The 129,869-nt window shown below is 44.5% G+C and overlaps 5 protein-coding genes across 23 annotated transcripts in view; 4 read left to right on the forward strand and 1 right to left on the reverse strand.

The window, feature by feature from the left end:
- LOC110520760 (focal adhesion kinase 1) overlaps positions 1-2,709 on the forward strand; it is a 149,498-nt gene extending 146,789 nt beyond the window's left edge. For all 14 annotated transcript variants that reach the window (XM_036966028.1, XM_036965972.1, XM_036965967.1 and 11 more), the window contains 3 exons: positions 1-133; positions 1,507-1,587; positions 1,810-2,709. The exon at positions 1-133 is cut by the window's left edge and continues 23 nt beyond it. In XM_036966028.1, coding sequence (XP_036821923.1) covers positions 1-133; positions 1,507-1,587; positions 1,810-2,028 — 433 coding nt within the window. In that variant the 3' untranslated portion in view covers positions 2,029-2,709. The remainder of the gene's footprint in view (positions 134-1,506; positions 1,588-1,809) is intronic.
- An 11,922-nt stretch (positions 2,710-14,631) lies between these two features.
- LOC110507329 (cleft lip and palate transmembrane protein 1-like protein) lies at positions 14,632-20,627 on the reverse strand. Of its 4 annotated transcripts, none has more exons than XM_021587267.2 (17): positions 20,240-20,627; positions 19,936-20,027; positions 19,537-19,717; positions 19,270-19,409; positions 19,011-19,089; positions 18,773-18,890; positions 18,578-18,672; positions 18,398-18,482; positions 17,730-17,833; positions 17,516-17,581; positions 17,278-17,328; positions 17,099-17,181; positions 16,961-16,995; positions 16,453-16,508; positions 16,298-16,342; positions 15,926-16,041; positions 14,632-15,634 (listed from the first exon to the last, which is right to left on the reverse strand). In XM_021587267.2, exons 1-17 carry the CDS (start codon positions 20,441-20,443, stop codon positions 15,556-15,558), a joined length of 1,629 nt encoding a protein of 542 aa, XP_021442942.2. In that variant the 5' UTR covers positions 20,444-20,627; the 3' UTR covers positions 14,632-15,555. The 4 variants fall into 4 exon arrangements, with proteins under 4 accessions (XP_021442942.2, XP_021442927.2, XP_021442951.2 ...); XM_021587252.2 differs by having other exon boundaries at positions 19,011-19,110; XM_021587276.2 differs by lacking the exon at positions 15,926-16,041 and having other exon boundaries at positions 19,011-19,110.
- Positions 20,628-20,885: 258 nt separating this feature from the next.
- Positions 20,886-28,628, forward strand: LOC110507370 (magnesium transporter MRS2 homolog, mitochondrial). Of its 2 annotated transcripts, XM_036966094.1 has the most exons (11): positions 20,893-21,793; positions 22,933-22,997; positions 23,296-23,332; positions 23,517-23,629; positions 23,856-24,032; positions 24,674-24,804; positions 25,261-25,377; positions 25,732-25,884; positions 27,549-27,666; positions 27,908-28,021; positions 28,210-28,584. In XM_036966094.1, the coding sequence occupies exons 1-11, from the start codon at positions 21,604-21,606 to the stop codon at positions 28,276-28,278; spliced, it is 1,284 nt and encodes a 427-aa protein (XP_036821989.1). In that variant the 5' UTR covers positions 20,893-21,603; the 3' UTR covers positions 28,279-28,584. The 2 variants fall into 2 exon arrangements, 1 of the variants encoding a protein (XP_036821989.1); XR_005040203.1 differs by lacking the exon at positions 27,549-27,666 and having other exon boundaries at positions 20,886-21,793; positions 28,210-28,628.
- A 4,638-nt stretch (positions 28,629-33,266) lies between these two features.
- Positions 33,267-49,227, forward strand: LOC110493965 (syndecan-2). Of its 2 annotated transcripts, none has more exons than XM_036966108.1 (5): positions 33,267-33,871; positions 44,437-44,539; positions 45,103-45,269; positions 45,441-45,600; positions 46,493-49,227. In XM_036966108.1, the coding sequence occupies exons 1-5, from the start codon at positions 33,812-33,814 to the stop codon at positions 46,654-46,656; spliced, it is 654 nt and encodes a 217-aa protein (XP_036822003.1). In that variant the 5' UTR covers positions 33,267-33,811; the 3' UTR covers positions 46,657-49,227. The 2 variants fall into 2 exon arrangements, with proteins under 2 accessions (XP_036822003.1, XP_036822000.1); XM_036966105.1 differs by lacking the exon at positions 33,267-33,871 and adding an exon at positions 34,480-34,530.
- Positions 49,228-49,597: 370 nt separating this feature from the next.
- Positions 49,598-98,656, forward strand: LOC110493962 (carboxypeptidase Q). The gene is made up of 8 exons (XM_036966117.1): positions 49,598-49,784; positions 50,275-50,713; positions 51,508-51,715; positions 52,025-52,232; positions 85,360-85,471; positions 89,186-89,277; positions 93,039-93,240; positions 98,146-98,656. Exons 2-8 carry the CDS (start codon positions 50,275-50,277, stop codon positions 98,304-98,306), a joined length of 1,422 nt encoding a protein of 473 aa, XP_036822012.1. The 5' UTR covers positions 49,598-49,784; the 3' UTR covers positions 98,307-98,656.
- Positions 98,657-129,869: the final 31,213 nt, after the last annotated feature.

A 129,869-nucleotide genomic window follows, 5' to 3' on the forward strand; every position in this document is an offset into this window, starting at 1 on the left:
ACCCCCCACTGCCAACCTGGACCGCTCTAATGACAAGGTCTATGAGAACGTCACAGGACTGGTGAAGGCTGTCATAGAGATGTCCAGTAAAATTCAGCCTGCGCCTCCCGAGGAATACGTGCCAATGGTCAAGGTAGCAGTGTTCATCGTCTCCACATTCAATCACCAGGATTCATTGTAGCAAAACGTTTACGTTTCGTTCTTTTTGGAAGTGATTTATCCATTTTACCTTCAGCAGACTCTCTTATCCAGAGAGACTTACAGTAGTGAGTCATTTAGCAGACTCTCTTATCCAGGGAGACTTACAGTAGTGAGTCATTTAGCAGACTCTCTTATCCAGAGAGACTTACAGTAGTGAGTCATTTAGCAGACTCTCTTATCCAGAGAGACTTACAGTAGTGAGTCATTTAGCAGACTCTCTTATCCAGAGAGACTTACAGTAGTGAGTCATTTAGCAGACTCTCTTATCCAGGGAGACTTACAGTAGTGAGTCATTTAGCAGACTCTCTTATCCAGAGAGACTTACAGTAGTGAGTCATTTAGCAGACTCTCTTATCCAGAGAGACTTACAGTAGTGAGTCATTTAGCAGACTCTCTTATCCAGAGAGACTTACAGTAGTGAGTAATTTAGCAGACTCTCTTATCCAGAGAGACTTACAGTAGTGAGTCATTTAGCAGACTCTCTTATCCAGAGAGACTTGCAGTAGTGAGTCATTTAGCAGACTCTCTTATCCAGGGAGACTTACAGTAGTGAGTCATTTAGCAGACTCTCTTATCCAGAGACTTACAGTAGTGAGTCATTTAGCAGACTCTCTTATCCAGAGACTTACAGTAGTGAGTCATTTAGCAGACTCTCTTATCCAGAGAGACTTACAGTAGTGAGTCATTTAGCAGACTCTCTTATCCAGAGAGACTTACAGTAGTGAGTCATTTAGCAGACTCTCTTATCCAGAGAGACTTACAGTAGTGAGTCATTTAGCAGACTCTCTTATCCAGAGAGACTTACAGTAGTGAGTCATTTAGCAGACTCTCTTATCCAGAGAGACTTACAGTAGTGAGTCATTTAGCAGACTCTCTTATCCAGAGAGACTTACAGTAGTGAGTCATTTAGCAGACTCTCTTATCCAGAGAGACTTACAGTAGTGAGTCATTTAGCAGACTCTCTTATCCAGAGAGACTTACAGTAGTGAGTCATTTAGCAGACTCTCTTATCCAGAGAGACTTACAGTAGTGAGTCATTTAGCAGACTCTCTTATCCAGAGAGACTTACAGTAGTGAGTCATTTAGCAGACTCTCTTATCCAGAGAGACTTACAGTAGTGAGTCATTTAGCAGACTCTCTTATCCAGAGAGACTTACAGTAGTGAGTGTACACATTTTCATACTGGTCCCCAGTGGGAATCGAACCCACAACATTGGCGTTGCAAGTGCCATGCTCTACCAGCTAAGCTACATGGGAAAGAACAGATTTCTAGGATTGGTTCATATGAGTATATTTGTGTTTCAGGATGTGGGTCTGGCACTGAGAACACTCCTGGCCACAGTGGATGAAACAATCACGTTACTTCCAGCTAGCACACACAGAGAGGTACGTTAACCAGGCATGGGCCTCTTCTGATCCAGCACTATGTTAGTCCCGTCTGCCCCCTCTTATACAGGACATTTTGTTTTAATTAGTTATATAAAACTGGAATATGTGCACCCTGTTCTTTCGCTGAACCTATTTTTATTTTATCTCTCAATATATTATAATAATAATAATAATATATGGAACATTTCTGTTTTAATAAAGTACTATCTTATCTTAAAGGTGGAGATGGCCCAGAAGCTGTTGAACTCTGACCTGGCGGAGCTGATCAACAAGATGAAGCTGGCCCAGCAGTATGTCATGACCAGCTTGCAGCAGGACTACAAGAAACAGATGCTGACGGCCGCCCACGCCCTGGCCGTAGACGCCAAGAACCTTCTAGACGTCATCGACCAGAGCCGGCTCAGGATGTTGGGCCAGGCCCGGCCGCCACCTCACTAGCGCTGTGGGAGGAGGGTGTGGAGTGTGGGATGAACTGACTCAACTCAAAGCTTCTGTCTGAATGACTGTCTGGACAGATGGAAGCCATGTGAAGGCAGCCTTGGGTTTGTTCACCTGTTCTGTCATGTCTAATCAGTGATTACTTCAAGGAAGGGAGGAATGAGGAAGATTTCACTGTGAAGGAATTTGAACGGGATACTGCTTCTACAGGACCATCATATGGACTGGACTCCATGTGCATCACCAGGCAGACTAGCGACCACCTCTGACCCTCACTCCCCAACACACCACTCCTTTTTATAGACTTGGAATCTTTGAAGAGTTATTTTATTTTAAGCTGCACCGATTGTGTCGGCTGACTAACTGTGAATTCCTACAGTCCCAGATTTCATCTGAAGAAGAATCAGGAGGCACACTTCAGAAACTGCTCCCCCCAAAGGACATATGGAGGATGATGTGGACAACACAACTGAACTGGAACCTCTCTGCTTTAGTAGACAGAACACTGAGCTCCTCACACTACGTCTAACATGTCTGCTTCATTGTTAACACTTGTCACAAGCTCAATAGTGATTCATTGAGGATCACAAACACTGGGATATATTTTGTCTTGGCTCAGTCGGCCATCTTGTCAAATAGGAGAAAATAAAGGATGAAATAAAATGATGACAAAAAGACAAAGCTGTGACAGTGCTTTCCTGTGGTTATGAATGACAGTCAAAGCTGTGACAGTGCTTTCCTGTGGTTATGAATGACAGTCAAAGCTGTGACAGTGCTTTCCTATGGTTATGAATGACAGACAAGCTGTGACAGTGCTTTCCTGTGGTTATGAATGACAGTCAAAGCTGTGGCAGTGCTTTCCTGTGGTTATGAATGACAGACAAAGCTGTGACAGTGCTTTCCTGTGGTTATGAATGACAGTCAAAGCTGTGACAGTGCTTTCCTGTGGTTATGAATGACAGTCAAAGCTGTGACAGTGCTTTCCTGTGGTTATGAATGACATACAAAGCTGTGACAGTGCTTTCCTGTGGTTATGAATGACAGTCAAAGCTGTGACAGTGCTTTCCTGTGGTTATGAATGACAGACAAAGCTGTGACAGTGCTTTCCTGTGGTTATGAATGACAGTCAAAGCTGTGACAGTGCTTTCCTGTGGTTATGAATGACAGTCAAAGCTGTGACAGTGCTTTCCTGTGGTTATGAATGACAGACAAAGCTGTGACAGTGCTTTCCTGTGGTTATGAATGACAGACAAAGCTGTGACAGTGCTTTCCTGTGGTTACGAATGACAGACAAAGCTGTGACAGTGCTTTCCTGTGGTTACGAATGACAGACAAAGCTGTGACAGTGCTTTCCTGTGGTTACGAATGACAGACAAAGCTGTGACAGGGCTTTCCTGTGGTTATGAATGACAGACAAAGCTGTGACAGTGCTTTCCTGTGGTTATGAATGACAGTCAAAGCTGTGACAGTGCTTTCCTGTGGTTATGAATGACAGACAAAGCTGTGACAGTGCTTTCCTGTGGTTATGAATGACAGATAAAGCTGTGACAGTGCTTTCCTGTGGTTACGAATGACAGACAAAGCTGTGACAGTGCTTTCCTGTGGTTATGAATGACAGACAAAGCTGTGACAGTGCTTTCCTGTGGTTATAAATGACAGTCAAAGCTGTGACAGTGCTTTCCTGTGGTTATGAATGACAGACAAAGCTGTGACAGTGCTTTCCTGTGGTTATGAATGACAGATAAAGCTGTGACAGTGCTTTCCTGTGGTTATGAATGACAGTCAAAGCTGTGACAGTGCTTTCCTGTGGTTATGAATGACAGACAAAGCTGTGACAGTGCTTTCCTGTGGTTATGAATGACAGACAAAGCTGTGACAGTGCTTTCCTGTGGTTATGAATGACAGCCAAAGCTGTGACAGTGCTTTCCTGTGGTTATGAATGACAGCCAAAGCTGTGACAGTGCTTTCCTGTGGTTATGAATGACAGACAAAGCTGTGACAGTGCTTTCCTGTGGTTATGAATGACAGATAAAGCTGTGACAGTGCTTTCCTGTGGTTACAAATGACAGACAAAGCTGTGACAGTGCTTTCCTGTGGTTATGAATGACAGTCAAAGCTGTGACAGTGCTTTCCTGTGGTTATGAATGACAGTCAAAGCTGTGACAGTGCTTTCCTGTGGTTATGAATGACAGACAAAGCTGTGACAGTGCTTTCCTGTGGTTATGAATGACAGACAAAGCTGTGACAGTGCTTTCCTGTGGTTATGAATGACAGCCAAAGCTGTGACAGTGCTTTCCTGTGGTTATGAATGACAGCCAAAGCTGTGACAGTGCTTTCCTGTGGTTATGAATGACAGACAAAGCTGTGACAGTGCTTTCCTGTGGTTATGAATGACAGCCAAAGCTGTGACAGTGCTTTCCTGTGGTTATGAATGACAGGCAAAGCTGTGACAGTGCTTTCCTGTGGTTATGAATGACAGCCAAAGCTGTGACAGTGCTTTCCTGTGGTTATGAATGACAGATAAAGCTGTGACAGTGCTTTCCTGTGGTTATGAATGACAGCCAAAGCTGTGACAGTACTTTCCTGTGGTTATGAATGACAGCCAAAGCTGTGACAGTGCTTTCCTGTGGTTATGAATGACAGCCAAAGCTGTGACAGTGCTTTCCTGTGGTTACGAATGACAGCCAAGGCTGTGACAGTGCTTTCCTGTGGTTATGAATGACAGCCAAAGCTGTGACAGTGCTTTCCTGTGGTTATGAATGACAGCCAAAGCTGTGACAATGCTTTCCTGTGGTTACGAATGACAGCCAAAGCTGTGACAGTGCTTTCCTGTGGTTACGAATGACAGCCAAAGCTGTGACAGTGCTTTCCTGTGGTTATGAATGACAGCCAAAGCTGTGACAGTGCTTTCCTGTGGTTATGAATGACAGCCAAAGCTGTGACAGTGCTTTCCTGTGGTTATGAATGACAGGCAAAGCTGTGACAGTGCTTTCCTGTGGTTACGAATGACAGCCAAAGCTGTGACAGTGCTTTCCTGTGGTTACGAATGACAGCCAAAGCTGTGACAGTGCTTTCCTGTGGTTATGAATGACAGACAAAGCTGTGACGGTGCTTTCCTGTGGTTATGAATGACAGACAAAGCTGTGACGGTGCTTTCCTGTGGTTATGAATGACAGCCAAAGCTGTGACAGTGCTTTCCTGTGGTTACGAATGACAGCCAAAGCTGTGACAGTGCTTTCCTGTGGTTATGAATGACAGCCAAAGCTGTGACAGTGCTTTCCTGTGGTTATGAATGACAGCCCATAAGACATGCGTACTGTCCACCCATAAGACATGTTTACTGTCCACCCATAAGACATGTGTACTGTCCACCCATAAGACATGCGTACTGTCCAGGGTTATGCGGAGAGTGGAGCTGTGTTGACTCATCAAACATGCCCTTTGACACTAAGATTCTGATGAAATGTGGGATGATTCAGTTCTAGCCTTGGTACCACTTCAGAGCTGTGTCTCAACACTAGCCTGGGTACCACAACATTCCACTCGTTGTAGGGCCCAGTTTCACGTTTTATTTGTCACATGCACAAGTACAATGGAATGGTTAACTTCCAAGTCCTTCCCAACAGTGCAGTATTCAATCAGAATAGTATAACAAAAAAACAGGAGAATGAAAGAGAGAGAAAGAAAACAGGAGAATGAAAGAGAGAGAAAGAAAACAGGAGAATGTAAGAGAGAGAGAAAGAAAACAGGAGAATGTAAGAGAGAGAGAAAGAAAACAGGAGAATGAAAGAGAGAGAGAAAGAAAACAGGAGAATGAAAGAGAGAGAGAAAGAAAACAGGAGAATGAAAGAGAGAGAGAAAGAAAACAGGAGAATGTAAGAGAGAGAAGGAAAACAGGAGAATGTAAGAGAGCGAAAGAAAACAGGAGAATGAAAGAGAGAGAGAAAGAAAACAGGAGAATGAAAGAGAGAGAGAAAGAAAACAGGAGAATGTAAGAGAGAGAAGGAAAACAGGAGAATGTAAGAGAGCGAAAGAAAACAGGAGAATGAAAGAGAGAGAGAAAGAAAACAGGAGAATGTAAGAGAGAGAGAAAGAAAACAGGAGAATGTAAGCTCTATACAGGGTCAGTGTCAGGGTCAGGGTTAGGGTCAGTGTCAGTGTCAGTATCAGGGTCAGTGTCAGGGTCAGTGTCAGTAACAGGGTCAGGGTCAGTGTCAGCACCACATGTACAATGAGCAGGGTGTACAGTACCTGTAGGCAGGGTTAGCATTGCAGCATAAGTGATGGGTGGGTGCGTGGTCGTGAGTGTGTGTATGGGAGTGTGTGGGTGTTAGTGTGAGTGTGTGTATGTTAGTGTGTGGGTGTTAGTGTGAGTGTGTGTATAGGAGTGTGTGGGTGTTAGTGTGAGTGTGTGTGCAAGACTAGGGCTAAATACTTTTTATTTATTTTTATTTTATTTTACCTTTATTTAACCAGGCAAGTCAGTTAAGAACAAATTCTTATTTTCAATGACGGCCTGGGAACAGTGGGTTAACTGCCTGTTCAGGGGCAGAACGACAGATTTGTACCTTGTCAGCTCGGGGGTTTGAACTCGCAACCTTCCGGTTACTAGTCCAACGCTCTAACCACTAGGCTACCCTGCCGCCCCGACACTTCTGGTAATATGCTAATGATAATATGTCCATGTAAACAGGAGCAAAAGTGACCAGTAGCATACAGTCGTGGCCAAAAGTTTTGAGAATGACACAAATATTAATTTTCACAAAGTCTGCCGCCTCAGTTTGTATGATGGCAATTTGCATATACTCCAGAATGTTATGAAGAGTGATCAGATGAATTGCAATTAATTGCAAAGTCCCTCTTTGCCATGCAAATGAACTGAATCCCCAAAAAAACATTTCCACTGCATTTCAGCCCTGCCACAAAAGGACCAGCTGACATCATGTTGTGAAGAAGGCTTCAGGGCGCCAAAGAAAGTCCAGCAAGCGCCAGGACCGTCTCCTAAAGTTGATTCAGCTGCGGGATCGGGGCACCACCAGTACAGAGCTTGCTCAGGAATGGCAGCAGGCAGGTGTCAGTGCATCTGCACGCACAGTGAGGTGAAGACTTTTGGAGGATGGCCTGGTGTCAAGAAGGGCAGCGAAGAAGCCACTTCTCTCCAAGAAAAACATCAGGGACAGACTGATATTCTGCAAAAGGTACAGGGATTGGACTGCTGAGGACCGGGATGAAGTCATTTTCTCTGATGAATCCCCTTTCCGATTGTTTGGGGCATCCGGAAAAAAGCTTGTCCGGAGAAGACAAGGTGAGCGCTACCATCAGTCCTGTGTCATGCCAACAGTAAAGCATCCTGAGACCATTCATGTGTGGGGTTGCTTGTCAGCCAAGGGAGTGGGCTCACTCACAATTTTGCCTAAGAACACATCCATGAATAAAGAATGGTACCAACACTTCTCCCAACCATCCAGGAACAGTTTGGTGACGAACAATGTCTTTTCCAGCATGATGGAACACCTTGCCATAAGGCAAAAGTGATAACTAAGTGGAAAAGACATCGGGGAACAAAACATCGATATTTTGGGTCCATGGCCAGAAAACTCCCCAGACCTTAATCCCATTGAGAACTTGTGGTCAATCCTCAAGAGGCGAATGAACAAACAAAAACCCACAAATTCTGACAAACTCCAAGCATTGATTATGCAAGAATGGGTTGCCAAACTTCAGGATGTAGCCCAGAAGTTAATTGACAGCATGCCAGGGCGGATTGTAGAGGTCTTGAAAACGAAGGGTCAACACTGCAAATATTGACTCTTGTATCAACTTCATGTAATTGTCAATAAAAGCTTTTGACACTTATGAAATGCTTGTAATTATACTTCAATTATACTGTATTGTGGGAGAAAAATGATATATTTGCCTTATTTGTTAGATATGTATAAAATTTTTACTTAACAAACAGTAAGATATTTCTGTCCTGCTAATGCTGAGTTTTATGGTCTCCACTCTAGCATCCTGCAACTAGTCTGGGTGTTGAGGACATGGGTTCTACTAGAGATAGTTTAAAGCTGATAATTGATTGATGTCTCGGTGATAAGAAACAAAACAGCCACATTCCATTCTATGATTAGTGGTGCATGTGAGACATATGTCTTTGGTCTGATTGAGCCTACATTCCATAGAAAATATATGGTGTATGTTTAGCTGGGATAGAGAGCAGTAGAACAAAGGCTTCAATGATCCTTAGACATCCTGGCATCTGGGAAATTAGGCCGGGGTCGGGGGTTAAGATAACGCCAGGGGCAGATAAAGACAGGATGAGCCCAAAGTGGCTCATGGTGCCCCCCAAACTATCTGGGAAGGGTGGAGCCAGCCGTGGTTGAAGCATTTTTAGGTTTGGTATATAAAGACACTGTATTCTCTGCATGATTCAAGCACTCGGTCCGACATTCAAGACTGCTGGGCTGATGGCTTCATTATTGCAATAATGAATCTATATTAAATAAAGATGATTGTTTGAAGAAATGACCATGTCTCTCTAAGTACTGAATTTCCATGACAATATGTAAGTATGAGTGTGTGAGGGTGTGTATGTATGTAAGTATGAGTGTGTGAGTGAGGGTGTGTCTGAGTGAGTGTATGTATGTAAGTATGAGTGTGTGAGTGAGGGTGTGTCTGAGTGAGTGTATGTATGTAAGTATGAGTGTCTGAGTGAGTGTATGTATGTAAGTATGAGTGTGTGAGTGAGGGTGTGTCTGAGTGAGTGTATGTATGTAAGTATGAGTGTGTGAGTGAGGGTGTGTCTGAGTGAGTGTATGTATGTATGTAAGTATGAATGTGTGGTGTGAGGGTGTGTATGTAAGTATGAGTGTGTGAGGGTGTGTCTGAGTGAGTGTATGTATGTAAGTATGAGTGTGTGGTGTGAGGAAGAGCTACAGTGAAGATGTTTGTGTCTGAGTGGATAGTCTGTGGGAGAGGGAGAGCAGTAGTTCTTTACCATTTAAAGAGCGACTGACCCTAATATCCAACGAATCACTTTGAAAACGGTCTATGTGGCATCGATATGAGTGTCAAAATTGACTAGAAAGTGTAAATACGATAATTTTGGTCATAAAGTCAGTCTTATCTAAAACGGAGTTTGGAAGCTCAGTGGGTCACAACACGTTCAAAGGTCACAGCCATTTGAGACTGAAAAGCTCAATATGGATTGATCAACTATGGTTAGCATGCCCTGCCAAATGACTCTATCATGATGAATAGATGGCTGGAGTTCGTTGGTCCCCAGTGGTGGTGAGTATACCGGTAGCTAGACCATAGACTGAGGGTTATGTATATTTTGTTAATTATTATGACTATCATTGCTAGCAAAACTGACGTCAGGTAGCTAGCTAACGTTAGCCTACCTCAATACAACTCGGATTTGGCTTGGAAATATGATAACGTTTAAAAAAGACGAATAATAAAAAGGCAAATAAAACCTTTTGTCATGATTGTGATGTCGCTAGATTGACTTTAGATGCAGTATATCCTTAGCCAGCTAACTAAGCTCGAGGGGCCAGACCACCATATTTTAGCTAGCTAACATTAGCATTGCTAGCTATTTTAGACAAACTTTGCCATCTCTCAAGTAAACTTTATGACATAATATGGCAAAGTTGTTTCCTATGAATTATTTGCCTACTTTAGCATCTATTTCCATGCCACTCTAAGTTAGTGTAATTTAGAAAAAACAGTCACACATTAGCCTCTGAGGCGTAACCCATTTCTTGGGAACAAATAAATATTGGATTTTATACTGTTTTGTTAATTTAACCTTCATTTAACGAACCAAGTCAGTTAAGAACAAATTCTTATTCCCAATGACGGCCTACCAGAGTGACAGATTTTTTAATTTGTCAGCTCGGGGATTCAATCCAGCAACCTTTCGGTTACTGGCCCAATGCTCTTAACCACTAGGCTACCTGCCGCCCCAAAATGCAGCTATGGTGGTACTAGCTAACTCATGTCTGACTACAACAGTGTACTAACTAGCAGCAACAAACTCAAACCAACCCAGGGCCATAGCAATACATGTCACAGTTGGTTGCATAGTGTAAAGGCATCACCAGCCTGAATCTAATCCAATCTGGAGCCAGTCAGTCTACATCTGTAAAGCATAGAATTACCTTCCAAACAGGATTAGGTTATTTCTCGAGCTGTGTTTATAATTGAGGGATGATGACAAATGTTGACCCTGTTTTTCTCTTAGACAAAGTGCCCAGTTGGGTGCCAGACTTATCCCCTGGTCAGGAACAGATGCCAGGGCTTACCTCCTCCCAGCTGCCCATTGCACTGTCACCACCGATAAATCCATGATAATTGAGAATTTCAATAAGCATTTTTCTACGGCTGGCCATGGTTTCCTCCTGGCCACCCCTGCAGCTACTTGCCCTGCAGCTACATGCCCAAGCCTCCACAGCTTCTCCTTCACCCAAATCCAGATAGCAGATGTTCTGAAAGAGCCACTGTTGAAACCCCTATTACCAGTCTGTTCAACCTCTCTTTCATATCGCCCAGATTCCCCTCTTCAAAGGGGGTGACACTCTAGACCCAAACTGTTACAGACCTATATCCATCCTGCCCTGCCTTTCTAAAGTCTTCGAAAGCCAAGTTAATAACAAACAGATCACTGACCATTTAGAATCCCACCGTACCTTCTCCTCAGTGCAATCCAGCTTCCGAGCTGGTCATGGGTGCACCTCAGCCACGCTCTAAGGTCCTAAACGATTTCATAACCGCCATCGATAAGAGACATTACTGTGCAGCCGTATTCATCGACCTGGCTAAGGCTTTCGACTTTGTCAATCACAACATTCTTATTGGCAGACTCAACAGCCTTGGTTTCTTAGATGATTGCCTCGCTTGGTTCACCAACTACTTCTCCGATAGAGTTCAGTATGTCAAATCGGAGGGCCTGTTGTCCGGACCTCTGGCAGTCTCCATGGGAGTGCCACAGGGTTCAATTCTCGGGCCGACTCTCTTCTCTGTATACATCAATGATGTCGTTCTCGCTGCTGGTGATTCTTTGATCCACCTTTACGCAGACGACACCATTCTGTATACCTCTGGCCCTTTGTTGGACACTGTGTTAACAAACCTCCAGATGAGCTTCAATGCCATACAACTCTCCTTCCGTGGCCTCCAACTGCTCTTAAATGCAAGTAAAACTAAATGCATGCTCTTCAACCGATCGCTGCCCGCACCTGCCCGCCCGTCCAGCATCACCACTCTGGACAGTTCTGACTTAGATTATGTGGACAACTACAAATACCTAGGTGTCTGGTTAGACTGTAAACTCTCCTTCCAGACTCACATTAAACATCTCCAATCCTAAAATTAAATCTAGAATCGGCTTCCCATTTCGCAAGAAAGCATCCTTCACTCATGCTGCCAAACATGCCCTCGTAAAACTGACCATCCTACCGATCCTCGACTTCGGCGATGTCATTTACAAAATAGCCTTCAATACTCTACTCAACAAATTGGATGCAGTCTATCACAGTGCCATCCATTTTGTCACCAAAGCCCCATATACTGTACTACCCACCACTGTGACCTGTATGCTCTCATTTGCTGGCCCTCGCTTCATACTCTTCGCCTAACCCACTGGCTCCAGGTCATCTACAAGTCTCTGAAAGGTAAAGCCCCGCCTTATCTCAGCTCACTGGTCACCATAGTAGCACCCACCCGTAGCACGCGCTCCAGCAGGTATATCTCAAAGGTCACCCCCAAAGCCAATTCTTCCTTTGGCCGCCTCTCCTTCCAGTTCTCTGCTGCCAATGACTGGAACGAACTGCAAAAATCTCTGAAGCTGGAGACTCTTACCTCCCTCACTAGCTTTAAGCACCATCTGTCAGGGCAGCTCACAGATCACTGCACCTGTACGTAGCTCATCTGTAAATAGCCCATCTACCTCATCCCCATACTATATTTATTTATTTATCTTGTTCCTTTGCACCCCCGTATCTCAACTTGCACATTCATCCTTTGCACATCATACCATTCCAGTGTTTAATTGCTATATTGTAATTACTTTGCTACCATGGCCACAGTTGTGGGTAAACAGAGTACAGGAGGGGGCTAATCACACACCCCTGAGGGGCCCCTGTGTTGAGGGTCAGCATGGCGGAGGTGTTGTCTACTCTCACCACCTGGGTTTGGCCCATTAGGAGGTCCAGGATCCATTTGCAGAGGGAGGTGTTCAGTCCCAGGGTCCCAAGCTTGGTGATGAGCTTGGAAGGGACTATGGTGAGCTGTAAGTCAATGAATAGCATTCTCACATAGGTGTTCCTTTTGTCCAGGTGGGAATGGGAAGTGTTTCTGGGATGATGGTGTTGATGTGAGTCATGACCAGCCTTTCAAAGCACTTCATGGCTTATGTATTATTATTATTAAATAATGTCGTAAGGAGAAAAATGTATTTAATCCATTTTAGAATAAAACTGTAAAGTAACAAAAGGCACTGCCTTTGGAAAGTATTCAGATCCTTTGACTTTTTCCACATTTTGTTACATTCAGCCTTATTCTAGAATGGATTAAATAAAAAATGTCCTCAGCAATCTACACACAACATCCCATGACGACAAAACACGTTTTTTTGAATTTTTTGCAAATGTATTAAACATGTAAAACAGTAATAGCTAATTTATATAAGTATTCAGACCCTTTGCTATGAGACTTGAAATTGAGCTCAGGTGCATCCTGTTTCCATTGATTGGAGTCCACCTGTGGTAAATTCAATTGATTGGACATGATTTGGAAAGGCACACACCTGTCTATATACGGTCCCACATTTGACCACATTTGCATGTCAGAGCAAAAACCAAGCCATGAGGTTGAAGGAATTGTCCATAGATCGCCGAGACAGGATTGTATCAGGGCACAGATCTGGGGAAGGGTACCAAAACATTCCTGCAGCATTGAAGGTCCCCAAGAACACAGTGGCTAATATAATTCTTATATAGAAGAAGTTTGAAAACCCCAAGACTCTTCCTAGAGCTGGCCACCCAGCCAAACTGAGCAATCAGGGGAAAAGGGCCTTGGTCAGGCAGGTGACCAAGAACCCAATGGTCACTCTGACAGAGCTCGAGAGTTCCTCTGTGGAGATGGGATAACCTTGCAGAAGGACAAGCATCTCTGCAGCACTCCACCAATCAGGCCTTTATGGTACAGTGGCCAGATGGAAGCCACTCCTCAGGAAAAGGCACACGACAGCCCGCTTGGAGTTTGCCAAATGGTACCTAAAGGACTTTCAGACCATGAGAAATAAGTTTCTGACAAGAAGCACATGGCTAAGCTCTTTAATCACCACTTTATTAAATCAGGATTCCTATATGACTCAGCCATGCCTCCTTGCCCGTCCAACATTTCCTCATCCTCCACCCATCCTTCTCCCTCTTTTTCCCCTGCCCCGAAACAAATGTTATCCCTGCAGGCAGTCACTGAGTCGAAGGGGCTAAAGGAGCTCCTTAAACTTGACCCCAAAAAAACATCTTGGGTCAGATGGTTTAGACCCTTTCTTCTTTAAGGTTGCTGCCCCTACCATCGCCAAGTCTATCTCAAACCTTTTAACCTGTATTTCATTTGTAGGTTCCCATTGCTTGGAAGGCAGCTACGGTTCATCCTTTATTTAAAGGGGGAGATCAAGCTGATCCTAACTGTTATAGGCCTATTTCTATTTTGTCCTGTTTATCAAACGTTTTGGAAAAACTCAATTGACTGGTTTTCTTGATGTCTATAGTATTCTCTCAGGTATGCAATCTGGTTTCCGCTCAGGTTATGGATGTGTCACTGCAACCGTAAAGGTCCTGAATGATGTCACCATTGCCCTTGATTCTAAGCAATATTGAGCTGTTATTTTTATTGACTTGGCCAAAGCTTTTGATACAGTAGACCATTCCATTCTTGTGGGCCGGCTAAGGAGTATTGGTGTCTCTCAGGGGTCTTTGGGCTGCTTTGCTAACTACCTCTCAAAGAGTGCAGTGTATAAAGTCAGAAGATCTGCTGTCTCAGCCACTGCCTGTCACCAAGGGAGTACCCCAAGGCTCGATCCTAGGCCCCACACTCTTCTCAATTTACATCAACAACATAGCTCAGGCAGTAGGAAGCTCTCTCATCTATTTATATGCAGATGACACAGTCTTACACTCAGCTGGCCCCTCCCCGGAGTTGATGTGTGTTGATGCTAATATTATGTGCAATATATAATTATGTTTCCATATGATAACAATAGCCTAATATATTCCATATGCTGTAAACTATTGTCTTTTAACAGTTTCACTCAATTCATTCTAATCAACCTAATAATTATGACACACCCCTCACTACTGTCCTTGGTTGCACTAATTGCACTGTTTGTCTACAAAACCTGGTTCAAGCATTCATGGCATTAGTGTTTTACCGATTGGATTACTGGGACTGTATTAGTATGGACTGTGCAACTGTTTGTTTTTATAGCTTACAGTTCATTCGCTGTTGGTCAGCACCTCTACACTAAATAATTGTCGTTGTGTGTACACCAGCTAATGCTTTTCATTAGTCATGACAATGCAACAGAGATACAGGTAAATCATTTAATTGTAATAATTTAATCAAAGAGGAAAGTCATTCCATAAACCCTGGTAGAAGGATGTGATTCAAAAACATCAGGCTACGCTTCCTACTTAATTTTTAAAGACCTTACAGTATCTTCATTATTTAAAAGTACAGTTGATTCCTGATAAGTGCGCATTGTATGCAAAGTGCAAAAAACCTCATTAGTGCATTGTAGCTCAATCGTCCCATTTCAAATACAGCCTGGATAGATACAGGTTATGTGCATGTTCCGGTTAGCTCTCACATATGACTGTCTAAAGACATTGGATTTATCAGGAGTTCACTGTACTTCACGTTACTCCATCTTTTGTACATGTTTCTCATTCCTCCCCTTTAGCACCCATCTATACATGTACTATTCTCAAACAGGAAGTAGAGGACTGAAAGAACAAGCAGAAAACAGTACAGCAAGGGGCTGACAACACTGCCTCCTTGTGGACTATATGGAGCAGTACAGGCAGGGCAAGGGGCAGCTTTATGCTTCAGTAGGCTACATACTGGTTATATCTGGTAACATGGAGCAGTGCAGGCAGGGCGAGGGGCAGCCTCCTTTTTCAAGTGTTAATGTCATGTCCACAAGTACAGTAAAATGCCTTTATTGCTAGCCTCAAACCTAACAATGCAGTAATCAATATGTATCACTAAAAAACGGTTCATGCTTCTGTTGGCTACATACGGGTTGGTCAAACTTCTAACACATGGAAATATCAGTGGTTAACACAGGGTTGACTGAAAATAAGCTGTATTCTCTACTTACAAAACTAATTCTGAACTTTACTAAAGGCTTCAAATAAACCCTGATGCACCCTCAGAGAGCCTCCCATGCTGTTTACAACCCCACCATGTGCAGGTATGTTTCCTTCATTCAACCATGTTTTCTGGTGATGACCTCAGTCATCATTGGGCTTTGAGTTTCCTGTGGTTGTGGTGGCATGATCCATACTCACGACATCTGGTCTTGTTTGTAGAGTAAAGCCTACAGGGGGTGGGGGGCAGATAGAGAAGTAAATGAATGAGATTACATGTTTTGTTAACTGTCAGAAACCAAACCCCTGCTCATCCAGGTCAATAGATCACAGAAGGGCTCAGAATGATGAAAAGTTAAATTATCTAATAACGAGTGACTATAGGGCTATATCCCAAATGGTGCCCTATTCTCTAAAGTGCACTACTTTGGGCCAGAGCCATATGGGAATAGGGTGCCATTTGGGACGTAGTCTAGAGTATTTCAGGGTCACTGACGATTGCTGAACTGTGTCCCACCCACCTCCTCTGGTAAAGGTAGAGGATAAACATAATCTCATCCCTGAAGCAGCCCAGCTGGTGGGATGGGTGTGTGCTGAAGACACAGGCAAAGGCATCGTTGACGAATGTATTGACTGCCTAAAGAGAAGGCACAAGAATGCTTAATTCTCACTCTGAATGCACCCCCAATGAAACCCTATTCCCTATAGTGCACTACTTTTGACCAGGGCCCATAGGATGCACTATGGAATAGAGGGCCATTTGGGATGCATACACAGTGTCAATGTGAAGAAGAACAGACAACTTGATGACACTTTAGATGGACTTTAGGTAAGCAGCTGCTTATCGCTCCAACAACAACAATGAATTATACTATAAAACAGTTACTACTCACTTTATACATCAATACGTTCCATTGCAAATGGCCCACGGACTTCAACTGAAGAAGAACAAGAGGAAGAAAAGAAAGTGAAGTGAAGATTTGTGTCAAAATAGAACATTTTAGTCAGGGCTCATTATGCTCTAAATTAGGACAAAAGTAAGACAAACCTTGAAGTTAATGAACAGCTGAGGAGCCATAGAGAGGAATCCAAAAGCATAAATCCCTGCAGGGGGAAGCCCAGTTTCAGTTGGAATTATTGATATTACCCACTAATACAAGATGTAGGATCTTAATTTGACCTTTATTGTCAAAGCAAAATAATGCTGCAGCAACATGAGTTGAATGTTTAGTCCATGTTGCTTGATTGGTGGTTAAGCTATTAGCTGGCCAAAAGTAGGCTATATGTAATGTGCTATAACATTGCACATATCGCCGTTTGTTAGTGTGGGTATTCAGCGAATTTATGTCAATGGGAACCTTGTGAACCAGCCTGATCTCTCGGTAGGGCACATTCTGTTTCACTTCACAGTACAACAAATAGTGAGTGCATCGTTCAGTCTGCTTGACCAGGCTAGTGTTAAAGATCTATATCAAATATTGTATTTGTGTGATCAATTGATATTAAATTCAAAATATAACCTCCAAGGAGGGTTGATAGAGTATGTGTAAACTTACCACTGACAAGGCTGTTGATTAACCATGAATAGTAGCTGTCAAAATAAAATGTGAATATTAGATACGTTGATGATCAATGTCCTCATCAAACCTATTTAGTTATATTTTAAATGTAATTAAAATCCAGACTTGTCTTACTTTTTATACCTCAGGTATACCAGAGAGAAGATGGCTCCACTAATAGACAGAGGGTACACTAAATAAGACAGGCATTTCATTGCCTAGAAAATGGAGAACTGCATTAGAAAATACTTGTCTGCTTGATTTATGGTATTAGTGTTAAGAGGAACCAAACACACCACTAATTCAGCACTTACCTGTGTGTCATGTTGTATAGTCTTTCTCTCTGACTCATCAAATTTACCAACCTGAAGACAATCAGTTTCAAGGAATAATCCTGAATTTATACTACTGTTTGTTTTTAAACACTAAAAGATACATTTATTTCAATCAGTTTTTTCAATAACAGATTCTTAATTAAATCAACATATACTCATTGGCCCTCCATGCACACAACGTGAATAAACTATTTCTATATTTGCTTGTAATACGTACATGAACTATAGACCTAGAGGTTCTCCACTGTAGCTGTATTTTGGAGACCTTTTTCACCTTCCACACCTATAGGTAGAGGGAGAAGAAGGAATTCATGAGACCTGGTATGGTCACACAGAACCTTCTGCCATCCACAGCTATGGTTGGCAAAAAGCATTGATTATTTCTATTGATGTTCTAAATCCTTTCCAAACTGCTGATTCATGGCAGATACCTCAATTGTGGTTCCTATTCCAACAGGAATGAGACCTAGCAAGCTGCTTTGTTCCTCCAGCATTTTCAGGAGAATCACTATGGTGCTAAAGCATCTCCACAGCACTGGAACAGAACAGCATAGAGAAACAGATAGAGCTTGGTTAGTTACTGTATTATTGACTGTATGTTTGTTTTACTCCATGTGTAATTCTGTGTTGTTGTATGTGTCGAACTGCTTTGCTTTATCTTGGCCAGGTCGCAGTTGTAAATGAGAACTTGTTCTCAACTTGCCAACCTGGTTAAATAAAGGTGAAATAAAATAAAATAAAATAAAAAAAGTTCTGAGGTAGATGGGAGTAGATCAGTAGATTCGTGTGCTGCTGGAGGTAGTGTTTGTGGGCGGATGGTGGGTTTATCCAGAGGCCTGCCATGGATAACTATCTGTAGTACTGATACCCAAATCTACACAAACTGTCCCAAATGGTACCCTATTCCCTATGTAGTGCACTACCATGGTCAAAAGTAGTGTACTATAGAGGGAATAGGGTGCAATTTGGAACGTATTTCAAGCCTGACACCTCATCTTCCCTAACTCAATTAGGAAATTGGCATGACACCTTGGATGCATAAATAAGAACATGAAATGCATTATAATACAGATGTATTTTACTCCTCCCTCACTCTCACCTGTTTTACGAGACATGCCCACCATGTTTTTCTTCTTCCTCCAAAAGCTTATGTCATTTTTAAAGGCCAGGAATTCAAATATGAACTGAAAAATTAGACATAGAAAACTGTAGATGGCTGACATGATTTGAAATGATCTTTGTGATAGAAGTCATGAACTCTCATAGGAAAATCACTTACATGGAATGCGGTCACCAAGGTAGTCAATGCTAACAGGTACAAGTTGTTGTCCACAAGAACACCTTTGATTTCATCTATATTCACCTCAGTGAACCCTGTAATAAATGAAGCAAAAAAAAGTCATTTTACAGGAAGTTGACAAACGTATGTTGTTATCTCAGTAGTTTAAAAGGAGGGCTAAAGTAATAAACTAACCAAAATGTTTCAGTGAAAACATTACATCCTGCATGTGGATCCAGAGACGGAATTGCCTCAGCGATAGGCCTTCGTAGGATATTGTAAGAGGTAGTTTGGTTGTGGAGCCGTTAATCTCCTACAAACACATGCTGTAAAAACAAGTATCCTCCAAGCCCTCTTTGTGAGGCATGTTTTAATGTTCTTGAAAGTAGTATTTATAACTGTAATATAATTTACAAGAAGAGTAACATCTCACCATCATGTCCTTTACCCTGACGCTGAGTTCATCAATATGTAAAAGTGGCAGATATACCATCCTGTTCTCATCCTGAAATCTAAAACACGAGACAAAATATCTGAAATACAAAACATCCATATTTCTCACCATCTCTGTAGCTAGCTCTGCATAATGTGAGTGATGCTGTGCTATATAAGTGTACTGTAGGCCTTATAGTGCACACCCACTCCCCAAATAAACACACTCACACAATACAAACATGTTATATGAGACTTACACTCTCATGTAGCGCCGGACATCACTTGGCAAGGTCCCTCTGTTGAAGGTGAAGTCCTCTGACATCATGTTTAGGGTTAGACGGGACCTCCAGTGAGAGATGGGTCTGTCTACTACTCGAGGAGCAGTGGCAGCATGTTTCTGAGAAAATGCAAGACCAGGAGAAGCCATGAAGGAGATGATCGAATGGGTCAACCAAACAGAGCCGTTACAGCTGATCTTTTGCCAGTCCAGACTGAAACATAGAGGAATCGTTTTGTTGTCTTACTTTGAGGACCTCTTTAGCAGAGCTGACATTTTTTCGGGACATCATGTAGGTGCTGAGCTGGGCAACATGATGTACCTGCCGGTTATCCTGCAAGGGAGACACTCCAAACTTGTGTACATAAACCAATGTGTGCAGAGTCCCGTTGTTACGTGTTGCCAACGGCAGGGATACATTCACCACCCTTTAAATCAAGAAAAGCAATGGTGACAGGTGAAAGATATAGGCTTCTGTCCCAAATGACACCATAGTGTCTATATAGTGCACTACTTTAGACCAGGGACCATAGGGAATACAATGTCATTAGGGATGCAGCCCATAACCTTATCTTTATACTCGACTAAAAGTGACATGCTATTTTTACGCCACATGACTGCAGATTTAAATGGGACTTCGGCCTACCTTTCAAATTTAGAATGTATGTCAAAGTCATCTATCTTGATGATGAGGTTGAGTTCACTGTGGTCAGGCCTCAAACTGGAGAAAATGCTGAGCTGTTAAAATAAATCAGACTTTGCATTGATTCAATTCAATTTATCTTTATGGGCTCTGAAAGACACTTCTTGTGCACCATGGTCACTAATTAAATTGTGATGCATGAATTCTCTGACCAAATACAATAGCTAAAAATTATTAATTGCACTAAAAACCTACCCTAAATCTAGGGTTTCACTGCAGTATGTGTAAGATCAAGGCCACTATTTACCTGGAGACGAGGTCTTTCTGCAAGATAGGAAGAAATGCAGTCTCCTTTACCTCTCTCACAAGGCTTGGTGTACACAAAGCCATAAATCACCCAGCAGGTGTGTGACATATACACGACGAACACTCCTAGTAAAATCTTTGTCAGATAAGTCCTTTTGAATAGGTCCTTTGAACTCGTCGGCTTTGAATAGCACGAAGGGAACATACTGGTATGAAATGTAAAAATAAAAAACGACCAAAACGAATGGTGGACATTGACAGCTAAAGCTAGGAGTATAGGACCACAAAAGTGCGTCAATGATATCAGAAAATATACAATTTATCAAATCAGGCGCATCATGCCGCTCCGTATCTTCTAACCCAGAACTGTATCCAGGCAGCACGCGGAGACGCCTATTCGGTGATGGTAGTGATGCTGCGTCTCCTCGGTCTACGTCACGTCAAATACTGGGTGACGAATGGGTGCCCACAGTGGTACCCACAATGTGAAAACACAGCCCTCAATGTGATGTATATTTTCAGCATAGGGAAATTACATTTCGTGGATAAATTGGAAAATGTGTAGGGTGTTTTGTTTCTTCCCGAACATTTACGGAAATCTCAAGTAAGGTTTTCTTTCGTTGAACAACTTCATTGGTTGAAATTCATTCATCCTCTCGAGTTCAGGGTCATGCACGAGCACGTGTTACTGTAACACCAAAACACCCCAATGCCTGCTGGTTGTAGTTGCTCTGAGCCAGCTGTCCCTGTGTTTAGGAGGAATAACGTATCTTGGATTTAGCAATACCAGATGCAAGCCTATTGTTATTTTACTCACATATGGCACTTTTTTGCGACAGGTTGAGAAGTTCGTTCGGGAAGCACGAGCTAGTCTCCTGCTAGCGGCATATAAGTTTGTTCGCTAACGTTAGCAGTTAGCTAACTTACTAGCTAGCGCCTTGTTTGCGTGCTAACTAGCTAAATAAAGGGGATACCTAGTTAGTTTTACAACTGCATGCATTCAACTGAAATGTGTCTTCTGAATTTAACCCAACCCCTCTGAATCAAAGAGGGGCTGCCTTAATCGACATCTACGTCTTCGGCGCCCGGGAAACAGTGGGTTAACTGCCTTGCTCAGGGGCAGAACGACAGCTTTTTGTCAGCTCGGGGATTTGATCCAGCATTTTACCCGACTTTGGACTGAAACGGTTGTATGATTTTGCAGAACAGTGCTGATAAGTTTACTAGCTACCTAGCCTACGTTAGTGATTCTGTTCCGGGTGCAAGTGGAATAACCAGTAATGCAACTGATCAGCTGGCTAGACCAACAAAGTTGCTAAATAACTAAGGACACTTTGCTAAAATGCAGTGGTGCTGAACAAAGCAATGGAAGCTTGTTTCAAGTCGTTCACCATGGGTGGTCTTCGGAGATCTCTGGACATTAAATTCAGGGTCCTCGCCGGCTTTTTGACCTGCAGAACAGTGAGTTGTTCCAGATCACCTATAAAATGCCAACTCTCCAAGCATCAGCCGGTGACGAGGGGGAAAGCAACACTGTTGCGATCATGTCCGTCTGGTAGGCGATGTAACATTTTTACTGTTATGGCTAGACCTAGCTGCACAAGGCTACTCCCGCCTCCAGTAGTTGATTTAGGGGTGTTGGGGAGACTACATACATGTATTTGTTTAAGAGACATCTGGATACTGTGTATCAGGATTGTGTGGTCATTTACACAGGTGGTTCAAAAGATCCAAGGACAGGATGTACTGGGTCAACATTTGTAGTGCAGGGATGTGGGGTGGAAGTCAGGAAACGTATTACAGATCATCTGGCTGTGGAGCTGATGGCCATACTGTTGGCCTTCCAGTGGCTGGAGGAAGTCAAGCCAGACATAGTAGTTATTTGCTCTGATTCATGTGCAGTGTTAATGAGTCTCCAGTCCTTTAGCTCATGTAGCAGACAATACCTGCTTTCCAAAGTGCTACAAACCCATGGCAGGAATAGACAGATTAGTATACAGATAAGATTGACTTGGGTCCCAGCCCATGTAGGGGTGGAGGGGAACGAGGCAGTTGATGTACTGGTGAAACCAGCACTTAGTAGTGTTGATGTTGTCGTTTCAATGAGCCATGCAGTGGCAAAAAGCCTGATGTGGACAGTGAAGGTGCAGAGATGGCAGGAGCAGTGGAATAGAGATACTATGGGCCGGCATTTATTTCAAGTACAGAGGAAAGTTGGGGAGGGCGCCAGGAAAGAACAGAAGAGAGGAGGCTATTCTTACAAGATTAAGAGTGGGACACAACCAGTTGAATATGTCCTTAAATGTGACAACAAAGCATCCAACATGAAAGTGTGGTTATTGCCAGGAAACAGAGACTGTGGAGCATGTATTGCTACACTGTGGGTAGTATCAGAGGGAAAGAGAGAGGCTGAGATCTAATATGAGGGAGAAGGGGAAACAGGAAGTTAGTTTAGAGTATATTAAGTAGAACGTCATTAGATATAGTCTCAAATATTTAATATTTTTTTAAGAGCAACGGGGCTGGCAGGTAGGATTTAGTTTCTCCCCGTCTCTGGCCCACACTCCAGTACAGTAGGTCATGCACCATAAGATTGGATGCCAACTGCTGATAAACCCCCCTGAAAAGGAAGATCTAGCTGCAACACAAATGTTGTTGTTGGCTAATGGATTATTAATGTTGTTTAATTGGCAGCATATTTCATTCGCCATAGAGGAACTGAGGCATCCCTCTCCAGTGTGGCTCCTGCTTTTGTTATGGTAAGTGGCAAGTTTTAGTTGTGTCAATCATATCCAATTTTAAATTGTTATTCTAGTCTCTCCTGAATGTTATGTCTGTCAGCAGTATATCGGACATGATCAAATGTTTATCAACATTGACAATGCCAACATTCTATTAAAAAAAAGGTTGCTTCTGCAAAATGCAAGAAGAGAGAGAACCAATGTGTCAGTTCTTTGTGACTACCTATATTGTTCACCTGAGGGAGTGTGTGGAATGTATCTAGAAGTTCTACAGAAATATACTGGCAGTAGGTACAACTGTGCTCTTCTGTCATAGATGAAATTTGACAAAGATGGAAATGTAACCACATTTGGTAAGTATTGGAACATCTATTGTCCTCATTAGCTTGCCCATTATTAGCTTTTCTTTAGTTTTCTGTTCTCACAAGGACTACATCGAAATGCAATTGTTTATTGTACTTTGTTACTGACAAGGTATTTGCCCTTCCTATACATTTTGAGTGTGACTTCTGACCCCTGGTCTGATTCCTATCGCAGAGAAGAAGAAGATGGAGCTGTATCATGAGCTGAGTCTGCAGGCCAGAGACCTCAGGTTCCAACACCTCACCAGCATCACCGCTAGGAACAACAACATCATCATTCGCATGGAGGTAGCTACATATTGTTTTTGTTTCGTGTTACAGAGTTATGCTGAAGGTACTGTTAGCTAAACTGCTGCATTTGTCACCTGTCGTGACAGCTAGCCTCAAATTATCCTCTAACTTTTAGAGAATCCTATGATTAAAAAAACAAGTAGAAAATCGCACACTAGAAAAGACAGGTGACCGAACTTGACTCGTTTTTGCACCTGAACCGAGTCTGTTCTTGTGTCTTCAGGCCTTGAAGGCAGTAGTGACCCCCAATAGCCTGTTGGTGTTGGATTTCCGAGGTCTGGGATTGGAGAGATGGCTGGTCCTGGAGTTGGCTCCACAGTTGAATGGGGACCATGGAGCTCTGGCCACTCATTCACTGCCATTTGAGTTCAGAGCCCTTGAAGCTATTCTGCAGCACAGGGTAAGACACACGCTACGCAATCACTCATTTACTATTCATTTATCACAACAATTGTTCACACTTTATTTGGATAGTCCCATATTGATGATCTACTCATGGTCATACTATCTGTTGATAAGGAACTGTTGCTAGGGTAAGGGTTGAGTTCAGAGTTCGGATCAATCAATTACATTTATTCACAAAGCTCTTTTTTACATCAGCAGATGTCACAAAGTGCTATACAGAAACCCAGCCTAAAACCACAAACAGCAAGCAATGCAGATGTAGAAGCACTGTGGCTAGGAACAACTCCCTAGAAAGGCGGGAACCTAGGAAGAAACCTAGAGAGGAACCAGCCTCTGAGGGGTGGCCAGTCCTCTTCTGGCTGTGCCGGGTGGAGATTAAAAGAGTACGTGGCCATTAAGGCCAGATTGTTCTTCAAGATGTTCAAATGTTCATAGATGACCAGCAGGGTCAAATAATGATCAGTGGTTGAAGAGGGTGCAACAGGTCAGTACCTCAGGATAAGGGTTAGTGGATAGTTACTCGATATGTTGTTGACAGTTATTGAACATCTACAAACCATCTACTTGGGACTATCCAAATAAAGTGTCACCTGGTATTTGTTTACGCATGTATGTGTCTGTTTGTTTTGTGTATAGGTAAACACCCTTCAGGCTCGACTGAATGAGGTTCACCCTGTCATCCTGGACATTCTAGAGTCACTTGTGGATCCTAAACTACTCTCTGCAGATCGCAGCAAACTGCATATACTTCTTCAGAACAGCAAGAAGTGAGTGGAAAAGCAATGCCAGTCACATCATGATAAGGAGCGTTGCTGCTTTTGTATGTAACGTTTGGTTCATCTTATCAAGGCAGATCCTCTATTATGGGCTTTGGGCCAGTAACTGAAAGGTTTCTGGTTCGAATCTGAGCCGACTATGTGAAATATCTGTCAATGTGCCCTTGAGCGAGGCACTTAACCCTAATTGCTTCTGTAAGTCACTCTGGATATGAGCATCAGCTAAATGACTTAAATGTATTGTAGGTGTAGAACAGATGAACACCTATGGTTATAGTTGGGCCAGGGCTATTGTATGGATCTAGAAATCCTGCACTAGAAGGCGTGACTGGTTTAGCTCTGTGTCGTCAATCTCATTCCCTTTCTCCATCCTGATTCGGGAGACTTCCAACCGGGATTTTGGGGAAAGTTAACAGAATTTTTCAATCCTAACTGTTTTCTGCCCAGCCTGTCAGAGCTGGAGACAGACATCAAGGTCTTCAAGGACAGTCTGCTGAAGATCCTAGACGAAGAGGAGATGATCGAGGAGCTTTGTGTCACCAAGTGGACAGATCCACGTGTGTTGTAAGTGAAATTTCAACATGCAGATTTTGTAGGCACATGGTACTTCATGAGATTATTTGTGTTCATTGTACACGTTTTTCATTATGGTGGGAGTGAGCGGACAACGGGAGGGTTGCTGGCGTCAATACGTCAGGGGTCACCCTTGATATAAACCTCCTGAACTGCTCATTGGGCACGGCACTGTGGCTGCTCTGTGGTCCAGCCTTTTAAACCTAGTCTGTGAGTGTGTCTGAGGGGTTGGTACAGCAGGAGACACATTTCTCTCGTATAGATGAATGTCTTTTTTTTTCTTAAGAGTTGTTGGATGAAAGCTTTATTGGTCTCTCTTGTTGTTGTGTGTGTCTCTGGAGGCAGTGAGGAGAGCAGTCTGGGCATTGATCATGCTGAGGAGATGGAGCTTCTCCTGGAGAACTACTTCATGCAGGCTGAGGAGCTGGGCAACACGACCAGGGAGCTCAAGGGCCTGATAGACGACTCCGAGAGTGTTATCTTCATCAACCTGGACAGGTACTGGCGACTAAACCCCGTCTGTGTCCTTGTTTCCTAATATAGTGCAGTACGTTTGACCAGGGCCCATAGGACTCAAAAGTAGTCCACTATGTAGGGAATAGGGCAGGGGTTCTCCAACCATTTGGGCCCGGGGACCCCTTTTGTGATAGAAAATTCATCAGGGACCCCCTCATCAGAACACACCTCGAGTGAGATAAAAACAAATAGCATACAAAAAGTTTTTCTATGACTTCAGCAGGTCATGGCCAGACGAACCAAGTCTGGGGCCCTGGGAAGGAACATTTTTAAAGGCCCGTCTCTTGACATCAGAGACAACATTTTGCAGTTTTCAAGCCAATATCCTGTAATTCTACACATTTTGTCACGTGGCAGAGATTATTTTGTTGTTGCAGCTTTAAGAGACAAAACGTTGTAGTTTTAAAGCTTCAATGACTTCCAAATGTATGGTTGGTGAAGTACTGTGTATATCAATATCCCTGTGAGCCTCCCAGGCCCATGTTGCCCAGGGTTAAAAACATACATTGTAGATGAATAATATTATATTTGATTGTATTACACACTAAACTTATTTCACAGATCCCTTGGCCAAAATGTGTTTAACCTGTTGTTAGTCATATTTAAGGGGGGCCGTCAGTTATCCATCTCTGGTATAGTGTAATAGTCATGCTGCGTCACCAGTTATCCATCTCCGGTATAGTGTAATAGTCATGCTGCGTCACCAGTTATCCATCTCTGGTATAGTGTAATAGTCATGCTGCGTCACCAGTTATCCATCTCTGGTATAGTGTAATAGTCATGCTGCTTCACCAGTTATCCATCTCTGGTATAGTGTAATAGTCATGCTGCGTCACCAGTTATCCATCTCTGGTATAGTGTAATAGTCATGCTGCGTCACCAGTTATCCATCTCTGGTATAGTGTAATAGTCATGCTGCGTCACCAGTTATCCATCTCTGGTATAGTGTAATAGTCATGCTGCGTCACCAGTTATCCATCTCCGGTATAGTGTAATAGTCATGCTGCTTCACCAGTTATCCATCTCTGGTATAGTGTAATAGTCATGCTGCTTCACCAGTTATCCATCTCTGGTATAGTGTAATAGTCATGCTGCGTCACCAGTTATCCATCTCTGGTATAGTGTAATAGTCATGCTGCGTCACCAGTTATCCATCTCTGGTATAGTGTAATAGTCATGCTGCGTCACCAGTTATCCATCTCTGGTATAGTGTAATAGTCATGCTGCTTCACCAGTTATCCATCTCTGGTATAGTGTAATAGTCATGCTGCGTCACCAGTTATCCATCTCTGGTATAGTGTAATAGTCATGCTGCTTCACCAGTTATGCATCTCTGGTATAGTGTAATAGTCATGCTGCGTCCATACAAAATATGCTGGCAGAATTATCTAGCTAGACAAAAATAAATCAGTTTTAAGTGTATTGCTGATTTAACTGGCTTTTGGTAGACTTAATTTGTCCTGATGTTGTTTTCTGTTCTAAGCTGCATTTAATGCTATCGGGGGAACTAGCCTGTTTTTCCAACTGCTGAACATGGCATTTTCCTTTTCTCCTGTTGTTAATTGGCTTAACCAGCTCTCTGTTAGTCAGGCCTAGTTTGTCACCATCCCATTTCCGTCTGTCCCCATGGGCCATGGCCCACCCAGTCACCGGAACGTGATGATGCGTCTGAACCTGCAGCTCACCATGGGGACCTTCTCACTCTCCCTATTTGGCCTGATGGGCGTCGCCTTCGGGATGAACTTGGAATCCACGTTTGAGGAGGTTAATGATATGTGTTGATGATAAAGCTTTAATCTTAGAAATTACACGTGAGACACTTTAACAATGAGTTTGTTAACCTGGCAACACATGCTCATTGTAAACTAGCCAGCTGCAGCAATGTAATATTGCTAAATGGCAGATGAACCTGAGGTGAAGGATGACTGGCTCAGTGTGTGGTCCATAGAGATATAACGCTAGATCAAACAGAGTTTTATCTATGGTGTCGTGTTTGTTCCCCCAGGACCCCAAGGTGTTCTGGCTGGTGACAGGCTTCATGTTCCTGGGTAGTGGACTAATCTGGAGGAGACTGCTCTCGTTCCTGGGTCGACACCTTGAGCCTACCGTCCCCCCACAGGTAATTTAATAGTTCATTATTATTTATTTGGATATAAATGTGTATCATCTAATATGTAACGTGTATAACTCAGTAATGGTCAATACCAGCCCCTGTCTGACATCTTGACCATGCTTAAGCTCAGTGTTTCGTCTTGAGATCATTTCCATGACTTGTGTTGTTATAAAAAGCCTCTTTGTCCTCCCTAGATCCCAACAGTTTGGAAGAGAAACCAAATCAACTCAAAAGGAGGAGAGGTGAAGAGTGGACTAAGATGATAGTTCCTTGTTGCACCACCTCTCTGCTGAGGAATCTGAACTGTTTGACTGTTTTCATAATACAGTGAGATTTTCCACTCGTTTATTGCAGAGGAATGTTTTTTTTCTCTTCATAATCTCAATATTAGTTTTTTTGCAATTGGTTTAAGACTGTTGTAAGCAGTGTTAATATATTTATTAACATCCTGGATATATTGTTATAATGAAGAACACTGTATACCTCCATCTGTATTCAAGGATACTGCACCAATTCTTACTGTCCAAAAACATGGTCCCACTGTTCACCAAAACCACTGTTCAAATAGTTTTGACTGACTATACAGCTAATAAATAAAGACATTGAGTACTGAGCAGTCTCAATCTTTGAAATAACTAAAAACCCAAGGACCTTTCCTGTTTCAGCATGACAATGCAGCTATTCACAAAGCGAGGTCCATATAGAAATGGTTTGTCGACATCGGTGTGGAAGAACTTGACTGGCCTGCACAGAGCCCTGACCTCAACTCCCATCGAACATCTTTGGAATTAATTGGACCGCCGACTGCAAGCCAGGACTAATTGCCCAACATCAGTGCCCGGCCTCACTAATGGAAGCACGTCCCCGCAGCAATGTTCTAACATCTAAACTCAGCAGAAAAAGACACGTCCTCTCACTGTCAACTGAGTTTCTTTTCAGCAAATTTAACGTGTAAATATTTGTATAAACATGAAATTCCAAGTTCCACAGACATGTGACTAACAGAAATGGAATGTGTCCCTGAATAAAGTGGGGGGTCAAAATCAAAAGTAAGTCAATATCTGGTGTGGCCACCAGCTGCATTAAGTACGGCAGGGCATCCCCTCATGGACTGCACCAGATTTGCCAGTTCTTGATGTGAGATGTTACCCCTCCTCTTTCACCAAGGCACCTACAAGTTCCTGGGCATTTCTGGGGGGAATGGCCCTAGCCCTCACCCTCCGATCCAACAGGTCCCAGATGTGCTCATTGGGATTGAGATCCGGGCTCTAGAACACTGACAGTCCTGTCTTGCAGGAAATCACGCACAGAATGAGCAGTATGGCTGGTGGCATTGTCATGCTAGAGGGTCATGTCAGGATGAGCCCGCAAGAAGGGTACCACATGAGGGAGGAGGATGTCTTCCCTGTAACGCACAGCGTTGAGATTGCCTGCAATGACAACAAGCTTAGTCCGATGATGCTGTGACACACCGCCCCAGACCAGACCCTCCACCTCCAAATCGATCCCGCTCCAGAGTACAGGCCTTGGTGTAACGCTCATTCCTTTGATGATAAATGCAAATCTGACCATCATCCCTGGTGAGACAAAACAGCTACTCGTCAGTGAAGAGCACTTTTTCACAGTCCTGTCTGGTCCAGCGACGGTGGGTTTGTGCCCATAGGCGACGTTGCCGGTGATGTCTGGTGAGGACCTCCCTTACAACAGGCCTACAAGCCATCAGTTCAGCCTATTGCGGACAGACTGAGCACTGATGGAGGAATTTTGCGTTCCTGGTGTAATTCGGGCAGTTTTTTCTTCAGTTTAGTAGAAAGCCTTCTCAGAAGAGTGGAGGTTGTTATAGAAGCAAAGGAGTGCCAACTCCATATTAATATCCATGATTTTGGAATGAGATGTTTGAAGAGCTTTACTTTTGGTCATGTAGTGTAACTCAAGTTTTCATCCTCAGGTCCAACATAACTATTGTGCCATTCACATACAGTAATGTAGTATGTATTTATTAGTTGTATCATTCACAAAGTGGTCACTGCAATGCTGTTTGTCATTACAAATTAAATAAAAATATAGGACAAAACAATTCACTACAAGAGAGACCTAAGACGACAACATAGCATTGCAGCAACACATATAAATAAGGAACATCTCTCTAATGTGATATCATACCCCTTCATCATTAACAGTCGAATGGAGGGTAAAATAGCCAATATGTCCATATGTGAAATATTTAATAATTCATAAAATAAATTATTACATGTGGGATATTGGTAGGCCTTTTGTGTCTACACTAGTGGTGCGCGGGTCAGCTGTTTGTTCACCCGCAAGCAATTGCAAATAACCCATCTGCAACCGCCGGATTATATGTTATAAAGTGAGAATATGGGGTCCACACCCAACCCGCATATATAGAGAATGCGCTAGGCTACAGTCGGAGGCTGCAGAGCAATATTTTGACAGGGGGTGCAGGATTTGTTTTTGCCTGATTTCGGTATTTATGCTTAGAATTTCCGACATTTTGGTTGGCTTCATGTTGCTTTAGAAGACTAAATAAACCCTTGCTGAACAGAATGTAATAGATCGATAGAATGAATGCTTCAATCTAGTTGACATCGGTAAAGTTCTCTCATCTTTCGTGGAGCAAAGAAGTTAGGGGCTGGGGAGAAAATACAATGAAGCAACAAAAAAAACGGGAAAGTTTTTCTGTGCAAAATGTCCAAATGATTTTAGTTTGACCGGTTGTAAGCCAAAAGTAAACTGTGAAAACGACCCAACATGTTTCTGATAAGATTTGAGTTCGGCTTCGAAGCATATTTTATGTGGTTTAAATTGAAATACTATCCGTTTTTATTATGAAGACAGCACCCAGATGTTATCTACAGTAACTGAGCATGGCATTCTCTCAAAATGCAGAACGAAATAAATATTTCTCCACTCCTGTACCCAAATCCATATTTTACCTACATTTGGTATATAATTTTACAGCAAGAAATGCTTACTTCTGCATGAGTTAGGCTATTATTAAGGATATAGCCGTATTCGCACGGGACTAGTATTACTAGAGAACGTTGGTTAAGAATTTATCACAGAAATGTCCGTTATTCCACAAGACAATTAGGACTGGATCGTTTTTTTTCCAAACTGCCCCCTGTAATTCTCTCTTTGTATCTATAAAATGACAGTTATGACGGAATCGTGGAGGTTTTTTTTCTAGGCGTGAAGAAATTTAAAAAAATACCAGAACCTCAATGTAGCCTATAAAAATATCACAATAGTTAAACATTTCTGGATTTTTTTTAAAAGGTATTGTTTCTCTTTATTTAATCCGCCCGCCACCCACGTGCCCTTCAGCCACACGACATGTAATGACCCTAAACCCGTCCGCCCCGCAGATATAACCGCGGGACTGCCGGTTATGAGTCAACCCGCTAGTGGTTTTATGAATGTTGATAATGTGTTATGTAGATGTGTATAAATCGTGAAATGTTTGCCTTATCATAACGCGGTATACTTATCAACTACAGCACTTAACATAGTAATGTCCACATAATTGACATGAACCGGTGGTGATGACTACTTTGACTCAACAACATCAGCCCTCAGAAGAATCAAGAAAATATCTCCTGTCAGATTACCTACTGAAAGTATTAGCTTGGCTGTATCTTAAATTGTCATTATGCAATTCCACACATCCTCTCTCCTAGCCTCGCTTCCTTCTCAACCATATTGAAGGAGAAGGTCTGGAAGGGGGAACTTGTCCAAGTTCCCCCTCCCAGACCTTCTCCTTCAACCATATTGAAAGATAAGGTCCAAGTTCCCCCTCCCAGACCTTCTCCTTCAACCATATTGAAAGATAAGGTCCAAGTTCCCCCTCCCAGACCTCGTCCTTCAACCATATTGACAGATAATGTCCAGGTTCCCCCTCCCAGACATTGTCCTTCAACCATATTGAAAGATAATGTCCAAGTTCCCCCTCCCAGACCTTGTCCTTCAACCATATTGACAGATAATGTCCAAGTTCCCCCTCCCAGACCTTCTCCTTCAACCATATTGAAAGATAATGTCCAAGTTCCCCCTCCCAGACCTCGTCTTTCAACCATATTGAAAGATAATGTCCAAGATCCCCCCAGACCCTTTCCAATGCATTTTGAGATTAATCCAGAAAGAGCCCTAATCATGCAGATTCCTTCATTCTATGATTTACTACTCATCATTATAGCTTTGCATACATTATACAATTTACCTTCCATAGTACTAAACCAGGGTGTTGCCCTAGTACTACACAGCTGATTCAAATAACCAACTCATCATCCAGCTTTGATGATTTGAATCAGCTATGTAGTGCTAGGGCAAAAACAAAATGTGTACCCAATGGGGACCCCAGGACCCAGTTTGGGAAACCTCGGTCTAAACAGATCATGTTAGGACAGCAGTCATGTTATTCTGTGTCTTCAAACAACATGAACCTTTTTGATGCATCATAAAACATGCCTTTGAGCTGTTTTGAATTATTTAATAACATCTCAATTGCAAGGACTTTGATAATAACATTGTCATTCAGGCACATAACTTGAGTGTATGTACGAATCAACTTTCCCCAACAGGGGGAAGCAAAACTGAACTAATCAGACCAAATATTAGATTACATTTGCCACACTGTGAGCAAGGTATAATCAAAGTATTATTTACATGATAAGCTTTATTTTGTTCTATGATCCCGTCACATTATTACATTTGTATTCATATATTGATGTTTTATTTAAGTAAAGTCAATATCCAAGTCTATAGACAACAGCACATCTAAACCACTTGTCTAACTCATTCCATGGAGGGCCGAGTATCTGCGGGTTTTCGCTCCTCCAATGTACTTGATTGATTGATTGAATTAAGGTCACTAATTAGTAAATAACTCCACTCACGTGGTTGTCTAGGTCTAAATTGAAAGGAAAACCCCAAAACCCGCAGACACTAGGCCCTCCATGGAATGAGTTTGACACCCCTGATCTAAACATTTGAGTGGCGCCCTCTCATCTCCAATGATGTGAAAACGATAGGTTTAACCAGGGCTCCTTTCCAACCTTGTTCCCGGAGAGCTACCCTCCTGTACGTTTTTATTTCAACCCCAGTTGTGACTAACCTGATTCATTTTACCAACCAGCTCGTTATTAGAATCAGTTGAGCTAGATTAGGGTTGGAGCGAAAACCTACAGGACGATAGCTCTCCAGGAACAGTGTTGGAGAGTCCTGGTTTAGACCTTTCAATGTATTGTGAGGTGTTACGCTACCCCGGAATCCTGCCTTGGTGTCAGAAGTGAGATGGGGCTATCATATCCGGATGGTTCATAACCTGTGTCGGCAAACTCTACTAGCCTATCATAACTCATTCACTTGTGGCTATGTCAAATTGTCAATTTAAATTATCACTGCACACTCAAGTGAATGACGCTTCTTTATGTTCCACGTATCTATCAACCAATTATAGAAGACTCTTTCCTAACTACCTTGTTTCCGCAATGAATGTTGCGTTCCAAACTGACGCATCCGTACATGTAGTAGCGCGTGCTTCCGCTTTTCCCTTTCAGTAGAAAAGTACTAGGAAAACGGGAAATAAACTATTTTATTCGGAGAGAAACATCGAGTGGGGAGGATCTAGTTTTGCTCGTTTTGGAATAATTCGATTGGGAGAGTATAATCTGGGAGAGAGAGTGGCGTCTACAACTGTGAAGATAATTACATATGTTTTGTATGAGCGCTAGCCAATAGATCTATTTTTCGCCACGGTTTGTTCTTTCCAAAGGAATAATGACGAACACTTGGATACTATTGACTCTCGCGTTGGCGACCTGTTTTATGAGTGAAACGGTGAGTAAAGTTGTCAGGACAAAGAAAGTCATATAAAATGTGTTTTGTTATACCTAGCGCGGTAAGGCGGTGCTGAAATGTTTTTTTTAACGGGCTTTGGTTTCGATGTACGCTATTTTGCATGCTTGTCTCACTCGCGGTCTTCATAACCTCAACGAGTCATTCATCTGGCTACTTTTACAAGTAAAGAAGTCAATAACTATTCCCTTATTTATGTCCTCCTTCCCCTTGTGCACTTCCCATATGACTGAAGTCTTATCACATTGTGGCCCAAATTATAAAGATACCTTTTTAGTTGCCAGAAAAGCACGTGTCTTGATTAATATTTGTGTAAAACCAAATAGTTTATTTACCGTTTTGATTCCACCGTGGTCAAATATGATTTTCAAGAGGCGGTGTGGAACTACAGTCGTCTCTGTTCCTTGGTCAAAACAGATTGAAATGTTTCCATTTAACCAGGCCGAGAACACAGGGCATCTCAGTGTTGCCTTTTAACACGTGTCCAATAACCTCCTATTGAAAGACACGTTAAACAACTACTGAATTGTCTATCAGTGGAGTTAAAGGCAAGGGCCCTCATCTCTGATTTAAAGTGAATGGGGGTGCAGGGTTCTATAGTTGTGATGGTATCAACCTATGGACATTATACTAAAGTGAAGGTGGGTGAATGAATGAAGTTATTTTAGGCTGATGTGTGTTTGACTGTGGTGAAGGCTGCATGCCTCACGCTCCCCTCTAACATTAGGTCAGATTCCTCATTTGGAGCATTTGACTGTATTTGGTCCATTCAGGATTTCAGAAACCACCATCGCTCACCCCCCTTCCATTTTTCAGCAGAAAACATAAACACCAGCTCTGAGAGGCAGCCATTTTCTCTAATTCATCACATATTGGACAGGACTCTTCCCTCCATCACTATCCATATTTTTGTTAATGCGGAAACAGAGAAACTATTGCTCTAGTTATATCTCGATATTAAACAGATGTAACACGTCATCATTGACGATTTGTCACTGAAAGTACTTCATGTACTATATCACTGTCACCATGACATCTGACTTGATTGGTATTAAAGTCAACAGTGAAGAAACATCTGCTGTTTAGATGGAACTGAAATGACTTGTCATATCATCACCAACGTTGTGTAATTTAAAGTGTTTCATACAGATGGCCCACATCAAATACTAAGGCATGGTTGGGAATAACTTCAACAGTATAGAAACATCTAGAGTTGGATGTACTTAAGTCTGAGATCAAAGCTCTAGAAATATGCATGGAAATCCTGAATGAGAAAAGTAATGAAATTACTAGCCTGACAAATAGGATTTCTTGAGAGGATGGAAAATGGTCACATGCCGCAGCTTCAGTACTGACTGCTACTCTCATTCCTCCCCTGCCTCAATTAGCTTAGCAAATGTAAAGTTCTCAGTGAAAACCTGGGGGTGGCTAGGCAGCAAGGCACTAGATGGCTGTGTTGTGAGATGGGAAAACCTTGTGATGTACACACCGTCTGCTCTGTATCTATGAAGCCCTGAACTTGTCAACTGGATAATGAAAGTGTGTAGGTTGTTTGGCTCAGATCTGAAGGTCAATAATAAGAGATGTTAGTTTTGAACCATTCTTGACAAATGTAGCCTATGCCTGAAGATTTAGTAAATGTTTGGACTTCTCTTTGTTTGTGTGGATTTGATTGTACATGGAATTGTGATCATTGCTACTCTGATCATACATCCTAGAGTGAAAGTTAACCTTAATGTAACATTTTTCTAGAATAGCGTGGACCGTGGTCAAATGCAAGATGTTCCATGACGGTGTATGCTGACAGCTTGCTGTGGTGTTATGCCAGCCAACTTTGTTTACCCGGTTGAAAAGCATCCTGAGAGAATACCCCTTGTCTGCTCTTTGCTAATAGATGTGACTGGTACTAAATGTTCTTTGCCTTGCGTTACTTCCATATATGGCCATACCGGTTTCCTGAAAACAAAAACACCCACTCCAGATGTTTTTGTACTGTATGTAACTGGCAGACGTTCTCTCAATAGACATTAGTGTTGTTTTTAGAGACCACCGAAGCTGTATGTGAGTCAGAGGTGACGGTCTGGATGTGAAAGACGGTGTGGTGTGATCTGGACTCTGAATCCACAAGCTGTGATAACGATATCAATGCAAAACAGGAACTAATCGGTTTTATTTCCTTTGGAACTACAATCTCGCACAAGATCCTAAGTGGTGGTATTTTCTGCCTGACCTTAATTTGAGAATATTTTAAATACTTCTTTTAAAATGTTTCCTGTCATCAGGAGGGAGGCCCTCCCCAGTGTTAGTCATGCATGCAGTACACAGGGTAGAGTATGTACTGTCAAACCTATCAGCGCTGACTGGATAGGGCTGGTCTGGGAGTCATGCAGCTTCACATGTAAGTGGATCTGCGCTCCATTGGTATTTCTACTCGTTTTCCCCAGCTCTCTTTCTGTCTCCTTCTCTCTCAACAGTTCTGTAAGAGGCTTGCCTTTTATCTGTCCACCAAAGCTTGTCTGGAATTTTAAACATTTTCTGGGTTGAGCTTGTTGCTGGGTCAAATACACAAGCATTTCAGTACACCAGCGATACACATTTTTAGCAGATGTTATTTATGTGATAAATCAGAACTGATTTGGATACTTGTGGGGTTGAGTTTGTTGCTGGGTCAAACTTGTAGGGTTGTGGTTTGACAGCTTTGTTGTCTTATTTGAAAGGTCTGAGATTCTCCACTTAAGTCACTACCCCCCCCCCCCCCCCTCTGAAGAATCTGAGTTCCGTCACTTGGGTTAAATCAATTATTTATATTTAGCGATGATTTAAGGGAGGGAAGTTTCTCACAGAGCCTGTGTTGATCTTTCAACACTGGGGATTTTCTTTCTCTGCTGAGGATTTTCTGTGTTTTTGTAGAACACTGCTAAGCATGTCACAGATTTTCAAAGAATTTCACCAGTACATTTGGGATCCTTTTCTAGATCCAGAGGGAGCCTGACTTGGCCCACAGCTTTCAGAACTGAATAGAAAACACAAGTCGAGATTGATATTTTAGTCATTTAGCAGACTCTTTTATCCAGAGTGACTTACAGGAACAATTAGAGTTAATGACCTTGCTCAAGGGCACACCAACCCATTTTTTTCACTTAGTCTGCTCAGGGATTTAAACCAACAACCTTTCGGTTATTGGCCCAATGCTCTTAAACGCTAGGCTAGCTGTCGTCCTGAACCGCTGAGTGTATTCTGTCTCATGCTTCAGGACTAATTCTTCTGGCTCTGGAGTGACTGTAGTTGTAGATCTTCTTGGCATCATCAAGGCCTGAAGAACCTTTGCATAAATAAGCATGTCATTAGTGTTGAACAGGATCATGAAGGCTATCAGATGTGTACTGTAACAACTGTACTTTATACTTGGGACATAGGCCCCATCCTCCTACTGGGATGCCAGAGCACCTCTATGTGAGGCATGTCATTAGTGTTGAACAGGATCATGAAGGCTATCAGATGTGTACTGTAACAACTGTACTTTATACTTGGGACATAGGCCCCATCCTCCTACTGGGATGCCAGAGCACTTTTATGTGAGGCATGTCATTAGTGTTGAACAGGATCATGAAGGCTATCAGATGTGTACTGTAACAACTGTACTTTATACTTGGGACATAGGCCCCATCCTCCTACTGGGATGCCAGAGCACCTCTATGTGAGGCATGTCATTAGTGTTGAACAGGATCATGAAGGCTATCAGATGTGTACTGTAACAACTGTACTTTATACTTGGGACATAGGCCCCATCCTCCTACTGGGATGCCAGAGCACCTCTATGTGAGGCATGTCATTAGTGTTGAACAGGATCATGAAGGCTATCAGATGTGTACTGTAACAACTGTACTTTATACTTGGGACATAGGCCCCATCCTCCTACTGGGATGCCAGAGCACCTCTATGTGAGGCATGTCATTAGTGTTGAACAGGATCATGAAGGCTATCAGATGTGTACTGTAACAACTGTACTTTATACTTGGGACATAGGCCCCATCCTCCTACTGGGATGCCAGAGCACCTCTATGTGAGGCATGTCATTAGTGTTGAACAGGATCATGAAGGCTATCAGATGTGTACTGTAACAACTGTACTTTATACTTGGGACATAGGCCCCATCCTCCTACTGGGATGCCAGTGCACCTCTATGTGAGGCATGTCATTAGTGTTGAACAGGATCATGAAGGCTATCAGATGTGTACTGTAACAACTGTACTTTATACTTGGGACATAGGCCCCATCCTCCTACTGGGATGCCAGAGCACCTCTATGTGAGGCATGTCATTAGTGTTGAACAGGATCATGAAGGCTATCAGATGTGTACTGTAACAACTGTACTTTATACTTGGGACATAGGCCCCATCCTCCTACTGGGATGCCAGAGCACCTCTATGTGAGGCATGTCATTAGTGTTGAACAGGATCATGAAGGCTATCAGATGTGTACTGTAACAACTGTACTTTATACTTGGGACATAGGCCCCATCCTCCTACTGGGATGCCAGAGCACTTTTATGTGAGGCATGTCATTACTTCTATTCACATTGGTGTAATATTACCATGTGAAAATTATACCAGTCATATAGATTTACAGAATTTTACCTGGATAAGGTCGCATCATGTTGACCTTCAGCGGGAATATGGGCTCAGTGTTTGGGTCATCGGCAAGGACCCTGGCCTTGGTGTCGGCATCTCCCTCCCGACCAAATGCGCCCACGTCGACCATGGTGAAGTGGTACTTTGCATTGCGGCCTGTCATCCGGACTATTGTGAAACATCCCTTGTAGTTGTAGTACTCGTTACCAGAGTTTGCTGGAGCTCGGATCTGAATGCGTGTCCCGTCGACTGCTCCTACACAACTGATAATTCCAACGATCCCAAAACTCTCAGGTGATTTCGGCCCATTTTGCTACTGAGGGATAAGCAACTAAATCTGCCTTCGAGACATGCCAGGTATCCTGCCAAGCTTCGCTGACGATGGCAAAAACGGTTGTTTCCTAGCTTCTAACTAGCATCAATGCTTTTGCTGTGTGCCTGTAATTGCCAAAAACATCCAAAAGTACTGAACATGTCTTCCCCTGTCAATGCTTTGCATAGGTCAGACTAGAGACATATTCTCAATTGTCCCCTCTTGTAGTGGTCAGTGGACCAACATGCCATTTTCTCCCTCGTGAGAAATAAAAACAAACGACTAGTAAGAGCAGTTCAATCTCTTCTAATTTGGAGGCAGACATGTTTGCTTTTGTAGCTAGTTAAATCCTGAAAGTAAATTTGTATCTGGAGTGTTAAGATATATATTTTAAACTAATTCTATTTTTAGTCCTTAAAGTAGAGTTAGAAGCATAACACCAGACATGTAGCTAGCTAGTATTTGTAAACGGGCAAATACATGGGATCCAGACGTTTTTAAATGTCGTTGCTAGAGTGAGTGTCTGGGCCCCTCATGACTCCAACTATGAACATGCACGTGATCTACGCACGTAAACAGTGTAGAGGCCTTAAAGCTGTGTGTGTGGTGGCATCACGTCAACGAATACCACAAACTGAGACCGATCCATAGCTTCTGTCTGACCAAGCCTGGGGTGTAGTTTAAGAACTTGTGAAAAGCTATAATTGAGCCTGAATGTAGACACTAATTGCTTAGTAATCCTGTCTTTTGAAGTGATTTCATGTGCAGACTCATTTGCTGTCAAATGAGTATGTCCCAAGGCATACTCTGGCATTAATACAAAGATATTGAGAAATTCATTGCATATCTGCTTTACATTAGCTATATTTTGCACAACTGAACTTTGATTTTCCTTGGCTACTCCTGAAACTCCCACTCATGTCCCCTGTTCATGTCTTGGCTCTGGTAATCCCTGGAATATGACAGTCTCACACCATGATTACCTGGATGGAAAACGGAGTTAGAAAATAATGGATTTTGTTATAAATGATTGTTAGATTTTCTGTTCCCAACTCTTTCATGAACTCTTACCTCCGAAAGCTTCCTAGAATTATAAGATATAATTTTAATATCTGCTGGACATAGTGGTCATTCCAGAGAGCTACTGCCGAAAATCTGCAATGCAGCTTTGATTGAATGTAGTCCTTAACATTAAGGTAATAGTTGGAGTGTGGATCAGCCAGCCCTCACACAGGGTCCCACATCACAGTAAACTACTTCATACTCACACTACTGTGGTGTTCAGTTATCCAAGGACCAAAGTTAATGTTTTTATTTAATCTTCATTTATATAGGTAAGTATAACTTAACACATTTCCTGTTTACAATGATGACCTGTCCCAAGGCATAGACAGCAGTGAGAAAGGCTTGGAGTATAAGAAGCTTTGACGAGTATTGGCAACGTCTCTCTCTTTGAAAGACCACGCTTGACAAAATCATATTTTGTGCTTTCTGAAACTAGCACATGTAATCTCACCATAATTTGGTTGTCACTCTCTGATATAATTTCACAACATACACTACATCTAGTTCTGTCATTCAGGTACAGTCAATGAAACAAATATCCACAGAATGTCTGACTCAGTATTCTGCTCTCCGCCCCCTCCAAGAAGACGTAGAATATCCCAGCCTCATGGCCCTAGTACAACACCTGTGTTTATTGAATCATATGAAGAACACCAGACATGCCTCTGGTCTGAATGGGCTGTATTCATCCTGTTAGTCTCTGCAGCAGTTCTGGTGGAGCGCTGGCATCGTCCAGCAGTTAGTTAATGCTCTTCCTGTGTACTCCTGAGGGGCTGCGAATGTCAGCAGCTGGTTGGACAGCTACTACATCGGCAAGGTCTGTATCCCAAATGGCACCCTGTTCCCTATTTAGTGCACTACTTTTGACTAGGGCCCATCATAAGCAGTGCACTAAATGGGGAATAGAGAGCCATTTGGGACGTAGCCTAGAGCTGCTGTGCCCTGTATGACGCTGAGCCCTCGGCAGATGTGGGTTAATATTGTAACCCACACCTGTAACATCTGTGCTGCTTCCCAGCACTGTGGAAGGAAGCTGGTTACTAGAGAGCTCCTGTACTGTTGGTCCACATGCTGGTTAATGTCTTGGTAGACCTGTTTGGTTGCATTCATGGTGTTGCTGTCATTGGGTGATGCTGACGGACGGTATATATTTATGGGCAGTGTTGCCGGTAGCGTTGAATGTTATTTAATGTGTGAAGGTAAGCAGCTCAGAACGTCCTGTTTTCCTCTGGCTGTCCGACAGGGGTATGCTGAGAAACAACACAGCCAGGCCTTCAGGGCATGGAGGAGGACTTTCAAAGGAAATCCAATGTTTTTCATGTTGAGATTACATTCATATCAGGTAGTCATCCTAGATCTGCCTGGAATGCATTTTAAAAAGCCCCATAAGTCCAGTGTTAGCCATATCTTGGCAGGTTCTCTCTTCCCATCATTACAGCTGACAACTATACCTGTGGAGGAGGGTGACATGATTAGCTGACATGTCCCCAGCATTTGTTGCTGTCCTAGCCGCTAATAACAATACCTTAATGATTCAACCATTTAGTAGGGTCTGGCTGACTGGGCTGTTTGGAAGGAGCTAGCTAGTGAGCAGAGGGAGAGAAGAGGGAGTATTTCCTTTTCAGTTGTAGACTTGGCACAGCCTGAAAGCCCAGTCCTGAGCTCTTCAGCTCCCTGCACAATACCTCACTTGTGCTGCTACTTTGGCCCAGGAATGTGAGGCTCACCTTCATATGTCTGACAGCAGTTTGTTTTGGAATGAGAGATATTATTCACCACCACATCGTACTGCTGCAAACATGGTTCTCTCATCGCCTCTTCGCTCTACCTCCCTCTGAAGAGTTGAGGCAGCCCCATATGATGCTGTTGAAACCCCCATAAACCACTGCTTTAGATAGTCTATTCATAAGATGTGAAAGTAATTGATCCTCACATCTTGAACAGTGTATTTTGTCAAGGCATGTATGCTACGTGTGGGCTAGGTGCAAAAACGTTGTTCAGAGTCTAATCATATAGCATACTTTTGTGTGTTCACATCGGCCTCTGGAAAACAGAGCCTGACACAATCTTAGCCTGTTAGATAAAGCCTAACCTAACACTACTATCTAATAAGAAAATGGAATGCTGGCAGCAGGAAAATGGGGCCTTTCAGTAGCTAGTTGTACTCTGTACTGTACCGGGGCCTGATCTGAGTCCTTGACTAATCCTGATCAACAAAGGACATTGGAGGAAATGATTAGGGCTGTTTAACGTCAGTCTGTATTGATGTTGTACTTCATGATTCAGTGGCTGGGCATTCACACTGACTAGACTACTACTGTATGGGCACCGGCTGACCCTGAGAGTCTCCATTGTTCTCACAATGTTATCTCTATTGGATGTTTGGGGTCAACTTGATATTTGTCATAACACTTGACTGCTTCAGAGGCTAAATCAGCTGAGTAGACCTGGGTCAAATACTTTTAAATACTGGGAAGTGTTTTCAGGGCTGGCAAACGGAAGTAGTGTACAGTAGGTATCAGTCATTCATGACTCCATTCCTACTCTTCATAGTGTACATGTGGTCTTCTAGGCTAAGATTGTGTCAGGCTCTGTTTTCCAGAGGCCGATGTGAACACACAAGTATGCTATATGATTAGACTCTGAACAACATTTTTGCACCTAGCCCACACGTAGCATACATGCCTTGAGCGTTGACACATCACAATACAGTACAGTGTCAGAGGGGTCCGTTAACTTTTCTCAAATACTATTGGTCCATTACCATGTCAATCAACACTTGAATAGAAACGTAGTTTACCCTCTGGATTTTGATGCCAATGCAGTTGCTACAGTCCCATTCGTTTTCATTGCAGCCTCGTTTGAATACCACGGTTATGTATGTATAATGTGTACTAACACCGTTAAGTAGCATGGTGGTCTTGGGAGCACTTTTACACATTGTTTTCCTGGATTACTTTGATCATCACTTCCTCATGTTCTGCCTGCTGCGTTCTCTATAGTATGTTGCATAGCAAACAAAAGATGATTCACTGTGTGTGACAGTTTGAAAGACAACTGGAGCACAACACAATGGCATACCAAAGATGTGTTTTTGTACACATGACAATTATTTAAAAAAGAAAATGTCATCCCAGAGGCCAAAAGGGAAGGTCTTTATCTAGCTGGGTATTCCCTCTTTTCAACCAGAGCCATTGTTGTGCTCTTTGAAGCATCTCTCCTTCAGTGAGTCTGAAATGACTTGTCCTCTTGTGTACTAGGCTCTGCTTCCTTTGAAGCAAGAGTCCTTCCTTTTTCTTACATCATCCTTGTATGTCACTTTTTCCCCCTCTCCTTCACGAACAAAGACCTGAAAATTGAACCAGGCTCCTTAGTGTCAACATTCATCAGAGAAGCAAAAAGGCAGACCTTGACGTGTGTGCGTGCGCGCACACACAGAGGGGTGTATCCTTAGTACCTTTGTCAGACTTATTGCTTTTGTGGGGATTTTGGGAAGCGCAATTGTGTGGAAACATCACACGTCTTGGTGAGCATCAGTGGCTGTGAATGGTGATTTCCATGAGATCTAAAGGAATGCAGGGGGTTGGGAGGGATGACCTAGAAGGATCCAGGGTTCAGAGAGTCAGACTACATGGTTCCATCTGCTCTGAGAGCAGCCTCCTGCCCTAAAAAAAATAGTTTGTCTGTTTATTCATTCTTCTGTTCACAATAACACTTTGCCTTGGGATTGGATGAGCCAGTCAGACAATGACACCTTCCTGTTTTAACCTGCTCTCCACATGCAGAGGAATTACAGGAAGACTGATACATTGTCTTTGGTTTCTGCTTCAGAAAATGGGAAGATTTGATCCAGGCCTTCATAGCTTCTAAGTGGTATTTCAGGTAATGGGGAGGCTCATGATACTTCTGCTTCTGTTCATTTGTTTGTTTCCCAGGGAACTGTGAGATTTAAAAAATGGATTAAAATTCTCCCAAAATATTTGTCTTGATTTCGTTAGCATGGTTCTTTCAAATTTGTTTTGCTCTTGCGCTTCAAATGCCTGTATAAAATAAACAGCATGGATATCCTCCACAGTGAAAAGTGTTTGTATAATCTTAAGGGCATGAAATCTACACTGGGAGTAGTTTGTCATGTGATCAGTTATTGAGTATTATTATGGGTCCTGGATGCTGATCAAGGGAAGGGGGATACCTAGTCAGATGTACAACTGAAATGTGTCTTCCACATTTAACCCAACCCCTCTGAATCAGAGGTAAGCTGTGGTATATCAGACAATATACCATGGGTATGATGCAAATGCTCTTGTTCTATTTATGTGGAAGTATTTTATAATAGCAATAAGGCGTCTTGGGGGTTTGGTATATGGCCAACATGCTAAGGGCTGTATCCAGGCTGTACTCTGCATTGCAGCGTTCATAGCCGTGGTATATTGGACATATACCACACCCCTCAGGCCTCATTGCCTAAATAGCATGTAGAATTCAATTTATATGGTGGAGACACTTTTTTTTGTTCATCTCTTGTTCTCCATTCACAGATATTGATTTCGGCCCAGTCGGATTACCTGTACCTGGATGACCAATCAGGAGACTCCGTAGACGACGACGGTTACAACTCTGGCTCCGGGTCCGGTGATATGAGTAAGCAATGGTTACCTTCTTCTAAAATATTTCACCCTTGTATCCTAATGTCATTTACATAGTAACCTGAATGCCATGTTAAGGGTTATAGCTGTATGTAAATCTATAATTGTACTGGCTCTACGAAGGTCCTAGACGGTGCACAGAAACCTTTTGACTTTGGTTAACCTGCTAGGGCACACTGGTACTGCAGGATCACAATGGACCTACGGAGGCGGTGAATGCACAGATGTTTCACATGCAGTCAACCAAGACTATGTTAATTACCCAGCATATGTCATGTAGAGAGACGTTCAATAATGAATGAGTCATTATTTCATATACCCTAACCTGAAGTGATACTGAACCATAGACTGTAATGTACTGTACAAGAACACCCAAACAGATCTGGCTTGCAGTCTATTTCTGAGTCAGTATGACAGGGGTTGTGACGTTATTGGTCGACTCATTATGAAAAGTGAATTCATTAGCATTGTTGTGATTTGTTGTTTATCATGTTAGCCCTGCCTGCAAACCACATTTCTCTTTGGGGTCAATACATTTTAGATTATTTTCCTCCTCAGTTATCGGTGAGGCCACTGAGCCAGTCAAAGTGAAAAGGGTGTTCGCCGCTCCTGAAGCAGAGCCAACCCAGGACTCTCTACCAGCCCTTTCAACCACAATGGAGATGTTGACATTCACTGACCTGAGCACAGAAATAGCTGAGACAGAAACGGAGACCGAAACAGAGGTATGCCTCTCTTTTTAACTGACTTTAGTGTGGGCTTTTGAGCCAGTAGTGTGGTTGTTTCATTTCGCCTCGCACTATTGGCATGGCAAGGACTTAATAGTATCCCTGTGGTTTTATAGTTGCTGTGAAAATCTAAATGTATCTTTCTCCCTCTGTCTCTGTGTGTGTCAGACCCAGGTCCCTGAGCAGTCTCTGGACGTGACAGAGGAGACTGTTATCAGTAGTGAAGCTCCTCCCAGCACCACTGGTGCTTCCGGGTTGCTGTACGAGGCAGACGCACCCTACGATGTACACTCTGAAAACCTATTCCAGAGGACGGAGGTGCTAGCTGGTATGTTCTGGTTTTTGTTTATTTATTCAGGAGATCGTATTGACATTAACGTCTCTTTTTCCAATGAGACCTGAGCATAATGAAAGCAATAAAATATCATGAGACAACATATGTTAAACATCACACAAAAAAGCGATACACAATACGATAATGATTCATCAAAACAGTCATCTGAAATCTATCAGTTCCAATTGAAGAGATCATTTTTCAATACAGCCCAGAATCAGAGATTGGATCTGAAACATGGCCTCTCTTAAATTGGGTAACTCTAGACTTTGCTTTCATAATCAATAAAAACAGACTCTTTGTCTTGTCGTTTGATAGCAGAGGGAAGGAGACTGAGTCAAGCAACCAACAACACTTGGGGATTGTTGTACAATGAAAGCATGTTATGAATGAAGAGTGTAATTGTGACTCCTCCTGAGTCGGCTCCGTCTCATATTTGATTAGTCCATTGATCTTAACTTTGATGCACTAGACTGCAGCTATCAGGGTGCTTTTCCCCATTCATTTCTCAATGTGAGTTGTTGCCAAACATTTGATACAAAACAATCATAGTTGCCTCTTAATTGTTCATCCACGTTAAGAGAAGGTAATGCGGTTACATTTACTTTGCATTTTAGTCATTTAGCAGACGATCTTATCCAGCGACTTACAATTAGTGCATTCGTCTTAATATAGCTAGGTGAGACAGCACATCGTATAATTAATCGGGTTGGGGTAATTACCTTGCCCCACACACAATCTGGTAGAGGTCTGTCATATCTGATTGGACTGTTATTAACACTTTATCTTCTAGCAAGGTTCCACTGTTGTGTTGTCAACACCAATCACTTGTATTGAATTATTGATCAATGAGCATCTTCTGACGTTGTTCTTCTCTCCCCCCCAGCGGTGATAGCTGGCGGGGTTATAGGTTTGCTGTTCGCCATCTTCCTCATCCTCCTCCTGGTCTACAGGATGAGGAAGAAGGACGAGGGGAGCTACGTCCTCGGAGAACGCAAGGCCCCTAGCTCAGCCTATCAGAAAGCCCCCACCAAGGAGTTCTACGCCTGAAACACAACCACCGTCACTATGAGGAGAAACCTCTGGAGCAACATAAAGACGAAGGCTGTGTCCCAAATGGCACCCTATGCCCTCTATAGTGTACTTACTACTTTTAACCAGTATCTGTGCACCATATAGGGTGTCATTTGGGATGCATACAAAACATCTCATACAGCAGGGTCCTCCTCGCATGCTGTTGGTTGAAATGGTATTGAATGAGGAAGTGTTTCAAGGAGCTTTTTCATATAGCAAATATATACTTTTCCTTAATGAGGCCAAACAGGGCTATTGTAAATGTTTCATATTGTGGATCATTAGAACGGTTGGAGAATTTCCTTGTCATGTGAGAACGTGAAACATATTCATAGATGGTCATGGACTACTTTCTAACTGTAGAGGTACATATTTGTAAGGAAGGAAAAACAACTTTTTTTTAAAAGGTCACTGAAATAAAAATGACAGAATATAATTGTCCTATAGCTATTCTATTTTTGATTTTTTTCATAGCATGTCCAAAGTTGTTGTTTTTCATTAACTTATGTTTTTCATGTCGAGGTGATGTAATGTTTCTAGTCTCAAAGCAATCTGGTCTCCAATTTAACTTGGATGAAAACATTTTGTTTTGCTTTGTTATTATGGTATTTTTCTTGTCATTGTGTGAAATGAATTACAGGATTCCATAACTACCCAGTGTCATCTCACCAAAGCAAAGGACATTCCCTTCTAGTAAAACATTACTGATATAAAGCAGTGTTTACCAACTCCAGTCCCCAACAGTACCCATTTTTGTTGTAGTCCCTGACAAACTTGCCTGATTCAATTTTAGGGCCTGATTAGTTGACAAGTTGAATCAGGTGAGTTTGTTTGGGGCTACAACAACGTGTACTGTTGGAGGTACTCGAGGCCTGGAGTTAAGAAACACTGATTTAAATGGTACTCTTAATGGCAGGGGTGTAAAACTCATTTCACGGCGGGCCTAGTGTCTGGGTTTTTGTTTTTTCTTCTCAAGACCTAGACAACCTGGTGAGGTGTTTACTAATTAGGGACCTTAATCAATCAAGTACAAGGAAGGAGTGAACCCTCAGACACTCAGCCCTCCGTGGAATGAGTTTGACACGTGCTTTGAGGAGTGCATTATATCACAGGAGGTTGGTGGCACCTTAATTAAGGAGACCGGCTCATGGTAATGTATCAAACACATGGTTTCCAGGTGTTTGATGCCATTCCATTTACTCCGTTCTGGCCATTCTTATGAGCCGTTCTCCCTCAGCAGCCTCCACTGCTATATGTACTCTGTGTTCCAGTTTCTGTTACCCAAAATATAGAGTAACCTTTTCAGTAGGTTTCACTATTAGGTCCATGAATTTTCTCCTCTGATCACAATGGTATTTTAAGACTTGGGTGTTTTTATAAACAAACCTGCAAAACTTTTCTGACTGATTTATGATATAAAAGCTGATTTTCATTTATCTGCAGCTTTTAAATGATGACTTGCAAGATATGGGGAACTAATGCTAATGAACAGTCCTATGCGCTCAACTCTGTTCAGTTGACTTTGTGTTGACTTTAGTACAGTGATTTACTCTAGCCACAGATGGGACACCGGACGTCTCTGTAATATCCGTTTCAACTTTGACTGAAAATCTGTCATTCGAAAGTCCAGGGCGCTATCCCAAATGGCACCCTTTAGCCATATGAACACTGGTCAAAAGCAGTGCACTAAATAGGGACTAGGGTGCTATTTGTGATGTAGTCCCAGTGAACAGGACATGGTGTACCTTTTACTTATCTGTTCCCCCTCTAGCATCTGTAAAGAATTATGAATGTCTACAATAGAACAGACGGTTCCTCTTCCCTAAAAAATAATAACTTCTATGATCACTGGGCTGATGTTTTTCTCATGGTACGTAATTATTGAATAAAGGTACTTACAGTAAGACTTTCCTTGGACTTGGAACAGTGTTTTTGCCATTTATCACATGTAACACAATGTCCCCATTTATTTAGTTGCCTTTTAGTCCTGACTATTCTAAAGGTGTAGTCAGCGAAATGATGTAGATGCATAAAGTAAAACTGCATAATGGGGTCAATTTCCACAACTAAGAGCGTTAGAGCGCGAGGCTAAACTTCTCCGCTGTTTTGGTCCAGTGGCTGCCATATTGTAAGAGCGGGCTGTGACGGAAACCCGTGTGCAAATACTGACTGTGTGACAGAGTGAAATCTTGCTCATTGAAATATCTGCAGTGCTGCTTGTGCAACACAATTTCGCTGACTACCTTTAGGTCAGTGGTGCATCTGTATAATGTCTGTACTATAATTTATATATTAATTTATATTACATATTTGAAATATGTTAGTTCAAGTATATTCACAAATGTTTTAAGCCTTTGAAGTGCCTACCATTCTGAAAGTCTAATTTCTTTTTTTTACTGTTTGGGACAAAAGATGTCTTCTCAGTGGCATGAAGTAGTAGTCACGAATATAAGCACAGGATACTGATGGCAACTTAGTGTTACAAAAGCAGTGTTGTATGTTATGATGGGAGACACTATTGAATAAACAATGTGGCTTAATATTAAATAGTCATCCAATGTGGTTTCTTCTCTCTTGAGTTGGTTGTATTTCTGATAAGGCTCCAACATATGTCTGTGTTCTTTTGAATTTTGACACTGTTACAAAGTAAATGTAAGAATATAACTTGCAGCACAAATACTATATGTGGTATCTCAGATTTTATGTGCAAGCTGAACTAAAATGTAAAAAATATAAATAGCTTTTGTTAGTTTGCGATCTCTGATCAAAACACTAAACATACAGGCTGCTGTGAGCTAAATGTTTGCTCATGCCAAGTCATGCAGAAAGAAAAGCAAAATGTCCATAGTAAACATCAAGGGTAGTAATTAGAGCAGACTTTTTTTTAATCACAATTTGGTAAAGAAACAAAAACAAAGCAAAATGGAATTGTCAACGAACGTGAAAACGCATGGCTGTCCCTACTGCTTTGCCGTAGTCATTCATCGCGGAAGTTATTTTGAAATTGATAAGAAATAGCTAGTTGGCTAGAAGGAATAACATTTATTGTGAATTATTCCATCTGTCAAGACGGTCAGCAATTTACCAACTAACTGTAGAAGAAGGTTTGTTCTTTTTTTGTGTCCTAATTTAAAAGTCCTTTCAAAAGTTTCGCTAGTTAGGAATCACAACGACTGACAACGTTAGCTATACGGATCCTTGTGGCTTGCTTCCTTGTTTTGCAATGCATTTCACTGCGTCAATTAGCCGACTAAGCTCTATGACTGGTATGGACCGACGTCACATTTGTTTTAATAAAAAAAAGTGATTTGCGCACCCAAAGAATAGCCTGCAATTACACGGAACAATGTCTCTGAAATCTGTAGTTATTAAAAAATGAGTTACGTCGGAGCTCCAGTCCGCCCATACTAGTTGCCGCTGTACCTCAATACGTTTCTGTTCCCACTAATGAAGTAAACACTGGCACGTGTAGCGTGCTGTCATATTTTAAGCAAATTAGGGAAATGTAGTGTGGTCGGTGCATTAGCGCAAATAGACTGTTGTCACGAGGAAAGTATTTGTAAATAACCTTCATATGTTCATGTCTGCCTCCAGATGCAGGGCCGGCAGATAAAACAATGTGGCCTTTCCTCACTGACTCTTTTGGTCACATTTCTCCATTGTAACTGTTTGCCACACAGTACTGGTGGAAAGCCATTTCCAGAGACCGCTAAAGAAATTGCCAGCTATGCAAAGGTAGCCAAGAGCATCATAGACTTGGCTGTGTATGGCAAAGCCCAGAACCGCTCCTATGAGAGACTGGCAGACTTCACAGATACAATAGGGAACCGTGTCAGTGGCTCTAAGAACCTGGACCTGGCTATCAAGTACATGTTCAGTGCCCTGAGGAAGGATGGGCTGGAGAACGTACATCTAGAACCAGTGAAGATCCCACACTGGGTCAGGGGAGAGGAAAGCGCCGTGATGCTACAGCCCCGGAACCACACCATGGCCATCCTTGGACTGGGCAGCAGTGTGGCTACACCCCAAGGAGGTAGGTCTATGGGCAATTCCACGGAAATTAAATTACGCTCAATATTTTTCACTTAAAAACGTATACCAAACAAAAACCATTGATTTCAACGTTTAACAAACCATAGAACTCTATACACAAGGACTACAATTTCCACTGAACATTTTACAAAAATTAATTTATAGGAAGAACTGTGCAGGTGCAAAGTTTGGTAACAGAATCAAACTGAGGGAGATTTTTACTGTAATTCAGTTACCAAACTTTGCATCTGTTTTCCAGTAAGTGTTATTTTTTAGTTTTTTTTTACTGTGTGAATTATTCATTGTAGTCAATGTGCATAGAGTTAGTTGTATGGTTTGTTAAATGTTTAAATCAATGGTTTTGGAGTCTCAGCGTAATTCTGTTATCGTGGAACTGCCCCTGTGTTCTATAGCGATGAGTTCTGTCACTCAAGCCTAGACAATGCTGATGGTGTTGCCACTTTTTGCTAGGCCCCAACTCAAGCCAAGGTGTAGATATTTAGATGAATCTTCGACTGGTGCACTGATGTATTTTTATATAACCATTATTTAACCAGGCAAGTCAGTTAAGAACAAATTCTTATTTACAATGACGGCCTACCCCGGCCAAACCCGAATGACGCTGGCCCAATTGTGCGCTGCCCTATCGGACTCCCAATCATGGCCGGTTGTGATACAGCCTGGATTCGAACCAGGGTGTCTGTAGTGACGCCTCAAGCACTGAAATGCAGTACCGTAGACCGTTGCTCCAAGCATGTCACTTTTTTTGTGGCTTTCGGTCTCCTCTCGGTTCAGGCATTGAAGCAGAGGTGCTGGTGGTGGAGTCTTTTGAGGAGCTGAAAAAAAGGCAGAAGGAAGCCATTGGGAAGATTGTGGTGTATAACCAGCCCTTTGTCAGCTATGGGGAGACTGTGCAGTACAGGGAGTTTGGGGCATCCAAGGCAGCTGAAGTAGGAGCTGTGGCTACTCTCATCCGGTCCATCACACCCTTCTCCATCAACAGGTACTGGATGGGTCACAATGATCCAATGTATCCCTTCCCTTATAATACCAATTAGTTGAATGCTTGACTAAGGCTGGGACTGCATGTTGCCATCTCTCTTCCTGTCTAGTCTGACTGCATGTCATTTTTGTCCCACATTTGTAGCTATTTGTGTATTCCATATACTTGTATTCCTCTAGTACACCTTTTATATTGTTTTAACTTGACTTTTTGAAAGTGTGTTATCATAAGTCATTTATGGGAATCCAAAAGTAGTGCAGTGCCCTATTTCTGCTGATCATTTCTAACATGGGTCTCTCTGTGTTGCAGTCCTCACACAGGCTGGCAGGACTACCAGGAGGGAGTGCAGAAGATCCCTACCGCCTGTATCACAGTGGAAGACGCCATGATGATGGCCAGGATGGCTAAGCGAGGCCAGAGGATTGTGGTCCGACTCACCATGAACGCCCAGACCTTCCCTGATGCTGACTCCTTCAACACTGTGGCTGAGATCATCGGCAGCGAGCACCCAGAACAGGTAAGCTACGAGAAATGTCCCATTGTGTCTAAACCATTTGTATAAATTGCTACCCCCTTCCTAGGCTACCTGGGGCAGCAGGTAGCCTAGTGGTTAGAGTGTTGGACTAGTAACCGAAAGGTAGGTAAAAGAATCTGCCGTTCTGCCCCTGAACAAGGCAGTTAACCCACTGTTCCTAGGCCGTCCCGTAACTGACTTGCCGAGTCAAATAAAATAAATAAAAATTATACAAATGTTTATTTGAAACGTTAAAGGGGATCCCCATATAGATGATTTGTTGAATAGGGATACTATTCCTTTCTCCTCCCCAAAAATAAATGATAATAATATGCACTTCCTACTAGCACTGAATTTGCTGATGACTACTTTGTAGAGGGAATGTGATGCTTTCTTAAGATATTTAATGATATAAGTTGATAACATTAATGTGCACCAGTTTTATTATTTTTTCTTTTAGACTTCTACTACTAGTTTGATCGTTGTACCCATCAATTGTCCCATTACTACTAGTTTGATGGTTGTACCCATCACTTGTCCCATTACTACTAGTTTGATGGTTGTACCCATCAATTGTCCCATTACTACTAGTTTGATGGTTGTACCCATCAATTGTCCCATTACTACTAGTTTGATGGTTGTACCCATCAATTGTGCCATTACTACTAGTTTGATGGTTGTACCCATCAATTGTCCCATTACTACTAGTTTGATGGTTGTACCCATCAATTGTCCCATTACTACTAGTTTGATGGTTGTACCCATCAATTGTCCCATTACTACTAGTTTGATGGTTGTACCCATCAATTGTCCCATTACTACTAGTTTGATGGTTGTACCCATCAATTGTCCCATTACTACTAGTTTGATGGTTGTACCCATCAATTGTCCCATTACTACTAGTTTGATGGTTGTACCCATCAATTGTCCCATTACTACTAGTTTGATGGTTGTACCCATCACTTGTCCCATTACTACTAGTTTGATGGTTGTACCCATCAATTGTCCCATTACTACTAGTTTGATGGTTGTACCCATCAATTGTGCCATTACTACTAGTTTGATGGTTGTACCCATCAATTGTCCCATTACTACTAGTTTGATGGTTGTACCCATCAATTGTCCCATTACTACTAGTTTGATGGTTGTACCCATCAATTGTCCCATTACTACTAGTTTGATGGTTGTACCCATCAATTGTCCCATTACTACTAGTTTGATGGTTGTACCCATCAATTGTCCCATTACTACTAGTTTGATGGTTGTACCCATTAATTGTCCTATTACTACTAGTTTGATGGTTGTACCCATCAATTGTCCCATTACTACTAGTTTGATGGTTGTACCCATCACTTGTCCCATTACTACTAGTTTGATGGTTGTACCCATCAATTGTCCCATTACTACTAGTTTGATGGTTGTACCCATCAATTGTCCCATTAAGAATCACCCATATTAGCAATCTTATTTAATTTAGAATATTTTAAAATGTACTAAAAGGGCCTCCTGAATGGTGAGTGGTCTAAGGCGCTGCAGTGCTTGAGGCGTCACTACAGACCCGGGTTCGATCCCAGGCTGTGTCACAACTGTCCGTGACCGGGAGGCCCACAGAACGGCGCACAATTGGTCCAAAGTCATCTGGGGGGGCTTTACTTGGCCCATCGCGCTCTAGCAACTCTTTGTGGTGGGCTGGGCTCCTGCAGGCTGACCTCGGTTGTCAGTTGAACGGTGTTTCCTCCAACACATTGGTGCAGCTGGCTTCTGGGTTAAGAGGCATGGTCTGGCGGGTCATGTTTCAGAGAACACATGACTCGACCTTCATCTCTCCTGAGCCCGTTGGGGATTTGACGCGATGAGACAAGATCGAAAAAAGGAGTATTATATTATTATTATTAAAACATGTACTAACAGCATGGGGCTGCTTTTTGCACTATGTGAAGCATTCCAATCCTCTCCCATTTTGTCATTTGTCACATCTGTTTCCCTTGTACATCCAGTCCAACAAATCCATAGACTAGGCATCACTTTCCCCCAACAGATGCACTGAGGTATGACCAGGACTAGGGTATTCTGTCAGAGGTAGGGAGGGAGTGGGTGACTAATTTTACATAGGTTTGACACATGCTCTGTGTGTGCTGTAAGGGCAGCGTGAAGGCCTGAATCTCCTCTCCCCTGGGAGCCAATTAGAAGGCAGGGACGGCAATGGGATGTCAGTCAAAGGAGGATCATTCTGTAAGGTTCTGTCCAGTTCCACAGCATTTGTCCGAGCACACTGTGAGCCGTGTCCATGGAGTTTCTCATTAGTCTTGACCGGACACTGCTTGTGTCGCTAATGTCACCTTATTCCCTATATAGTACACTACTGTTGACCAGGGTCCCTAGGGCTCTGATCAAAAGAGGTGCACTATGTAGGGAATGGGTTGCCATTTGGGATGAGACTACTGCCTGGATGAGGGCTCTTTGCGGAGATTTGCCATTTCATCCTGTCTCTGCTATAGCTAACGCTCTTCTGTCTATCTAAGCTTCTGATCTGTTCGCAAGAGGGCTATGAATTTGTTCCAGTAAGATGTTTCTTTGTTTGATTTGACAAGGAGATTTGTCACATTCTGACAGTTTTGTCAGCATTAATCTATTCTGAAATGAGTACTCAACCTAAGGGGATCCCTCATTGTATCTCATGTTTTCATTATTCAATCCCTTCAGATCTACAGGAGTAACTAGGGAGTAGGGTATGTACTAGATATTGATTGAGGAGTTTAGCACTAGCATCCCTCAACACTTCTATAGCAGATCCAGTCCTCTGAGACTATTCTGTAGTCACTAGCATCCCTCAACACTTCTATAGCAGATCCAGTCCTCTGAGACTATTCTGTAGTCACTAGCATCCCTCAACACTTCTATAGCAGATCCAGTCCTCTGAGACTATTCTGTAGTCACTAGCATCCCTCAACACTTCTATAGCAGATCCAGTCCTCTGAGACTATTCTGTAGTCACTAGCATCCCTCAACACTTCTATAGCAGATCCAGTCCTCTGAGACTATTCTGTAGTCACTAGCATCCCTCAACACTTCTATAGCAGATCCAGTCCTCTGAGACTATTCTGTAGTCACTAGCATCCCTCAACACTTCTATAGCAGATCCAGTCCTCTGAGACTATTCTGTAGTCACTAGCATCCCTCAACACTTCTATAGCAGATCCAGTCCTCTGAGACTATTCTGTTCTGAGACCTTCGGTAGTGCCATGCCCTGTCAGTAATGCTTCTCTTTGGTGCTCTCTCTGATTTAGAGGGGTTGGGTTTAATGCCGAAGACACATTTCAGTTGAAGGCATTCAGTTGTACAACTGACTAGGTTTCCCCCTTTCCTCTGTTTGAACTGGGTCCCAGATTTCGTAAGGAGGAAGGAACGTGGCTGTAGCTCTCTCTGCTGACGTAAGAGACTCCTACTTGTCTTTAGTCTGCCTTTTCTGGGTTGTCATCTCTACAGAGGAAAAACACAAATGGGATCCCTAGGAAACACTGACACTATGGAACGTCATTCTGTGTCATAAACCTCACTTCCTATTATTCTGAACTTTGACTAGGCCAAAAGAACACTTGGCTACATGGGGGAAACGGTATTGTCTCTGTTCTCCTCTCTATTACAGGGCTTGTGCTGATGCGTCATTCAGTTCTGAAAAAGATATCACCTCGGTATGGAAGGTGACTCATTTAGTGACCGCAAAAACAGCTTTTATTTTTCTCTGGAAAGTCCCTATGCCAAGCATTCCAGTACCACATTAATTGATTTGAAACATTGTGACATTAATCTTAGTATGAGTCACAGTGGCAGTACACTGAGTGTGAGTGTTTTTTTACTGTCTTTAGCTGCTGTGTGTCAGATGTCAATGATGCGTTAGCACAGCAGTGTGTGACTGGCTGTGTCCTGTCCTGACTCCGAGTCATCCAGTCATGAGGCAGGGAGGAGCACTCCAATCATGTGCTACTTGGTAATTGATGTTATCAAAAAAAGATTCTAAAGAAGAGACCGTTCTGTTCTCTTAAAACAATTCAGAGTTCTGACCTACATTGCCTAATAAGTAAGTAGCCTTGCATGAGCCTTGGCTTTTGAGAGTTGTAACGGCTCATAGGAGCAGGAGCCTATCTCCTGTTTCTGTAGTGAGGCAGCTTGATGTACCAGTACACTTCCTGGACAGGACACTAGTCTATCTCCTGTTTCTGTAGTGAGGCAGCTTGATGTACCAGTACACCTCCTGGACAGGACACATGTCTAGTGCAGGGCCGGACCACCAATCTATCTCCTTAATGCTGAGTGCCAAGCAGAGATGCATTGGGTCCCAGTCTTTGATATGACTCGGTGGGGGATGGAACTCCCAACCTTCTAATCTCAGGGCGGACACTCTAACCACTGAGTGGGTAAAAAGAGGTCTTAACATTGACTTCTCAAGTCATCTTATGTAGTTTACATGGAAGCTTAGATGAGTGTTGTCGAGGTGGAGCCCTCAAAAGGTCTTATGTAGTTTACATGGAAGCTTAGATGAGTGTTGTCGAGGTGGAGCCCTCAAAAGGTCTCCTCTCCCGATGAAGAGGAATATAAACTGTCTATGGTAGGGAGGGAGAGACACTGTCCTCCAAAATATATTTGCTTTGGTTTGTGAGAACGTTCCCATTCTGTCCTGTAGTGTAAGTTGCATAACCTGTGTGAACTTTGCTGTTGACTGTGATTTGGTCTGTTCCATCATCAACAGTCTGTTTGATAGTTCCCTATATGGATATAACCTAGAATATGCAGGAAGGTCTAGTACAGATCTTGGGCTCCAATGGTATTGCAGTGGAGGGCTTTATAATGGAGACATATGTAAGGGAATTGTAGGCTTTGACTTTATTCCAGGAAAATCTGAGGCCTGTATAACATAACTTTTACCCATGCCTAATGCATGTGCAGACCCTCACGCACTTCAACCACACTTGTCTGGTCCACTTGACTTATTTGAGCCCACATGGCAGTCAAATGTGTTACTGAGGTAGCTAGTCTACATGGGTCTTTACAAGGTTAAAGAAGGATTCAGTCTGACTTTTCACTGTGTCACACAGCCAGGCCTGGTGCTGATAGTGATGGTGAGGACTGAGGATGTTCCTTCCCTCATTGTTCCACTACTCACGTCCCACAGACGTGTGATGTGACAGACGGACGCCTTCCTTCGTCTGCTGTAATTACAGAGGGCAGAAGGACGTTCTCCTCCTCCGCAGTCTCTACCGACTCCACTGCCATGTTTAATCTGGCAGAGTTATCAGCTCTAGCTAGCTAAACCCAGAGCAGAGCCAGAAGCCCTGTGGATATACCTTCCTTGGCTCGAGGGGAGAGCTAGGCAGTCGGCTGCAGGCACGACTCGTCTACAAGTGTCAGGCTATCACAGATAAGTTTCAGGTATACCCTGAGGAGATGGCTACTGAATCCCCATACTCACCATTCATCTCCTTCTGCCAGAAGCACTTTGCAGAAGGACAAGTAAAGGCCAATGACAGTTTAAAGCAATCAAATTGTAACTCATAAGATACGTTCACCTTACTGAGTCTTATCAGTAATAGAAGTACGTGACTTAACTTTTGTTCCTTCAGTTTGACTTTTCTCAGACAGGCTGTTGTTTTTGTTTTTTGAGCTAGTTATCTGTTGTCCATTTTCTCTGGAGTCTTTGAAGCAAGGGTTTCTGGGTCAGAGGAGTGGCTGTGCTGTAATGATGCGTGATGCCCATTACAATGCCACACACAGACTACACTAAAGCCTCTCCCTCCTCCCTCCTTTTTCCTGCTTCCAGGCTCTCCCTTCCAGCCTCATTCATATGTCCTGATGTGGAGGCTACAGTGCTGTATGCAGGGTATGGCTGGGACTAGAAGTTGTTGTCCTCTCTATTCCCACTTTATGTAACCTTTTTGGATTCAGGAAGTAAACTTGAATAACAATTAAATATGTGAAAAACTGCATTTATTTTCAATGACTTCTCAATAAACTGATGAGTAGAAGCTTTTTCCATTTTTTTCTCAATTTTTGAATTTTAAATTAAAATCACTTTCTGAATTGACTGCCTTCATTTTCAATTGATCCCAGCCCTGCTATTCACATGCTTAGTCATTTGTCTTCTGACAAAATGGCCTTTAGAATGGTCTGTGTTGTGATTTCATCTGTCACTCAGGCGTTTCACGGACTCTTTTGTCCCAGTAGAACAAATCGATCCTCGACTGCTCTCTCCTCAGAGGCAGCAGTAGTTTGACTGGCACCACATTCAGACTACAGTACAATTACCAGGATATGTCAAGGCAATTATCTTCTCACTGACAGCTAAATTAAAGCTTTACATTTAGACATTTAGCTGTTCTCTTTGCTGAGAATATATCATTATTCCATATACATGTTGGCCTAATGTAATTATGTAACAAGACATATCATGCATAGGCTATATTTTATTACATCTAGATCCACTTTCCCTATATGGCCCAAAGTGCTACATTAGCAGAATACCAGGTATTATTTGTCACGTAATGATTTTTTTCTCTAAAATAAGTAGTTGGCTGTGGCACACTGTATGGGACCTGTAGTAGAGATAATAGTAGGGAGGGTACCGCCGTTTGTTGGCTAGGCTACATAGAAATGGAATCCCTAGAAAGGGAAGAGGTTCTATGTCCATTCTAATGATTCCATTTCTTTGGTAGGCTACTGTCCTCTGGGACTCGCCCTGTCATAACCTGTCATTAACTCCACTGTGTTGAACAGCCTTTGCCCTGTCATAACCTGTCATTAACTCCACTGTGTTGAACAGCCTTTGCCCTGTCATAACCTGTCATTAACTCCACTGTGTTGAACAGCCTCTGTCCTGTCATAACCTGTCGTTAACTCCACTGTGTTGAACAGCCTCTGTCCTGTCATAACCTGTCATTAACTCCACTGTGTTGAACAGCCTCTGTCCTGTCATAACCTGTCATTAACTCCACTGTGTTGAACAGCCTCTGCCCTGTCATAACCTGTCGTTAACTCCACTGTGTTGAACAGCCTCTGCCCTGTCATAACCTGTCATTAACTCCACTGTGTTGAACAGCCTCTGTCCTGTCATAACCTGTCGTTAACTCCACTGTGTTGAACAGCCTCTGCCCTGTCATAACCTGTCATTAACTCCACTGTGTTGAACAGCCTCTGCCCTGTCATAACCTGTCATTAACTCCACTGTGTTGAACAGCCGCTGCCCTGTCATAACCTGTCATTAACTCCACTGTGTTGAACAGCCTCTGCCCTGTCATAACCTGTCATTAACTCCACTGTGTTGAACAGCCTCTGCCCTGTCATAACCCCTCGTTAACTCCACTGTGTTGAACAGCCTCTGTCCTGTCATAACCTGTCATTAACTCCACTGTGTTGAACAGACTCTGTCCTGCCATAACCCCTTGTTAACTCCACTGTGTTGAATAGCCTCTGCCCTGTCATAACCTGTCATTAACTCCACTGTGTTGAACAGCCTCTGTCCTGTCATAACCTGTCATTAACTCCACTGTGTTGAACAGCCTCTGCCCTGTCATAACCTGTCATTAACTCCACTGTGTTGAACAGCCTTTGCCCTGTCATAACCTGTCATTAACTCCACTGTGTTGAACAGACTCTGTCCTGTCATAACCTGTCATTAACTCCACTGTGTTGAACAGACTCTGTCCTGTCATAAACCCTCGTTAACTCCACTGTGTTGAACAGCCTTTGCCCTGTCATAACCTGTCATTAACTCCACTGTGTTGAACAGCCTCTGTCCTGTCATAAACCCTCGTTAACTCCACTGTGTTGAACAGACTCTGCCCTGTCATAACCTGTCATTAACTCCACTGTGTTGAACAGCCTTTGCCCTGTCATAACCTGTCATTAACTCCACTGTGTTGAATAGCCTCTGCCCTGTCATAACCTGTCATTAACTCCACTGTGTTGAACAGCCTCTGTCCTGTCATAAACCCTCGTTAACTCCACTGTGTTGAACAGCCTTTGCCCTGTCATAACCTGTCATTAACTCCACTGTGTTGAACAGCCTCTGTCCTGTCATAACCTGTCATTAACTCCACTGTGTTGAATAGCCTCTACCCTGTCATAACCTGTCATTAACTCCACTGTGTTGAATAGCCTCTACCCTGTCATAACCCCTCGTTAACTCCACTGTGTTGAATAGCCTCTGTCCTGTCATAAACCCTTGTTAACTCCACTGTGTTGAACAGCCTTTGCCCTGTCATAACCTGTCATTAACTCCACTGTGTTGAATAGCCTCTGTCCTGTCATAACCCCTTGTTAACTCCACTGTGTTGAACAGCCTCTGTCCTGTCATAACCCCTCGTTAACTCCACTGTGTTGAACAGCTGCCATAACCCCTTGTTAACTCCACTGTTTTGAATAGCCTCTGCCCTGTCATAAACCCTTGTTAACTCCACTGTGTTGAACAGCCTTTGCCCTGTCATAACCTGTCATTAACTCCACTGTGTTGAATAGCCTCTGTCCTGTCATAACCCCTTGTTAACTCCACTGTGTTGAACAGCCTCTGTCCTGTCATAACCCCTCGTTAACTCCACTGTGTTGAACAGCTGCCATAACCCCTTGTTAACTCCACTGTTTTGAATAGCCTCTGCCCTGTCATAACCCCTCGTTAACTCCACTGTGTTGAACAGCCTCTGCCCTGTCATAACCCCTCGTTAACTCCACTGTGTTGAATAGCCTCTGTCCTGTCATAACCCCTCGTTAACTCCACTGTGTTGAACAGCTTCTGCCTATTAATAATAGCCTTGATACTTTACTAGAAACGGCACAATATTAGCCACTTGTTTTTCAGAAAGGACAGACCATGCCTCCTTGGAGGGTGTTTATGGATTCTAGGGACTTGTCCTAAAAGGTCAAACCCTGCCCACCTGACAGACTATTCATTGCATGCTCCATCAAATCCTCAAAGTATTTGAAAAAGCACATTTTTCTATTTTGACCCTGGGGGTGCTTTCTACCTGCCTGTAGTATCCCTCCTCTCCTAGACATCCTAGTAACTGTAGATCTGTCCCTCGCTGCTGCCATCCGGGGTTTGTTCTGTTCTTGAGGGTGAGTCTCCCTCCTTAATGGCCTCATAATCCCTATGTAGTGTACTACCTATGTGCCCTGGTCTAAAGTAGTGCAATACATACAGAAATGGGGTGTAATTTGGGCCAGAGCCTGCGTGTCCCAGCCACACAGAGCAGAGGTACGCCACTCGCTCATCTTGATCAATGAGCCACAGAGAGGGGTGGTTTCAGTGAGCCGCAGAGAGGGGTGGTTTCAGTGAGCCGCAGAGAGGGGTGGTTTCCCACTGTGCATACTGCCATTTTATTTCTCCATCTTCATGGCTGCTGAGCCCAGACGCAGCAAAGCCCCTCAGCATCACCATCCTCTCTTGTCCTTCAAGCCTATTTAGGTGCATCATGTGTTGGACGACTGGGTCTTGAACCGAGGCCCGGTTCTCTGGTTTTAAACATTGATGTCTTTCTTACAGTAGAAAGTGGTTGTAAACCCCATGGGTGGGTTTAGCTGAGGTTGTAAACCCCATGGGTGGGTTTAGCTGAGGGTGTAAACCCCATGGGTGGGTTTAGCTGAGGTTGTAAACCCCATGGGTGGGTTTAGCTGAGGGTGTAAACCCCATGGGTGGGTTTATCTGAGGGTGTAAACCCCATGGGTGGGTTTATCTGAGGGTGTAAACCCCATGGGTGGGTTTATCTGAGGGTGTAAACCCCATGGGTGGGTTTAGCTGAGGGTGTAAACCCCATGGGTGGGTTTAGCTGAGGTTGTTGCTGGCTGCTGATTTATGAGTCAGAGCCAGCTGGGGGAAACCATAGTTTATACTCTTCTCTCTCTGCATATTCATCAGTCACGTGATGGTTAAATTCCTGCATGAACCTATACAACTAGCAGTTCAGAGGAGGAATGGACTTAGATGGATGTACAGTGTGTATAAGTGTCTATAGGGTATGCCAAAACATTCAAGAGTTGCTCAAAGTTGACCTATATTGCAGACCCCACCATACCATGAGACCTCTGTGTCTTCATCATTGGTAAAGATAAACGGTTGAGATTTAAAAGCTTTACAAACAAGGTTGTCAAACTATTTTGTCCACGTTGGTTTGAGTGAGAAAGACACTGAGGAGAACCAATCAGTAGAAAAGCACATCCCCTTCATTTGTCAACGCATCGTGCCGACAACATCAACATAGCCTTTCCAGACTCTGAAGACAGGAGGACCTGGAGTTTGGTGTCAGCCGCACTAAGAATGACCCTCTGGATTTGCCTGGAAACGTTGGTGTTGGCCAAGCTATATACCAGCTAGCTATGTGCTTTAGCTGACATGGGTCTCTCTCCTGAGATGAGCAAATATTCACTGTGTCGGCTCTGAGTCGGCCTAGTCAGGTCCATGGAATGTGTTTTGCGTAACTCCAGGGAACATATTTTTTTATGAGCAAACATAACCTTGGGGCTGGGTCTGTGTCACAAATGGCACCCTATTCCCTTTTCTAGTGCACTACTTTTGTCCAGGACCAATGGGGATCTGGTCAAAAGTAGTGCACTATTTGGTGTATAGAGTGCGATTTGGGATTCTGCCTGGCAATTTCCTGAATGGGGTCAAGAAGAGCCTCTTCAATTATCAGTCAGCCTATTGGCTACCATTCTCTGTAGACAATGACACAGTGGTCACATCTATCAACTGTTGCTGTAAAAAAGTGATAAAAGCAAGTGCTGCCTGTTTCCTTGTGGTATGATGAATTGGTGTATAAATTCCTTGTCAAGGCATTTGGAGGTTCATAATAAATAGTATTATGTGCTAGACTCTTGGACTGAGCTGTGATTTAGATTCCTCTAGTATCGGACCGAATGCCTTTTTCAGAGCCAGTCGGTTTCCACTTAGTAATGGCACTGAATCATCCAGAAAACCATACAAGGGTGATGTACAGCACCTACATAACTTTAGAAACATGGTTCTGGGCAGAAAAGACATGTACTGTAGATTAAGTATGAGATATGCGCCTTGTATGCAAATGAGTATCTTTAGATTTTTATTTTTATTTTTTATGTCTTGCCTAATGTTTCCTCAGCTCCAACACTGAAGACCGGTGTGTTAAATTCACACCCCAAAACATCGACCTACAAAGAGTAGCAGCTGTGATGTGTTGAGTAGCCCACTACAGAAAGCCTAGCTCAGCATCCTCGACTCTGCTTTAAAATGGCACATTTTATTATGACATCTCAATATTGTGAATTAAAGCAGTGCAATCACATGGTTATAAAGGACCAGAGCCATACACATTACTGTGAAAACAACTGCTGCACTTATCTGTGGAGAAGTCACTCTGCATATTCACAGGAAATGAAACTGGTGGGATTGTTGACCTCATTTCCTGAATCATTTTGTCTCGAGGTCCAGGATCTGGTTTCAGACACAGATGACTAACATCAAAATGTCTCTTTATGGTTCCCTTCAGCTCAATTTCTTCTTGTGCCAATAATGCAGTCAGAGCTTGAATAAATAGGCCTCTGACCACTTAGTTGAGGAGCCACGAGTCATGACACATCAAGGCTGTAATAGAACTTATACATGATCATGGATTGCATGTAGAGCTTCTCTTTAGTCCCAGTGCTTTACATTGGATGGAAATTGCACACTACAACACTGCTGTAAAGTTGGGTACCACGTGGTATGAATGTGGGGAAATGGAAAAGCATTTGTTGTAGAATAAAAATGGAGCCCATGATGTGTGTCTCCATGATGTCTCTCCATGATGTCTCTCCATTGTCTCCATGATGTCTCTCCATTGTCTCCATGATGTGTCTCTCCATTGTCTCCATGATGTCTCGCCATTGTCTCCATGATGTGTCTCTCCATGATGTCTCGCCATTGTCTCCATGATGTGTGTCTCCATGATGTCTCGCCATTGTCTCCATGATGTGTGTCTCCATGATGTCTCGCCATTGTCTCCATGATGTGTGTCTCCATGATGTGTCTCCATGATGTCTCGCCATTGTCTCCATGATGTGTGTCTCCATGATGTCTCTCCATGATGTCTCTCCATTGTCTCCATGATGTCTCTCCATTGTCTCCATGATGTGTCTCTCCATTGTCTCCATGATGTCTCGCCATTGTCTCCATGATGTGTCTCTCCATGATGTCTCGCCATTGTCTCCATGATGTGTGTCTCCATGATGTCTCGCCATTGTCTCCATGATGTGTGTCTCCATGATGTCTCGCCATTGTCTCCATGATGTGTGTCTCCATGATGTGTGTCTCCATGATGTCTCGCCATTGTCTCCATGATGTGTGTCTCCATGATGTCTCGCCATTGTCTCCATGATGTGTGTCTCCATGATGTCTCTCCATTGTCTCCATGATGTGTGTCTCCATGATGTCTCGCCATTGTCTCCATGATGTCTCACCATTGTCTCCATGATGTCTCTCCATTGTCTCCATGATGTCTCTCCATGATGTCTCTCCATTGTCTCCATGATGTGTCTCTCCATTGTCTCCATGATGTGCCCTGCCTGTGTGTGTTGGGCTGTCACCCATCAGCAGGCTGCAGATGCCCAACGTCAAACCGACACACTGTGCAGCTGCATCACTACTGTGGTTGGGAAATCGTATTCACTGGCTGTCAGTTCCTGGGGGCCACAACAAATAAAATGCTTACCAAACATAATGTAAATCACATTGCTACAAATGGATAAGGATGGAGATGGAAACCTAGATCTAACCTAATACTGGAAAGAGAATGCATCTGTAATGAATTGTAGTAATCTGTTCAAGGTCTGTCAACTTTTAGTCTCCGTGTTTTCTTATTTTAATTTTTTTATTATCAGAGGGCACGAGAAGGAGACTGTGAAATCTCCTGTTTTACTGTGTAGATACTATCTATTTTTAACCTATTTATTTAACCTGAAACATTCTTATCTAGCTCTGTTTGTAGTTGTTTATTTAACCTTAAACGTTATTCTCTGTTTGTAGTTGTCACACACTCTCCACATGCGCTACTGTTTCTTATCTATCCTGATTGCCTAGTCACTTTTACCCCTGCCTACATGTACATATTACCTGTACTACGTGGTACCCCTGCACATTGACTCAGTACTGGTACTACTTGTATACAGCCTCCTTATAGTTACTTATTGCATTACTGTTTTCTATTTTTATTCGCACATCTTTTTACCTCTGCATTTTGGGGAAAATGCTTGTAAGTAAGCATTTTGATGGCGGATACCTGTTGTATCCGGAGCATGTCACAAATACACATGTATTTGATTTGGCCAGAAGGGCAGGGTGTGATGTGATTTATTGATTTTTGGAAGCGTGGAATGTTGTACAGTGCTGTAGTTCCATGTGGTGTACAATACATACTGCTAGTTTATAATTGGCGAAACTCCTGCTCTGTTCCAGGAAATGACAGGGCTTATCATAAGTGAGCCTGTGTCTCTGTCTGGGGGAGTATTTATGTACCCTTTCAGTCACATGACATGCCAACGTCTTGTCAATAGACCAGTATAGTTGCAAACAATATTAGAAAGCAATCGTTCTCTAGAGTTACCAACATTAAAGAGGCCTCTATGGAACTTTTTCCTTTTATCTTATTGGACAAAGGGAAACTCCTGTCAACATCATGACTAAAAGCATAGCGTTTGCAACTGGCAACTACATTTCCATAGTGCCTCTTTAACCAAGCTGTGTTCAACTTTGAAATAGACTGAAGTTTTGGTTGCAGCAGCAGTCCTCAAGCACTGTAATGACTTGGTTTGCAGGTCTGTTTTACACTAAACAACTAATAGAACCTCATTTATGGCTCAACTGAGATGATCAGGCCATGTTGTTGTGCTGAACAAGAGGTGGGCTGTCTGTCCAAATCATTTGAATCTATTAGGAATAGTTAGGCTAATAGCCCTCACTGCTCGTACTACCTGAACCATGCACCATCTGGAGTACTGGATGTTGAACCATGGCAGAGACGTTCTAGTAGTGATTAAAACCCCTGCCTTCTTCTCATTAGTGCTATTGAAGTATTAAACTGGAAGTGAAGTACTAGTGTGACCCCATAATGTACTTCACAGGCTCAACTCCCACTCACGTATTCCTTGTGAACCTCTGGTTTGTTCTCATCAAAGCATTGAGAAATGTGTTACAGAAAGTCAGAGTCCTTTAGGTGCCTTTTGGCAAACTCCAAGCGGGCTGTCGTACCTTTTACTGGAGTGGCTTCCGTCTGACCACTCTACCATAAAGGCCTGATTGGTGAAGTGCTGTAGAGATTGTTCCAGAAGGACAACCATCTCCACAGAGGAACTCTAGAGCTCTGTCAGAGGGACCATTGGGTTCTTGGTCACCTCACTGACCAAGGCCATTCTCCCCCTTATTGCTCAGTTTTGGCCGGGTGGCCAGCCCTAGCAAGAGTCTTGGTGGTTCCAAACTTCTTCCATTTAATAATGATGGAGGCCACTGTGTTCTTGGGGACCATCAATGCTGCAGAAATGTTTTGGTACCCTTCCCCAGATCTGTGCCTCGACACAATCCTGTCTCGACGCTCTAGGGACAATTCCTTCGACCTCATAGCTTGGTTTTTGCTCTGACATGCACTGTCAACTGTAGAACCGTATATAGACAGGTTTGTGTGTTTTTTCCAAATAATGTCCAATCAATTGAATTTACCACAGGTGGACAAGTTGTGGAAACATATCAAGGATGATCAATGGAAACAGGATGCACACATTTCAAAAACCATTTTTTTGCGTTATCATTATGGGGTGTTGTGTGTAAATTAATGAAGACATTTTTTTATTTAATCCACTTTAGAATAAGGCTGTAATGTAACGAAATGTGGAAAAAGTTTTGGGGTTTGAATACTTTCCGAATGCACTGTAGCTATGAAGCGTAACATACCTAAAGTAGATTGCGTGAGAGAGGTCCTGTGAAGGGCGAGAACAATTTAACAAGGTGTATGTGAATCGCATTATTTTCACTGCTAACCCCATCAGACACCTCTACTCTGACTGCAACTGTTGGCGGGCTCTGCCTGCCAAAAAATACCCTAAAATACCCTAAAGGACCACACACACACAACGCACCGAATGATGATCTGTCATTCATCTGCTGTTCGGCGCGGTGTGTTTTAGGGACCACCCGCTGGATGTCTGCTGTTCAGCGCGGTGTGTTTTAGGGACCACCCGCTGGATGTCTGCTGTTCGGCGCGGTGTGTTTTAGGGACCACCCGCTGCTGTCTGTCTGCTGTTCGGCGCAGTGTGTTTTAGGGACCACCCGCTGGATGTCTGCTGTTCGGCGCGGTGTGTTTTAGGGACCACCCGCTGGATGTCTGCTGTTCGGTGCGGTGTGTTTTAGGGACCACCCCTGCTGTCTGTCTGCTGTTCGGCTTTGTGTGTTTTAGGGACCACCCGCTGCTGTCTGTCTGCTGTTCGGCGCAGTGTGTTTTAGGGACCACCCGCTGGATGTCTGCTGTTCGGCGCGGTGTGTTTTAGGGACCACCCGCTGGATGTCTGCTGTTCGGTGCGGTGTGTTTTAGGGACCACCCCTGCTGGATGTCTGCTGTTCGGCTTTGTGTGTTTTAGGGACCACCCGCTGCTGGATGTCTGCTGTTCGGCGCGGTGTGTTTTAGGGACCACCCGCTGGATGTCTGCTGTTCGGTGCGGTGTGTTTTAGGGACCACCTGCTGGATGTCTGCTGTTCGGTGCGGTGTGTTTTAGGGACCACCTGCTGGATGTCTGCTGTTCGGTGCGGTGTGTTTTAGGGACTACCCCTGCTGTCTGTCTGCTGTTCGGCGCGGTGTGTTTTAGGGACCACCCGCTGGATGTCTGCTGTTCGGTGCGGTGTGTTTTAGGGACCACCTGCTGGATGTCTGTCTGCTGTTCGGCGCGGTATGTTTTAGGGACCACCTGCTGGATGTCTGCTGTTCGGCGCTGTGTTTTTTAGGGACCACCTGCTGGATGTCTGCTGTTCGGTGCGGTGTGTTTTAGGGACCACCTGCTGCTGGATGTCTGCTGTTCGGCGCGGTGTGTTTTAGGGACCACCCGCTGCTGTCTGTCTGCTGTTCGGCGCGGTGTGTTTTAGGGACCACCTGCTGGATGTCTGTCTGCTGTTCGGCGCGGTGTGTTTTAGGGACCACCTGCTGCTGGATGTCTGCTGTTCGGCTCAGTGTGTTTTAGGGACCACCTGCTGGATGTCTGCTGTTCGGTGCAGTGTGTTTTAGGGACCACCCGCTGCTGTCTGTCTGCTGTTCGGCGCGGTGTGTTTTAGGGACCACCCACTGGATGTCTGCTGTTCGGCGCGGTGTGTTTTAGGGACCACCCGCTGCTGGATGTCTGCTGTTCGGCGCGGTGTGTTTTAGGGACCACCCGCTGCTGGATGTCTGCTGTTCGGCGCGGTGTGTTTTAGGGACCACCCGCTGCTGTCTGTCTGCTGTTCGGTGCGGTGTGTTTTAGGGACCACCTGCTGCTGGATGTCTGCTGTTCGGTGTGGTGTGTTTTAGGGACCACCCGCTGCTGTCTGTCTGCTGTTCGGCGCGGTGTGTTTTAGGGACCACCCGCTGGATGTCTGCTGTTCGGCGCGGTGTGTTTTAGGGACCACCCGCTGCTGGATGTCTGCTGTTCGGCGCGGTGTGTTTTAGGGACCACCTGCTGCTGGATGTCTGCTGTTCGGCGCGGTGTGTTTTAGGGACCACCTGCTGGATGTCTGCTGTTCGGTGCGGTGTGTTTTAGGGACCACCTGCTGGATGTCTGCTGTTCGGCGCTGTGTTTTTTAGGGACCACCTGCTGGATGTCTGCTGTTCGGTGCGGTGTGTTTTAGGGACCACCTGCTGCTGGATGTCTGCTGTTCGGCGCGGTGTGTTTTAGGGACCACCCGCTGCTGTCTGTCTGCTGTTCGGCGCGGTGTGTTTTAGGGACCACCTGCTGGATGTCTGTCTGCTGTTCGGCGCGGTGTGTTTTAGGGACCACCTGCTGCTGGATGTCTGCTGTTCGGCTCAGTGTGTTTTAGGGACCACCTGCTGGATGTCTGCTGTTCGGTGCAGTGTGTTTTAGGGACCACCCGCTGCTGTCTGTCTGCTGTTCGGCGCGGTGTGTTTTAGGGACCACCCGCTGGATGTCTGCTGTTCGGCGCGGTGTGTTTTAGGGACCACCCGCTGCTGGATGTCTGCTGTTCGGCGCGGTGTGTTTTAGGGACCACCCGCTGCTGGATGTCTGCTGTTCGGCGCGGTGTGTTTTAGGGACCACCCGCTGCTGTCTGTCTGCTGTTCGGTGCGGTGTGTTTTAGGGACCACCTGCTGCTGGATGTCTGCTGTTCGGTGTGGTGTGTTTTAGGGACCACCCGCTGCTGTCTGTCTGCTGTTCGGCGCGGTGTGTTTTAGGGACCACCCGCTGGATGTCTGCTGTTCGGCGCGGTGTGTTTTAGGGACCACCCGCTGCTGGATGTCTGCTGTTCGGCGCGGTGTGTTTTAGGGACCACCTGCTGCTGGATGTCTGCTGTTCGGCGCGGTGTGTTTTAGGGACCACCTGCTGGATGTCTGCTGTTCGGTGCGGTGTGTTTTAGGGACCACCTGCTGGATGTCTGCTGTTCGGCGCGGTGTGTTTTAGGGACAACCCCTGCTGTCTGTCTGCTGTTCGGCTTTGTGTGTTTTAGGGACCACCTGCTGGGTGTCTGCTGTGCGGTGTGTTTTAGGGACCACCCCTGCTGTCTGTCTGCTGTTCGGCGCGGTGTGTTTTAGGGACCACCCGCTGGATGTCTGCTGTTCGGCGCAGTGTGTTTTAGGGACCACCTGCTGGATGTCTGCTGTTCGGTGCAGTGTGTTTTAGGGACCACCCGCTGCTGTCTGTCTGCTGTTCGGCGCGGTGTGTTTTAGGGACCATCCGCTGGATGTCTGTCTGCTGTTCGGTGTGGTGTGTTTTAGGGACCACCCGCTGCTGTCTGTCTGCTGTTCGGCGCGGTGTGTTTTAGGGACCACCCGCTGGATGTCTGCTGTTCGGCGCAGTGTGTTTTAGGGACCACCCGCTGCTGGATGTCTGCTGTTCGGCGCGGTGTGTTTTAGGGACCACCTGCTGGATGTCTGCTGTTCGGTGCAGTGTGTTTTAGGGACCACCTGCTGGATGTCTGCTGTTCGGTGCAGTGTGTTTTAGGGACCACCTGCTGGATGTCTGCTGTTCGGCGCGGTGTGTTTTAGGGACCACCTGCTGGATGTCTGCTGTTCGGTGCAGTGTGTTTTAGGGACCACCCGCTGCTGTCTGTCTGCTGTTCGGCGCGGTGTGTTTTAGGGACCACCCGCTGGATGTCTGTCTGCTGTTCGGTGTGGTGTGTTTTAGGGACCACCCGCTGCTGTCTGTCTGCTGTTCGGCGCGGTGTGTTTTAGGGACCACCCGCTGGATGTCTGCTGTTCGGCGCAGTGTGTTTTAGGGACCACCCGCTGCTGGATGTCTGCTGTTCGGCGCGGTGTGTTTTAGGGACCACCCGCTGGATGTCTGCTGTTCGGCGCGGTGTGTTTTAGGGACCACCCGCTGCTGGATGTCTGCTGTTCGGCGCAGTGTGTTTTAGGGACCACCCGCTGCTGTCTGCTGTTTGGTGCGGTGTGTTTTAGGGACCACCTGCTGGATGTCTGCTGTTCGGCGCGGTGTGTTTTAGGGACCACCTGCTGGATGTCTGCTGTTCGGCGCGGTGTGTTTTAGGGACCACCTGCTGGATGTCTGCTGTTCGGCGCGGTGTGTTTTAGGGACCACCCGCTGCTGGATGTCTGCTGTTCGGCGCGGTGTGTTTTAGGGACCACCTGCTGTCTGTCTGCTGTTCGGCGCGGTGTGTTTTAGGGACCACCCCTGCTGGATGTCTGCTGTTCGGCGCGGTGTGTTTTAGGGACCACCCGCTGGATGTCTGCTGTTCGGCGCGGTGTGTTTTAGGGACCACCTGCTGGATGTCTGCTGTTCGGCGCGGTGTGTTTTAGGGACCACCTGCTGTCTGTCTGCTGTTCGGCGCGGTGTGTTTTAGGGACCACCTGCTGGATGTCTGCTGTCTGGCACTGTGTGTTTTAGGGACCACCTGCTGCTGTCTGTCTGCTGTTCGGCGTGGTGTGTTTTAGGGACCACCTGCTGGATGTCTGCTGTTCGGCGCGGTTTGTTTTAGGGACCACCTGCTGCTGTCTGTCTGCTGTTCGGCGTGGTGTGTTTTAGGGACCACCCCTGCTGGATGTGTGCTGTTCGGCGCGGTGTGTTTTAGGGACCACCTGCTGCTGGATGTCTGCTGTTCGGCGCAGTGTGTTTTAGGGACCACCCGCTGCTGGATGTCTGCTGTTCGGCGCGGTGTGTTTTTGGGACCACCTGCTGTCTGTCTGCTGTTTGGTGCGGTGTGTTGTAGGGACCACCCGCTGCTGTCTGTCTGCTGTTCGGCTTTGTGTGTTTTAGGGACCACCCTCTGCTGTCTGTCTGCTGTTCGGCGCGGTGTGTTTTAGGGACCACCTGCTGGATGTCTGCTGTTCGGCGCGGTGTGTTTTAGGGACCACCCCTGCTGGATGTCTGCTGTTCGGCGCGGTGTGTTTTAGGGACCACCCGCTGGATGTCTGCTGTTCGGCGCGGTGTGTTTTAGGGACCACCTGCTGGATGTCTGCTGTTCGGCGCGGTGTGTTTTAGGGACCACCTGCTGTCTGTCTGCTGTTCGGCGCGGTGTGTTTTAGGGACCACCTGCTGGATGTCTGCTGTCTGGCACTGTGTGTTTTAGGGACCACCTGCTGCTGTCTGTCTGCTGTTCGGCGTGGTGTGTTTTAGGGACCACCTGCTGGATGTCTGCTGTTCGGCGCGGTGTGTTTTAGGGACCACCTGCTGCTGTCTGTCTGCTGTTCGGCGTGGTGTGTTTTAGGGACCACCCCTGCTGGATGTGTGCTGTTCGGCGCGGTGTGTTTTAGGGACCACCTGCTGCTGGATGTCTGCTGTTCGGCGCAGTGTGTTTTAGGGACCACCCGCTGCTGGATGTCTGCTGTTCGGCGCGGTGTGTTTTTGGGACCACCTGCTGTCTGTCTGCTGTTTGGTGCGGTGTGTTGTAGGGACCACCCGCTGCTGTCTGTCTGCTGTTCGGCTTTGTGTGTTTTAGGGACCACCCGCTGCTGTCTGTCTGCTGTTCGGCGCGGTGTGTTTTAGGGACCACCCGCTGGATGTCTGCTGTTCGGCGCGGTGTGTTTTAGGGACCACCCGCTGCTGGATGTCTGCTGTTCGGCGCGGTGTGTTTTAGGGACCACCCGCTGCTGGATGTCTGCTGTTCGGCGCGGTGTGTTTTAGGGACCACCCGCTGCTGTCTGTCTGCTGTTCGGTGCGGTGTGTTTTAGGGACCACCTGCTGCTGGATGTCTGCTGTTCGGTGTGGTGTGTTTTAGGGACCACCCGCTGCTGTCTGTCTGCTGTTCGGCGCGGTGTGTTTTAGGGACCACCCGCTGGATGTCTGCTGTTCGGCGCGGTGTGTTTTAGGGACCACCCGCTGCTGGATGTCTGCTGTTCGGCGCGGTGTGTTTTAGGGACCACCTGCTGCTGGATGTCTGCTGTTCGGCGCGGTGTGTTTTAGGGACCACCTGCTGGATGTCTGCTGTTCGGTGCGGTGTGTTTTAGGGACCACCTGCTGGATGTCTGCTGTTCGGCGCGGTGTGTTTTAGGGACAACCCCTGCTGTCTGTCTGCTGTTCGGCTTTGTGTGTTTTAGGGACCACCTGCTGGGTGTCTGCTGTGCGGTGTGTTTTAGGGACCACCCCTGCTGTCTGTCTGCTGTTCGGCGCGGTGTGTTTTAGGGACCACCCGCTGGATGTCTGCTGTTCGGTGCGGTGTGTTTTAGGGACCACCTGCTGGATGTCTGTCTGCTGTTCGGCGCGGTGTGTTTTAGGGACCACCTGCTGCTGGATGTCTGCTGTTCGGCGCAGTGTGTTTTAGGGACCACCTGCTGGATGTCTGCTGTTCGGTGCAGTGTGTTTTAGGGACCACCCGCTGCTGTCTGTCTGCTGTTCGGCGCGGTGTGTTTTAGGGACCACCCGCTGGATGTCTGCTGTTCGGCGCAGTGTGTTTTAGGGACCACCCGCTGCTGGATGTCTGCTGTTCGGCGCGGTGTGTTTTAGGGACCACCTGCTGGATGTCTGCTGTTCGGTGCAGTGTGTTTTAGGGACCACCTGCTGGATGTCTGCTGTTCGGTGCAGTGTGTTTTAGGGACCACCTGCTGGATGTCTGCTGTTCGGCGCGGTGTGTTTTAGGGACCACCTGCTGGATGTCTGCTGTTCGGTGCAGTGTGTTTTAGGGACCACCCGCTGCTGTCTGTCTGCTGTTCGGCGCGGTGTGTTTTAGGGACCACCCGCTGGATGTCTGTCTGCTGTTCGGTGTGGTGTGTTTTAGGGACCACCCGCTGCTGTCTGTCTGCTGTTCGGCGCGGTGTGTTTTAGGGACCACCCGCTGGATGTCTGCTGTTCGGCGCAGTGTGTTTTAGGGACCACCCGCTGCTGGATGTCTGCTGTTCGGCGCGGTGTGTTTTAGGGACCACCCGCTGCTGGATGTCTGCTGTTCGGCGCGGTGTGTTTTAGGGACCACCTGCTGCTGGATGTCTGCTGTTCGGCGCGGTGTGTTTTAGGGACCACCTGCTGGATGTCTGCTGTTCGGTGCGGTGTGTTTTAGGGACCACCTGCTGGATGTCTGCTGTTCGGCGCGGTGTGTTTTAGGGACAACCCCTGCTGTCTGTCTGCTGTTCGGCTTTGTGTGTTTTAGGGACCACCTGCTGGGTGTCTGCTGTGCGGTGTGTTTTAGGGACCACCCCTGCTGTCTGTCTGCTGTTCGGCGCGGTGTGTTTTAGGGACCACCCGCTGGATGTCTGCTGTTCGGTGCGGTGTGTTTTAGGGACCACCTGCTGGATGTCTGTCTGCTGTTCGGCGCGGTGTGTTTTAGGGACCACCTGCTGCTGGATGTCTGCTGTTCGGCGCAGTGTGTTTTAGGGACCACCTGCTGGATGTCTGCTGTTCGGTGCAGTGTGTTTTAGGGACCACCCGCTGCTGTCTGTCTGCTGTTCGGCGCGGTGTGTTTTAGGGACCACCCGCTGGATGTCTGCTGTTCGGCGCAGTGTGTTTTAGGGACCACCCGCTGCTGGATGTCTGCTGTTCGGCGCGGTGTGTTTTAGGGACCACCTGCTGGATGTCTGCTGTTCGGTGCAGTGTGTTTTAGGGACCACCTGCTGGATGTCTGCTGTTCGGTGCAGTGTGTTTTAGGGACCACCTGCTGGATGTCTGCTGTTCGGCGCGGTGTGTTTTAGGGACCACCTGCTGGATGTCTGCTGTTCGGTGCAGTGTGTTTTAGGGACCACCCGCTGCTGTCTGTCTGCTGTTCGGCGCGGTGTGTTTTAGGGACCACCCGCTGGATGTCTGTCTGCTGTTCGGTGTGGTGTGTTTTAGGGACCACCCGCTGCTGTCTGTCTGCTGTTCGGCGCGGTGTGTTTTAGGGACCACCCGCTGGATGTCTGCTGTTCGGCGCAGTGTGTTTTAGGGACCACCCGCTGCTGGATGTCTGCTGTTCGGCGCGGTGTGTTTTAGGGACCACCCGCTGGATGTCTGCTGTTCGGCGCGGTGTGTTTTAGGGACCACCCGCTGCTGGATGTCTGCTGTTCGGCGCAGTGTGTTTTAGGGACCACCCGCTGCTGTCTGCTGTTTGGTGCGGTGTGTTTTAGGGACCACCTGCTGGATGTCTGCTGTTCGGCGCGGTGTGTTTTAGGGACCACCTGCTGGATGTCTGCTGTTCGGCGCGGTGTGTTTTAGGGACCACCTGCTGGATGTCTGCTGTTCGGCGCGGTGTGTTTTAGGGACCACCCGCTGCTGGATGTCTGCTGTTCGGCGCGGTGTGTTTTAGGGACCACCTGCTGTCTGTCTGCTGTTCGGCGCGGTGTGTTTTAGGGACCACCCCTGCTGGATGTCTGCTGTTCGGCGCGGTGTGTTTTAGGGACCACCCGCTGGATGTCTGCTGTTCGGCGCGGTGTGTTTTAGGGACCACCTGCTGGATGTCTGCTGTTCGGCGCGGTGTGTTTTAGGGACCACCTGCTGTCTGTCTGCTGTTCGGCGCGGTGTGTTTTAGGGACCACCTGCTGGATGTCTGCTGTCTGGCACTGTGTGTTTTAGGGACCACCTGCTGCTGTCTGTCTGCTGTTCGGCGTGGTGTGTTTTAGGGACCACCTGCTGGATGTCTGCTGTTCGGCGCGGTGTGTTTTAGGGACCACCTGCTGCTGTCTGTCTGCTGTTCGGCGTGGTGTGTTTTAGGGACCACCCCTGCTGGATGTGTGCTGTTCGGCGCGGTGTGTTTTAGGGACCACCTGCTGCTGGATGTCTGCTGTTCGGCGCAGTGTGTTTTAGGGACCACCCGCTGCTGGATGTCTGCTGTTCGGCGCGGTGTGTTTTTGGGACCACCTGCTGTCTGTCTGCTGTTTGGTGCGGTGTGTTGTAGGGACCACCCGCTGCTGTCTGTCTGCTGTTCGGCTTTGTGTGTTTTAGGGACCACCCTCTGCTGTCTGTCTGCTGTTCGGCGCGGTGTGTTTTAGGGACCACCTGCTGGATGTCTGCTGTTCGGCGCGGTGTGTTTTAGGGACCACCCCTGCTGGATGTCTGCTGTTCGGCGCGGTGTGTTTTAGGGACCACCCGCTGGATGTCTGCTGTTCGGCGCGGTGTGTTTTAGGGACCACCTGCTGGATGTCTGCTGTTCGGCGCGGTGTGTTTTAGGGACCACCTGCTGTCTGTCTGCTGTTCGGCGCGGTGTGTTTTAGGGACCACCTGCTGGATGTCTGCTGTCTGGCACTGTGTGTTTTAGGGACCACCTGCTGCTGTCTGTCTGCTGTTCGGCGTGGTGTGTTTTAGGGACCACCTGCTGGATGTCTGCTGTTCGGCGCGGTGTGTCTTAGGGACCACCTGCTGCTGTCTGTCTGCTGTTCGGCGTGGTGTGTTTTAGGGACCACCCCTGCTGGATGTGTGCTGTTCGGCGCGGTGTGTTTTAGGGACCACCTGCTGCTGGATGTCTGCTGTTCGGCGCAGTGTGTTTTAGGGACCACCCGCTGCTGGATGTCTGCTGTTCGGCGCGGTGTGTTTTTGGGACCACCTGCTGTCTGTCTGCTGTTTGGTGCGGTGTGTTGTAGGGACCACCCGCTGCTGTCTGTCTGCTGTTCGGCTTTGTGTGTTTTAGGGACCACCCTCTGCTGTCTGTCTGCTGTTCGGCGCGGTGTGTTTTAGGGACCACCCCTGCTGGATGTCTGCTGTTTGGGGCTGTGTGTTTTAGGGACCACCCCTGGTGGATGTCTGCTGTTTGGGGCTGTGTGTTTTAGGGACCACCCCTGCTGGATGTCTGCTGTTCGGTGCGGTGTGTTTTAGGGACCACCTGCTGCTGGATGTCTGCTGTTCGGTGCGGTGTGTTTTAGGGACCACCTGCTGGATGTCTGTCTGCTGTTCGGTGCAGTGTGTTTTAGGGACCACCCCTGCTGGATGTCTGCTGTTCGGTGCGGTGTGTTTTAGGGACCACCTGCTGGATGTCTGTCTGCTGTTCGGTGCAGTGTGTTTTAGGGACCACCCCTGCTGGATGTCTGCTGTTCGGTGCGGTGTGTTTTAGGGACCACCTGCTGCTGGATGTCTGCTGTTCGGCGCGGTGTGTTTTAGGGACCACCTGCTGGATGTCTGTCTGCTGTTCGGTGCAGTGTGTTTTAGGGACCACCTGCTGCTGGATGTCTGCTGTTCGGCGCGGTGTGTTTTAGGGACCACCCCTGCTGGATGTCTGACTGCTGACATTTTCGTGCAATTCTACATGTAGTATTGGATTGCAAATTATGGCCAGCATTCTGTTCAGAGCTGCTAAGTACTCTGGGTTGGCAAATGTTAGCGGTTTATCCGAGCCTTAAGGTGATGCTCTTCTGCTACAAATGTCATATAGTCTACTGTTGTCTTGCTTACTCCTATATGGTTCATAAAGCCAGATTCCCAGACTCATTGTATAGATTAGATATCAAGTTACCTGATATTGGCAAATGAGTCTGTGATAAAAGTTGCCTGAAGAGTGACATCATGTTTAAGTTTAATTTTGCTTAGTTTCTCTGCTTGGTATCCTGAAAAAAGTTTTCATCAAAATCATCTCTGCTCCAACAAACCTTAAAGAACATCAGTTCCCACAGTGCTCAGGATCAAGTAACCTTTGTTCTCTGTTGCCACAGCAACTATACCTTAGTCTGTTCCTGAATAATACAGAATAAACAGAAGAAGAAACTGGTCACAGGATTCTTATTTTCTTAGATGTAGTTAACCAAGGCTAATTCCAGGACATTGGAACATATGTTGCGCACAAGGACGTGATTTACTCTGTCATTTATCAAAACCTTTTCTTTCTCCTCCCTCTTTTCTGGCACTCATTTATTTTCTCCTCATCTGAAATGTAGAAATACTGATTGGGTGTTTTCAATGGCAGTAGTTGCAATAGCGGCAGTAGTAGCAATAGCGGCAGTAGTAGCAATAGCGGCAGTAGTAGCAATAGTGGCAGTAGTAGCAATAGTAGTAGTAGTAGTAGTGGCAATGGCAGTAGTAGTGGCAGTAGCAGCAGTATAGTAGTGGTAGTAGCAGCAGTATAGTAGTGGCAGTAGCAGCAGTATAGTAGTGGCAGTAGCAGCAGTATAGTAGTGGCAGTAGCAGCAGTATAGTAGTGGTAGTAGCAGCTGTGTAGTAGTGGTAGTAGCAGCAGTATAGTAGTGGTAGTAGTGGTAGTAGCAGCAGTATAGTAGTGGTAGTAGCAGCAGTATAGTAATGGCAGTAGCAGCAGTATAGTAGTGGCAGTAGCAGCAGTATTGTAGTGGCAGTAGCAGCAGTATAGTAGCGGTAGTAGCAGTAGCAGCAGTATAGTAGTGGTAGTAGCAGCTGTGTAGTAGTGGCAGTATAGTAGTGGCGGTAGTAGCAGTAGTGGCAGCAGAAGCAGTATAGTAGTGGCAGTAGCAGCAGTATAGTAGTGGTAGTAGCAGCAGTATAGTAGTGGTAGTAGCAGCAGTATAGTAGTGGTAGTAGCAGCAGTATAGTAGTGGTAGTAGCAGCAGTATAGTAGCGGTAGTAGCAGCAGTATAGTAGTGGTAGTAGCAGCAGTATAGTAGTGGTAGTAGCAGCAGTATAGTAGCGGTAGTAGCAGCAGTATAGTAGCGGTAGTAGCAGCAGTATAGTAGTGGCAGTAGCAGCAGTGTAGTAGTGGTAGTAGCGGCAGCAGAAGCAGTATAGTAGTGGTAGCAGCAGTATAGTAGTGGTAGTAGCAACAGTATAGTAATGGCAGTAGTGGTAGTAGCAGCAGTGTAGTAGTGGCAGTAGCAGCAGTGTAGTAGTGGCAGTAGCAGCAGTGTAGTAGTGGCAGTAGCAGCAGTATAGTAGTGGCAGTAGCAGCAGTATAGTAGTGGCAGTAGCAGCAGTATAGTAGCGGTAGTATCATCAGTATAGTAGTGGTAGTAGCAGCAGTATAGTAGTGGCAGTAGCAGCAGTATAGTAGCGGTAGTAGCAGCAGTATAGTAGTGGTAGTAGCAGCAGTATAGTAGCGGTAGTAGCAGCAGTATAGTAGCGGTAGTAGCAGCAGTATAGTAGTGGTAGTAGCAGCAGTATAGTAGCGGTAGTAGCAGCAGTATAGTAGTGGTAGTAGCAGCAGTATAGTAGCGGTAGTAGCAGCAGTATAGTAGTGGCAGTAGCAGCAGTGTAGTAGTGGTAGTAGCAGCAGTATAGTAGTGGTAGTAGCGGCAGCAGAAGCAGTATAGTAGTGGTAGCAGCAGTATAGTAGTGGTAGCAGCAGTATAGTAGTGGTAGCAGCAGTATAGTAGTGGTAGTAGCAGCAGTATAGTAGTGGTAGTAGTAGCAGCAGTATAGTAGTGGCAGTAGCGGCAGCAGAAGCAGTATAGTAGTGGCAGTAGCGGTAGTAGCAGCAGTGTAGTAGCAGCAGTATAGTAGTAGTGGTAGAAGCAGCAGTATAGTAGTGGTTGTAGAAGCAGTATAGTAGTGGTAGAAGCAGCAGTGTAGTAGTGGTTGTAGCAGCAGTATAGTATGTAGTAGTGGTAGTAGTAGCAGCAGTATAGTAGTGGCAGTAGCGGCAGCAGAAGCATTTTAGTAGTGGTAGTAGCAGCAGTATAGTAGTAGTAGTAGTAGCAGCAGTATAGTAGTGGCAGTAGTGGTAGCAGCAGCAGCAGTATAGTAGTGGTAGCAGCAGTGTAGTAGTGGCAGTAGTAGCTGCAGTATAGTAGTGATAGTTGCAGCAGTATAGTAGTAGTAGTAGCAGCAGTATAGTAGTGGTGGTAGCAGCAGTATAATAGTAGTGGTAGTAGTAGTGGCAGCAGTATAGTAGTGGCAGTAGCGGTAGTAGCAGCAGTGTAGTAGCAGCAGTGTAGTAGCAGCAGTGTAGTAGTGGTAGTAGCAGCATTATAGCAGTGGCAGTAGTATTAGCAGCAGTATAGTAGTAGTAGGGTAGTAGCAGCAGTATAGTAGTGGCAGTAGTGGTGGTAGCAGCAGTATAGTAGTAGTGGTAGCAGCAGTGTAGTAGTGGTAGCATCAGCAGTATAGTAGTGGTAGCAGCAGTGTAGTAGTGGTAGTAGTAGCAGTATAGTAGTGGTGGTAGCAGCAGTATAATAGTAGTGGTAGTAGTAGTGGTAGCAGCAGCAGTATAGTAGTGGTAGCAGCAGTGTAGTAGTGGCAGTAGCGGTAGTAGCAGCAGTGTAGTAACAGCAGTGTAGTAGTGGTGGTGGTAGTAGTAGCAGCAGTATAGTAGTGGCAGTAGCGGTAGTAGCAGCAGATAGTAACAGCAGTGTAGTAGCAGCAGTGTAGTAGTGGTAGTAGCAGCAGTATAGTAGTGGCAGTAGCGGTAGTAGCAGCAGTGTAGTAGCAGCAGTGTTGTAGCAGCAGTGTAGTAGTGGGAGTAGCAGTAGCGGCAGTAGCAGCAGTATAGTAGTGGCAGCAGTATAGTAGTGGTAGTAGCAGCAGTATAGTAGTGGCAGTAGTAGTAGCGGTAGTAGCCGCAGTATAGTAGTGGTTGTAGCCGCAGTATAGTAGTGGTTGTAGCAGTAGTATAGTAGTGGTAGCAGTATAGTAGTGGTAGTAGCAGCAGTATAGTAGTGGCAGTAGTAGTAGCAGTATAGTAGTGGCAGTAGCGGTGGTAGTAGTAGCAGTATAGTAGTGGTAGTAGGGGCAGTAGCGGTAGTAGCAGCAGTGTAGTAGTGGCAGCAGTATAGTAGTGGTAGTAGCAGCAGTATAGTAGTGGTAGTAGCAGCAGTTTAGTAGTGGTAGTAGCAGCAGTATAGTAGCGGTGGTAGCAGCTGTGTAGCAGTATAGTAGTGGCAGTAGTGGTAGCAGTGGCAGTAGCGGCATTAGCAGCAGTATAGTAGTGGCAGTAGCAGTAGTAGCAGCAGTATAGTAGTAGTGGTAGTAGCAGCAGTATAGTAGTGGTTGTAGCAGCAGTATAGTAGTAGTGGTTGTAGCAGCAGTATAGTAGTAGTGGTAGTAGCAGCAGTATAGTAGTAGTGGTAGTAGCAGCAGTATAGTAGTAGTGGTTGTAGCAGCAGTATAGTAGTAGTGGTTGTAGCAGCAGTATAGTAGTAGTGGTAGTAGCAGCAGTATAGTAGTAGTGGTAGTAGCAGCAGTATAGTAGTAGTGGTAGTAGCAGCAGTATAGTAGTAGTGGTTGTAGCAGCAGTATAGTAGTAGTGGTAGTAGCAGCAGTATAGTAGTGGTTGTAGCAGCAGTATAGTAGTGGTAGTAGTAGTAGCAGCAGTATAGTAGTGACAGTAGCGGTGGTAGCAGTATAGTAGTGGTAGTAGCAGCAGTGCGGTAGTAGCAGCAGTATAGTAGTGGTAGCAATATAGTAGTGGCAGCAGTATAGTAGTGTTAGTAGCAGCAGTATAGTAGTGGTAGTAGCAGCAGAATATAGTGGTAGTAGCAGCAGTATAGTAGTGGTAGTAGCTGCAGTATAATAGTGGTAGTAGCAGCAGTATAATAGTGGTAGTAGCAGCAGTATAGTAGCGTCAGTAGTGGTAGTAGCAGCAGTATAGTAGTAGTGGTTGTAGCAGCAGTATAGTAGTGGCAGTAGTAGTAGCAGCAGTATAGTAGTGACAGTAGCGGTGGTAGCAGTATAGTAGTGGTAGTAGCGGCAGTAGCAGCAGTATAGTAGTGACAGTAGCGGTGGTAGCAGTATAGTAGTGGTAGTAGCGGCAGTAGCAGCAGTATAGTAGTGGTAGCAGTATAGTAGTGGTAGTAGCAGCAGTATAGTAGTGGCAGTAGTAGCAGTATAGTAGTGGCAGTAGCAGCATTATAGTAGCGTCAGTAGTGGTAGTAGCAGCAGTATAGTAGCGGCAGTAGTGGTAGTAGCAGCAGTATAGTAGCGGCAGTAGTGGTAGTAGCAGCAGTATAGTAGTGGTGGTAGCAGCTGTGTAGTAGTGGCAGTATAGTAGTGGCAGTAGTGGTAGTAGCAGCAGTATAGTAGTGGTAGTAGCAGCAGTATAGTAGTGGTAGTAGCAGCAGTATAGTAGCGGTAGTAGCAGCAGTATAGTAGTGGTAGTAGCGGTTGCAACAGCAGTGTAGCAGCAGTATAGTTGTGGTAGTAGCGGTAGTAGCAGCAGTATAGTAGTGGTAGTAGCAGCAGTATAGTAGTGGTAGTAGCAGCAGTATAGTAGTGGTAGTAGCAGCAGTATAGTAGTGGTAGTAGCAGCAGGATAGTAGTGGCAGTGTAGTAGTGGGTGTATTGGTAGCAGCAGCAGTATAGTGGTGGTAGTAGTAGTAGCAGTATAGTAGTGGCAGTAGCGGTGGTAGTAGCAGCAGTATAGTAGTGGTAGTAGCAGCAGTATAGTAGCGGCAGTACAGTAGTGGTAGTAGCAGCAGTGTAGTAGTGGTAGTAGTGGTAGTAGCAGCAGTATAGTAGCGATAGTAGTGGTAGTAGCAGCAGTGTAGTAGTGGTAGTAGCAGCAGTATAGTAGTGGTAGTAGCAGCAGTATAGTAGCGGTAGTAGCAGCAGTATAGTAGTGGTAGTAGCAGCAGTATAGTAGTGGTAGTAGCGGTTGCAACAGCAGTGTAGCAGCAGTAAAGTTGTGGTAGTAGTGGTAGTAGCAGCAGTATAGTAGTGGTAGTAGCAGCAGTATAGTAGTGGTAGTAGCAGCAGTATAGTAGTTGCAGTATAGTAGTGGGTGTATTGGTAGCAGCAGCAGTATAGTGGTGGTAGTAGTAGCAGCAGTATAGTAGTGGCAGTAGCGGTGGTAGTAGCAGCAGTATAGTAGTGGTAGCAGCAGCAGTATAGTAGTGGTAGTAGCAGCAGTATAGTAGTGGTAGTAGCTGCAGTAGTGGTAGTAGCAGCAGTATAGTAGTGGCAGTATAGTAGTGGTAGTAGTAGCAGCAGTATAGTAGTGGTAGCAGCAGTGTAGTAGTGGTAGTAGTAGCAGCAGTATTGTAGTGGCAGTAGCGGTGGTAGTAGCAGCAGTATAGTAGTGGTAGCAGCAGCAGTATAGTAGTGGTAGTAGCAGCAGTATAGTAGTGGTAGTAGCGTAGTGGTAGTAGTAGCAGCAGTATAGTAGTGGTAGTAGCAGCAGTGTAGTAGTGGTAGTAGCAGCAGTATAGTAGTGGTAGCAGCAGCAGTATAGTAGTGGTAGTAGCAGCAGTATAGTAGCGGCAGTACAGTAGTGGTAGTAGTAGCAGCAGTATAGTAGTGGTAGTAGCAGCAGTGTAGTAGTGGTAGTAGCAGCAGTGTAGTAGTGGTAGTAGCAGCAGTATAGTAGCGATAGTAGTGGTAGTAGCAGCAGTGTAGTTGTAGTAGTAGCAGCAGTGTTGTAGTAGTAATAATAGTGGCAGTATAGTAGTGGTAGTAGAAGCAGTGTAGTAGCAGCAGTGTTGTAATAGTAGTGGCGGTAGTAGCAGCCGTATAGTAGCAGTAGTAGTGGTAGCAGCAGTGTTGTAAGAGTAGTGGCAGTAGCAGTAGTAGTAGCAGCAGTATAGTAGTGGTGGCAGCAGTAGTAGTAGTACTAGTAGCAGCAGTAATAGTAGCAGCAGGATGTGAGGGCAAATAGTGTGTAGTTCATCATATCTCACAAATGGAGAAGACGATGGGGTAGATATGATTTATCGTAGATATATTTTAGGCAGTTCACTGGGGAAATTCATCAGCTTAGATTTCAAGGCTCTTCTCTTTTTCAATTTGTCAGAGTATGAAAACTATTTTCTAAGGAGAAAGTGTGTTCCATTTTGATTTAGCCTACACTTTAAACCTTGGTGTGTGAAGGTCCTGATACATCAGCTTCCATGATTGGTCTGAAGGGTTTTCTGACGGCATGCTTCCGTCGGCATGGTAACCAAGCCAACTTTGAGGAATTGGTAAAAACGAATAAATGTACTTCAGGGAAAATATATTAGGCCTATGCATTTGATTTCAGGCTCTAGTTTTGGGAGTTAATTTTTGGGAAAAACCACCAGTGCAAAGTGGTAAAGGTTATTAATGTTGAAGAGGATCATATTTACTCATCATCATCGAGGGGTTTGGGACTCATTCTGCCAGTCCTAGTTTACTCATCATCATCGAGGGGTTTGGGACTCACACTGTCAGGCCAAGTTTCTTTTGATTGGTATTTAACTCATTCAACTATTTAGTGGCGTAACGATGGGAGCTGTTGAATCATGTCCTATTGGAGGTCAGTCTGGTTATTTTTAGCCACGGTCGGTGAGTCTACAGTATATTCCCACCAAAATCCATACCAATGACTTTGCATACTCCTGTATTGTCTCTTGGACAAGAGACTGGTTGAAGACTTGAAGTCCTCTTCATGGAAGAAGGGGATATTTTTAACACATGGCACACACTGAGTGCTGGGGGGTAGTTTGGTTTATTTTCAGCGTCTACACAAAGGCTCCTCACCCCCTTCGGCCCCCCTCCTCCCTCTCTATATGGCACACTCCCATGTCTACCGACGACAGCCAACATCTGGAAAAGTTTGTTCTCAAACTTATTTTTCCTTCTGACCATTGTGAAGTGAATACATTTTTTTTCATCAGACTTTTTTGTTTCTTTCTGTTTATGTTGTGAACACCTTTGATGTTCTCCTTAGACATTTGACTACATTTCGCTACACCCGCAATAACGTCTGCTAAATGTGTATGTGACCAATAACATTTGATTTGATATCCCATAAAGCTCTGGGGAAATGGAGTGCACTAGATACTGTAGGGAATAGGGTATAATTTGGGATGCAGACTGAGTAGGAGGCTGACTGTTGACCCCTATGCAGCTACACTACATTGTAGTCCCAGGCAGCCACAGGTGACATATTTCATTCTTTAGCTTGGAATGTCCGGTTCACCATTCTTCCTTTGAAACCAAACCTGTGGCCTATAATGCCTGTACTGCTCTCCAGTATGTAAGGTATTACAGAGCCCAGGTCTGCTAGCCCTCATTCAGGTGGAGCTATGGTGTGTTTTGTTTTAACACCTTTGGCATCCTCCTGACGTTTTATCATTAGTAGGATCCTGCTGGTTGTTGACCCCTCGGTGGCTATTGGCTACTGACATTGTTGTCCAAGAGAACCAAGGGTGAAACCTGGATTTTCCGGTTCACCATTCTTGCTTTGAAACCAAACTTCTGTCTGACCTACACTATAATGATTTGTAATGATCATCCATGTAACTTAGTAGTGATCTCAGGTAGGGCTGGGAATTGCCAGGGACCTCACGATACGATGTTATCGTCATACTTAGGTGCCAATACGATATATGTTGCGTATCTATATGTATTGCGATTCGATACTGTGATTTTATTGTGATTCGATGTTCCAGACATATTGCTCACCATACTGTATGTCTGCTGCAGAGAGACCAGAGAGAGCCATGAGAAAACAAGTTTTGATCAGTCATGAAAATAAAATATCTGAAAACAAATTGCCTCCCTAGTTTAAAAAGAAGATGGAGAACAAGCTATGAAGGAAAAATGAGCTTTTGGTGCAGTTACTGCCAATTAGAGCAAAAATAATATTGTCGATACGATATAGCATAAAAAATAATATGCCGATATGTAACTATCGATTTTGTATTCCCCCCCCATCACTAATCCTAGGTATGCTGTCTGTCCCCCCCTTTAGGTGGTGCTGCTCAGTGGTCATCTGGACAGCTGGGATGTGGGCCAGGGGGCCATGGATGATGGTGGTGGAGCGCTCATCTCCTGGGAGGCCTTGTCTCTGCTTAAAGACCTGGGTAAGAACCTGGGAGTCCCTGTCTCTGCTTAAAGACCTGGGTCAGAACCAGAAACTGGGAGACCCTGTCTCTGCTTAAAGACCTGGGTCAGAACTAGAAACTGCGAGGCCCTTTCTCTGCTTAAAGACCTGGGTCAGAACCTGGGAATCCCTGTCTCTGCTTAAAGACCTGGGTCAGAACCAGAAACTGGGAGACCCTGTCTCTGCTTAAAGACCTGGGTCAGAACTAGAAACTGCGAGGCCCTGTCTCTGCTTAAATACCTGGGTCAGAACCTGGGAGGCCCTGTCTCTGCTTAAAGACCTGGGTCAGAACCTGGGAGGCCCTGTCTCTGCTTAAAGACCTGGGTCAGAACCTGGGAGGCCCTGTCTCTGCTTAAAGACCTGGGTCAGAACCTGGGAGGCCCTGTCTCTGCTTAAAGACCTGGGTCAGAACCTGGGAGTCCCTGTATCTGCTTAAAGACCTGGGTAAGAACCTGGGAGGCCCTGTCTGCTTAAAGACCTGGGTAAGAACCAGAACCTGGGAGGCCCTGTCTCTGCGTAAAGACCTTGGTAAGAACCTGGGAGGCCCTGTCTCTGCTTAAAGACCTGGGTCAGAACATAGGAGGCCCTGTCTCTGCTTAAAGACCTGGGTCAGAACTTGGGAGGCCCTGTCTCTGCTTAGGACTAGGTCAGAACCTGGGAGGCCCTGTCTCTGCTTAAAGACCTGGGTCAGAACCAGAACCTGGGAGGCCCTGTCTCTGCTTAAAGACCTGGGTCAGAACCTGGGAGTCCCTGTCTCTGCTTAAAGACCTGGGTAAGAACCTGGGAGGCCCTGTCTGCTTAAAGACCTGGGTAAGAACTAGAAACTGCGAGGCCCTTTCTCTGCTTAAAGACCTGGGTCAGAACCTGGGAATCCCTGTCTCTGCTTAAAGACCTGGGTCAGAACCAGAAACTGGGAGACCCTGTCTCTGCTTAAAGACCTGGGTCAGAACCAGAACTTGGGAGGCCCTGTCTCTGCTTAGGACTAGGTCAGAACCTGGGAGGCCCTGTCTCTGCTTAAAGACCTGGGTAAGAACCTGGGAGGCCCTGTCTGCTTAAAGACCTGGGTAAGAACCTGGGAGACCCTGTCTCTGCTTAAATACCTGGGTCAGAACCTGGGAGGCCCTGTCTCTGCTTAAAGACCTGGGTCAGAACCTGGGAGGCCCTGTCTCTGCTTAAAGACCTGGGTCAGAACCTGGGAGGCCCTGTCTCTGCTTAGGACTAGGTCAGAACCTGGGAGGCCCTGTCTCTGCTTAAAGACCTGGGTCAGAACCAGAACCTGGGAGGCCCTGTCTCTGCTTAAAGACCTGGGTCAGAACCTGGGAGTCCCTGTCTCTGCTTAAAGACCTGGGTAAGAACCTGGGAGGCCCTGTCTGCTTAAAGACCTGGGTAAGAACCAGAACCTGGGAGGCCCTGTCTCTGCGTAAAGACCTTGGTAAGAACCTGGGAGGCCCTGTCTCTGCTTAAAGACCTGGGTCAGAACATAGGAGGCCCTGTCTCTGCTTAAAGACCTGGGTCAGAACTTGGGAGGCCCTGTCTCTGCTTAGGACTAGGTCAGAACCTGGGAGTCTCTGTCTAAAGATCTGGGTCAGAACCTGGGAGTCTCTGCTTAAAGACCTGGGTAAGAACCAGAACCTGGGAGGTCCTACTGTTCCCTACTTATACTGAACTACGTTTGACCAGGGCCCCTAGTCAAAAGCAGTCCACTATTTTTATTTATTTCACCTTTATTTAACCAGGTAGGCAAGTTGAGAACACGTTTTCATTTACAATTGCGACCTGGCATTTGTATAGGAAACAGGGTGCCATTTAGGATCTAGACTATGTATCTGGGACATAATCCACGATCTCTGAAGCTCTTATTGACATGAGCCTCAAAAAAATACTTGTGTTTTGTATCGAGTCTATTGGCATCTTTTGAAGCTGTTTTGTGATCAGGGGCCTTATATCAGGGGCCAAGCGTCTCAGAGTAGGAGTGCTGATTTACGATCAATCAGTTTAGCCTTTTACATCACTATGAATAAGATAACATGGACAGGAGAGACCTGGTCCTAGATCAGCACTCTTGGTGACGTACACGTCGCCAGACCCACTGGCTCCAGGTCATCTACAAGTCCATGCTAGGTAAAGCTCCGCCTTATCTCAGTTCACTGGTCACGATGGCAACACCCACCCGTAGCACGCGCTCCAGCAGGTGTATCTCACTGATCATCCCTAAAGCCAACACCTAATTTGGCCGCCTTTCGTTCCAGTTCTCTGCTGCCTGTGACTGGAACGAATTGCAAAAATCGCTGAAGTTGGAGACTTTTATCTCCCTCACCAACTTCAAACATCTGCTATCTGAGCAGCTAACCGATCGCTGCAGCTGTACATAGTCTATCGGTAAATAGCCCACCCAATTTTACCTACCTCTTCCCCATACTGTTTATATTTATTTACTTTTCTGCTCTTTTGCACACCAATATCTCTACCTGTACATGACCATCTGATCATTTATCACTCCTGTGTTAATCTGCAAAATTGTAATTATTTGCCTACCTCCTCATGCCTTTTGCACACAATGTATATAGACTCTCTTATTTTCTACTGTGTTATTGACTTGTTAATTGTTTACTCCATGTTTAACACTGTGTTGTTGTCTGTTCACACTGCTATGCTTTATCTTGGCCAGGTCGCAGTTGCAAATGAGAACTTGTTCTCAACTAGCCTACCTGGTGAAATGAAAAAAATGAAAAACTTAAATGCATTTAAACTGCTGTTTGCTGACTCATATAGCAATTAGCATGGCTTACTTCATTCTTTTTCTGGTCATTGTTCACTTAATAAAGTATGACTTTTTCCACATGAAGTGTAATTAGACACGTAAAGTAGACCACCGAGCTGTTTGTGCTCTCTGACTGAAAGCCTTAACGTTGACTTGAGAGAATCTTTCCTTTTCCCACTAATGTTGCAATGGAAAGAATGTCATTCCCATTGAATATGTGAAGCCATTTTAATGTCTGGACAATAATAACCAGTCGCTGCTTTATTGTTCATTCTTGCGGCTGGATGGATACATAGTAAAGTACTTGGCTGGAATATGCTCTGCTTTGCCCACTATTAAAGAAGAGGACCTATCATCAATGAAACTTTTAGTCAAGATGAAGCCACGGAACAATAATTGGTCCCTTGGGCTTTGTTCAGCTACGTCCCAAATGGCACCCTATTCCCTATATAGTGCAGTACTGTTCACCAGGGCCCAACAGTAGTGCACTACATAGAGAATAGGTTGCCATTTGGGATGCAACCCTAGACATGGCACTGATGTCAGATGAGGGTGTAGGCTACAGAGTTATATTAGAGAACCTCTATGGGAAGGGAGTGGCCTGCTGTCCTTTGTAGCCCACATAAAGTAGTAGCCTCGGGAGGGGAGGGGGGGGGGGGGGGGGGTCACTTCTAGAATAACACACAGGCTGAAACCCAAATCAGATAAGTTGTCTCTGGAAGTCCTCTCTATGAATGGGGCTCATCATTGCAGTGAATGTAGGAAATATTGACTAGGGTCTGGTGAATAGGAATGTTCTGCTGAATATGTGGAATATTAAACAGCCCAAGGGTTGGTGAGGAAAAGGGAATCCATTTGTCGTAAAGCTCTTTCTGTATTGCTGCTTTGTTGAAATGGTTGTGGCCCATGTATGAATTGTGATTGCGTGTCCAGGTCTGCGTCCCAGAAGAACCCTCCGGACAGTGCTGTGGTCTGCAGAGGAGCAGGGAGGGGTTGGAGCGCAACAGTACTTCCAGCTTCACAAGGTGCCTTTCTACCCTGGTGCATCTTGTTGGCTTTTTACTGTCCATTTAACTTGTACACTCTCACCATTATCGTCCTGTCATACAGTACATCCTATAGCCCTCAAACTCAACTCTGGACCTGGAAGTCAGTTCCACTGCTTTGCTTCATTGTTCCCCTCTAATCAGGGACTGATTTAGACCTGGGACTCCAGGTGGGTGATTCCCTTCTAATCAGGGACTGATTTAGACCTGGGACTCCAGGTGGGTGATTCCCCTCTAATCAGGGACTGATTTAGACCTGGGACTCCAGGTGGGTGATTCCCCTCTAATCAGGGACTGATTTAGACCTGGGACTCCAGGTGGGTGATTCCCCTCTAATCAGGGACTGATTTAGACCTGCAAATGAGCAAGCTGCGGACCTCGTAGGGTCAGAGTTGACTAGAAATGTCCTATAAGCTCCTTTTTTGGCTAGATTTAAGACTTCTGTTCTCTCCGCTTTAGATTCTTACACACACACACATAGTGGTCCACTGGGTAGAGGATGTCATACAAACCATTGAAACAGCACAACTATTATGTGGTCGTTCTTACATTTTGAATCGTTGACCCCAGTCTCCTTCAGATTGTGTGCGTACCGGTAATAGTGTTTTATTATCAATAGCTGATGGCTTTTCATCTACATCAGCTTGTTCTTTGCCAGTCAACATGTGGTAGGAACTGGCTTCATTCGGAGCGGTACACAGAAATGTAAACTGTTGTCAGATCTACTGTAGGAGAGCCACTGCACAGATTGTTTAAGTCAGAATGGAGCCGAGACCACACTGTAACTGAATACCAGCATTCTGGGAGCGTGGTGGTTTTTGTGCATTCTAATGTGAACGGAATCAGAATGGCCAGAGGTTAGAGGGGAACAGAGGGTTCACATCCTGACTCTGACCAGAGACCCACCTTCTCCCTGGCCTGCACTGGTTCCAACTACATACTATGGATTTCCTCAGATTTCTCCGAAAAGCTTCAGTATACAACACTAAATGTCCACTACACTACATCAGTGGTATTCAATCTTTTTCAGCAGGGACCCCATTTTTTTCCACCAGAATTTCTGGGGACCCCTTTTTTTCGCTCTAATTTCTCGTGACCCCACCCCAAAAATATGACCAAACTTAAAAAATTGGTACGTTTCGATTCTTACATCAACAAATTTAAATTCAATTCATTACACTTTCATCTCTTATCAAAATGAAAAGAAACCAATAAATACATTTACTCAATAACATTTTATTTTCCTAATTATCTTTCTCCAAAATGTTTGTATATTGTCTCCTAAATGTTTGTTTCCGCGCCCACGACTTTGAATACCACCGTCTTAGATCCAGTCCAGCTACCCCTGCATTCAGACGTTTGCAGCAAACGTTCCCGTCATGTTTATCAAAGAGGAATCTGCATTGACCATCATGGAGTTGATGTTTCTATTCCACTTTGTGGGACATTCTATGCTCTCTCCCTTTCAGAAGCGTAGTTGTCCGCTAGTGTCTGAATGGGGGGTGATGGTCCAGTCTTTTCCCCCTACTTCTCTCACATCCTGGTAAAGCTTTTTAGCTCGAACGCTGGCCAAATATATCAACAGCCAGGAGAGATGAATGTACAAATGTATTTCTCTGTGTGGTGTGCGTTCTGGCACAAAATGGTTGTCATGCATCACCCAACAGTGCTACAGTGCTTTATGGTTGAAGAGGGGAGTTTCCCAACTTACTATATACACTGCTCAAAAAAATAAAGGGAACACTTAAACAACACAATGTAACTCCAAGTCAATCACACTTCTGTGAAATCAAACTGTCCACTTAGGAAGCAACACTGATTGACAATACATTTCACATGCTCTTGTGCAAATGGAATTGACAACAGGTGGAAATTATAGGCAATTAGCAAGACACAGACCACTTCTCAGTTCCTATGCTTCCTGGCTGATGTTTTGGTCACTTTTGAATGCTGGCGGTGCTTTCACTCTAGTGGTAGCATGAGACGGAGTCTACAACCCACACAAGTGGCTCAGGTAGTGCAGCTCATCCAGGATGGAACATCAATGCGAGCTGTGGCAAGAAGGTTTGCTGTGTCTGTCAGCGTAGTGTCTAGAGCATGGAGGCACTATCAGGAGACAGGCCAGTACATCAGGAGATGTGGAGGAGGCCGTAGGAGGGCAACAACCCAGCAGCTGGACCTCTACCTCCGACTTTGTGCAAGGAGGAGCAGGAGGAGCACTGCCAGAGCCCTGCAAAATGACCTCCAGTAGGCCACAAATGTGCATGTGTCTGCTCAAACGGTCAGAACCATGAGGGTGGTATGAGGGCCCGACGTCCACAGGTGGGGGTTGTGCTTACAGCCCAACACCGTGCAGGACGTTTGGCATTTGCCAGGGAACACCAGATTGGCAAATTCGCCACTGGCGCCCTGTGCTCTTCACAGATGAAAGCAGGTTCACACTGAGCACATGTGACAGAGTCTGGAGACGCCGTGGAGAAAGTTCTGCTGCCTGCAACATCCTCCAGCATGACCGGTTTGGCGGTGGGTCAGTCGTGGTGTGTGGTGGCATTTCATTGGGGGGCCGCACAGCCCTCCATGTGCTCGCCAGATGTAGCCTGACTGCCATTAGGTACCGAGATGAGATCCTCAGACCCCTTGTGAGACCATATGCAGGTGCGGTTGGCCCTGGGTTCCTCCTACTGCAAGACAATGCTAGACCTCATGTGGCTGGAATGTGTCAGCAGTTCCTGCAAGAGGAAGGCATTGATGCTATGGACTGGCCCGCCCGTTCCCCAGACCTGAATCCAATTGAGCACATCTGGGACATCATGTCTCGCTCCATCCACCAACGCCACACCACAGACTGTCCAGGAGTTGGCGGATGCTTTAGTCCAGGTCTGGGAGGAGATCCCTCAGGAGACCATCCGCCACCTCATCAGGAGCATGCCCAGGCGTTGTAGGGAGGTCATACAGGCACGTGGAGGCCACACACACTACTGAGTCTCATTTTGACTTGTTTTGAGGACATTACATCAAAGTTGGATCAGCCTGTAGTGTGGTTTTCCACTTTAATTTTGAGTGTGACTCCAAATCCAGACCTCCTTGGGTTGATACATTTGATTTCCATTGATAATTTTTGTGTGATTTTGTTGTCAGCACATTCAACTATGTAGAGAAAAAACTATTTAATAAGAATATTTCATTCATTCAGATATAGGATGTGTTATTTTAGTGTTCCCTTTATTTTTTTGAGCAGTGTATTTGTATTTATTATGGATCCCCATTAGTTCCTGCCAAGGCAACAGCTACTCTTCCTGGGGTTTATTATGGATCCCCATTAGTTCCTACCAAGGCAACAGCTACTCTTCCTGGGGTTTATTATGGATCCCCATTAGTTCCTACCAAGGCAACAGCTATTCTTCCTGGGGTTTATTATGGATCCCCATTAGTTCCTGCCAAGGCAACAGCTATTCTTCCTGGGGTTTATTATGGATCCCCATTAGTTCCTACCAAGGCAACAGCTATTCTTCCTGGGGTTTATTATGGATCCCCATTAGTTCCTACCAAGGCAACAGCTATTCTTCCTGGGGTTTATTATGGATCCCCATTAGTTCCTACCAAGGCAACAGCTATTATTCCTGGGGTCCTGCAAAATTATAGAAGTTATACAATATAAAGCGCTTTCAGCACTGGAAAAGCACAATATAAATCCAATCAATGATTATTTACGATTCTATACCTATTCTGCTGTCCCCCAGGTGAACATCTCTAACTTTAACCTAGTGATGGAGTCTGACCAGGGTACCTTCACCCCCCTGGGACTGCAGTTCACAGGCTCAGTCCAGGCCCGGGCTGTCATGGCTGAGGTGATGAAGCTACTGAAGCCCATCAACACCACCACCCTGGAGGAACACGGAGAGGGAATTGATATAGAGATGTGGATGGATGCTGGCGTGCCAGGTGTGTAGACTCTCTTCTGTTGTCTGTCTGTCTGAGTCAGTAGGAGCCAGGTGTGTAGACTACCTTCTATTGTCTGTCTGTCTGAGTCGGTAGGAGCCAGGTGTGTAGACTACCTTCTATTGTCTGTCTGTCTGAGACGGTAGGAGCCAGGTGTGTAGACTACCTTCTATTGTCTGTCTGGGAGATATGCTGGGGAGGCTTCCTCGTAGTCTATTTGACTCTTGTTCCACCTGTGTCTCTTTGACCTTTGTCAAATTAACAAGCCATGTTCCCCTTCTGCAGAAGTGCTTTTTACCTTTTTAAACAGGAAGTAGCACGTTATTTCTAGACCAATTGAAGATTCAGTTCCACATTGTCTCTGTGGTCATTTTTGTGGAATTGATCAGTTTCTCAAATAACATGTTTGTAGAAGTGAAATATGCCCTGTACTCCGATTTTAAAAGAACTAGCGTTGCTACAGTATGTAGGCAACCAAATCATTTGGTCTGACAGGGAAGAGGAAGTGTATTATGAAACACATCCCCAGTAATGTATTTGTTGTGCTGATATTTGCTAAATTGAGAGAGAGACTCAGCCTACCAGCATGTGTTAACTCTAACCTACTTCATTAACATGGGTGTCATCCAACACAGTTGTTTTGGGATCCCTTAAAGCTGAGGTGGAGATAAACAATGAAGCTCATTAGGAACTGGGAGAGGATGTTTTAGAATTCATTAAGTGTTTCAGAGTAGGCTAGATGTGCTGCTCTAGGATCAGGTCCCTCCCCGTCCCATCCATATAATCGTATTCATTATGATCGAAAAGACAAAACTGATTCTAGATCAGCACTCATACCGTACGCTGAGATGCTTTATGACCACATGCCCAGACCTCTACAGTACTCTAATGTTGATGAGCCCACGTCTCCCTCCATCAGTCCAGCTAATAGACGAGTCTTTGACTGTCCTCAGCCATACCCAGACACAGTGTAACCACACCTGTAAAAAGACTTGTTGTAACAGATCAGCCTTCTTACTGTAAAGGAACTGTTTCAGGAATGACATCACCTTATCTCAGTGGAAAAGTAACTATTCTGGGTGGATGAATGTTGTAACCAAGAGAGGGGCTGTTCACTGTGAGGGTTCAAAAAGCCACAATGTTAAACAAATGAATCACTGGACCAGCTGTCCAAACACCTCACTCTCATTTCACAAAATGGCAAAAAGTATATGTGTTTGTCCCACATGGCACCCTATTCCCCATATAGTGCACTACTTTTGAACAGGATCCATAGGACTCTGGTCAAAAGTAGTACACTATGTAGGGAATAGGGTGCCATTTGGGATTCAGCCTAAATGTAATGCAGCTCCATCCAATGACCTTTCACTACACACATTCCTTCCTTTTTCCAGAGTGAAAATGTTGTTGCTTTTTCTCTCTGTTACAGTGGATTTGGGAACATGATTGAGACTACAGTTGCTTCCCACATCAGTACCACCAGTCTCTCTCCTAGCATTGTCTCCCTATTTCACTTCTGAATTGTCCTTACAAATCAACATAAAGGGGAAAGGACATAAGTATCTCTCTGTCAGGTAGAATACAAGACAGAAGGCTAGATGTTTAACAGGACATTAGTCTCTCTGTCAGGTAGAATACAAGACAGAAGGCTAGATGTTTAACAGTCTCTGTCAGGTAGAATACAAGACAGAAAGCTAGATGTTTAACAGGAAATTAGTCTCTCTCTGTCAGGTAGATTACAAGACAGAAGGCTAGATGTTTAACAGGACATTAGTCTCTCTCTGTCAGGTAGAATACAAGACAGAAAGCTAGATGTTTAACAGTCTCTGTCAGGTAGAATACAAGACAGAAAGCTAAATGTTTAACAGGACATTAGTCTCTCTGTCAGGTAGAATACAAGACAGAAGGCTAGATGTTTAACAGGACATTAGTCTCTCTGTCAGGTAGAATACAAGACAGAAGGCTAGATGTTTAACAGGACATTAGTCTCTCTCTGTCAGGTAGAATACAAGACAGAAAGCTAGATGTTTAACAGGACATTAGTCTCTCTCTGTCAGGTAGAATACAAGACAGAAAGCTAGATGTTTAACAGTCTCTCTGTCAGGTAGAATACAAGACAGAAAGCTAGATGTTTAACAGTCTCTCTGTCAGGTAGAATACAAGACAGAAAGCTAGATGTTTAACAGTCTCTGTCAGATAGAATACAAGACAGAAAGCTAGATGTTTAACAGGACATTAGTCTCTCTCTGTCAGGAAGATTACAAGACAGAAGGCTAGATGTTTAACAGGACATTAGTCTCTCTCTGTCAGGTAGAATACAAGACAGAAAGCTAGATGTTTAACAGGACATTAGTCTCTCTGTCAGGTAGAATACAAGACAGAAAGCTAGATGTTTAACAGGACATTAGTCTCTCTGTCAGGTAGAATACAAGACAGAAAGCTAGATGTTTAACAGGACATTAGTCTCTCTCTGTCAGGTAGAATACAAGACAGAAAGCTAGATGTTTAACAGGACATTAGTCTCTCTCTGTCAGGTAGAATACAAGACAGAAAGCTAGATGTTTAACAGGACATTAGTCTCTCTCTGTCAGGTAGAATACAAGACAGAAAGCTAGATGTTTAACAGTCTCTCTGTCAGGTAGAATACAAGACAGAAGGCTAGATGTTTAACAGGACATCCGTCTCTCTCTGTCAGGTAGAATACAAGACAGAAAGCTAGATGTTTAACAGGACATTAGTCTCTCTCTGTCAGGTAGAATACAAGACAGAAAGCTAGATGTTTAACAGGACATTAGTCTCTCTCTGTCAGGTAGAATACAAGACAGAAAGCTAGATGTTTAACAGGACATTAGTCTCTCTCTGTCAGGTAGAATACAAGACAGAAGGCTAGATGTTTAACAGGACATTAGTATCTCTCTGTCAGGTAGAATACAAGACAGAAAGCTAGATGTTTAACAGGACATTAGTCTCTCTCTGTCAGGTAGAATACAAGACAGAAGGCTAGATGTTTAACAGGACATTAGTCTCTCTGTCAGGTAGAATACAAGACAGAAGGCTAGATGTTTAACAGTCTCTCTGTCAGGTAGAATACAAGACAGAAAGCTAGATGTTTAACAGTCTCTCTGTCAGGTAGATTACAAGACAGAAGGCTAGATGTTTAACAGTCTCTCTGTCAGGTAGAATACAAGACAGAAAGCTAGATGTTTAACAGGACATTAGTCTCTCTCTGTCAGGTAGAATACAAGACAGAAGGCTAGATGTTTAACAGTCTCTCTGTCAGGTAGAATACAAGACAGAAAGCTAGATGTTTAACAGTCTCTCTGTCAGGTAGATTACAAGACAGAAGGCTAGATGTTTAACAGTCTCTCTGTCAGGTAGAATACAAGACAGAAAGCTAGATGTTTAACAGGACATTAGTCTCTCTGTCAGGTAGAATACAAGACAGAAGGCTAGATGTTTAACAGTCTCTCTGTCAGGTAGAATACAAGACAGAAAGCTAGATGTTTAACAGGACATTAGTCTCTCTCTGTCAGGTAGAATACAAGACAGAAGGCTAGATGTTTAACAGGACATTAGTCTCTCTCTGTCAGGTAGAATACAAGACAGAAAGCTAGATGTTTAACAGGACATTAGTCTCTCTCTGTCAGGTAGAATACAAGACAGAAAGCTAGATGTTTAACAGTCTCTCTGTCAGGTAGAATACAAGACAGAAAGCTAGATGTTTAACAGGACATTAGTCTCTCTCTGTCAGGTAGAATACAAGACAGAAAGCTAGATGTTTAACAGGACATTAGTCTCTCTCTGTCAGGTAGAATACAAGACAGAAGGCTAGATGTTTAACAGTCTCTCTGTCAGGTAGAATACAAGACAGAAAGCTAGATGTTTAACAGTCTCTCTGTCAGGTAGAATACAAGACAGAAGGCTAGATGTTTAACAGGACATTAGTCTCTCTCTGTCAGGTAGATTACAAGACAGAAGGCTAGATGTTTAACAGGACATTAGTCTCTCTCTGTCAGGTAGAATACAAGACAGAAAGCTAGATGTTTAACAGGACATTAGTCTCTCTCTGTCAGGTAGAATACAAGACAGAAAGCTAGATGTTTAACAGGACATTAGTCTCTCTCTGTCAGGTAGATTACAAGACAGAAAGCTAGATGTTTAACAGGACATTAGTCTCTCTCTGTCAGGTAGATTACAAGACAGAAGGCTAGATGTTTAACAGGACTTTAGTCTCTCTCTGTCAGGTAGAATACAAGACAGAAAGCTAGATGTTTAACAGTCTCTCTGTCAGGTAGAATACAAGACAGAAGGCTAGATGTTTAACAGTCTCTCTGTCAGGTAGAATACAAGACAGAAAGCTAGATGTTTAACAGGACATTAGTCTCTCTCTGTCAGGTAGAATACAAGACAGAAAGCTAGATGTTTAACAGTCTCTCTGTCAGGTAGAATACAAGACGCAAAGCTAGATATTTAACAGGACATTAGATTTCTTCCTAGCAGTACCTTGGGAATGTTAGTGTCAGGAAGGGCCACTGCATCGTGCTGTTTCCAAATGGAAACTGTACAGGAACCTGATTGCCAAGCTAAACACTAACTGCTACCAGATGCACTTATACTGCTCTGGTTCCCCCTGCTCCTACTTACATTCACTTGCAAAAGAAATGGGAAAGCATAACATAATGGGTTTGTAATTAACTCTGGGTTTAGCTTTGTCAACAGTGATCATTTTGAGAATGTGAGTTGATTAGAATCTCATTGTCTCTTTAGAAGTTAGAATACAGTTTGCACTGCACATTTAATCAGTCATAATGGTATGTTCAAGGACTCAGAGACACACAAACCAACCAACCATAGTTAATACATTGATGTAAGTGACTCCTTACCGGTTTTGTTGTGTCTGTCCTCCAGGAGCCAGCCTGCACGTTGCAGACAGTAGATACTTCTGGTTCCACCACACCAACGGAGACACCATGTCTGTTCAGAGCCCCATAGAAATGAACCTGTGTTCGGCCCTGTGGGCGGTGGTGGCCTACGTAGTGGCTGACCTGGAGGAGATGCTGCCCAGGTAGTCCACTAGGACTGTCCTGCATCCTAAACGGCACCCTATCCCCTGTATAGTTTTGGGAGAAGAATATGGAGAATATGGTGCCATAAAAATGCTTTACTGTTGTTTGTCCTCCAGAAGGGCTTCCTGCAGTAACCTCTGTGAAATTATACCCCACTCTGGTTAAGTGGCTAAAGAAGAATTAATAGTGTGTATAAACCACACAATGTACAAAATGGAATTAAGTATTTTTGGCATATTATTTCCAGTCAATTTCTTTTATAATGAACACATATGTACTGCATGTTTCATGTTGACTGTCATTATGTCTAATCTGCCAATAAAGCTGGTCATTAATTAGACCAAGGTGCACGTGTATTTTGACTCTCATTCATAGATGGAAGAGACTAAGGGGGACTTTTCTGGCAAACAGCCCAATTAGACCAAATCTAAAACTTGACCTTTAACCTAACCTTAACCTAATTTTGACCAATTCTGAAATTCAACATGTGTGTGCTGGTCAGGCACTTAGTTTATTCCAGGCTTGGGAAGTTTAGACACAGGAAGTGATGGGGGTCTGGTGCCAGACTGGCCTGGCCTAACCGACAGGATAAACCTGGTTTACAAGGTGATATCTTTATGACAAGGTGATACCCTCTTCTCACCAGACCAGGCTATTCTATACTGAACAAAAAATATAAACATGTAAAGTCTTGGTCCCATGTTTCATGAGCTGAAATGAAAGATCCCTGAATTGTACTATACACACAAAAAGCTTCTCATATTTGTGCACAAATTTGTTTACAACCCTTTTCGTGAACATTTCTCCTTTGCCAAGAAAATCCATCCACCTGACAGGTATGGCATATCAAGAAACTGATTAAACTGCATGATAATCACACAGGTGCACCTTGTGCTGGGGACAATAAAAGGCCACTCTAAAATGTGCTGTTTTGTGTCACAACACAATGTCACAGATGTCTCAAGTTTTGAGGGATCGTGCAATTGGCATGCTGACTGCAGGAATGTCCACCAGAGCTGTTGCCAGAGAATGTCATCTTTATTTCTCTACCATAAGCTGCCTCTGTCGTCTTAGAGAATTTGGCAGAATGTCCAACCGGCCTCACAACCGCAGACCACAGGTAACCACGTCAACCCAGGACCCTCCACACCCGGCTTCTTCACCTGCGGGATCGTCTGAGACCAGACACCCGGCTTCTTCACCTGCGGGATCGTCTGAGACCAGCCACCCGGCTTCTTCACCTGCGGGATCGTCTGAGACCAGCCACTCGGCTTCTTCACCTGCGGGATCGTCTGAGACCAGCCACCCGGCTTCTTCACCTGCGGGATCGTCTGAGACCAGCCACCCGGACAGCTGATGAAACTGTGTGTTTGCACAAACGAAGAATTTCTGCAGAAACTGTCAGAAACCGTCTCAGGGAAGCTCATCTGCGTGCTCGTTCCCCCCCACGGTCTTGACCTGACTGCAGTTCAGAGTCGTTTTTATTTTGTTTATTTTTATTTCACCTCTATTTAACCAGGTAGGCTAGTTGAGAACAAGTTCTCATTTACAACTGTGACCTGGCCAAGATAAAGCAAAGCAGTTCAACACATACAACAACACAGAGTTACACATGGAGTAAAACAAACATACAGTCAATAATACAGTAGAAAAATCTATATACAGTATGTGCAAATGAGGTAAGATAAGAGAGGTAAGAAAATAAATAGTAACTGACTTAAGTGGGCAAATGCTCACCTTTGATGGCCACTGGCACGCTGGAGAAGTGTGCTCTTCACAGATGAATCCCGGTTTCAACTGTACCGGGAAGAGGGTGTATATGACGTTGTGTGAGCGAGCGGTTTGTGAACAGAGTGCCTATTGGTGGAGGTGGGGATATGGTATGGGCAGGCATAAGCTATGGACAACGAACTTAAATGCATTTTATCGATGGCAATTTGAATCCACAGAGATCCTGAGACGAGATCCTGAGGCCCATTGTCGTATAATTCATCCTCCGCCATCACGTTCCAGCATGATAATACAAGGCCCCATCTCGCAAGGATCTGTGTACAATTCCTGGAAGCAGAAAATGTCCTAGTTCTTCCATAGCCTGCATACTCGCCAGACATGTCACCCACTGGACATATTTGTACAAGAGACAGCGTGATCCAGTATTCACCAACTCCACACAGACATTGAAGAGGAGTGGGACAACATTCCACAGGCCACAATCAACAGCCTGATCAACTCTATGTAAAGGAGATGTTGTGCTGCATGAGGTAAATGGTGGTCACACCAGATACTGACTGGTTTTCTGATCCACTCTCATCAGACCAGACTATTATAGATGTCTCTCCTCTCACCAGACTAGTATAGATGTCTCTCCTCTCACCAGACTATTATAGATGTCTCTCCTCTCACCAGACCAGACTATTATAGATGTCTCTCCTCTCACCAGACTATTATAGATGTCTCTCCTCTCATCAGACCAGACTATTATAGATGTCTCTCCTCTCACCAGACCAGACTATTATAGATGTCTCTCCTCTCACCAGACTATTATAGATGTCTCTCCTCTCATCAGACCAGACTATTATAGATGTCTCTCCTCTCACCAGACTATTATAGATGTCTCTCCTCTCATCAGACCAGACTATTATAGATGTCTCTCCTCTCACCAGACTATTATAGATGTCTCTCCTCTCATCAGACCAGACTATTATAGATGTCTCTCCTCTCACCAGACCAGACTATTATAGATGTCTCTCCTCTCACCAGACCAGACTATTATAGATGTCTCTCCTCTCACCAGACTATTATAGACGTCTCTCCTCTCACCAGACCAGACTATTATAGATGTCTCTCCTCTCATCAGACTATTATAGATGTCTCTCCTCTCCTCTCATCAGACCAGACTAGTATAGATGTCTCTCCTCTCACCAGACTATTATAGATGTCTCTCCTCTCATCAGACCAGACTATTATAGATGTCTCTCCTCTCATCAGACTATTATAGATGTCTCTCCTCTCCTCTCATCAGACCAGACTAGTATAGATGTCTCTCCTCTCACCAGACTATTATAGATGTCTCTCCTCTCACCAGACCAGACTATTATAGATGTCTCTCCTCTCACCAGACTATTATAGACGTCTCTCCTCTCACCAGACCAAACTATTATAGATGTCTCTCCTCTCACCAGACTATTATAGACGTCTCTCCTCTCACCAGACCAGACTAGTATAGATGTCTCTCCTCTCACCAGACCAGACTAGTATAGATGTCTCTCCTCTCACCAGACCAGACTAGTATAGATGTCTCTCCTCTCACCAGACTATTATAGATGTCTCTCCTCTCACCAGACCAGACTATTATAGATGTCTCTCCTCTCACCAGACCAGACTATTATAGATGTCTCTCCTCTCACCAGACCAGACTAGTATAGATGTCTCTCCTCTCACCAGACCAGACTATTATAGATGTCTCTCCTCTCACCAGACCAGACTATTATAGATGTCTCTCCTCTCACCAGACCAGACTATTATAGATGTCTCTCCTCTCACCAGACTATTGTAGATGTCTCTCCTCTCACCAGACCAGACTATTATAGATGTCTCTCCTCTCACCAGACCAGACTATTATAGATGTCTCTCCTCTCACCAGACCAGACTAGTATAGATGTCTCTCCTCTCACCAGACCAGACTATTATAGATGTCTCTCCTCTCACCAGACCAGACTATTATAGATGTCTCTCCTCTCACCAGACCAGACTAGTATAGATGTCTCTCTCATCAGACCAGACTAGTATAGATGTCTCTCTCATCAGACCAGACTATTATAGATGTCTCTCTCATCAGACCAGACTATTATAGATGTCTCTCCTCTCACCAGACTATTATAGATGTCTCTCCTCTCACCAGACTATTATAGATGTCTCTCTCATCAGACCAGACTAGTATAGATGTCTCTCTCATCAGACCAGACTATTATAGATGTCTCTCCTCTCACCAGACCAGACTAGTATAGATGTCTCTCCTCTCACCAGACCAGACTATTATAGATGTCTCTCCTCTCACCAGACCAGACTATTATAGATGTCTCTCCTCTCACCAGACCAGACTAGTATAGATGTCTCTCCTCTCACCAGACTATTATAGATGTCTCTCCTCTCACCAGACCAGACTATTATAGATGTCTCTCCTCTCACCAGACCAGACTATTATAGATGTCTCTCCTCTCACCAGACCAGACTAGTATAGATGTCTCTCCTCTCATCAGACCAGACTATTATAGATGTCTCTCCTCTCACCAGACCAGACTATTATAGATGTCTCTCCTCTCATCAGACACGACTATTATAGATGTCTCTCCTCTCATCAGACCAGACTATTATAGATGTCTCTCCTCTCATCAGACCAGACTATTATAGATGTCTCTCCTCTCATCAGACCATACTATTATAGATGTCTCTCCTCTCATCAGACCAGACTATTATAGATGTCTCTCCTCTCATCAGACTATTATAGATGTCTCTCCTCTCCTCTCATCAGACCAGACTAGTATAGATGTCTCTCCTCTCACCAGACTATTATAGATGTCTCTCCTCTCATCAGACCAGACTATTATAGATGTCTCTCCTCTCATCAGACTATTATAGATGTCTCTCCTCTCCTCTCATCAGACCAGACTAGTATAGATGTCTCTCCTCTCACCAGACTATTATAGATGTCTCTCCTCTCACCAGACCAGACTATTATAGATGTCTCTCCTCTCACCAGACTATTATAGACGTCTCTCCTCTCACCAGACCAAACTATTATAGATGTCTCTCCTCTCACCAGACCAGACTATTATAGATGTCTCTCCTCTCACCAGACTATTATAGATGTCTCTCCTCTCATCAGACCAGACTATTATAGATGTCTCTCCTCTCACCAGACTATTATAGATGTCTCTCCTCTCATCAGACCAGACTATTATAGATGTCTCTCCTCTCACCAGACTATTATAGATGTCTCTCCTCTCATCAGACCAGACTATTATAGATGTCTCTCCTCTCACCAGACCAGACTATTATAGATGTCTCTCCTCTCACCAGACCAGACTATTATAGATGTCTCTCCTCTCACCAGACTATTATAGACGTCTCTCCTCTCACCAGACCAGACTATTATAGATGTCTCTCCTCTCATCAGACTATTATAGATGTCTCTCCTCTCCTCTCATCAGACCAGACTAGTATAGATGTCTCTCCTCTCACCAGACTATTATAGATGTCTCTCCTCTCATCAGACCAGACTATTATAGATGTCTCTCCTCTCATCAGACTATTATAGATGTCTCTCCTCTCCTCTCATCAGACCAGACTAGTATAGATGTCTCTCCTCTCACCAGACTATTATAGATGTCTCTCCTCTCACCAGACCAGACTATTATAGATGTCTCTCCTCTCACCAGACTATTATAGACGTCTCTCCTCTCACCAGACCAAACTATTATAGATGTCTCTCCTCTCACCAGACTATTATAGACGTCTCTCCTCTCACCAGACCAGACTAGTATAGATGTCTCTCCTCTCACCAGACCAGACTAGTATAGATGTCTCTCCTCTCACCAGACCAGACTAGTATAGATGTCTCTCCTCTCACCAGACTATTATAGATGTCTCTCCTCTCACCAGACCAGACTATTATAGATGTCTCTCCTCTCACCAGACCAGACTATTATAGATGTCTCTCCTCTCACCAGACCAGACTAGTATAGATGTCTCTCCTCTCACCAGACCAGACTATTATAGATGTCTCTCCTCTCACCAGACCAGACTATTATAGATGTCTCTCCTCTCACCAGACCAGACTATTATAGATGTCTCTCCTCTCACCAGACTATTGTAGATGTCTCTCCTCTCACCAGACCAGACTATTATAGATGTCTCTCCTCTCACCAGACCAGACTATTATAGATGTCTCTCCTCTCACCAGACCAGACTAGTATAGATGTCTCTCCTCTCACCAGACCAGACTATTATAGATGTCTCTCCTCTCACCAGACCAGACTATTATAGATGTCTCTCCTCTCACCAGACCAGACTAGTATAGATGTCTCTCTCATCAGACCAGACTAGTATAGATGTCTCTCTCATCAGACCAGACTATTATAGATGTCTCTCTCATCAGACCAGACTATTATAGATGTCTCTCCTCTCACCAGACTATTATAGATGTCTCTCCTCTCACCAGACTATTATAGATGTCTCTCTCATCAGACCAGACTAGTATAGATGTCTCTCTCATCAGACCAGACTATTATAGATGTCTCTCCTCTCACCAGACCAGACTAGTATAGATGTCTCTCCTCTCACCAGACCAGACTATTATAGATGTCTCTCCTCTCACCAGACCAGACTATTATAGATGTCTCTCCTCTCACCAGACCAGACTAGTATAGATGTCTCTCCTCTCACCAGACTATTATAGATGTCTCTCCTCTCACCAGACCAGACTATTATAGATGTCTCTCCTCTCACCAGACCAGACTATTATAGATGTCTCTCCTCTCACCAGACCAGACTAGTATAGATGTCTCTCCTCTCATCAGACCAGACTATTATAGATGTCTCTCCTCTCACCAGACCAGACTATTATAGATGTCTCTCCTCTCATCAGACACGACTATTATAGATGTCTCTCCTCTCATCAGACCAGACTATTATAGATGTCTCTCCTCTCATCAGACCAGACTATTATAGATGTCTCTCCTCTCATCAGACCATACTATTATAGATGTCTCTCCTCTCATCAGACCAGACTATTATAGATGTCTCTCCTCTCATCAGACTATTATAGATGTCTCTCCTCTCCTCTCATCAGACCAGACTAGTATAGATGTCTCTCCTCTCACCAGACTATTATAGATGTCTCTCCTCTCATCAGACCAGACTATTATAGATGTCTCTCCTCTCATCAGACTATTATAGATGTCTCTCCTCTCCTCTCATCAGACCAGACTAGTATAGATGTCTCTCCTCTCACCAGACTATTATAGATGTCTCTCCTCTCACCAGACCAGACTATTATAGATGTCTCTCCTCTCACCAGACTATTATAGACGTCTCTCCTCTCACCAGACCAAACTATTATAGATGTCTCTCCTCTCACCAGACTATTATAGACGTCTCTCCTCTCACCAGACCAGACTAGTATAGATGTCTCTCCTCTCACCAGACCAGACTAGTATAGATGTCTCTCCTCTCACCAGACCAGACTAGTATAGATGTCTCTCCTCTCACCAGACTATTATAGATGTCTCTCCTCTCACCAGACCAGACTATTATAGATGTCTCTCCTCTCACCAGACCAGACTATTATAGATGTCTCTCCTCTCACCAGACCAGACTAGTATAGATGTCTCTCCTCTCACCAGACCAGACTAGTATAGATGTCTCTCCTCTCACCAGACTATTATAGATGTCTCTCCTCTCACCAGACCAGACTATTATAGATGTCTCTCCTCTCACCAGACTATTATAGATGTCTCTCCTCTCATCAGACCAGACTATTATAGATGTCTCTCCTCTCACCAGACCAGACTAGTATAGATGTCTCTCCTCTCACCAGACCAGACTTGTATAGATGTCTCTCCTCTCACCAGACCAGACTATTATAGATGTCTCTCCTCTCACCAGACCAGACTATTATAGATGTCTCTCCTCTCACCAGACTATTGTAGATGTCTCTCCTCTCACCAGACCAGACTATTATAGATGTCTCTCCTCTCACCAGACCAGACTAGTATAGATGTCTCTCCTCTCACCAGACTATTGTAGATGTCTCTCCTCTCACCAGACCAGACTATTATAGATGTCTCTCCTCTCACCAGACCAGACTAGTATAGATGTCTCTCCTCTCACCAGACTATTGTAGATGTCTCTCCTCTCACCAGACCAGACTATTATAGATGTCTCTCCTCTCACCAGACCAGACTATTATATATGTCTCTCCTCTCACCAGACCAGACTATTATAGATGTCTCTCCTCTCACCAGACCAGACTATTATAGATGTCTCTCCTCTCACCAGACCAGACTATTATAGATGTCTCTCCTCTCAACCGACCAGACTAGTATAGATGTCTCTCCTCTCACCAGACCAGACTAGTATAGATGTCTCTCTCATCAGACCAGACTAAAATAGATGTCTCTCTCATCAGACCAGACTATTATAGATGTCTCTCTCATCAGACCAGACTATTATAGATGTCTCTCCTCTCACCAGACTATTATAGATGTCTCTCTCATCAGACCAGACTAGTATAGATGTCTCTCTCATCAGACCAGACTATTATAGATGTCTCTCCTCTCACCAGACCAGACTAGTATAAATGTCTCTCCTCTCACCAGACCAGACTATTATAGATGTCTCTCCTCTCACCAGACCAGACTATTATAGATGTCTCTCCTCTCACCAGACCAGACTAGTATAGATGTCTCTCCTCTCACCAGACTATTATAAATGTCTCTCCTCTCACCAGACCAGACTATTATAGATGTCTCTCCTCTCACCAGACCAGACTATTATAGATGTCTCTCCTCTCACCAGACCAGACTAGTATAGATGTCTCTCCTCTCATCAGACCAGACTATTATAGATGTCTCTCCTCTCACCAGACCAGACTATTATAGATGTCTCTCCTCTCATCAGACAAGACTATTATAGATGTCTCTCCTCTCATCAGACCAGACTATTATAGATGTCTCTCCTCTCATCAGACCAGACTATTATAGATGTCTCTCCTCTCATCAGACCATACTATTATAGATGTCTCTCCTCTCATCAGACCAGACTATTATAGATGTCTCTCCTCTCATCAGACTATTATAGATGTCTCTCCTCTCCTCTCATCAGACCAGACTAGTATAGATGTCTCTCCTCTCACCAGACTATTATAGATGTCTCTCCTCTCATCAGACCAGACTATTATAGATGTCTCTCCTCTCATCAGACTATTATAGATGTCTCTCCTCTCCTCTCATCAGACCAGACTAGTATAGATGTCTCTCCTCTCACCAGACTATTATAGATGTCTCTCCTCTCACCAGACCAGACTATTATAGATGTCTCTCCTCTCACCAGACCAGACTATTATAGATGTCTCTCCTCTCACCAGACTATTATAGACGTCTCTCCTCTCACCAGACCAGACTATTATAGATGTCTCTCCTCTCACCAGACTATTATAGACGTCTCTCCTCTCACCAGACCAGACTAGTATAGATGTCTCTCCTCTCACCAGACCAGACTAGTATAGATGTCTCTCCTCTCACCAGACCAGACTAGTATAGATGTCTCTCCTCTCACCAGACTATTATAGATGTCTCTCCTCTCACCAGACGAGACTATTATAGATGTCTCTCCTCTCACCAGACCAGACTATTATAGATGTCTCTCCTCTCACCAGACCAGACTAGTATAGATGTCTCTCCTCTCATCAGACCAGACTATTATAGATGTCTCTCCTCTCATCAGACTATTATAGATGTCTCTCCTCTCCTCTCATCAGACCAGACTAGTATAGATGTCTCTCCTCTCACCAGACTATTATAGATGTCTCTCCTCTCATCAGACCAGACTATTATAGATGTCTCTCCTCTCATCAGACTATTATAGATGTCTCTCCTCTCCTCTCATCAGACCAGACTAGTATAGATGTCTCTCCTCTCACCAGACTATTATAGATGTCTCTCCTCTCACCAGACCAGACTATTATAGATGTCTCTCCTCTCACCAGACCAGACTATTATAGATGTCTCTCCTCTCACCAGACTATTATAGACGTCTCTCCTCTCACCAGACCAGACTATTATAGATGTCTCTCCTCTCACCAGACTATTATAGACGTCTCTCCTCTCACCAGACCAGACTAGTATAGATGTCTCTCCTCTCACCAGACCAGACTAGTATAGATGTCTCTCCTCTCACCAGACCAGACTAGTATAGATGTCTCTCCTCTCACCAGACTATTATAGATGTCTCTCCTCTCACCAGACCAGACTATTATAGATGTCTCTCCTCTCACCAGACCAGACTATTATAGATGTCTCTCCTCTCACCAGACCAGACTAGTATAGATGTCTCTCCTCTCACCAGACTATTATAGATGTCTCTCCTCTCACCAGACCAGACTATTATAGATGTCTCTCCTCTCACCAGACTATTATAGATGTCTCTCCTCTCATCAGACCAGACTATTATAGATGTCTCTCCTCTCACCAGACCAGACTAGTATAGATGTCTCTCCTCTCACCAGACCAGACTTGTATAGATGTCTCTCCTCTCACCAGACCAGACTATTATAGATGTCTCTCCTCTCACCAGACCAGACTATTATAGATGTCTCTCCTCTCACCAGACTATTATAGATGTCTCTCCTCTCACCAGACCAGACTATTATAGATGTCTCTCCTCTCACCAGACCAGACTATTATAGATGTCTCTCCTCTCACCAGACCAGACTAGTATAGATGTCTCTCCTCTCATCAGACCAGACTATTATAGATGTCTCTCCTCTCATCAGACTATTATAGATGTCTCTCCTCTCCTCTCATCAGACCAGACTAGTATAGATGTCTCTCCTCTCACCAGACTATTATAGATGTCTCTCCTCTCATCAGACCAGACTATTATAGATGTCTCTCCTCTCATCAGACTATTATAGATGTCTCTCCTCTCCTCTCATCAGACCAGACTAGTATAGATGTCTCTCCTCTCACCAGACTATTATAGATGTCTCTCCTCTCACCAGACCAGACTATTATAGATGTCTCTCCTCTCACCAGACCAGACTATTATAGATGTCTCTCCTCTCACCAGACTATTATAGACGTCTCTCCTCTCACCAGACCAGACTATTATAGATGTCTCTCCTCTCACCAGACTATTATAGACGTCTCTCCTCTCACCAGACCAGACTAGTATAGATGTCTCTCCTCTCACCAGACCAGACTAGTATAGATGTCTCTCCTCTCACCAGACCAGACTAGTATAGATGTCTCTCCTCTCACCAGACTATTATAGATGTCTCTCCTCTCACCAGACCAGACTATTATAGATGTCTCTCCTCTCACCAGACCAGACTATTATAGATGTCTCTCCTCTCACCAGACCAGACTAGTATAGATGTCTCTCCTCTCACCAGACCAGACTAGTATAGATGTCTCTCCTCTCACCAGACTATTATAGATGTCTCTCCTCTCACCAGACCAGACTATTATAGATGTCTCTCCTCTCACCAGACTATTATAGATGTCTCTCCTCTCATCAGACCAGACTATTATAGATGTCTCTCCTCTCACCAGACCAGACTAGTATAGATGTCTCTCCTCTCACCAGACCAGACTTGTATAGATGTCTCTCCTCTCACCAGACCAGACTATTATAGATGTCTCTCCTCTCACCAGACTATTATAGATGTCTCTCCTCTCACCAGACCAGACTATTATAGATGTCTCTCCTCTCACCAGACCAGACTATTATAGATGTCTCTCCTCTCACCAGACCAGACTAGTATAGATGTCTCTCCTCTCACCAGACTATTGTAGATGTCTCTCCTCTCACCAGACCAGACTATTATAGATGTCTCTCCTCTCACCAGACCAGACTAGTATAGATGTCTCTCCTCTCACCAGACTATTGTAGATGTCTCTCCTCTCACCAGACCAGACTATTATAGATGTCTCTCCTCTCACCAGACCAGACTATTATAGATGTCTCTCCTCTCACCAGACCAGACTAGTATAGATGTCTCTCCTCTCACCAGACCAGACTATTATAGATGTCTCTCCTCTCACCAGACCAGACTATTATAGATTTCTCTCCTCTCACCAGACCAGACTAGTATAGATGTCTCTCCTCTCACCAGACCAGACTAGTATAGATGTCTCTCTCATCAGACCAGACTAAAATAGATGTCTCTCTCATCAGACCAGACTATTATAGATGTCTCTCTCATCAGACCAGACTATTATAGATGTCTCTCCTCTCACCAGACTATTATAGATGTCTCTCTCATCAGACCAGACTAGTATAGATGTCTCTCTCATCAGACCAGACTATTATAGATGTCTCTCCTCTCACCAGACCAGACTAGTATAGATGTCTCTCCTCTCACCAGACCAGACTATTATAGATGTCTCTCCTCTCACCAGACCAGACTATTATAGATGTCTCTCCTCTCACCAGACCAGACTAGTATAGATGTCTCTCCTCTCATCAGACCAGACTATTATAGATGTCTCTCCTCTCATCAGACTATTATAGATGTCTCTCCTCTCCTCTCATCAGACCAGACTAGTATAGATGTCTCTCCTCTCACCAGACTATTATAGATGTCTCTCCTCTCATCAGACCAGACTATTATAGATGTCTCTCCTCTCATCAGACTATTATAGATGTCTCTCCTCTCCTCTCATCAGACCAGACTAGTATAGATGTCTCTCCTCTCACCAGACTATTATAGATGTCTCTCCTCTCACCAGACCAGACTATTATAGATGTCTCTCCTCTCACCAGACCAGACTATTATAGATGTCTCTCCTCTCACCAGACTATTATAGACGTCTCTCCTCTCACCAGACCAGACTATTATAGATGTCTCTCCTCTCACCAGACTATTATAGACGTCTCTCCTCTCACCAGACCAGACTAGTATAGATGTCTCTCCTCTCACCAGACCAGACTAGTATAGATGTCTCTCCTCTCACCAGACCAGACTAGTATAGATGTCTCTCCTCTCACCAGACTATTATAGATGTCTCTCCTCTCACCAGACCAGACTATTATAGATGTCTCTCCTCTCACCAGACCAGACTATTATAGATGTCTCTCCTCTCACCAGACCAGACTAGTATAGATGTCTCTCCTCTCACCAGACCAGACTAGTATAGATGTCTCTCCTCTCACCAGACTATTATAGATGTCTCTCCTCTCACCAGACCAGACTATTATAGATGTCTCTCCTCTCACCAGACTATTATAGATGTCTCTCCTCTCATCAGACCAGACTATTATAGATGTCTCTCCTCTCACCAGACCAGACTAGTATAGATGTCTCTCCTCTCACCAGACCAGACTTGTATAGATGTCTCTCCTCTCACCAGACCAGACTATTATAGATGTCTCTCCTCTCACCAGACTATTATAGATGTCTCTCCTCTCACCAGACCAGACTATTATAGATGTCTCTCCTCTCACCAGACCAGACTATTATAGATGTCTCTCCTCTCACCAGACCAGACTAGTATAGATGTCTCTCCTCTCACCAGACTATTGTAGATGTCTCTCCTCTCACCAGACCAGACTATTATAGATGTCTCTCCTCTCACCAGACCAGACTAGTATAGATGTCTCTCCTCTCACCAGACTATTGTAGATGTCTCTCCTCTCACCAGACCAGACTATTATAGATGTCTCTCCTCTCACCAGACCAGACTATTATAGATGTCTCTCCTCTCACCAGACCAGACTAGTATAGATGTCTCTCCTCTCACCAGACCAGACTATTATAGATGTCTCTCCTCTCACCAGACCAGACTATTATAGATTTCTCTCCTCTCACCAGACCAGACTAGTATAGATGTCTCTCCTCTCACCAGACCAGACTAGTATAGATGTCTCTCTCATCAGACCAGACTAAAATAGATGTCTCTCTCATCAGACCAGACTATTATAGATGTCTCTCTCATCAGACCAGACTATTATAGATGTCTCTCCTCTCACCAGACTATTATAGATGTCTCTCTCATCAGACCAGACTAGTATAGATGTCTCTCTCATCAGACCAGACTATTATAGATGTCTCTCCTCTCACCAGACCAGACTAGTATAGATGTCTCTCCTCTCACCAGACCAGACTATTATAGATGTCTCTCCTCTCACCAGACCAGACTATTATAGATGTCTCTCCTCTCACCAGACCAGACTAGTATAGATGTCTCTCCTCTCACCAGACCAGACTATTATAGATGTCTCTCCTCTCACCAGACCAGACTATTATAGATGTCTCTCCTCTCACCAGACCAGACTAGTATAGATGTCTCTCCTCTCATCAGACCAGACTATTATAGATGTCTCTCCTCTCACCAGACCAGACTATTATAGATGTCTCTCCTCTCATCAGACAAGACTATTATAGATGTCTCTCCTCTCATCAGACCAGACTATTATAGATGTCTCTCCTCTCATCAGACCAGACTATTATAGATGTCTCTCCTCTCATCAGACCAGACTATTATAGATGTCTCACCTCTCATCAGACTATTATAGATGTCTCTCCTCTCCTCTCATCAGACCAGACTAGTATAGATGTCTCTCCTCTCACCAGACTATTATAGATGTCTCTCCTCTCATCAGACCAGACTAGTATAGATGTCTCTCCTCTCATCAGACCAGACTATTATAGATGTCTCTCCTCTCATCAGACCATATTATTATAGATGTCTCTCCTCTCATCAGACCAGACTAGTATAGATGTCTCTCCTCTCACCAGACTATTATAGATGTCTCTCCTCTCATCAGACCAGACTATTATAGATGTCTCTCCTCTCACCAGACCAGACTATTATAGATGTCTCTCCTCTCATCAGACCAGACTATTATAGATGTCTCTCCTCTCACCAGACCAGACTAGTATAGATGTCTCTCCTCTCATCAGACTATTATAGATGTCTCTCCTCTCACCAGACTATTATAGATGTCTCTCCTCTCACCAGACTATTATAGATGTCTCTCCTCTCACCAGACTATTATAGATGTCTCTCCTCTCACCAGACTATTATAGATGTCTCTCCTCTCACCAGACCAGACTATTATAGATGTCTCTTCTCTCACCAGACCAGACTATTATAGATGTCTCTCCTCTCATCAGACCAGACTATTATAGATGTCTCTCCTCTCACCAGACCAGACTATTATAGATGTCTCTCCTCTCACCAGACCAGACTATTATAGATGTCTCTCCTCTCCTCTCACCAGACCAGACTATTATAGATGTCTCTCCTCTCACCAGACTATTATAGATGTCTCTCCTCTCACCAGACCAGACTATTATAGATGGTCTCTCCTCTCACCAGACCAGACTAGTATAGATGTCTCTCCTCTCACCAGACCAGACTAGTATAGATGTCTCTCCTCTCACCAGACCAGACTATTATAGATGTCTATCCTCTCACCAGACCAGACTAGTATTGATGTCTCTCCTCTCACCAGACTATTGTAGATGTCTCTCCTCTCACCAGACCAGACTATTATAGATGTCTCTCCTCTCACCAGACCAGACTATTATAGATGTCTCTCCTCTCACCAGACCAGACTATTATAGATGTCTCTCCTCTCATCAGACCAGACTATTATAGATGTCTCTCCTCTCACCAGACCAGACTATTATAGATGTCTCTCCTCTCATCAGACCAGACTATTATAGATGTCTCTCCTCTCATCAGACCAGACTATTATAGATGTCTCTCCTCTCATCAGACCAGACTATTATAGATGTCTCTCCTCTCATCAGACCATACTATTATAGATGTCTCTCCTCTCATCAGACCAGACTATTATAGATGTCTCTCCTCTCATCAGACTATTATAGATGTCTCTCCTCTCCTCTCATCAGACCAGACTAGTATAGATGTCTCTCCTCTCACCAGACTATTATAGATGTCTCTCCTCTCATCAGACCAGACTAGTATAGATGTCTCTCCTCTCATCAGACCAGACTATTATAGATGTCTCTCCTCTCATCAGACCATACTATTATAGATGTCTCTCCTCTCATCAGACCAGACTATTATAGATGTCTCTCCTCTCATCAGACTATTATAGATGTCTCTCCTCTCCTCTCATCAGACCAGACTAGTATAGATGTCTCTCCTCTCACCAGACTATTATAGATGTCTCTCCTCTCATCAGACCAGACTAGTATAGATGTCTCTCCTCTCATCAGACTATTATAGAAGTCTCTCCTCTCATCAGACTATTATAGATGTCTCTCCTCTCACCAGACTATTATAGATGTCTCTCCTCTCACCAGACTATTATAGATGTCTCTCCTCTCATCAGACCAGACTATTATAGATGTCTCTCCTCTCACCAGACCAGACTAGTATAGATGTCTCTCCTCTCACCAGACTATTATAGATGTCTCTCCTCTCACCAGACCAGACTATTATAGATGTCTCTCCTCTCACCAGACCAGACTATTATAGATGTCTCTCCTCTCACCAGACCAGACTAGTATAGATGTCTCTCCTCTCACCAGACCAGACTAGTATAGATGTCTCTCCTCTCACCAGACTATTATAGATGTCTCTCCTCTCACCAGACCAGACTATTATAGATGTCTCTCCTCTCACCAGACTATTATAGATGTCTCTCCTCTCATCAGACCAGACTATTATAGATGTCTCTCCTCTCACCAGACCAGACTAGTATAGATGTCTCTCCTCTCACCAGACCAGACTTGTATAGATGTCTCTCCTCTCACCAGACCAGACTATTATAGATGTCTCTCCTCTCACCAGACCAGACTATTATAGATGTCTCTCCTCTCACCAGACTATTATAGATGTCTCTCCTCTCACCAGACCAGACTATTATAGATGTCTCTCCTCTCACCAGACCAGACTATTATAGATGTCTCTCCTCTCACCAGACCAGACTAGTATAGATGTCTCTCCTCTCACCAGACTATTGTAGATGTCTCTCCTCTCACCAGACCAGACTATTATAGATGTCTCTCCTCTCACCAGACCAGACTAGTATAGATGTCTCTCCTCTCACCAGACTATTGTAGATGTCTCTCCTCTCACCAGACCAGACTATTATAGATGTCTCTCCTCTCACCAGACCAGACTATTATAGATGTCTCTCCTCTCACCAGACCAGACTAGTATAGATGTCTCTCCTCTCACCAGACCAGACTATTATAGATGTCTCTCCTCTCACCAGACCAGACTATTATAGATTTCTCTCCTCTCACCAGACCAGACTAGTATAGATGTCTCTCCTCTCACCAGACCAGACTAGTATAGATGTCTCTCTCATCAGACCAGACTAAAATAGATGTCTCTCTCATCAGACCAGACTATTATAGATGTCTCTCTCATCAGACCAGACTATTATAGATGTCTCTCCTCTCACCAGACTATTATAGATGTCTCTCTCATCAGACCAGACTAGTATAGATGTCTCTCTCATCAGACCAGACTATTATAGATGTCTCTCCTCTCACCAGACCAGACTAGTATAGATGTCTCTCCTCTCACCAGACCAGACTATTATAGATGTCTCTCCTCTCACCAGACCAGACTATTATAGATGTCTCTCCTCTCACCAGACCAGACTAGTATAGATGTCTCTCCTCTCACCAGACCAGACTATTATAGATGTCTCTCCTCTCACCAGACCAGACTATTATAGATGTCTCTCCTCTCACCAGACCAGACTAGTATAGATGTCTCTCCTCTCATCAGACCAGACTATTATAGATGTCTCTCCTCTCACCAGACCAGACTATTATAGATGTCTCTCCTCTCATCAGACAAGACTATTATAGATGTCTCTCCTCTCATCAGACCAGACTATTATAGATGTCTCTCCTCTCATCAGACCAGACTATTATAGATGTCTCTCCTCTCATCAGACCAGACTATTATAGATGTCTCACCTCTCATCAGACTATTATAGATGTCTCTCCTCTCCTCTCATCAGACCAGACTAGTATAGATGTCTCTCCTCTCACCAGACTATTATAGATGTCTCTCCTCTCATCAGACCAGACTAGTATAGATGTCTCTCCTCTCATCAGACCAGACTATTATAGATGTCTCTCCTCTCATCAGACCATATTATTATAGATGTCTCTCCTCTCATCAGACCAGACTAGTATAGATGTCTCTCCTCTCACCAGACTATTATAGATGTCTCTCCTCTCATCAGACCAGACTATTATAGATGTCTCTCCTCTCACCAGACCAGACTATTATAGATGTCTCTCCTCTCATCAGACCAGACTATTATAGATGTCTCTCCTCTCACCAGACCAGACTAGTATAGATGTCTCTCCTCTCATCAGACTATTATAGATGTCTCTCCTCTCACCAGACTATTATAGATGTCTCTCCTCTCACCAGACTATTATAGATGTCTCTCCTCTCACCAGACTATTATAGATGTCTCTCCTCTCACCAGACCAGACTATTATAGATGTCTCTTCTCTCACCAGACCAGACTATTATAGATGTCTCTCCTCTCATCAGACCAGACTATTATAGATGTCTCTCCTCTCACCAGACCAGACTATTATAGATGTCTCTCCTCTCACCAGACCAGACTATTATAGATGTCTATCCTCTCCTCTCACCAGACCAGACTATTATAGATGTCTCTCCTCTCACCAGACTATTATAGATGTCTCTCCTCTCACCAGACCAGACTATTATAGATGGTCTCTCCTCTCACCAGACCAGACTAGTATAGATGTCTCTCCTCTCACCAGACCAGACTAGTATAGATGTCTCTCCTCTCACCAGACCAGACTATTATAGATGTCTATCCTCTCACCAGACCAGACTAGTATTGATGTCTCTCCTCTCACCAGACTATTGTAGATGTCTCTCCTCTCACCAGACCAGACTATTATAGATGTCTCTCCTCTCACCAGACCAGACTATTATAGATGTCTCTCCTCTCACCAGACCAGACTATTATAGATGTCTCTCCTCTCATCAGACCAGACTATTATAGATGTCTCTCCTCTCACCAGACCAGACTATTATAGATGTCTCTCCTCTCATCAGACCAGACTATTATAGATGTCTCTCCTCTCATCAGACCAGACTATTATAGATGTCTCTCCTCTCATCAGACCAGACTATTATAGATGTCTCTCCTCTCATCAGACCATACTATTATAGATGTCTCTCCTCTCATCAGACCAGACTATTATAGATGTCTCTCCTCTCATCAGACTATTATAGATGTCTCTCCTCTCCTCTCATCAGACCAGACTAGTATAGATGTCTCTCCTCTCACCAGACTATTATAGATGTCTCTCCTCTCATCAGACCAGACTAGTATAGATGTCTCTCCTCTCATCAGACCAGACTATTATAGATGTCTCTCCTCTCATCAGACCATACTATTATAGATGTCTCTCCTCTCATCAGACCAGACTATTATAGATGTCTCTCCTCTCATCAGACTATTATAGATGTCTCTCCTCTCCTCTCATCAGACCAGACTAGTATAGATGTCTCTCCTCTCACCAGACTATTATAGATGTCTCTCCTCTCATCAGACCAGACTAGTATAGATGTCTCTCCTCTCATCAGACTATTATAGAAGTCTCTCCTCTCATCAGACTATTATAGATGTCTCTCCTCTCACCAGACTATTATAGATGTCTCTCCTCTCACCAGACTATTATAGATGTCTCTCCTCTCATCAGACCAGACTATTATAGATGTCTCTCCTCTCACCAGACCAGACTAGTATAGATGTCTCTCCTCTCATCAGACTATTATAGATGTCTCTCCTCTCACCAGACTATTATAGATGTCTCTCCTCTCACCAGACTATTATAGATGTCTCTCCTCTCACCAGACTATTATAGATGTCTCTCCTCTCACCAGACCAGACTATTATAGATGTCTCTCCTCTCACCAGACCAGACTATTATAGATGTCTCTCCTCTCACCAGACTATTATAGATGTCTCTCCTCTCATCAGACCAGACTATTATAGATGTCTCTCCTCTCACCAGACCAGACTATTATAGATGTCTCTCCTCTCACCAGACCAGACTATTATAGATGTCTCTCCTCTCCTCTCACCAGACCAGACTATTATAGATGTCTCTCCTCTCATCAGACTATTATAGATGTCTCTCCTCTCACCAGACCAGACTATTATAGATGTCTCTCCTCTCACCAGACCAGACTAGTATAGATGTCTCTCCTCTCACCAGACTATTATAGATGTCTCTCCTCTCATCAGACTATTATAGATGTCTCTCCTCTCATCAGACCAGACTATTATAGATGTCTCTCCTCTCACCAGACCAGACTAGTATAGATGTCTCTCCTCTCACCAGACTATTATAGATGTCTCTCCTCCCACCAGACCAGACTAGTATAGATGTCTCTCACCAGACCAGACTAGTATAGATGTCTCTCCTCTCACCAGACCAGACTATTATAGATGTCTCTCCTCTCACCAGACCAGACTATTATAGATGTCTCTCCTCTCACCAGACCAGACTAGTATAGATGTCTCTCCTCTCACCAGACCAGACTAGTATAGATGTCTCTCCTCTCACCAGACTATTATAGATGTCTCTCCTCTCACCAGACTATTATAGATGTCTCTCCTCTCACCAGACTATTATAGATGTCTCTCCTCTCACCAGACCAGACTATTATAGATGTCTCTCCTCTCACCAGACCAGACTATTATAGATGTCTCTCCTCTCACCAGACTATTATAGATGTCTCTCCTCTCATCAGACCAGACTATTATAGATGTCTCTCCTCTCACCAGACCAGACTATTATAGATGTCTCTCCTCTCACCAGACCAGACTATTATAGATGTCTCTCCTCTCCTCTCACCAGACCAGACTATTATAGATGTCTCTCCTCTCATCAGACTATTATAGATGTCTCTCCTCTCACCAGACCAGACTATTATAGATGTCTCTCCTCTCACCAGACCAGACTAGTATAGATGTCTCTCCTCTCACCAGACTATTATAGATGTCTCTCCTCTCATCAGACTATTATAGATGTCTCTCCTCTCATCAGACCAGACTATTATAGATGTCTCTCCTCTCACCAGACCAGACTAGTATAGATGTCTCTCCTCTCACCAGACTATTATAGATGTCTCTCCTCCCACCAGACCAGACTAGTATAGATGTCTCTCACCAGACCAGACTAGTATAGATGTCTCTCCTCTCACCAGACCAGACTATTATAGATGTCTCTCCTCTCACCAGACCAGACTATTATAGATGTCTCTCCTCTCACCAGACCAGACTAGTATAGATGTCTCTCCTCTCACCAGACCAGACTAGTATAGATGTCTCTCCTCTCACCAGACCAGACTATTATAGATGTCTCTCTCACCAGACCAGACTAGTATAGATGTCTCTCCTCTCACCAGACCAGACTATTATAGATGTCTCTCCTCTCACCAGACCAGACTATTATAGATGTCTCTCTTCTCACCAGACCAGACTATTATAGATGTCTCTCCTCTCATCAGACTATTATAGATGTCTCTCCTCTCATCAGACTATTATAGATGTCTCTCCTCTCACCAGACTATTATAGATGTCTCTCCTCTCATCAGACTATTATAGATGTCTCTCCTCTCACCAGACCAGACTATTATAGATGTCTCTCCTCTCACCAGACCAGACTAGTATAGATGTCGCTCCTCTCACCAGACCAGACTATTATAGATGTCTCTCTCACCAGACCAGACTAGTATAGATGTCTCTCCTCTCACCAGACCAGACTATTATAGATGTCTCTCCTCTCACCAGACCAGACTAGTATAGATGTCTCTCCTCTCACCAGACCAGACTATTATAGATGTCTCTCCTTTCACCAGACCAGACTATTATAGATGTCTCTCCTCTCATCAGACCAGACTAGTATAGATGTCTCTCTCACCAGACCAGACTAGTATAGATGTCTCTCCTCTCACCAGACCAGACTATTATAGATGTCTCTCTCACCAGACCAGACTAGTATAGATGTCTCTCCTCTCACCAGACCAGACTATTATAGATGTCTCTCCTCTCACCAGACCAGACTAGTATAGATGTCTCTCCTCTCACCAGACTATTATAGATGTCTCTCCTCTCATCAGACTATTATAGATGTCTCTCCTCTCATCAGACCAGACTATTATAGATGTCTCTCCTCTCACCAGACCAGACTAGTATAGATGTCTCTCCTCTCACCAGACTATTATAGATGTCTCTCCTCCCACCAGACCAGACTAGTATAGATGTCTCTCACCAGACCAGACTAGTATAGATGTCTCTCCTCTCACCAGACCAGACTATTATAGATGTCTCTCCTCTCACCAGACCAGACTATTATAGATGTCTCTCCTCTCACCAGACCAGACTAGTATAGATGTCTCTCCTCTCACCAGACCAGACTAGTATAGATGTCTCTCCTCTCACCAGACCAGACTATTATAGATGTCTCTCTCACCAGACCAGACTAGTATAGATGTCTCTCCTCTCACCAGACCAGACTATTATAGATGTCTCTCCTCTCACCAGACCAGACTATTATAGATGTCTCTCCTCTCACCAGACCAGACTATTATAGATGTCTCTCCTCTCATCAGACTATTATAGATGTCTCTCCTCTCATCAGACTATTATAGATGTCTCTCCTCTCACCAGACTATTATAGATGTCTCTCCTCTCATCAGACTATTATAGATGTCTCTCCTCTCACCAGACCAGACTATTATAGATGTCTCTCCTCTCACCAGACCAGACTAGTATAGATGTCTCTCCTCTCACCAGACCAGACTATTATAGATGTCTCTCTCACCAGACCAGACTAGTATAGATGTCTCTCCTCTCACCAGACCAGACTATTATAGATGTCTCTCCTTTCACCAGACCAGACTATTATAGATGTCTCTCCTCTCATCAGACCAGACTAGTATAGATGTCTCTCTCACCAGACCAGACTAGTATAGATGTCTCTCCTCTCCTCTCACCAGACCAGACTATTATAGATGTCTCTCTCACCAGACCAGACTAGTATAGATGTCTCTCCTCTCACCAGACCAGACTATTATAGATGTCTCTCCTCTCACCAGACCAGACTAGTATAGATGTCTCTCTCACCAGACCAGACTAGTATAGATGTCTCACCAGACCAGACTATTATAGATGTCTCTCTCACCAGACCAGACTAGTATAGATGTCTCTCTCACCAGACCAGACTAGTATAGATGTCTCTCCTCTCACCAGACCAGACTATTATAGATGTCTCTCTCACCAGACCAGACTAGTATAGATGTCTCTCCTCTCACCAGACCAGACTATTATAGATGTCTCTCCTTTCACCAGACCAGACTAGTATAGATGTCTCACCAGACCAGACTATTATAGATGTCTCTCTCACCAGACCAGACTAGTATAGATGTCTCTCTCACCAGACCAGACTAGTATAGATGTCTCTCCTCTCACCAGACCAGACTATTATAGATGTCTCTCTCATCAGACCAGACTAGTATAGATGTCTCTCCTCTCACCAGACCAGACTAGTATAGATGTCTCTCTCACCAGACCAGACTAGTATAGATGTCAGGGGGATATTAATCCATGTAGGAGATGGGGACAGATGTATTTATTTGTTCAGTCTGTATACGGTATGTGTTATCATCTTTACTTTGTTCAGTGTCCCCAGCTGGGCCAACCCTGGTTAGCATTGGTACCAGACTTCTCTTTCTCTCTCCTCTTTTTCTCTTCAAGACACATAACCGCCAGACATCAAATAGGACTTTTTAATGAGTCTGGGGAATGTTTGAGGCGTCGTGCTGGGAGAGCCCTACAGTGTGCTCCTAACGTTGAGCCCACTGATGGATCTGTTCTAGATAGGAGAGGATAGCCAGCTGTGATGGGACTCCCATTCCTCTATGGTACACCACTACCTGCATACAGACACCACAAACACCTTTACAAGATCACCATCTCATAGTGAAGACTATGACCCAGGGGAAGTTATATTGAACGCTGTGGCTTCAGTTTGACGTCTTAATACTAGGGAGGTCACTCAATATGTCTCTGTCTTATTTCTATGACAACTTCAAAACACGCATCAGTGGAATTTTCTCTAGCCATTACACATGCAATATATCAAGACGTCGTTGTTGTCTGGTGGCGTCTTGCTGTCTCTCTCCACTATAATGTTCCTCTCATGTGGAGAACATCCTGTGGGATCAGCCTCGTAGACCAGTGTTTGTTCCCTTCAGAGAGTAACATAACCTCCCATACAGCTCTTCCTCTCCTCCTCTCCTCCTCTCTCCCTCTCCTCCCCTCCTCCTCTCTTCCTCTACTCTTCTCTTTTTCTTCCTCTCCTCCTCTAATCCTCTCCTCCTCTAATCCTCTCCTCCTCTCTTCCTCTAATCCTCCCCTCCTCTCTTCCTCTCCTCTTCTAATCCTCTCTTCCTCTCCTCCTCTAATCCTCTCTTCCTCTCCTCTTCTAATCCTCTCTTCCTCTCCTCCTCTAATCCTCTCTTCCTCTAATCCTCCCCTCCTCTCTTCCTCGCCTCTTCTAATCCTCTCTTCCTCTCCTCCTCTCTTCCTCTCCTCCTCTAATCCTCTCCTCCTATAATCCTCTCCTCTTCTAATCCTTTCTTCCTCCTCCTCTAATCCTCTCCTCCTCTAATCCTCTCCTCCTCCTCTTCTAATCCTCTCCTCCTCCTCTTCTAATCCTCTCCTCTAATCCTCTCCTCCTCTAATCCTCTCCTCCTCCTCTTCTAATCCTCCTCTCCTCCTCTAATCCTCTTCTCCTCTCCCCTTCTAATCCTCTCCTCCTCTAATCCTGTCTTCCTCTCCTCCTCTAATCCTGCCTTCCTCTCCTCCTCTAATCATCTAATCCTCTCCTCTAATCCTCTCTTCCTCTCCTCCTCTAATCACCTCTTCCTCTCCTCCTCTCCTCCTCTAATCCTCTCCTCATCTAATCCTCTAATCCTCTCCTCCTCTCCTCCTCTAATCCTGTCCTCCTCTCCTCCTCTAACCCTCTCCTCCTCTCCTCCTCTAATCCTGTCCTCCTCTCCTCCTCTAACCCTCTCCTCCTCTCCTCCTCTTATCCTCTCCTCCTCTCCTCTTCTAATCCTCTAATCCTCTCCTCCTCTCCTCTTCTAATCCTCTAATCCTCTCCTCCACTCCTCTTCTAATCCTCTAATCCTCTCCTCCTCTCCTCTTCTAATCCTCTAATCCTCTCCTCCTCTCCTCTTCTAATCCTCTAATCCTCTCCTCCTCTCCTCTTCTAATCCTCTAATCCTCTCCTCCTCTCCTCTTCTAATCCTCTCCTCCTCTCCTCATCTAATCCTCTTATCCTCTCCTCATCTAATCCTCTAATCCTCTCCTCCTCTCCTCTTCTAATCCTCTCTTCCTCTCCTCCTCTCCTCATCTAATCCTCTAATCCTCTCCTCCTCTCCTCTTCTAATCCTCTCTTCCTCTCTTCCTCTCCTCCTCTAATCCTCTCCTCCTCTCCTCCTCTCCTCCTATAATCTTGTCCTCCTCTCCTCCTCTAATCCTCTCTTCCTCTCTTCCTCTCCTCCTCTAATCCTCTAATCCTCTCCTCCTCTAATCTTGTCCTCCTCTCCTCCTCTAATCCTCTCTTCCTCTCCTCCTCTCCTCATCTAATCCTCTAATCCTCTCCTTCTCTCCTCTTCTAATCCTCTCTTCCTCTCTTCCTTTCCTCCTCTAATCCTCTCCTCCTCTCCTCCTCTCCTCTAATCTTGTCCTCCTCTCCTCCTCTAATCCTCTCTTCCTCTCCTCCTCTCCTCATCTAATCCTCTAATCCTCTCCTCCTCTCCTCTTCTAATCCTCTCATCCTCTCTTCCTCTCTTCCTCTACTCTTCTCTTCCGGTTATTACTACATCTTGGCAGCTCCAGACCAGACCAGGACCCCATGAAAGCAGTCATGAAAGCACTAGCATTTATCTGGCTTATTCTACAAAGGAAACCAAAGACTTGGAAGAACTAATCTCCATGTTGACTGAACATCAGCCAGACATTTCAGAACCGTTCTTATGTATATGATGTCGATCTATAGAGACGACTGTTTATGGTCAGTGTGAGTAATACACCTACCGCTAATTCAGTTAAACATTTTTACCAAACAGAGTGTCTGTCCAAAATAGCACCCTATTCCCTATGTAGTGCACTATATAGGAAATAGGGTGCCATTTGGGACGCAAAATAGATTGCGACAAAGTCGTAAACCAGGGGTGTCAAACATGCATTGGGTAAAAATAAAAACAATCTCAATATACTTTAAAATGACTAAAACCAAATGGAATGTTTATAATGGAGCTACACTGATAATCACTACATTCATATACAGCATCTTGACTGTGTCCAGCTCACTGATAATCACTACATTCATACAGTATCTTGACTGTGTCCAGCTCACTGATAATCACTACATTCATACAGTATCTTGACTGTGTCCAGCTCACTGATAATCACTACATTCATATACAGCATCTTGACTGTGTCCAGCTCACTGATAATCACTACATTCATACAGTATCTTGACTGTGTCCAGCTCACTGATAATCACTACATTCATGTACAGTATCTTGACTGTGTCCAGCTCACTGATAATCACTACATTCATATACAGCATCTTGACTGTGTCCAGCTCACTGATAATCACTACATTCATACAGGATCTTGACTGTGTCCAGCTCACTGATAATCACTACATTCATATAGTATCTTGACTGTGTCCAGCTCACTGATAATCACTACATTCACACAGCATCTTGACTGTGTCCAGCTCCCTGATAATCACTACATTCACACAGCATATTGACTGTGTCCAGCTCACTGATAATCACTACATTCATACAGTATCTTGACCGTGTCCAGCTCACTGATAATCACTACATTCACACAGCATCTTGCCTGTGTCCAGCTCACTGATAATCACTACATTCACACAGCATCTTGACTGTGTCCAGCTCACTGATAATCACTACATTCATACAGTATCTTGACTGTGTCCAGCTCACTGATAATCACTACATTCATATACAGCATCTTGACTGTGTCCAGCTCACTGATAATCACTACATTCATACAGCATCTTGACTGTGTCCAGCTCACTGATAATCACTGCAATCATACAGTATCTTGACTGTGTCCAGCTCACTGATAATCACTGCATTCATACAGTATCTTGACTGTGTCCAGCTCACTGATAATCACTACATTCATACAGCATCTTGACTGTGTCCAGCTCACTGATAATCACTGCAATCATACAGTATCTTGACTGTGTCCAGCTCACTGATAATCACTGCAATCATACAGTATCTTGACTGTGTCCAGCTCACTGATAATCACTGCATTCATACAGTATCTTGACTGTGTCCAGCTCACTGATAATCACTACATTCATACAGCATCTTGACTGTGTCCAGCTCACTGATAATCACTGCAATCATACAGTATCTTGACCGTGTCCAGCTCACTGATAATCACTACATTCATACAGTATCTTGACTGTGTCCAGCTCACTGATAATCACTGCATTCATACAGTATCTTGACTGTGTCCAGCTCACTGATAATCACTACATTCATACAGCATCTTGACTGTGTCCAGCTCACTGATAATCACTGCAATCATACAGTATCTTGACCGTGTCCAGCTCACTGATAATCACTACATTCATACAGCATCTTGACTGTGTCCAGCTCACTGAAATAGGGTGCCATTTGGGACGCAAAATAGATTGCGACAAAGTCGTAAACCAGGGGTGTCAAACATGCATTGGGTAAAAATAAAAACAATCTCAATATACTTTAAAATGACTAAAACCAAATGGAATGTTTATACATGATAATGGAGCTACACTGATAATCACTACATTCATATACAGCATCTTGACTGTGTCCAGCTCACTGATAATCACTACATTCATACAGTATCTTGACTGTGTCCAGCTCACTGATAATCACTACATTCATACAGTATCTTGACTGTGTCCAGCTCACTGATAATCACTACATTCATGTACAGTATCTTGACTGTGTCCAGCTCACTGATAATCACTACATTCATATACAGCATCTTGACTGTGTCCAGCTCACTGATAATCACTACATTCATACAGGATCTTGACTGTGTCCAGCTCACTGATAATCACTACATTCATACAGTATCTTGACTGTGTCCAGCTCACTGATAATCACTACATTCACACAGCATCTTGACTGTGTCCAGCTCCCTGATAATCACTACATTCACACAGCATATTGACTGTGTCCAGCTCACTGATAATCACTACATTCATACAGTATCTTGACCGTGTCCAGCTCACTGATAATCACTACATTCACACAGCATCTTGCCTGTGTCCAGCTCACTGATAATCACTACATTCACACAGCATCTTGACTGTGTCCAGCTCACTGATAATCACTACATTCATACAGTATCTTGACTGTGTCCAGCTCACTGATAATCACTACATTCATATACAGCATCTTGACTGTGTCCAGCTCACTGATAATCACTACATTCATACAGCATCTTGACTGTGTCCAGCTCACTGATAATCACTGCAATCATACAGTATCTTGACTGTGTCCAGCTCACTGATAATCACTACATTCATACAGTATCTTGACTGTGTCCAGCTCACTGATAATCACTACATTCATACAGCATCTTGACTGTGTCCAGCTCACTGATAATCACTGCAATCATACAGTATCTTGACTGTGTCCAGCTCACTGATAATCACTGCAATCATACAGTATCTTGACTGTGTCCAGCTCACTGATAATCACTGCATTCATACAGTATCTTGACTGTGTCCAGCTCACTGATAATCACTACATTCATACAGCATCTTGACTGTGTCCAGCTCACTGATAATCACTGCAATCATACAGTATCTTGACCGTGTCCAGCTCACTGATAATCACTACATTCATACAGTATCTTGACTGTGTCCAGCTCACTGATAATCACTGCATTCATACAGTATCTTGACTGTGTCCAGCTCACTGATAATCACTACATTCATACAGCATCTTGACTGTGTCCAGCTCACTGATAATCACTGCAATCATACAGTATCTTGACCGTGTCCAGCTCACTGATAATCACTACATTCATACAGCATCTTGACTGTGTCCAGCTCACTGATAATCACTACATTCATACAGTATCTTGACCGTGTCCAGCTCACTGATAATCACTACATTCACACAGCATCTTGCCTGTGTCCAGCTCACTGATAATCACTACATTCACACAGCATCTTGACTGTGTCCAGCTCACTGATAATCACTACATTCATACAGTATCTTGACTGTGTCCAGCTCACTGATAATCACTACATTCATATACAGCATCTTGACTGTGTCCAGCTCACTGATAATCACTACATTCATACAGCATCTTGACTGTGTCCAGCTCACTGATAATCACTGCAATCATACAGTATCTTGACTGTGTCCAGCTCACTGATAATCACTACATTCATACAGTATCTTGACTGTGTCCAGCTCACTGATAATCACTACATTCATACAGCATCTTGACTGTGTCCAGCTCACTGATAATCACTGCAATCATACAGTATCTTGACTGTGTCCAGCTCACTGATAATCACTGCAATCATACAGTATCTTGACTGTGTCCAGCTCACTGATAATCACTGCATTCATACAGTATCTTGACTGTGTCCAGCTCACTGATAATCACTACATTCATACAGCATCTTGACTGTGTCCAGCTCACTGATAATCACTGCAATCATACAGTATCTTGACCGTGTCCAGCTCACTGATAATCACTACATTCATACAGTATCTTGACTGTGTCCAGCTCACTGATAATCACTGCATTCATACAGTATCTTGACTGTGTCCAGCTCACTGATAATCACTACATTCATACAGCATCTTGACTGTGTCCAGCTCACTGATAATCACTGCAATCATACAGTATCTTGACCGTGTCCAGCTCACTGATAATCACTACATTCATACAGCATCTTGACTGTGTCCAGCTCACTGATAATCACTACATTCATACAGTATCTTGACTGTGTCCAGCTCACTGATAATCACTACATTCATACAGTATCTTGACTGTGTCCAGCTCACTGATAATCACTACATTCATGTACAGTATCTTGACTGTGTCCAGCTCACTGATAATCACTACATTCATATACAGCATCTTGACTGTGTCCAGCTCACTGATAATCACTACATTCATACAGTATCTTGACTGTGTCCAGCTCACTGATAATCCTCCAAATGGAAGCTAGACAGTTGGGGAGCATTGAAAATGTAAAAAAACAAAACGTTTTTGTGCAAATGTTGACTTTGAGGAAATATAACACATGTTCAGTGCGGCCCTCCAGACCTCGTTGAAGACCGAATTCGGCCCCCAGGGCAAAATGAGTTTGACACCCCTGCCGTAAACAATGAGCATGCTTCGGGCATGGAAGCTTATCTCCCTAGCTAGTCATGGGAAAGGTATTTGGAGTCGACCTAACGAGAGGAGAGCAGCTGGAAGCTTATCTCCCTAGCTAGTCAGGGGAAAGGTATTTGGAGTCGACCTAACGAGAGGAGAGCAGCTGGAAGCTTATCTCCCTAGCTAGTCAGAGGAAAGGTATTTGGAGTCGACCTAGCGAGAGGAGAGCAGCTGGAAGCTTATCTCCCTAGCTAGTCAGAGGAAAGGTATTTGGAGTCGACCTAGCGAGAGGAGAGCAGCTGGAAGCTTATCTCCCTAGCTAGTCATGGGAAAGGTATTTGGAGTCGACCTAACGAGAGGAGAGCAGCTGGAAGCTTATCTCCCTAGCTAGTCAGAGGAAAGGTATTTGGAGTCGACCTAACGAGAGGAGAGCAGCTGGAAGCTTATCTCCCTAGCTAGTCAGGGGAAAGGTATTTGGAGTCGACCTAACGAGAGGAGAGCAACTGGAAGCTTATCTCCCTAGCTAGTCAGGGGAAAGGTATTTGGAGTCGACCTAACGAGAGGAGAGCAGCTGGAAGCTTATCTCCCTAGCTAGTCATGGGAAAGGTATTTGGAGTCGACCTAGCGAGAGGAGAGCAGCTGGAAGCTTATCTCCCTAGCTAGTCATGGGAAAGGTATTTGGAGTCGACCTAGCGAGAGGAGAGCAGCTGGAAGCTTATCTCCCTAGCTAGTCAGGGGAAAGGTATTTGGAGTCGACCTAACGAGAGGAGAGCAGCTGGAAGCGTTTACTCCAGTTAGAGCATGTCCGCACCAACTGTGATGTCAGGATTTGTCAGTCAACCAGAGGGAGTGATTGTGAAAACAAAGGCGACCCACTCACACTCTGACTCACAGACAGGTTGATTCCCAAATTGCATCCTATTCCCTATATAGCACAGTAGTGCACTATATAGGGAATAAGGTGCAATTTTGTACAGACACACTGTGTACTTCTGGGTAACACATTACATTTCCATGTTGTGTAATAGGGAAGCTAGGAGGTGAAGAAGCCTCCTGACGTACTAGTTAGTAGAGGGCTAGGTCTCCTGTTATACCCTAAGGCTTTCAGATCATCCTGTTGATTAATCACAGCAATAAAGCCATGTGGGGGAAAGCCCCTGATCAAGCGTGTTCTTTCACCAAGTATTGGAGGGAGATTTGTTAAAATGTTATGAGAACATGAATTATCATATTTAATTGATCTGTCCGGAAACAAAACAATGTACAATAAAATGTATTGTTGTCCAACTGTACGTAGCCTCTAGTCAAGTACATACTAGTGCT

This window comes from Oncorhynchus mykiss, chromosome 3 (genome assembly GCF_013265735.2).
Source record: "Oncorhynchus mykiss isolate Arlee chromosome 3, USDA_OmykA_1.1, whole genome shotgun sequence".
Classification (NCBI taxonomy): Eukaryota; Metazoa; Chordata; class Actinopteri; order Salmoniformes; family Salmonidae; genus Oncorhynchus; species Oncorhynchus mykiss.

Excerpts from the sequence above, each read along its gene's own strand:
- LOC110507329 (XM_021587252.2), bottom strand. The coding sequence starts at position 20,443 with ATGTTCCCTTCGTGCTATTCAAAGCCGACGAGTTCAAAGGACCTATTC. Across the intron at positions 18,673-18,772 it reads GTTTTCACTGAAACATTTTG|GGTTCACTGAGGTGAATATA; the intron begins GTTAGTTTATTA and ends CATTTATTACAG. Across the intron at positions 17,329-17,515 it reads CCTCTAGGTCTATAGTTCAT|GTTGGTAAATTTGATGAGTC; the intron begins GTACGTATTACA and ends GATTGTCTTCAG.
- LOC110507370 (XM_036966094.1), top strand. The coding sequence starts at position 21,604 with ATGGAAGCTTGTTTCAAGTCGTTCACCATGGGTGGTCTTCGGAGATCT. Across the intron at positions 23,630-23,855 it reads ACATCATCATTCGCATGGAG|GCCTTGAAGGCAGTAGTGAC; the intron begins GTAGCTACATAT and ends TTGTGTCTTCAG. Across the intron at positions 24,033-24,673 it reads AAGCTATTCTGCAGCACAGG|GTAAACACCCTTCAGGCTCG; the intron begins GTAAGACACACG and ends TTTTGTGTATAG.
- LOC110493965 (XM_036966108.1), top strand. The coding sequence starts at position 33,812 with ATGACGAACACTTGGATACTATTGACTCTCGCGTTGGCGACCTGTTTT. Across the intron at positions 33,872-44,436 it reads CCTGTTTTATGAGTGAAACG|ATATTGATTTCGGCCCAGTC; the intron begins GTGAGTAAAGTT and ends CTCCATTCACAG. Across the intron at positions 45,270-45,440 it reads AAACGGAGACCGAAACAGAG|ACCCAGGTCCCTGAGCAGTC; the intron begins GTATGCCTCTCT and ends TGTGTGTGTCAG.
- LOC110493962 (XM_036966117.1), top strand. The coding sequence starts at position 50,275 with ATGCAGGGCCGGCAGATAAAACAATGTGGCCTTTCCTCACTGACTCTT. Across the intron at positions 51,716-52,024 it reads ACACCCTTCTCCATCAACAG|TCCTCACACAGGCTGGCAGG; the intron begins GTACTGGATGGG and ends TCTGTGTTGCAG. Across the intron at positions 93,241-98,145 it reads GATGGATGCTGGCGTGCCAG|GAGCCAGCCTGCACGTTGCA; the intron begins GTGTGTAGACTC and ends TCTGTCCTCCAG.